This window comes from Monodelphis domestica, chromosome 2 (assembly GCF_027887165.1).
Source record: "Monodelphis domestica isolate mMonDom1 chromosome 2, mMonDom1.pri, whole genome shotgun sequence".
NCBI lineage: Eukaryota > Metazoa > Chordata > Mammalia > Didelphimorphia > Didelphidae > Monodelphis > Monodelphis domestica.
In genome coordinates, this window is record NC_077228.1 from 276,371,264 (window position 1) to 276,515,442 (window position 144,179).

Below are 144,179 nucleotides of genomic sequence, written 5' to 3' on the forward strand. Positions count from 1 at the left end.
AGGATCTCCCATCTCTAGGCTTTACTCTCAATCCACTGAGTCACCTAGCTCCCACCACCCACCTCCATTCCTTCTTTAGGTGGTCTTCATCAATTCTTGTGTCCAAAAGAAAGTCTCCTCCTGGAGATGCTGATGGTAGCTAGAAGCTATACAAGAGGCATAGATAATTCATCAGTTGGTCAATCAAGAAGCATTTATTGATCTAGGATAGAGAATGGACCTATAATTTTATTGGTATGGGAATTCAAACTCTCCACCATGCGATGAAGGCAACATCTTCTCTGAAACTTATAGTCTTAGAGAGTTGAGTAATTGAGTCAAACTCAAAGAAACAGGTCACTCAATGGTATATAAGGATCCTAATGACTTAGAAAAGCACAAATTAAAATGATCTACATTAAATTGTTCTATTGTTGAGACAACTAGGTGCTGCCAGACCTACAGTCAGGAAGACTGATCTTTCTGAGTTCAAATGTGGCCTCAGACAGTTCCTAGCTGTGTGATTCTGAGTAAGTCGCTTTCCCCTTTTGCCTTAGTTTCCTCATCTGTAAAATAAGCTAGAGAAAGAAAAGGGAAAGCACTCCAGTACCTCTGCCAAGGAAACCCCGAATGGGGCCATGAAGAGTCAGATACAACAGAACAACAACAATGCTCTATTTTAATTTATTGTGTTATAATTACATTTTAATCTGGTTCTTCATCACTGGGGAGTGTTGCTCTGACCTAGAGCTCTGAGAGCCATGACTTGCCCAGGGTTATTTTTGCCAATCAGGAAAATAAATTTAATTTTGTTTTTGTTTTGATTTTGTATTGGAGACTGGGTCTCCCTATCTCCCCCAGGCAGGAAATGTACCAGCCACTGATGGGCAGATCCCAGGACTGAGCAGAGCGGAAACTTTAACCTGCTTTATTTTTCTGCCTGGACCAGGTTACCCCTACCCCCACATCCCAGGGACTCCCTATACTTAACATGTGTTAGACTTAACTTGGACTCTTAATTGGCTTTTGGCCCTGTTAGAGCCCAGAACTCCTGAACTGGAGCAATCCACCAGCCTCAGGCACCCCCAGCAGCTGGGTTTAGAGGCAGGTGACACTATGCCTGCCAGAAAAATGATTTTCAATTGCAAATTCATCTCTACAAGCTTTAAAAGAATAAATTGTATGTAACCTGAAAATAAAGGCCACATTTATGATGGTAAACTACAATTTCACAAAGAATTGTAACCATTTTGCACACTTATCACTTCTCTCTTTTTTTTTGGCAAAATGCTCTTTTGATGACAAATAAATTAAGGAATAGTCAACTGGAACAAACAACTTTCCAGATAATACATAAAGGGTTGGAATTTTCTTCTCATAAACATGTTAAAAGGGGAAAAAGAAGCAGCAATAAAAATGTCTTGCAGGTCGGTCCTACATACAAACCTAGGCATCAAGATAATCTCGAAACTACTTTTCATGTCAAATAGAAAGATCTAGATGAATGGTTTTTTTTTCAGTAATATTTAACATATTATAAATAGGTTTCCTTAAGAGTTTATAACTGGGGCAGCTTAGGTAGTTCAATGGATAGAAAGCCAGAACTGGAGATAAGAGGTCCTGGAGTGAAATCTGGTTTAAGACACTTCCTAGCTGTGTGACCCTGGGCAAGTCACTTAATCCCCATTGCCTAATCCTTACCACTCTCCTGCCTTGGAACCAATTCACAGTATTGATTCTAAGATGAAAGGTAAGAATTTTTTTAAAGAGTTCATAACTAGGATAGCTAAGTGGCTCAGCAGCAGAGAGAGATGGGAAGTCCTGGGTTCAAAAAAATGGTCTTAGATATTTTCCAGTTGTGTGATCCTGGGCAACTCACTTAACCCCAGTTGCCTAACCCTTACTGCTCTTCTTCCAATACTTAGTATTGATTCTAAGACAAAGTAAGGGATTTTAAATTTAAAACAATTATAACTCTGAAAAATGACTTATGGGCAGCTGTTTCTTTCATGGGGTAACAAGGGCTAGAGTTGTTGATGGAGCAATTCATATAATTAGGGAGTGCAGTTGACATGGGCAGCTGGGTTGCACAGTGGATAGAGTAAGCCTGGTGTCAGGAAGACTCAACTTCCTGATTTCAAATCTGGCCTCAGACACTTCCTAGCTGTGTGACCCTGGTTGTTGCTCAATCATTTTTCAGTCATGTCTGTCTCTTTGTGACCCCATTTGAGGTTTTCTCAGAAGAAATTCTGTAGTCTTTCCTCCTCCAGATCTTTTTGACAGATGAAGAAATTGAGGCAAACAGGAGGGCGGGGGAGGTATTTACACAGAGTCACATAGCTATTAAGTGTCTGAGGCCAGATTTGAACTCAGGAAGATGAGTCTTCCTCATTTGTAAAATGAAAGAGTTGGGTCAGATAATCACAAAAGTCTTTCCAGTTCCAAAGCTAATCATTCTAAAACATCCTGACTTCAAGGTTGGGGACAAAATGTAGAGCATGGGAATATGACTCAAAGTTTTGAAAAAATATATTGTTTTCATTTTTCTATAACTTTCATTTTTGACTCTATACCTACCTGGTGAACCATTGCTTATACAAGAGAATATTAAAAAGAAAACAAAAAAAACAGTTCTATAAAACCAATCAACACATCAATATTCTGACAGTAAATGCAATGTTCCACTCCCATAGTCTCCACCTCTGCCAAGAAGGAGGGAGATAAATTTCTCACCTTTTCTTTGAAGTCAAACTTAATCATTATAATTATACACCATTTAGTTTCTATTTGTTATTTTTGTGGTGGTGGTGGTTCTTTATTGCAACCATATTGTAAGGAAGACTCAGGAATTTGACCAGCTAGGCCTCCAGTAGCTGCCAAGATCTCTTTCTTTCTTTTCCCCTTTCCAAGGATTGGAATGAAAAAGCATTTGTCACATAAAATTGAAAACCATGTGTACAAACAAAATCAATGCAACTAAAATTAGAAGGGAACAGGTAACTGAGAAAGCTCTATACAAGTTTCTCTGATAAAAGCCTTTTTCCAAGATACATAAGGAATGGATTCAGATTTTTAAGAATAAAAGTCTTTTCCCAACTAATAATCAAAGAATATGAACAGGAAATTTTCAAAGAAAGAAATCTAAGTTATCAACAGTCAGATTTTTTTAAATGCTCCAAATCACTAAATAATTAGAAAAATGCAAATTAAAGCAACTCTGTGGTTCTACTTCATACACATCAGATTGGCAAAGATGACAAAAAGAGGAAAAAAACAACTTAGAAAACGGGTATATTAATACACTCTTGGTAGACCTCTAAAATGGTTCAGCCATTCAGAAAACCAATTTGGAACGAGGCCCAAAATGTCACTAAACTATGCATATTCTCTGACCCAGCAATAACTCTACTGGGCTCATATCCCCAAAGAGATCAAAGAAAGAGGAAAAAGGCCCATATGCACAAAAATATCCAAAGCACTCCTTTTTATAGTGACAAAGAACTGAAAACCAAGACACCAAGATGGTGTTAATCAATAGGGAAATGATTGAACAAATTGTGCTGTTTAACTGTAATAGAATACAATTGTGCAATAAGAAATACTGAGAAGGAATAGAACGACCTTTGTGAACTGATGGAGAGGGAAGTGAGCAGAACCAGGGAAGCAATTTTTGCAATATCAATTTAGTAAAGGCAAACAACTTTGGAAGATTTTAAAACTCTGATCAATGAAATGATCTACCATGATTCCTGAGGACTGAAGATTATCTATGCCATTTACTTCCTGACAAGAGGTGACAGATTCAAGAAGAAGAATGAGACATTTTTGGACATGACCAATGTGAGAATTTGCTTTGACTCTATACTTGCTACAAAAGTTCTGTTTTTCTTTTTAAAATTGGAGAGTAGAAGCAGAAAGGGGAGAAAACAAATGCTTGTTAATTGGGGGGAAATAGACAAAAAAGCATTTATTAATTATTATAGAAAGAAGAAAAGCATTCATCAGGATGCCAAGTATATAAGAGGAAGAATGGCATAGTAAATAGAGAGCTGACCTCAAAATCAGGAAAACCTGGGTTCAATGCTTCAGATAAATAATGGCTATATGACCCTGGATACATCACTTTAATTCTCAGTAATCTAAGCAACTAGAGAAGGTGCCAACTTGAATTGGCAGAGGGAGTTTACTTACCTGAGAATTCCTTTTAACCAATGAAATCAAAGGTCCAGTCCTTATCCCTTACACAAAACCTTCAAGAACTGTGCCAAGTGTTGGTTGGGAATGCAAATAGAATTCTAAAACAGTTGCAACTTTCAAAGAGCTCAAGTTCTATTTTGGACAGACCATGCGCGCGCACACACACACACACACACACACACACACACACACTCATAGAGAGGAGAGTCCAGCTACAGGGAAGGTGGTGGAAAGTTTCAGTGATCTTTAGGGTGCTTTTTTGGAAGGGGAGAGATCCTGGAGTTCAGGTGTTAGGATGATTCAGATTCAATGGAGTACCATATATCTTTGTTTCCTACTGGATCCTGAGGCTGAGGAGAAATCAGGAGGTGACCAAAGAGAAATGTGTAAATAGGGTGAAGGTGAGGGAGCCCTGGGCCCTTGAACACTAATTGATCAAGCTTTCTTTTCTTCAACTCCTCAGCTCTCCCTAGAGGAAGACCAGCATCAATGATGAATCCACTCTGCCACAATTAACATTTTCCTTAATGAGTCAATCAAACAGCAAGTTGCTAAAAGGTTCATGAACATATGTTCTCACAGACACACACATCTAGGTTCTCATCCTAGTTCAGAAGGTCATCTACAAGCGCCTTCATACACATCCCTCTCCATCACCAAAGAAGAGAGAGAGCTCCCACCTAGTAGGCAAGGATATACTGACTAATACTGGCACACAGGTACTGTGTGTGTGTGCATGCACACATGTGTGCGCACACATGTATCTTCTTACATCATATTATATCAAATCTGGAAAAGATCTGATTGCTCATTGAGTTCCACCTCTTTATTTTTGCATAAAAAATTAAAATACAGAGAGAGGAAGATAACTTGATCCCATGTCAAATATAGAATATATTTGTCAAACATACGCCAAATGAAGAAAATTGTAATGTATTAAAGGTCCCTTCATCTGTGGTATTTTGTGGTTCCAAAATTAGATACCTCTATACTTTTCCAAACTCTCTGCTCTTCTGGTCTCCCCAGTATGGCTACCAGTTGGGATCCTGAAGTCACCAGCTGCCATATGTGAAGAATCTAACCCTCTGCCTTAAGTTTCACTGAAACTCTAGGAATTCCAGCTTTTCTTCTTGGAATCCATTAATCAATCAACTGGTCATCAAGCATTTTTTTAACATTTACTATGTGCCAAGCACAGTTCTAGATATTAGAAATACAATTAAAAAGCAAAAATATTCTCTGTCTTCAAGGAATTTACATTCTTGTAGGCAAGACAACAATACATAAGTAGACAGATACAAGATACATACAGAATAGATGGAAGGTCACCTTAGAAGGGAAAGCATCAACAGATAGGAAGACCAGGAAAAGTCTCTTGCAGAAGTTGGAGATCAAATTGATTCTTTTTTTAAAAATTTAAGTTCTAATCTTTATTTTTTCCAGTTACATGTAAAAAATTTTAACAAATTAAAACTTTTTTTATAATTTTGAGCTCCAAATTCTCTCCCACCCTTCCTACCCCTCCCCTTCTTTGGGAAGACAAGCAATTTGATAAGGGTTATACAAGATGCAAAACATACTTCCATATTGCCTAATTGGTTGTCTTTCATACTCAAAGAGGATCAAAATGACTTCACTACATTGGGCTCAATGTACAGTATGCATGACTATGGCTGATCAGACCAAAAGGATGAGCTCAGAACACCCTACCACAAGTCAGGCACAAATGGCCCATATGAACATTAGGGATAGAGAAGTCTCTAAACTTATATTAGCCACATTGTAAAAGAAAACAGACAAAAATGAAACCAAATTAGAAAATAAAAATTTTTATCTCAACATTTTGTTTTCAAAAACATTTTTCCATGTTTCCATGATTCATTTAGAAAACAAAAATTTTAAAATAGCATGCTTTAATCTTTAATAGCATTCATGTTCCATCAGTCTTCTATCTAGAGGTGGATAGTATTTTTCATCCTAAATCCTTCAGAATTGTCTGGGATCATTGTACTGCTGAGAATAGTTAAATCATTCATAGTTGATTATCATACATTACTGCTGTTACTGTGTACAATGGTCTCCTGGTTCTGTTAATTTTCCTCTGCATCAGTTTTGAGCTAATTCTTAAAAGAAAGGGAGATTCTAAGAGTAAAGGTGAGGCAACAAAGCATTGAGGCATGAAAGACAGCAATTCAAAGGTATAGAGACTAGAGACAGAGAATGGTGTATGAGAAATAGTGAGGAGCAGAAAGTAGGTGAGAATGGCTGGACCATAGAATATTTAGAGAAGAAGAATATGAAAACTGGAAAGCTAGAAAAGGGCCAGGTTGTAAAGATCTTTAATAATCCAAGAGAGTTTGTATTTCATCCTAGCAGTAATAGAGAGCCACTAGAATTTACTGAGGGAAAGTGGTGTGTGTGTCCTGTTCTGAGCCTTTGTTTTAGGAAAATTCAATATGGAGGATGGATTCTGTAAAAGTGAATTCTTTATTCTCTTTGTCTATGTTGAGTTAATCAACCAAAAACTTAAAAACACCCCTACTAAGTAAGGGAGTTCACATCACTTACTTGGAGAGTTCCACCTTTTTAACTCAGTCAGAAACTTGAGAATCCTTTGATAAGAGTTAACTCCTTCAGAGGATAAGAGGTGTGAATCCCTCAGACACTGCCCCCAGGGCAGTGCTAGACAATTTGGAAACTGTGATTGGCCCCTGTGAAAAGGGGAAGGGACAATAAGTCACCATAAACGTAAGCTCGAACTCCCTCAGAGCAGATTGTCTTTGAGAAAATAGTAAGAGATTGTCTTCTGGAGATAGTCTTCTGACTGGGAAGAGTCTTCAAGGGAGCTTTGCTGGAGACTGTGGCTTGGATCATGGGCTTGGAACTCAGCTTCAATTTAGACTCTGACTCCTGGACTACTTTATTAGGTGAGTGAAAGGCTGACTCCTTTCCTAGTTTCCTAAGAGACTAGCTTCTATCTTGGAGGAGGCCATTTGGTTGCTCACTACCAGCCTTCCTGGTTGAGAGCTAATTAATTTCTGCCTGGATTAAGCAGACCCAGAGTAAAACATTTCAGGTGATAGGATAGATAACCTCTCTAACCTCTTCACATTTCTCTACTTTATTGTCTCCTCTCCATTTTGTAAATATTTGTAAATAAATTTCTGACTCAAGATATAATAAATATTGGCGACCACATAATTTCATAAAATTATTGTCCAACCATCAAATTAAACCCTTGCAATTCAGTGTGGGAAAATATGAGTTAAGGAATCTAACTAGGAGGTTATTGCAAATAGTCCAGGTAAGAGGTTATTAGGGCCTGAACTAGAAACTGTGTGAGTAGAGAAAAAGAATATGTTTAGGGAAAATGTTAGGAGGTAGAAATGGCAAGTTTTTGCAACTGGTTGAATCTGTGGGATGAGTTCAAACAAAATGTCTAGGATGTGGACCTTTGTGACTGGAAGGATGAAAGTATCCTTAATTCTAACAGGGTAGTTCAGAAGAGGGGGCATTTGAGGAGGAAAGATCACCATAGGATCTAGGACATTGACCTAATGTCCTAGATCACTGACGTCCCAAACAGAGCCTTGAGCCTTCTGGGCCATCCTGGCCTCTGAACCGGATTGCCTCCTTAGCCTCAGAGATCAACTGCATCTTCCCTGCTGCCACTCCATCTGGTTGTCCTAATTTGGCATCTGCTTCTTCTTTCCTCTTTTATTCCTGACTCCACACACTTCAAATCACAGGAGTGTATTTTCTAGAATTTATTTACAAGGGGAAAGAGAATATACAAATTAAAAAACACACCAGGGTAAGGTAATTTTAAATGTATGTAAAAAGAAAACCAGTCTCCATTGAGATGACTTTTAAACTTCCATTTAGTTATGTTTTCTCTGGGCTGGGAGTTCTGTGACAGCATATCCAGCAGCCTAGAAGCTCTGAAATGATGTCTCCCACCCCAGAGCCTTGGGAGATCCATCTAGGTGGATGCCTGATCAAGCTCACTGACCATTCCTGGTCAATCCAGATACACCCTCAGCCAGGCAGGAAACTTCCTGTACCTATGGTGGGATCTTAGTTCATACATGTTTATTCATCCATTTCTTTAATAACATTGATTAAGCACCTACTGCGTGCCAGGTACCATGGCAAGTGTTTAGCAGTATAAAGATAAAAATGAAACATTCCTAGCTCTCACAGTTCTGTTGGGGGAGAGGGAAGAAACATGAGCACAAATGAGTCAATAACGTAAGCTTAGAGGGAGGGGTTGGATTTCTTACTCCTGAAGAGATCAGGTAGGGCTTCCTATAGGAAGTGCCATTTAAGCTGAGCCTTGAAGAAAGCTGGGAATTCCCAGAGTCAGAGTCTAGAAAGGATTGCATTCCAAACAGATAAGATCATCTAGCCCATCTGCTTTATTTGCAAAGGCCAAAATAGAGGTTCACCAAGATTGCAGAGTTTGCAGGTAGCAGAGCTGGATTCAAATCCTATCACTCTAAACATAGACCTTGTGTTCTGACCACTCAGAATTTAAGGACTTTACTCACAGCCCTGAGGCAGGCAGAATAGAACTCATTTTCCACTTTACAAAACTGGAAACTGACTTCCCCTGGGTCACATGACTGGAAAGTGTTGGAGTCCGGATTTGAACCCAGGTCTTATCCAAGGGCAGTGTTCTATCCTGATAGACCTACGCCTTGCATCAAATTGCTTTGCCTGTCTCCTCCTCTGTCATGATATGGTCATAAATCTTAGAACCTTGTTGTTCAACCATTTTTCAGTTGTATCTGATTCTCCATGACTCCATTTGGGGTTTTCTTGCCAAAGATACTGGAGTGGTTTGTCATTTTCTTCTCCAGCTCATTTTACAGATGAGGAAACTGAGGCAAACAGGATGACAGGTGTCCAGGGTCACACAGCTAGGAAGTATCTGAGGCAGATTCAAAATCAGAAATATGAGTCTTCCTGACTCCAAGCTTGGTGCTCCCTCTGCTGAACCACCTAACTGCCCAGGACCATAAAGGCTATCAAGTCTAAGCCCTTCATTTTATAGATAAAGTGATTTGCCCAAGGCCACAGAGCTAGGAAGTGTGGCTTTAGGGTTCCAACTCCAGGGCTTTATCCACTACATCATTCTGCCCCATTTGCCTTACCACCTAGATCTGTGCTTTAGCAAGGGACAAGAATGAGCCTCAGAGAGAGTGTTCCCACCATCTAGAACATCAGAATATTTTGACTCAGTACAGAAGTCACCCCCAAAGTTTGAAGTAAAAAAAAAATTCCACTCTTTCCATAAGGACACAAACACTGCTCCACATGTCGGTGTTTTTCATGATTCTCCATCCCCTTCATCATCCCAGGGAGAAATGTCTGTATCCTTGCTGCTGGGAGGGGAGGGAGGATATTAGCGCTATAGTAGAGACAGAGAGATGATTGGGGAAGGCAGGGCTAGGTCTAATCACCTATTAGGAGAAGAGGAGATCTCCCTGCCATTCTAATGGGGGTTGATATACCACAGTTCCTCCTTCCCTCCAGTCTTCCTCTTATCCATTTACTTTCCCTCCTACCCATTCACCTCCCTCCATGGTTGGGTCCTTCCTTCCCTCAGCTTCTTCAGTCATAAATCCTGGCTTACTGCTGACACAGCCTCCTCCATCCTTCTGGTAACTCAATTTGTGGGATTAACCCCAAGCCCCAAAGACTGGTACACACGTGGCTGGTGGGAAACAAAACCAGGGCTGCCAGGAACTGACCATACAATAATCTATGACACCACCACTACCTGACTGTCCCCTCCAATCCCCTAGGAAGAAGGGTGTCCCATCCCCACCCTGGCACTGCCCACTCTCTGGGGCATCCATGGTGGGGTGGGTTGCCTACAAGGAGGAGAAATTTAAGGGGTCTAGGACTGGGGGAAGTAGCTACCCTGAATGGGAAACCAGAGAGTTTTGGGGTTAATGCTGCTTTTGTTTAGTATTTTTTCAGTCATATCTGACACTTTGTGACCCCTTTTGGGGTTTTCTTGTCAGTGACACTGGGGTGGTTTGCCATTTCCTTCTCCACCTTATTTTACAGATGAGGAATCTGAGGCAAACAGGATGAAGTGACTTGCCCAAAGTCATACAGCTAGTAAGTGTCTGAGGGTGGATTTGAACTCAGGAAGATAAGTCTCCTGATACCAAACCCAGCACTCTATCCACTGTACTACCTAGCTTCCCTAACATATAGGATATATCAATATGGCTTAGTTTACATGTTATGGTATGATAGAATGGGAAGAGCTCTAGTGTTGAAGTCACAGGACCTGATTTTGAGTTCCAGATCTCCTCTCACTTTTATGTGAACTTGGTCAAGTTTTCTCTCTGGGCCTCAGTTTCTTTGTCAGCAAAATCAAGTGGTTGAACCAGATGACCAGTGAAACTGGAGGTTCCTGCCAGGCTTTATATATCAGTGATGATGATTAGTCATTAAATATCATCAGCCTCTTAAAGGTATTGGAATATTTGAACTAGGAGGGATATGGATTACCAAGATCAACCCCCTCATTAATATATATGGAAACTGAGGCCCCAAAGAGAGTAATTATGTAATCTTGGTCACAAAGCTAGTTCATAGCAGAGCCAAAAATAGAATTCAGGTATCCTAACTTTTAGGCCAAGGCTCATCTCTCAGAACAATTCCCCATTCTCTATTCTCTCTGTTCTCTATTTATGATTCTATCTCACCCTCCCCTACCTGCTTCTTCTCTGCCTGGTCTCATCCATCACTTTACAAGCCCCCACCCCAACCATTCCAATACAGTCTTTGCATCTCTTGCTGAAAATACAAGACCATTTCTCTGTTTTAAAACTTGAGTCCATTTTCCTCAATAGGCTGGTTACTCCCACCCAACTTTGTTCTTCCCCTCTCCCCTCTCCCTTCCCCTCCCCTCCCTTTCCTCTCCTCTTCCCTCTCCTTTCTCCTCCCATCTCTCCTCTCCTCCTGTCATCTCTTCTCTTCTTTCTTCTCCCTTTCTCTCCTCTCCCTTCTTCCCTCCTCTCCTTTTCCCTCCTCTCTCCTCTCCTCTTCCCTCCTCTCCTTTTCTCTTCCTCTCTTCTCCTCTTCTCTCTTCTTCCCTCTCCTCTCTTCTCCTCTCCTCTTTCCTCCTCTCCTCTCTTCTTGTCTCTCCTCTTCCATCTCCTTTCCTCTTCCCTCTCCTCTCCTCTCCTTTCCTTTCACTCAGCACCATTGGACTCAACTTCCCTTCAATTTCTAATAATTCCCAGTAATAGACTGGATCTGACTTACACTGGTCCTCTGTTTAGGTGTGAAATTAAAATGATATTAAACCTGAGTACTTCCAGTAGTTAAGAGTGATGCCAAGGTCATCTGCTGCATCCTGGACCATTACATGCCATCTTTTCTTTTAATCCCTACTTTCTGTCTTAGTATCAATTCTAAGACAGAAGACCAAGGGCTAGGTAAATGGGAATAAGTGACTTGCCCAGGGTCATAAAGATAGGAAGGGTCTTGGGTCAGATTTGAACCCAGGGCCTCCAGGCTGGTGCTCTATCCACTGTGTGATAGTCAATTATCTTGACTTTTGTCTTGCCACTAGACTTCAAAGTCTTTGGAAGAGACAGCGAGGCTGATGACTTGTCAATATTCTGACTCTCAGAATTCTAAGCCAATAAAATATCAAAGACAATTTCAATACCTTAAAAAAATCCTTACCTTTCATCTTGATATTGGTTCTAAGGCAGAAGAGTACTAAGGGCTAGGCAATAGGAGTTAAGTGACTTGCCCAGGAAGTGCCTGAGGCCAGATTTGAACCCAGGACCTCCCATCTCTAGGCCTGGCTCGCAATCCACTGAGCCACCCAGCTTCCCCTTTCAATATCTTTTTAATAAAAAATTAGCCTAACTTGCATGGGGGGAGATAGGTCTGTGGTTAGGATATTTCTCCCACCACACCTTCCTAAAGGATAAGGTTAATCCCAAAAGAGAATCCCAAAACAGTGAATAATCCCAAAATCATTTCTATGAAATAGTAGAATGGGTTGATTCACTTACATTTAGGTGTAGGTTTAAAATTGTGGTATATGATGGGGACAGAATATTTGTGCTGTAAGAACTGATGAACAGGATGATTTCAGAAAGAGCTGTAAAGATCTACATGAACTGATGCAGAGTGAAATAAGCAGAACCAGGAGAGCATTGTACACTGTAACAGCAATAGTAGGTGATGATCAACTGTGATAGACTCAGCTATCTATCAACAATATAATGATCCAGAACAATTCTGAGGGACTTATGACAAAGAAGAATGCTACCCGCCTCCAGAGAAAGGACTGTGGGAATAGAAATGCAGATGGAAACATATGATTTATCACTTGTTTATTTGGGTATATGATTTGGGGTTTGGGTTTTATAAAATTATTCACTTAGAAAAATTAATAATATGAAAATAGGTTTGTGTGATCATAGTCCATGTATAACCCAGATTGAATGGCTTGTCAGCTCTGGGAGAGGGGAAGGAAGGAAGAATGGAGGCAATTTGGATCATATCACTTTGGAAAACTTCTATGGAAATTTGTTATTAAACTTTTTAAAAAAGACAGATAGATGGAGATTTATTTGGCATGTGAGGATTTACTTTGCTACAAATTTTAAAGCTGACCAGTGAAACCTGAATCAGGAGAGACTGGGAAACAGTCCAATTTCTACCTTCTGGCCCCTACTTCAACCCTCCTGAATAATCATATCCTACTGGGAATAAAAAGCGTCACCTCTCAGAAGGCACAAGTTTTGCTGTCTCTCACACCTTTCCTTGGGGCTGAAGGTTCCAGCAGATTTCTCAGCTTGCTCAATTAACAGAGGGAGTTGATATGTCAACAAATTGTTGGCATTTTATATAAATACCTTTTTGTGTATTCAGACTTAGATTCTTATATGTCAGAAGGGCTTGAATGCAAGATTAGCCCTGGATAAATCAGTGCTGACCATATTACTTAGTACCGCCATTAGCTGTCTTTGCCTGGGTTTGGGGGTGAGTACTGGGTTCATGTTGAGATCCTCACTGGGAATCCCCTAAGGACAGGGTCTGGGAATCCTTTTTTGATGACTTTTCCTTCAATACTTATTTCACTGACCCTTGACCTCATCGATGTGGGCACTCCCTCCTCTGGCACAAACCACCATTCTTTCCGTGTGTGATTTTTGTCTAAGTTTTTCTGTATATCTCCCATAGAGGTTCTATCCAACATGCAAAGAAGCCTTCTTCTGCTGTTTTTTATCATTTTGTGAATAGCAATGCAGCACATGGCTTGTCCGTCTGTTGTCCCTCCAAATGGCCATATGACATATGACTGGCCCAGATCCTTTTTCCAGTCATACATGACTGTTTTATATTTTTGTGATTTGGGGATTATATTTTTGAGGGCAGTAGTTGCACGCCAATTGTTGGTGGCAGCCCATTCATCCCTACCATCTACCAGCCCATCCTCTGCCCTTAAAATGGGCATGCATTGAAGGGCAGGGGTGGGGGTAGACAGGAGGGGGGTTGCCAGGCATCTGGGATAGATACCTGTGCAGGGTTCTGACAATACTGGTCTGTTAGAGAGGAAACCATGCTAAGAACCATTTGTGAGGGTGAGTGAGAACTTCTGAAAGGTCAGCATGTCCTTCTCTGCCTCCCAGGAGAGAGGTGGGAATGAAAACAGAGGAAACTTAAGGGGTTTTAGTTCAGCACAAAGAAATACAAATTAAAAGCTGGAAAGGTCCTTCTAGGTCATCTAGTCTCACATTCTCATTTTACCGATGAGAAAATCTAGGTCCAGGGAAGTTAATTGTCCAAAGGCATGTAGATAAATACAGGGTAAAATCAGTCTTCAACCCCTCCACCGCTGAAGTGGATGGAATTCTAGACCTGGAATTAGGAAGACTCCTCTTCATGAATTCAAATTTAGTCTCAGCCACTTAATAGTTGTGTGACCTTAGGCAAGACACTTCACCCTGTTTGCCTTGGTTCCTTATCTGTAAAACGAGATGAAGAAGGAAATGGCAAACCACTCCAGTATCTTTGCCAAGAAAACCCCACTAAGAGTCAGACACAATGGAAAAATGACTGAAAACCCCAAACTCCCTCCCTTGCCCTCTCCCAAGCTCTTGGAGGGTCATGATTATTACTTTTTTGTGGGGAGGGGTCTTTGTAGCCCTGTCATCTAACACAGTGCCTGACTGGTGGTAAATAAATATTTAGGAAATGTTTCTGGAATGAATGAATGAAGTCCTCTGACTTCCACTCTAAGGCTCTGTCCATGGCACCATGCCACCTTAGGAAAATTTGGGAGACAAAGGAAAGTGATGGATCTGCAAGGGAAGGCTTTAAATCAGGGACTGTTCTAGAGAGCTAATTCCAAGCTCTGAGGCTCTGGAAAGGAGAAATTCTGTGCAAAGGGCACAGGCAGGGGCCTGGATTCAGATGAGTTTGAAGAGAGAAGATCTGAACTGAAAGTGAGAGGAGGACCTGGGACACTTGAGCTTTGGATTAGAGATGAGAGCGGAGGAGAGCTCTCAGGGAAGGGACAAGGGGACCTGATTGGAACTATCAACAGAACTGGCTGTACTGAAGGGGGGATAAAACCTGGAGTGCCTAGAAGGGACCCTGCTCAGTGCTCAAAGCCAAAGTCTGGCTTATTAAGTAATTTTAATTTGCCTACTCTGCATATGGAACACCAGGATCTCCCAAGATTTGGAATGTCAGATGACTCACAGGTCAATAGAAAGATAAAGGGTGGGTGGGCATAAGCAGGGCACTTGATCTGCCAACTAGTGGCAAAGCCATCACTGAGGTTGGTCATGTACCCAGGAGGATGGCAAGGGATAATCAATCAACTGGCATTTATTAAGCTCCTCTAATGGGCCAGGTATCATGGCAGAGTGGATAGAGAACAGACCTGGAGTCAGGAAGAATAGATTTTGGTTTTTTGTTTCTCTCACACACTGGCTGGATGACCTAAGCATATATTTAGCACCTCCTGTGGGCTAGGCTCTGTGCTGATACCCTGTTGTTATTTTTGCCTCAGTTTCCTCATCTGTAAAATGAATCAGAGAAGGACGTGGCAAACTACTCCAGTATCTTTGCCAAGAAAGCCCCAAATTTCAAATAGACCAAAAGGTCAAAAAGACCAAAAATGTCAAATAGAACCAAACTAGATTGAAAACGACTAAACAACAACCAAAATCCCTACGTGCCAGATGCTGGAGATTCAGAGACCAGAATAAAACAGCCTCTGCTCTGGAGGAATTTACACTATATTGGAGGAAGGCAAAATAATGCTCAACAAATATTTTATAAAGGAATTTCAAGGGGGAGGCATTAGGTCTGAGGAGATCAAAAGGTTTTATGAAAAACAAGAATGATAAACGGTACAGGATGAGACGGCATGGGCCAGTTGAGCTTGAATGAGATCACAGTGAATAGGAATTAAATAAAGGGTTTGCTAGCCCAAGGGTCCCTTCATTATTGCTTTTGCTAACTTTACTGATTTAAGATACTGTGAATGTTATCATGTGTCCAATGTGGAGAAGGCACATTAGACATTAGAAGCAGTTGTGTCTCAGTGGTTAAGAGCCCTGGCCCTGGAGTCAGGAAAACCTGAGTTAAAATCCAGCCTCAGATGCCTCTTAATTGTGTGACCTTGGGCAAGTCATTTAACCTCTGATTGCCTGATAAATGGATCCACTGGAGAAGGAAATAACAAACCACCCCAGTATCCTCGACAAGAAAAAACCCATGGATAGCGATGGTCCATAGGGGCGACAAGAGTTGGATGTGAATGAATGACTCAACAACAACTACAATAAAATGTGGAGGAGGGCTGAGAGGCAGAAGGTTGGGAGCTCTAAGGAGGTCATACTTTTAGGAGAAGCTCTTCCTCCATCCCTCCAACCCCATCCCTTAGGGAAAGGGCAGTAGAGAAGTTATCTTGGGGTCAGAAATAGCCCAGGAGCCTTCTGATCCAGGCTTAATCTGGTAGCACCTGCCATCATCAAACCCTTATCAACCCAAGACTAGGAGAGACTGGGAGATGGAAGAGAAAGAGGAGTTTATTATCATAAGATTTTGATCTAAAACTTTGATTTTTATCTAAATTTTAATATTTAAATTTTTAAATTTTCAATTTAAATTTTTAGCTAAAACTTTGAGCTGGAAAGCATTTTAGAAGTCATCAAGTTTAAGCCCCAAGTTTTACAGATAAGTAAACTGAGAGCCAGAGAGGTGAATTGGCCTGATTTAAGTTATATATCTATTAAGTTTTGAAGTAGGGTTTGAACTCAGGTCTTCTTTACTATTTATATCCTTACTGGGCAGCCAGGTGGTACAGTGGATAGAGTTTCAGGCTTGGAGTCAGGAGATCCTGAGTTCAAATCTGGCTTCAGACACTTAATAAACACTTCACAAGGGGAGGAAAGTAGTTTGTTGTTGAATGTTTCAGTCATGACTGACTGTTTATGACTCCGGTTGGGGTTTTCTTGGCAAAGACTGGAGTGGTTTGACATTTCTCTCTCCAGTTTACAGATGAGGAAACTGAGGCCATGAAGTGATTTACCCAGGGTCACACAGCTAGTAAATGTCTGCATCTGGATTTGAACCCAGGAAGATGAATCTTCCTTGATTCCAAGCCCATTGCTTTATCCACTGCACTAAGGCAGATGAAAAAACAGTGGAGAGGATTAATGGCTATTGAGGGGCATAGATTGAAGTGGGTATGCAGAAAGGCTATAATAGAAAGGTAAAGTTTGTGAAAATAGACTAAGGAGGAAATGGGGGTGGGTAGGTTGGGGCAGGGCTTAAAAGCTTGTTGAGTGACCTTAGATCAGTAGTTTGCTCGTTCTAGGTCTGTTTTCTTTTCAGTAAAATGAGAGGACTTGATCATCTCAAAGGTCTTTTTCCAATTTTGCCCTTAAGGCAGCTAGGTGACCCAATGATTAGAGCACCAAGCCTGAAGTTAAGAACACTTGCTTTGGTGAGTTCAAATCTGGTCTCAGATTCTACCCTGTTTGTCTCAGTTTCCTCAGCTGGAAAATGATCTGGAAAATGAAATGGCAAACTATTCCTGGATTTCTACCTAAAAAGCCCCAAATGGAGTCACGAAGAGTAGGACATGACTGAAACAAATGAGCAAGCATATGTGAGAGCCCAAGAAAGAAGCTTAGCTGTTGAGCTAAGTGATTTACTTGTATAGGTTCTTCTCTGGCCTTAAAAATACCAATACCACTCCTAAATATGCAGGATGTAGAGCTAGCAGACACGTTCAATAGGATCACTTCTACCTCAACCAGCTTTAAGGATGACAAAACCAGGGCACAAAAAGTTGAGACACAAAAGTCACTGGTCCAAATTTCAGCTCAACCAGCTTTAAGGATGACAAAACCAAGACACAAAAAGTTGAGTCACAAGGTCAGTCGTCCAAATTTCAGCCCAACCAGCTTTAAGGATGACAAAACCGAGACACAAAAAGTTGAGTCACAAGGTCACACATCCAAATTTCAGTCCAAATGCAAGCTGCCTGGGTACTTCCTGCCTTGATCTCTAAAGTCACTTTGATGGTGATGTACTCAGATCCCGGCAGGTTAGACAGGGGGAAGGGTGAATTCTCCCCATTGTCCACTTGATTGAAAAAAGAAAAAAAGTCCAGGAAGGGTCAATACTCTCTAAAGACACACAGGTATGGGAGGAACCCATCTCTTTGGACATCCAAGCCTTAGTCTCTATATGTCTGATGTAGACAGGAAGAGAGGAAAAGGAGAGAGAGAGAGAGAGAGAGACCACCATATCCATCAGCCATGTAGACGCACGCCCACACCCTCACACCATGGGCCTTCCCAACACAGACACGGACTCCTAACAGTTTAGAATACTGCAGCTTTATTGATTGAAACAAACTTTATTCTCAACTAGAGGTTACACTGGGAAGATAGGATTAGGGAAAGGAGTGAAGGGAGAAAAAGGGATGGGAGACAGAGAGAGGGGTAAAGAGGCAGAGGGAAATGGGTGGTTTTTAAAAAAACAACCCCATTATATTTCACCCTGTTAATAAGGGGGCTACAATTGTGTTGTGCTTTGTACTATTGAGAGGATGGGGCAGACAATGAGATATTGGAGCTTATGGTGGGAGTTGTTGGCTTTTCTCCTAAGTTTCCTGGTCTTAGCTGAAGTACTAGCTCTCTCTAAGTCACCCTTCCTTCATTCCTTCCCCACAACTCCATTTCCTTGGATCATTTTTGTGGGGGGGGGCCTAAGGATAAAGGTCTCTGGAGAGATGACTGCTTAGAGATGCTTAGGGGAAGGAAGAGGATAGTAAAAAAATCCAACCAAGAGTGTGCCTGGCTTGGTTGGCAAGAGGAATAATATTAAGAATTTTTACTTCTCCCAGGTCTCCCAAGGGCCTCAGTGCAGGGTGGGGAAAGGGAGAGGATCTCTTTGAAGAAGCTCCCATGCCTGAGCCCTTTCCCTAGAACCCAGACCAAGCCCTCCTCATCCTGAAAGCTGGGGAGGAGGCAGCCCTGCCAAGTCCTCCAGACTCAGAGCTTTTTCTCCTTTCCCCACCTTCTGAACCTTAAGCCAACCTCAGGACTCCTACTTAGCTCCCTCCTGAACTCCCATCAGGATTTACCCCTCAGCTGACCACCATGCCCTTCCCTTACAACCTGTACCCCACAAACACATCAGCTATAGCCCAGGAGGGGAGACTCGCCACTGAATGCTCCATCCCATGGCAACACAGACATGGCACCCCACTAGAGACCCTGGTTTGAAAAGAAAAGCTTAGGATAAAGAATGGGGAAGGGATGACCTGCAACCCCCAGCCCAACTCAAACTCCAGTGATGATAAGGGAGAAGAAAAGAAGGAGGAGGGGAGAAAGCAGTGTCTCTGCTACCTGGGGACCATTGGAAGGGAGGGTCAGGGGTCCTGGACCAGAGGGGTCAGACAGATATAGGTGGAGACTGGACAGCTACTAATCCAGGTCATAACCTGATAGCATTGAGTATCTCAGGGGAAGGCCCTCTCTTTATACCTGTTCCAATGAGCCCCAGGAGCTCGGAGATGGGCTGCGGAATTAGGAACTGGGAGGAAGAGGGGCTAAATTGGGTGGCAGTAGGGAGAGAGGAAAGGGGCAGCCCCCTGATATTTACTACTACCAGAGTCCACCAACACCAGGAGGAAATAGTTGAACAGAGATCACGGACCCCAGCAGCCTACACTGGGCCTCCAGGGCCTTCACCCTGGGCTACAGGAAAAGTATTTTAATCCTGGTGCTGTCATTAAGTCATCGTGTAACCTGAGCAAATCATTTCCCCCTTAGGGCCTCAGTTTCCTCACCTGTAAAATCAGGGGTTGGACTGTATGAGCTCAAAGGTCCCTTCCAGTTTTGACATTCTGGGGTTGTGTGTATCCTGAGGTCCCCACAGTGCAATAGGGCAGGTGAAGAGACATGGACCATCTCCTCCATGGAGGAGATATTGAAACAATAACAGGGAGCATAGGTTTTCAGATCCAAGCTTTAGCCTCCTGTAATGTACGGCCTCCCTGGTGGGACAGTAATAGCCTCTAAGCCCTGGAACACTCTCCCCCTGCCATGCTTCTCCCAACCACCCAGCCACTGGAGGGGGAGGGTTTTGGGGTGGCATACCCCTGGAGTCTAACCTGGAAAAAATCCCCATTTTAAGGCCACAAAATGCCCCAGGTCCTGCCAGCCTGGAGGTTGGGACTGCCCTGGGTCCAGCCATGGCAACACTGGCTTGGGTGCTTACACACATATGTAACACACAGGCACATTAATATACACAGGTACATACAGAGGTGTCACATGTATAGACACAAGCAGATTCTGAAGTGTGGTCCTGTTACATTTATCTTTTCCCCAATGTCTTCATGAGCCTCATCAATCCCTAGAAATCTCTCTCTGTTCTCTGAACTCCAAAGCACTCCTTCATCATACGCTACTGAACTCATCTTTCTGCATATGTGCTTCTTCTCTTCAATTACATTCAAAGTTCCTGGAGGGTAGCAAGGCCTGTCTATATTTTCTCTAAGGGTTTAGCACAATTTAGGGGCATATACTAAAGGGTATCAAGACATATTCATTCTATCCAGATTCTCAGTTTGCCATATGCCCAGGCCCAGTGCTAGGGTGGGGTGGAGAGGGGGGAGGAGAGAGAGAGAGAGAGAGACAGAGAGAGAGAGAGAGAGAGACAGAGAGAGAGAGACAGAGAGAGAGAGACAGAGAGAGAGAGAGAGAGAGAGACAGAGACAGAGACAGAGAGAGACAGAGAGAGACAGAGAGAGACAGAGAGAGAGAGACAGAGAGACAGAAACAGAGAGACAGAGAGAGAGAGAGACAGAGAGAGAGAGAGATGAAGAAGAGGGAGGAGGATGAGAAGAAAGAAAGAAAGAAAGAAAGAAAGAAAGAAAGAAAGAAAGAAAGAAAGAAAGAAAGAAAGAAAGAAAGAAAGAAAGAAAGAAAGAAAGAAAGAAAGAAAGAAAGAAAGAAAGAAAGAAAGAAAGAAAGAAAGAAAGAAAGAAAGGAAGGAAGGAAGGAAGGAAGGAAGGAAGGAAGGAAGGAAGGAAGGAAGGAAGGAAGGAAGGAAGGAAGGAAGGAAGGAAGGAAGGAAGGAAGGAAAGAAGGAAGGAAGGAAGGAAGGAAGGAAGGAAGGAAGGAAGGAAGGAAGGAAGGAAGGAAGGAAGGAAGGAAGGAAGGAAGGAAGGAAGGAAGGAAGGAAGGAAGGAAGGAAGGAAGGAAGGAAGGAAGGAAGGAAGGAAGGAAAGAAAAGAAAGAAAAGAAAGAAACAAGAAATAGACGACTAAGACTAACTATGCTCCTGAGTTGCATATGGTCTAACAGAATGCTTAGACAGCAGTACAAAGCAGAAAACAGTGCCACGATTTCTAGGAACATAGCAGGAGCAGTAGAAAGTGGAAAAAAAAAATAACTAAGTTCTGGATTCAATTCTGACCTCAGCCTAGCTATGTGACCCTGGGCAAGCCACTTAACATCAATTGCCTAGCTCTTACCACTCTCCTGCTTTCCAATCAAGACAGAAAGTAAGGGCTTTAAAAAAAAAGTTCTTTTAGAACAAAGGGATTGGGGAAAGTTCTGAAAGACCTAGTCACCAAAGAGCTACTAAAGAAACTGGCTGTGATTGGACCAATCCTGGATTAAGCTTGTTCTTCCCTCCCATTTCAGCCCCTCCGGCTAGGTTCTGGTCCTCAGCACTGCCTAAGGCTTACTCTCTATCTTGTACATCTTTTCTCCAGGCTTTTGTTGAAGGGAAGGTGTGAGAAGATAACCGAAGGGAGTTTAGCTGATAAGCAAGGTGTTAGCTGATAAAGGAAGGTATCAGCTGCTGGCTCTGGTAGCTGGCTGATAAATGAGGTGATTAGCTAATAACCAATTAGCTGATAACTGGGATTAGCTGATAATGTTAGCTGATAGATACATAGCTAAGAAGTTTCCAGGTTGGTAATCCATTAGCTGATAACTAAGGAATTTAGCTGATAACTAAGGTTTGCTGAGAGTAATATATTGGTTAATAACTAAGGTGTTAAGTGGAATTTGGAGTATGACCCCTTCTCCCAGGTATTTTACTTTTAATAGGATCATAGATCATAGAACCAAAGGAAATCTCAGAAGGCATCAAATCTTAAAAGCCTCATTTTTCAGATGAGGAAACTGAGGTCCAGGGAGGCTAAATAAATAGAATTTGAACCCAAGTCCTCTTACTTAAGAACCAGTGTTTTTTCTACTGTATAAGTACTCTATAAAACTGGGAGAATTCTTCAATACCTTAGGGCATGTCTCGTAGTAGAATTTCAAGACAGTGTGGGATTTTACAGGATATATTGGGATAGTTGGGGCCTGCCCAGCATCCCTCATGTCATACCAGGAGCTGTATTCTGTATTCTGTAAGGTCAGCTAGGAACACATGTGTGTAGTATAGCCACAAACATAGAGACAGATACATACATAGGTTCATCTGTGTGTACAAACACACATACCCAGTCCCATTATGAAGCCCACAAAGATGGCAGATGATTAAAACTCTCTCTTTGTATCTCTCTCTGTGTTTGTCTGTCTCTCCCCCCTCTTTGTATCTCTCTGTGTCTGTCTCTCCCCCCCCTTTGTATCTCTCTGTGTCTGTCTCCCCCCCCCCCTTATCTCTCTCTCTGCCCCCAGAGATGTTGGAGGAGAAGAAAAAGGAGGATTGGGTGGGAAAGCATTTGGTTCCCCACCTTCAGGCTCCATTTCTTCTTTTCCCCAACCCCAGGAAAAGGACTTTCTCCATGAACTTGGGCATAAGCCAAAAGATTGAAAGTCTGGTCCAGCCACTGAGCCAATCCCTGGGCCAGTACAAATGTGAGGATATTGTGAGGTCTGTTTTGGGTGGATCAGGCAGGGGCTGGGAATAGGCAGGCCATTAGAACCACAATGGGTTTACTTTCCTAGGAATGGAGCAGGGGATCATAGGAACTGGAGGGGAGGGGGGCACTGCAGGATCCCTCCTACATACAATAAGCACCCTCCCCATGTCATATTTCATGATATTAAGAAATTAGGATGAATAGAGAGCCAGGTCTGGAGATGGGAAGTCCTGGGTTCAAATCTGATCTCAGACACTTCTTAGCTGTGTGATCCTGGGCAAGTCACTTTACCCCAATTTGCCTAGCCCTTACCACTCTTCTGCCTTGAAACTGATATTTAGAATCAACTCTAAGACAGAAGATAACAGTTACAGTGAGGGGAGGTGGTCTTCAACACTACTCCTTTCTCCCATCTTTCAGTGTACATCCTGGAGAAGATGGGCTCCAAGTTAATTGTGATACAATGTATTCCCTCCCCTTCCCACTCCTTCCCACTCCCATCCTGCCTGGCCCCTCTCAGATTCAACCAGAGACCAAAGAGGCCGGTCCAGGGTTCCAGGTAATATATGTACTTAAGGGAGAGAGTGAGAGAACGCCGCTGCCTCTGGTTGGTGCCAAGAGAGGAGCTCTGTACAACTAACTCATTCAATTAGGCGATTCCAAGGCATTCTGCGGATTATTCAGGTCTGAGACAGGCAGGGAAGGGGGAAACTCTAGCCCTGTCGGTTAACCCCAGAGAAGAGGCCAGAGAACCCAGGCTGGGAGGAGGGATTTGGTGGATTATTTGTGAATTTCTACCCTCCCATCCCCCCCCCCCAGATCCTCTGGGTAATCCTTGAAAATTAAGATTCAGAACCAGGCTCCCTATTCAGGTGAACCCTCTCTTGTCCAAGGGCATGGGGAGGAAACATTGAGGCAAACCCAGGCAGGGCCTAGGCACTTGCTTCTATCCAGGTCGGGCAGTTGCCTCTGTGCCATACCTAGTGCTGCCAAGTAGCTGTTTAACCTTTAGGAAGAGTGGTGGGGAGCAGGAGGAGAGCAGGGAGACACACAGGGCAATGGGAGGAGAGAAGAAGGAAGAGAACACTGCAGAAGGCCGCTGGAGAACATGGCCCAGCTGTCCTGCCACCAAAGTCCCTGGGGGTGGCTGTGTGGGCAGGCAGGGGTCAGTGCTGTGCCAGCCAACGGCAATAGGGCAAGTCCCCCGTTTCCATGTTAAAGAAAGTTCTGGTAGCTTGGATAGAAACTTGTGCTTTAATATATATATATATATATATGTATATATAATGTGTGTAAGTGTGTGTATAAGTGTGTGTGTACGCACGTGGGCGTCAAACTAGTATCTCCAGGATCTCAGGTGATGGGCCTCACCCACACTCTCCTCCTTTGTTCGGCCACCACAAGCCCCCCTCGATGGCACTATGGCCCTGCCCCCCTAGGCACCCCGGCTGTGGGGGGTCAGTCTTTGGTACGATGTAGACACTTTGGTGTGCCGGGGGGCTGGGGAGGGGTGCAGGAGAGGGTTGGTCAGCGCTCATCATCTCAGCATTGCCAACAGGAAGATGGCGAGAGGCCCAAAGAGCCAGGGGCCAGGTGGGCAGGAGGCACCGCTGCCAGGCATCACCACCACTAGGAGAGAGAGAAAGGAGACACGAGGAGCATGAGGAGCGATGTGTCTTTCTAGATAACATGATGCCAAGGGATTGGGTAGCCCAAGCAGCTCCCTCGGGCACCTGGCCTCCAACCCCTCTCCCCCAATTCCCAATCCACCCCATTGACTCTGAAGAGAACCCAATGCTTGCCCTGACTCAGACAAACACATAGAAACACAGGGTCACCCTTAGGCACCTGGCTACACTTGTATAGATAAACTGCAAGCACAGGAGCAAGTACTGGATGATATATTCTTCTTTCTCTGCCACTGCCCAGATTAGGATTGGGAGAAACCATCCCGGAGAAACCTCTGTTCTGAGGTCCTACATTCATGTTTAGTGACTGTCTCTCCAGGACCACCATTTTAGGAAAGATTCTTGCCATCCTTCACTTCCCTCAGGCCCTGATTTCCTCTCTAGACATCTCCTCCTCTGCCAATTTATAAGCCAAAGACCCTTCCCCTTTCCCTCTTTCCAGCTACCCTTTGCATTGTCTTCTATTTTAAAGCAAGCTCCTTCAGGGCAGGGATTGACTTGTTTTCTTGAATGTGTAACCCCAGAATTTAGCACAATAGTGTAGAGAAAGCATTTAATAAATGTTCCATTTATCTATTTGTCTAGTCATCGTCGTTCTTTTCCCCTCTTTCTCCTTCCTTCCATCTTTCTTTCTTTCCCCCTCCCCTTCCTTCTTTCCTTCCCTTCTTCCTTTTTCTTCCTTCCTTTCTTTATTTCTTTCTTTTCCCTTTCCTTCTTTCCTTTCCTCTCTCCTTCCCTCCCTCCTCCCTCCTCCCTCCTCCCTCCTTCCTCTCTTTCTTTCTTTCTTCCTTCCTTTCCTTCCTTCCTTCCTTCTTTCCTTCCTTCCTTCCTTCCTTCCTTCCTTCCTTCCTTCCTTCCTTCCTTCCTTCCTTCCTTCCTTCCTTCCTTCCTTCCTTCCTTCCTTCTCTTTCTTTCTTTCTTTCTTTCTTTCTTTCTTTCTTTCTTTCTTTCTTTCTTTCTTTCTTTCTTTCTTTCTTTCTTACTTTTTCTTCCTGATTTCCTGCCCTTGTTTTCCTTTCTTTAAAATAAAGACTTTCCTGATGGATTTATACAAATCTAAATACAATCTCATCAAACTTTCATAACTTTCCCCTTAATCCTCCTCCCCTCAGAGCCCCAAACCTTTATTGGGGTCCACTTGTTTCCTAGGACACTCTCCTTTCTTCAGGCTGACGTCATCAATAGCAATGTCCCCCAGATAGCCTGAGCCTCGAACCCCCTCAAAGATAATCTGGTGGGAAATGAGATCAGAGAAAAAGGAAAAGAGGAAGTTGAAGGAGAAACTGCCAGGACAGAGGCTAATTTTCCATCAAAGTTCCCTCACTTCCCCTGTATCCTTTTTTGCAGCAGTTCCTTCCTTCTTTCCCCACTGTATTCAGAAGGTACCCAACAAAATAAAAACAAGCAGTCAGGGAGAAGAAAAATTCCTCATGCATGGAATATTTCAAGTCCTTTCAGCCAGTGGGACATGGCTCCTCCCTATACCTTTGTCCTGGTAACCAGTGTGCCTGGTGATCTGGGAAGAATGCCCATGCCTAGATGTGGGGAGAGACGATAAACCAGGGCAGTATCATCCTGTATAGGATCTATGGATAGGAACTGGGATTGAAGGCTATGGAGCCTCCAGAAGTCATGCAGAAAAACTATCCCTTACTCACCTGGAAAGGCCCACTGGGGTTGATGGGCACATGAGCCTGCTGCCAGGAATTACCCCTATTACCACTCAGGGACCATGCGTGGGTCTCCAGAGCCCCCTTGTTCCGAGATCGCACCAGCAGATTGAGGGAACCTAGTTGAGGGGAAGGAGGGAAAGGAGGGATGCCATTGAGGTGCTCTCTGGGAAAAAAAGATCCACATTCACAGCCCTTTTCTTCCTTCTCCCATTCTATGGGCACAGACTGGTAGATGGAGGGAGTGGAGATACTCTATGTTCTAATGCTGGCCCGAAAGAGAAGGTGCCAGGCAGAGAGGATATAAGGGAAAAGCTCTTTATCCCTGAGAGAAGAGAATAGACCTGTTGGTGTTTGACAATTTCATTGACAGCCAAACGCCTATCACTCCAGCAAGGGTTCATAGAATCATAGACTGAACACTGGAACAGACCTCAGAGATCATAAAATCAAACCCTATCATTTTATAGATAAGTAAATTATGGCTTAGAGAGGCTAGGGTCACATAGCAAGGTGGCCAAGTGGAAGATTTGCTGGACTTGAAATTCAGGAACACCTGAATGAAAATCCAGCCTCAGACTACCTATGTGACACTGGGCAAGTCATTTACCCTCTATCTGCCTCAGTTTCTTCATCTGTAGAATAGAGCTAATAATAGCACTTACCTCTCAGGGCTTTTGTGAGATTAAAGTGAGATACTGTTTGCAAAGGGTTTACATGTTATCTCTTAGCTAGGAAGGGACCAAAAGAAAGAGAAGCATAGGGGAATGATTTATGAATGAAAAGGGGGTATGAGGTGAACTTCCCCAAAGTTTAGTTAAGGAAAAGCAATGTGCCCCCTCTCTTCAATTCACATATAATCAATTGGTGGCTTGATGTTAAAAAGCCTCTACTCTAAAACTGATTGTTCTTATAAAATAAGGTCCCAATTCTTGAGATTAATGCATCCCTTGAAGTGGATGAATGTATTCAAATTAGCACTAGCTGGGATCTGATTTTTCTTCTTTAGGAAGGAAAAATAAATGTGTCTACTAGGTGCCATGAACTGTGCTAGTAAGCTCTTTTTACAAATATCTCATTTGACCATTACAACAACTCTTTGGGGTAGGTGCTCTTATTAACCCTATTTTACAGCTGAGGAAACAGAGGCAATTAAAAGACTTGCCCTGGATCATAGAGAAAGTAAGTGTCTGATGCTGTATTTGAACTCAGGTTTGCCTCACTTCAGGTTCTATCCGCTGTGAAACTTAGCCATCTAGGCACTGGGAATTCAGTCTACAGATAAAGAAACAGACCAGGTAGGAGGCACAATCACAATGGATCAGGAGATTTCATCATCATAGAAAACTCCCACTATGAATAAAAGTGGCTGCTTTACCTATACTTTTAATCACAATCTATAATTATAGAAAATGTCTACAGATTTCTATAATTATATGGAAATCTTACATTTCTATAATTTTGACAGTCTTAGAGAGAGTAGCCTGGGATACTTAGGAGTTAAGTGACTTGTCCAGGGCCACACAAGTAGCATGTGCCAAGGGCAATAGCTAAAGCCAGCTTGCTGGCTCTGCCAATCTCCTACACCAAACTCTGCTTTAATATCTTAGCAAAAGTTCTTCTGAGAAAATTCCAACCTTGTCTACAAAGAAAAGTTGTGGGGGTAAGCAAAAAAGTAGTGGGTTAGGTTTCATGGCTTTAGAGCTGGGAGGGACCTCAAATGGATCGAATTCCCTTCATTTAATAGAATTTAAGTGCCTTGTCTGGGCAGTGGAGTTTAGCAGAGCTAGAATTCAAGCCCAAACCATCTGATGACAGATGTACTATGCCCCACTCCCTCTAGGCTAGGGAACCAGAGGTAAGTCGAGCATTAGATTGCTGAGGTCATTTACCCTGATCTAGTCCACTGCTCTGCCCTTCTATCTCTTAGTCAGACCATATTGTTTTGATGACCACTGCTTTGTAGTACAGTTTAAGATCTGAACATAGATAGGTAAGTCACTTGGTTGAGTCTTGGCTTCCCAATCTGTAAAATTAGGGGGCAGAATAATAATGCTTGCACTATCTACATCTCAAGATTGTGGGGAGGAAATTGCTTTTGTAAGGTGCTCTAGAAATATGGGTTGCTATTATTAGTGGAAAGAAAACACTGTACTGGGAGCCAGGCTACCTGGGTTTGGGGAAGGAAGTTCCCAGCTCAGCTTTCAAGGACTCTAGCCTCTTGATGTCAATGGAAAAGAGGAGGGAGAATGTTCCCTGACAGCTAGAACAGGCTACTCCTTACCATCTCCTCCCTGACTACCAGAGCTCAATCCTCAGCTCCCTTTTCTGCATCCTTCTCCTTGGAATCACTGGATATTATAAAAAAGCTATGTGGGGGGGGGCAGCTGGCTCAGGGGTTAGAGATTTAGTTCTAAAGACAGGAGGTCCTGGGTTTAAATCTGACCTTGGATACTTCTTAGCTGTGTGATCCTGAGCAAGTGGCGTAACCCTCATTGCCTAGTCTTTATCACTTTTCTGCCTTATAACCAATACTTAATATTGATTGGAAGTAAGGGTTTTTTAAAAGCAGCTATAAGGGACCTCAGAAATTAGGTGGTCTGACCTTACATTTTACTTATAGGAAAGCTAAGCCCCAGAGAGGAGGAAGTGACTTGTCCAGAGTCACACGCTGGGTTCATTAATGGAGCTAATGGAGCTCCAAGTTTGGGATTCTGTCCATTCCCTAAATTCAGATGGCAGGGAAGATAAACCTGGGGTCAAAAGAGCCCAGGACTCACCTGAAGGGGAAGGAAGCCTCCCAGTTTCCCCTTTCTCAGGGTAGTTCAGGGACCTTGGACCTGAGCAGCTGTATTGCTAGGATAGGGATATGGAGCTGGAACCCCAATCTGGCTCTATGTAGCGGTGGCACAAGGAAGAGGTTTGAGGCAGGACCAGTGTCCAACTGGTCTCTCCCTAGACTTTTTATCATCAACCCTCCTTTGTATTGTTCCCCCATGAGCGCTTTCTACTCCTAGCTCCCCCTCCCACCATCTAAGACTGAAGAAGAAAGAGCTGGCGCTGAGGGATGGGAAATCAATCATCTATCAGAGAGGGGCTGGCTCCGGTGCCCGAGCACTGGGGCTGGCATTTACATGGCGCTGCCCACAGACAAAGCCGCACCAGCTGGGATGCCAGATAGGCCCCCTCTGGGGGAGGGGGCCGCCAAATGTTACCTGCCTGGGGATGAAAGCAGTTGGCTTTAATCTGGCTGGGGATGGGGGGGTGTTAACAGTAGAAAGACACACAAAGACCAAAGACAGCTGGTGCCCTGAAGCTGCCAGGCCGGATAGGGCATGAGTCGATAGAAAGCTTGGGGAATGGGAAAAATAGCTTGGGACTGGGAAAATGAGGAAATCTATAGAGATTGAGGAGAAGGTAAGAGCTCTGTAGACTAGAGGCTTTAGGGTAGAAGAAGATGCCTCTCCCCACCCCACCCCCAAAACTGGCAGTCTACAAAAGATCATATTCATTGCAAGGAGTGGGGGGTACCATGGTGTGATGAAAAAGAACACGGGTTTTGAAATCAGATCCTAGGTTCAAATCTCATCTCTACCATTTGTTAAAATCCTGACTGTGCTTTCTGGCTTGTGACTTGGGGGCAAAACTCTTAATTTCTCTGAGGCAGGACATCTGTTGAAAACAGAAGCTGGATGATAACCTTTGGGGTCCTTTTCTTCCAACTCAAGATATTATTATTCATATTTGGAGGACAGGGAAAGAAGAGCATCTTCTAGGCTTGTAACTTTAACTTTCAGGATTTGTCTGTTCCAGCCCCTAGAGAGGATCCTTCTTGCTCATAAGAGACAACCCCAAATTATAGTTCCCCTCTCATATATAATTCAGTACATAGATATAGTTATGTAGGAATGTGTGTACACACACACACACACACACACACACACACACACACACACACACACACACACACACCCTTCCTATGGCCAAACCTGAGTGCTCACTTCTCTGGTTTTAGATTGGGAAGTTAGCCTGTTCCCTCAGATAACAATGGGATTCCCACCCTGGATTGTTGCCCATATGGTTCTGTCTCTGACCAGTGTCCCCAGGGCTTAAATATGGGAGAGTGTGAGTGTCTTCACTGGCCTTATCAATACCCCTAGTTCCTCTGATTAATTTTAGACCTGTTGCCCAGAAATTTATTACAACTAGACACAAATTTCCTGCCCCAGAGCCTACCTTAAGCTTCCTGGCAACAACTCCTTCCTCCTTTCCTTTCCTGAACAGACCTTGAACCCTTATCTCCACTCCCACCAGAGGGAACCCAGAATTCCCTCTCCTCCCTAGTCCTCAGACTCCCTTCCCACTTCCCAATGGTGGTGGACTACTAAGGGCTCCAGGGCCTCTCTACACTCTGGGATCTCTGAGTCTTTTCATCCACTCTGTATTAACTACGTTGTCTTCTCCAGTTAGAGTATAAGCTTTGTGAAACCAGGGACTTCCTTTTTTTCTATTTATATTCCCCAGAATTTAGAGCAGGGCATGTGTGGCACATAATAGGCATTTCATAAATTTTTTTCATTCATTCTTTCATCTCCTGTCAATCTGTGGTCATTGATGCTATCTCTGCTTTCATCCTTCTAAGCTGAACAGGCTTCAACAATATTTAGATCAGTATTTTCTCACCCAACTCCTGGCTCTGCTATTTACTACTTGTGTGAGGATCAAACGAGGTAATATTTGTAAAGTGCTTCCACAGACCTTAATTTTGTTTGTTGTTCATTCAGTCGTGTCTGACTCTTCATGACCATGGACCGTGTCACACCAGGCTCTTCTATTTCCTGCTCTCTTTCCACTGAGCCACCAAATTTCTCCCTCCCTCAGAGAGTTCTAATCTTCCTCTCAACCAGGGTTGAACATAAGCTCCCACCTATCACTCAAGGGAACACTCCTGGCCCTCCATGGAAAGGCCATGTGGCTCCCTTCTCTTCATAGACCTGTAGCCATCACAAGGGGAGAGGAGACCATCCCTCCCTCCTCCACCTCCCGCCCCACACTCACCAATGTGCTTCCCGTACATATGGTAGAAGAAGGAGACACAGTAGAGCTTAGCACTGATATTGAACAATGGGCTCACTAGCCTTGCACGGTCCCCCAGTTCCCGGGGCCTGGATGTCTCAATAAACATGTAATAACCTTAAGAGGAAAGAGGGAAGAGCTTGTTCACTACCACCTCAAAGTCTCTTAGAAATTTCTCAAAGATCACTCCTTCCCCTCCCATCAGAGATACCCTTTCTACTTTCCTTCTATTTTTTCCTCTTACACAAAAACCTACTTAAAATTCTCCTTCTCAGACTTATTGTTCAATCACATCCAACTCCTTGTGGTAGCATTTGGGGTTTTCTTAGCAAAGATATTGGAGAAGTTTGTCATTTTCTTCTCCATCTCATTTTATAGATGAGGAAACTAAGGCAAACAGGATAAAGTGACTTGCCCAGAGTCACACAGCTAATATGTGTCTGAGGCCAAATTTGAAGTCAGGAAGATGATGTTTATAGAACATAATTTGTTTAGCCATTTCCCCTACTTAGTTTTAAGGGGTTTTTTTTAATGCTAGAAAAAGAGCTGCTATGCGTATTTTTTGGTACAGGAATCTTTTTCTTGACATTCTTATCTCTTTGTGCAATAGGACTAGTATAAGTATCACTAGGTCAAAGGGTTGGTTGGTTGTTGTCCTTATTCAATAAGGATCAAGTGGCATCACTGGTGATGTCTTTTGATTCATGTATAAATTGAATTTAAGTGAGGCAGAGTTGCACAAAGTTACTGGCCCAGCTGCCCCATTCTCAGACTATATCCACCTAAAGACCTTGTCTCTAAGCATCAGCTGGAGAGGTCCCTGAAGGCTGGATCAGTGCTTCTTCTGTCCAGGTCTTTTCACCTTTCCTCCTAGCAGCACTAGACAGCATAGAATGGTAGAAAGAGAATATTCTGTGGAGTCAGAGAACCTGGGTTCAAATATACCTCTGAAATGTGTTACCTGTGTGACCCTAGCACAGTCACTTAACCTTACTGGGTCTGCTTCTTTAACTGTAAAATATGGAGGTGGGACTAAATGGCCTTTGAAATTCCTTCTAGCTCTTGATCTTTGATATCATAATCTCTCAATTCCCTGTCCAGCTTCTTCCCTCACTCACCCTCTGGAGTCCCACTTATGTCAGTGGGGGGACCAGTGTTGGGGGAGCGTTTGGGGTTCTGGGTGAGGGCATTCTGTCGAGTCCAGTCAAAGTTGTCTGCCCGGTCCTGTGTGTAGCCACAGATCTTCTCATCCTCAAAGTGACACGTATTATCTAGGAGAAAGAGTCGATAAAAGAAAGAGAGGGAAGATGTACATGGAAGGGGAGGAGGGTTAGCTTCTGCCATTGGCCCCTTTCAGTCCCCAATGGAGTCACCCATTCTCAAGTCCTACTTGATCCATAGCTCAGAAGCAAGCATGGAAATTAGCATGTTTCCACATGTTTAGGGCTAAAGAAAACCAGGCAATGGCATCTGAAGGAAACAAAACCACATACCTAAAGGAAATTGAGTCTGCTATTCCCCCCTCCAGCTCAAGAGGACAAGGGATTCTCAGAGGCAGATAAAGAGAGAGTCCAAGTCCAAGCAGGGAAAGATAGGGCAAACATGAAACCATACCTTCAAAATATAGGGCCCAAGTGCAATGTGGGAAGTGATTGTTCCACTAATAAAGTAGTACTCAATTCTAATCTGTGTCTCCCGGGTCTCTTATTCCCAATGACCTTCTGGATATCCCCTCTTCTCTTCACCTAATCCTAATCTCTTCTCTGATCTTTTGGGAACAGAAGTTCTGTTTTTCCATTATTCCCAGCCTAATGTTCCTGCCTCTACTGAGCACCTGAAGTCAATGCCATCCTGACCTGATGCTTGAAAAAAGTCTATCTGGGAGCCCTCGAGACTCACCACCTCTCCCACCACCACCAGGGAGATAGCAGAATTGTGCTCTTGTGAGAAAGAATGAAGGGGTTCTTACCTGAGAGGTTTGGAGAGTTGGTTGCTGAGAAAACAAACCAGATATGCAAAGTTAGAGCCTCATGTGAGTGTTGGCATTGTATAGCTGGGGAAGAGAGGGGTCAAGGGGGCACTTAGAAGCTAAACACAAGGTTAGCCAGAACCCATAGCTGAGCCCAGAGAGGGCAGGACTGGGAGGGAGGACAAGTCCATTTTAACAAGAGGTAAGCATGAGATTCAAAATGTACAAATCTTCACACTTGCCCACGTGTGTGCATGCTTAAGTCCATGGCTCCAACCTTGTATAAATCTGGAGATTTACATACAGAGTTGATCAAAAAGACTAGCTAGCCAGTCTAATTCTATTCTTTCCCCAGAGACAAGAAGCCTGGAAACTGGTTTAGGAAGGGTCTGGGGAGGATGCTGGAAGGTGTTATTACTCTTCAGAGAAAGAGACTCTCTAAGGAGAGTGGTGAGTCTCCAAATGAAGCAGAAGAAATGGAATAGCCCTTAGACTTCCACGAGGTTGAGGGGCAATAGTGCTTTGGGACAAAAAAAAAGGAACCTCCTCCTACCCCCTTTTCCCCATGCTCAATCCCCCAGCCACCTACGCTCCATGTATCGGATAATGCGGGCAGCCATGTCTCCAGCCCCAAAGGTGGTGATGGGTGTGAGTCGGACCTCATAGCTATGGGGCACCTTCAGGTCAGTCAGTATGTACTCAAGCAACTGCCCCTTCTCCACTCGGCGAACTGGGATTGGCTTCGTTATAGACGTCCGAAGGCTCAGCTGAGGACACAGGCATTAGGGTTCCCATCAATTATGGGCTCTTTCGTCCTTTCTTCCCTTCCCTCCCCCTACCCTCACTGGCCTCCATTCTCCAAGAATGCCCTCAATGTCATGGTGTTATAGAGAGTGCCCAAGGTTTCATATATTACCCTTATTTTTGCTCATCTTTGTATATGGAAATGTTTACTGATGAATAAATTAATAACAAAATTTAAAAGAATAAAGCATGGAAATATTAGCTCTCATTGAAAATGAAATAAAAATAAAAGCTAAAATGGCAGAACCAACTGAGCAAGACTATCACTAACCACTAGGGAACAAATGGAGTTCTGAACTAAAAATCTTGAGAACCAAGTTTGAATTTAAGCTCTACCCTGAACAAGCTATGTGACATTAGGTAAAACACTTCAGATAGTCTTCCCCTATCTAATAGCTCTGACTCAGACCAGCTCATTGGACTGTCATAAGAACTAATGAGATAGTAAATGTACATAGTTCTATGCAAATATTCATCTTCTTACCTGATTTTGATTATCTTGTAACCCTAAAGTCCAAGAGGTAAGATAATAGATTTTGAGCTGGAAGGAACCTTAGAAACCATTGAGTCCTACCTTCTCATTTTATAGATGAGGAAACTGAGGCATGGTTAAGTGACTTTCCCAGGTTCACATAATTAGTAAATGTCTGAGGCAGAACTTGAACTCAGTTCTTCCTGACTCCAAGTACAGTGCCTTATCCACCATGCCATGATATAGGAGAGAACTTGGTGGGCATGATCTCCTGCCACTGAAATCTCAAAGACTAAAGACAGGCTCTCCATTCTTCAGATGACCATAAGCTCTCTGCCCTGTGGAAAAAGGCTGGTGTACTCTCCCACAGACACACATCACTGATATTTCCAAGTTCTCAGATTAATGACCAGCCCAAGCCAGGCTTATCATTTCTATTAGGCACAACTGAGGATGTATGGGATGGGATGAAATATACCAGGGTCCCCAGAGCTTGTGCTGTTTCACCTATTCTGAAAAAGCATCTGCCAACCTCAGGAGACACATGTTGGTTTACCCCACTATTCTTTGGTCAGTCTATCCCATCCATCTCCACACCCCCAGTCCCATGAACTCCTTCAATGCCCCACGAATCAGGGAGCACAGTCTTCTTTCTCATTCGGCCCCTTTTTTCCTTTTAAGACAGGATCTGTGATTTTGACATAGAGAACTTCCAAAGCAAAAACTCCCCAAACCAATGGAGATCAGCACTCAATCAATAAATGGAGAGGCATGTGGTATCATGTAGTGTATAGCACAGCACACTATATACTTTTTTTTTAATCCTTACCTTCTGTCTTAGAATCAATACTGTGTATTGGTTCCAAGGCAGAAGAGAGGTAAGGGCTAAGCAATGGGGGTCAAATGACTTGCCCAAGGTCACATAGCTAGAAGTGTCTGAGGCCAGATTTGAACCCAGGACCTCCCATCTCTGGGCCTGGCTCTCAATCTACTAAACCACCTAGTTGCCCCCACATGCTATATTCTTGGACTTGGATCCAAGAAGACCTAGGTTCAAATCCTATTTCTGATAATAAGTATTTGACATTGGGCAAGTCACTTCTCTCTAAGCCTCAATTCCTTCATCTGTGAATGAAAGTATTGGACTTGATGATCTTTAAGATCCTTTCCCACTCTAAATCTGTTATCTTATGATGATAATAAGCCTTAAGGACTTTCCTAGGGACATTTCGAGATGGTGACTTGCCCAGGGTCACACAAGCCAGTATGTGTCAGAGGTGGGATTCACCCAAGTTCTTAACGAGGATTCTGGAGAGAGCTACCTCCTCTTCCTAGTCTTACATCCTTCCTGGGATGAGGACATTCTTTCCCATCCTCGTTACACCCCTTTGCTAGCCTGTATGTCTCCAGCCCACCTGGCGGACGTCCAGCCGGTAGCTGAGGACAGGATCCACGGCGTCCGGCTCCTTCTGTGTCCACTGAAGCACGTAGGAGTAGTTCTTGGACAGCTTGTGGCTGCGGGTGGGGTTGGGGGTGTCGTAGTAAAACTCCGGGCTGTAGGCTTTGGCTGAGAGGGTGGGTGTGTGGAAGGGGGTTTGGGGCCATGGGGGACAGGGAAGGACAGGATAGAGATAGAGGAGGAAAGGGAGGAGTTTAGGGTGAGACAGAGAGGGGATAGATGGAAGATACAGAATGAAGAGAGAAGATAGTTGGGAAGGCAAAGAAGGAAGAGAGGGGATAGTCGCAGAGGGATCCAGAGGAGTGAGGAGAAAGAAAGGAAATAGTCAAGGGGAATCAAGAGGGAAGAAGGGGAAATGATTAAGAAGAACCCAGAGAGGGAAGGAAAAAGAGGGAGAAAGGAGGGAGGGGAATTGTGGGGAAACAGAGATGGGATATTAGGTAGAAACAAGGGGTGGAGAGAGGGAGGGAGAGACAGAAAGGGAATAAAGGAGATAGGGAAGAGTATGGGGAGAAGAGGGAAGGAGGAGGGAGGTGGGAGATGTCACAGGGGCCCTCTGACTGGTGAAGGGTAGGGAGGGGAAGGGATGAGGAAGGTGACCAGTGACCTGAGGCCCCAGTCCTTCGGCCACTCAGGGTGTTAGACACCCTGGAAGGTTGTGGGGGTTGGGCGGGGAATGGTGAAGGAAAATATTTCCAGGACTGCTGGAGGTGGTGACCAGATAAGGGGTGGAGTGGGGAGCTATGGGAATCTGGGAGTGTGGGGGTGGGCACACTAGGTGCCTTTCCAAAGAGTTTAATGACAGTTGGGCACATTCAATTTTCTTGCATGGAAGATATAACCCAGGAATCTGGCATACCCCACCCAAACCCCATAATTCTCCATTTTTGCAACCCCAAGGAAATCACCTCCCTCCCTCCCCTGGCCCTCTATGCTTCCCACAACCCACCAAGCCATGGGTCCCCAGTTCTGTTGAATCCCAGGCTAGCAGCCCAGAGATAGCACCCAACTATTCCAGCCTGGCTTGCCAAGGGTTGGGTCAGAAGATTGAGAAGAAAAGAAGAAAGAAAAGGGGATTGGGGCGACAGGAAGAGGGGGTGGGGAGAAAAGGGAAGACTAGGTAAGAAAAGAAGGAATCTTTGGGAACAAGAAGGGAGAGGGAAAAGGTCTGTGGAGAGAATGTAGGAGGGACTGGAGGAGGTAACACTGAGGGAAAGAGGGTTACCGAACTCTAAGAAGCAGGGTAGAGATGAAGGCACACTGGAGAGAGGGCAAAGGGCTGTGAGGGATCTCTGTGGTAGAGAATGGGGATGGAGGAATTCTGGGGAGGACAGGCACTGGAGGAAAGCAGGGGGTTGGACTGAGAGGGGTGGGATCCGGGAGGCACGAGGGAGATGGGGAGACTCTCTAGGATAGGATAGAGAACTGGAGGGCCCTCAGCAGAGGCTGAGGAAGGGAGAACTGGTAGACATTGAAGGGAAGGGAAAGGACAGGAGAAGGAAAGGGTTGGGTGTACTGGGGAGAGAGGATGATACCAGAGATACTAGGGATGGGGCTGGAGCATATTACGAGGTGTGGGGAAGGAGCTGGGGAACACTGGAGGGGACTAGAGAGATTTTGTGAATAGAGTATCCTTTATTACGAAGTAATACCAAGTACAAGCTTAGCCTTTGTTGACTGACAGACCAATGAAGCATCTGCATGAGACTGGAGAATAACCTGCTAGAAGCTACTTTTGCTGCTCAGCTCTGGAGCTCAAACCCTCGGTATTTGCCCTGCGGCAGCAGGAGGGCTTCCATGTAGAGAAATAAAAAAGGAGGAGGTGATAAGAAGGGCACCGAACCCGCCTTCTCCAGCCAAGGTCCGAGGCACTGAGGAAGGTGCGGATGGAGGGAGCGGCAGGGTGAACAAGGGGCTGAGATGAGCAAAGGACCACTTGGAGTGAGACTATGGGGAAACCCAGAAAGGGCAACGTGGAGGGAGTGACAGGGACGGATACCGTTCAGAAATAGGGGCCAGGGCGCAGAGAAACGAGCTGGGCATAGACATCAGGACTGGTTTGAGGGGCCAGACTTGAGGACCTGGGTCGAGGGATAGCGACAAGACCTTGTGGCAGTCCTTTGCCGGGAAGAGACAGCCCAAGCTGAGAGAAGGGAGGACCAGGGAGGAGGGCACCGTTTGGGGAAGGAGGACAGGTGAGGGCCACTCACCGGAAACCTGGAAGAGGCAGGAGGCGGCGCCCACGTCGTTGGAGATGGTGCACTCATAGCTGCCGCTGCTGTCCCGGGTGAGGGGGTCGAGGCGCAGCTCCGCGTGATCCGGGGCTTCATTGGGGGGAGCGGGCGGCGTGGGCAGGAGGTGCCCATTGAAGCGCCACACAGCAGAGGCGATACGCAGGGGGCTACCTCGAAGCAGGGTGCAGCGGAGCAATACAGGTCGGCCCAGGGCCTGGCGCACGTCCTGGTTGGTTGGTTCCACCACAGGAGGGACTGTGGGGGAAACCAGGTAGGAGGAGTACACCAAGGGGTCGGCACGAGTCCTCCTCCCCTCCTCCTGCTCCTCCCTTTCCCCAAGACGGAAGACCAGAGGACGTTGGCATAGGGTAAGGGTTTCCTTTAGGAAGAATTACACAGGCTACATAGAGTGGAATCAGGGACTCCTTGAGGGCAAGTGACAGCCTATATACCCATCGCATAGGATATTCGGGCACTCACATACTCAAATTCATGGATATAGATACAGATACAGAGAGAGACAGAGACAGACAGAGAGAAAGAGACAGAGACAGAGAGACCAAGACAGAGATACAGAAAGAGAGAGACAGAGACAGACAGAGAGACAGAGAGAAAGAGAGAAAGAGACAGAGACAGAAAGAGAGACCAAGACAGAGAGACAGAAAGAGAGAGACAGAGACAGAGACAGAAAGGAGAGAGACAGAGAGATAGAGAGACAGACACAGACACAGAGAGACAGAGACAGAAAGAGAGACAGAGACAGAGACAGAGACAGAAAGGGAGAGAGAGACAGAGAGACAGAGACAGAGAGACAGAGAGACCAAGACAGAGAGACAGAAAGAGAGAGACAGAGACAGAGACAGAAAGGAGAGAGACAGAGCGATAGAGAGACAGACACAGAGACAGACACAGAGAGACAGAGAGAGACAGAGACAGAAAGAGAGACAGAGACAGAGAAATAGAGAGAGACAGAGACAGAAAGACAGAAAGAGACAGAGACAGAGAGAGACAGAAAGAGACAGAGAGAGAGACAGAGACAGAAAGAGAAGCAGACAGAAAGGGAGAGAGAGACAGAGAGACAAAGACAGAGAGACAGAGAGAGAAACAAAAAGAGAGACAGAGACAGAGAGACAGAGAAAATTGAAATACAAGGGGGAAGCTGTGTGGCTCAATGAATTGAGAGCCAGGCCAGGAGATGAAAGGTCCTGGATTCAAATCTGTCCTCAGACGCTTCCTAGCAATGTGACCCTGGACAAGTCACTTAAACCCAGTTGTCTAGCCCTTACTGCTCTTCTGCCTTGGAACCAATACCCAGTACTGATTCTAAGACAGAAAGTAAGGGTTAAAAAAAAGTGATATACACAAATTCAGGGGTAAACAGAAAAACTCTCAAAAAACATATACACAGCAAGGCACCTTCAGAATTAAAGGACCTCAGTGCTGAGTAGAAAAAACTTTAAAGTCCATCTAGTCCAAGCTGTACCTCAATATCTATGATATCCTTAAAAAGTGGTCCTGTTACCTTCTCTTAAAGATCATGGGCAAAATGGTGACTTTATTATCTACAGTACTTTAAAAGAAAAAATTGCTCTACACAATATTTTCCAGTTTCATATACAATCCTCTCCTGTTCCAAGATGCATATGGAAATGTTCATTTTAGTTGGTGTTTGTTGAGTTCAGAATGAAAATAAAATACAACGGAAATGGACAAGACATGGAGGAATCCTCTATTTCTTCTATTGGATAGCTCCATTTTGTGGAAGTTTTTCCTATACACAAAGCCTAAAACTTCCTTTCTGCAAAATTCATCGATTTTGTCTAGTTTGGTTCCCAGACTAAGCAGAAATAAGTGTTATCCCCATACACATAACAGTCCTTCATATACTGAAAATGCAGCCATTATCCCATAAGTCTTTTCATATTCAAGCTAAACAATCCTATTTCCTTCAACATATCTTAATATGGACTTTTACCATTCTGGTTGCCCTCTTTTGAATATTCCCTAGTTTTAGGGTCTGTCCTAAGAGGTACCCAGAAATGAATGGAATACTTCAGTTGTGGGTTGACTTGGGCAGAGTGCATTGGGACTTGTTGCCTCTTGTGTTTCATATACTGTCTCAATATAGCATAAAATTGCAGCAGTTTTTTGGGAAGTCATGTGATGCTGTTGATTTTTATTGACTTTTTATATTTCACCAAAAAACCAGATCTTTTTTCAAATTAACTGTTCACTCATCAAACCTCCCCAATTTTGTAATTGTGAAGTTGATTTTTTGAGCCTGAGCTTAAGAATTTACATTTATCCCTTTTAGATTTTCTTAAAATATCTGACCCAATTGGAAACATACTCTGCTGTGCACTTGTACACACATACCTCATAAAAATACATAGATGCTCACATAGTCTTCCTCTTAAATATACATATCTCACACCTCTCCCCACTTATATTTACTAACACCCACCTAGTATGTTCAGGATAAGGCTTCCCTTACAGTAATTAATGCTTTTGACTGACTGACAAGCTTCCAGGGACATAAAAATACTCTTTCCCAACTATTCCCCCTGCCTAGGGGACTTCCTCCTATAGTTCTACCCAGGATCCATGCTGAGTTTCCTAAGGATGCCTAGTGTGCGTGAGGATTTTAGATTAAGCAGATGATGTTTTCAAGACATCTTGGATTGCAGGTGCTTGATAGCAGGAATTCTCTGACCTTTATCTTTGTATTCCCAGCACCTAGAACAGTGCTTGGCAAATAATAGATGTTTAGTAGTCAGTTAACAAACATTTATTAAGCCATTACTGTGTGCTAGGCATTGTACTAAGCATGATTGATTGATTAGGGATAGAGGTACATGGACTATCAGTATCAGGACTGGGGTGTCTCAGGGAGTCGGTGTTGGGCTTCTGGTAGTGAGAACTTCTATGGTTTATCAAACTGGGTTGGTGGCTGAAAAGTGGAGGGGAGGTCATGGAAGAGTGATTGATGGAGAAGTGTTGGCAGTGGAGTTCTAGGAGCCAGGAAGATTGACAGCGGCACTCGCCTAGCAAGGCAGGGGAATTATGTTGTTGAGTAAGAGTTTGGGGTGGGGGGATGTTGGGAGTGTGTTTAGTGGGTGTTTTGAAGATGCTTCCAGGAGACACTCACATTGCACATTGAGCTGCACCTGGGCCTCTCGAGACCTAACATTAAAGCCGTTGTACCGAGCTGTCTGACAGCGGTAGGTCCCACTCATCTCCCGGCTCACTCGTTCCACCCGTAGCTTTCCGTCTGGTGTCTCTTCCATGGCAGCTCCAGAGGGCAGCAGGCCAGCTTCCTTGTCCACTCGGGACCACAGCACAGGGGGCCTGGGCTTCCCCCGAACTTCACACTGGAGCTCCACAGAGGACCCCTCACGAACCATCACCACTGACCTGCCTTTGGGGACGCTGATTGTGGGGGGCACTGCAAAGGGGGATGAGGAGGATCAGAGAGAGCTTCCTTCATCAGCCTTCCATCCATTATTTCCCAAGACATCCTCTGCCCTATAAGCTAACCTTTACCTATTGCTTTAAGACTTTCTCTTCTTGTCTTTTTCAAACCCTTACCTTCTGTCTTTGTATCAGTTCTAAGACAGAAGAGTGGCAAGGACTAGGCAATGGAGGCTAAGTGACTTGCCCAGGGTCACACAGCTGGGAAGTGTCTAGGCTACATCTGAACCCAGGTTCTTCTGTCTCCTGGCCTGCTCCTCCATCCATTGTGCTACCTAGCTGCGCCTGCTTTTAGATCATGTGACCCTCCCTCCTCCTTTCACTAACTTGTATCCCAATTTTCTTTCTTCAAGGTACCTGTCCAGTCTCATTTTTCCAGTCATCCTCCCATCCTTCCATCCTTCCCTTGGGTAAATCCTTTCCTCGTCCTCCCTCTCTCTGGGTGCCCCCTATTTCACCTGCTGGATGCTAACCTGTCTCAGAAGAGATGTTGACCTCAACACTGAGGTCTGGCACAGGTGCACCCTGAAAGGAGGCGACACAGAGGTAGGTGCCATAGTCACTGAAGCGCAAGTCAATGAGCTCCAGGCTGCTGGTGACGGCAGGCAGTTCAGGGTCATTGCGAGTCACCAGCAATCGGTCAGAAACCCGGGCAAGCTTGCCATTCTTGAACCACTGGTACGACACCTTCTCTTGAGGCACAGCATCCACATGGCAGGAGAGCTTCAGGTCCTGACCCAGCTGAATACTCTCACTCTCCTTGATCACATCTGGCGTGATCTGGAAGGTGGCGTTTCTCATTGCTGAAAAGACAATAGAGGTAATGCATGGGACAAATTCCAGAGAGGTATTGTATTTCCCCAGAGCCAAAGATCCTATAAGTAGGAACCTGTACTCATCACCCTGAGAGCTTTCCCTGGAGAACAGGCACTAGGACTTTCTCTCTCTCTCTCTCTCTCTCTCTCTCTCTCTCTCTCTCTCTCTCTCTCTCTCTCTCTCTCTCTCTCTCTCCTCTCAATCTCTCTCTCTTTCTCTCTCTCTCCCCCTCTCAATATCTCTCTCTCTCTTTTCCCCCTCTCCATCTCTCTCACTGTCTTTTTCTCTTTCTCTCTTTGTCTTTCTCTCTTCCTGCCTCCTTTTCTCTTTTTGTCTCTGCCTCTTTCTCTGTCTCTGTCTCTCCTAAAAAACAACAACAACCTTACCTTCTATCTTAGAAATCTATATAAGTATTGGTTCCAAGATAGAAGAGGGATAAGGGCTAGGCAATTGAGACTAAGTTATTTGCCCAGGGTCACACAGCTAGGAAGTATCTGAGGCAAAATTTGAACTCGGGTCCCTCTTCTCCAGGCCTGGCTCTCTATACACTGAGCACCTAGCTGTCCTACTGGTTCTTTCTTATCAGACCAGAAGCTATCTTGAGTATAGCAGGGACCGTGCTTCTCCCATCAAACTGTTAACTCATGGAAGAAAGGGATTCTAAATGTTCTATCAATGCCTGGAGGCATTGTTGCTCTATGGAGATACCATTGGCTCCAGGGTTCGAGGACCTAGGTTCAAATCCTACCTCTACAATGAATTAACTATTATCAGCAATGCAAGGATCCAGGACAACTCCAGGAGACTCATGATAAAAAAGGCAATCCAGCACCATAGAAGGAACCAAAAGAGCCTGAATGCAGATTGAAGAATGCCATTGTTCACTTTATCTCTTCCCTGAATTTTTCTCTAATGTAAATAATATATATTCTTTCCCAACACAATGAACATGGAAATATATGTTGTATGATAACACATGTACAATCTATATCATATTATATTCCTTCTTGGGAAAGGGGAGGTGTGTGAGGGAGGGAGAGAACACAGATTGCAAAATTTCAGAAAACTGATTAAAAATTGACATGTTAAAAATCCTACCTCTAATGCTGTTTGTGTGATTTTAGGCAAATCTAGCTATCCTGGGCCTCAGTTTCCTCATCTGTAAAAATGAGGAGGTTGAAATCTATCCTCTGAGGTCTTTTCCAAATCTCTATGGATGGTGTCATGACTGTCTCCTTGTACAGAGGAGCTCTACATAGCTCTTTTTGAAAACTGTTCTGCTTAAAAAAATTTTTTTTATGTCTGAAACAAAAGGATCTGCCTCTTTAAAACATTAAAAGCATGTTTGAAGGATGCCGGGAGTCTGCTTAGAGTTGTTAATGGATGACCTTAAGTATTTGATGTAAATTAAGATTTTAAACTAACCCAGGCTTCAAAGAGAAAGAGAAATGAGCCAGGTACAAGAAAAAAGAACTCATCGGATTGGGAAATAGACAGTAACAGGGAAGTCATGGGGAAATGTAGCATGTTCCTAACTGTGATCATCCTTTCTGTTTCTGATCCCGAAAGGGCCAGTTTCTTTCGAGACGGGGAGGGACTGTGGCATTGATAGAGCTGGACCTCATCTAGTAAAAGGAGAGAAAGGCTTTGCCATCAGGATCCTCTTAGTTAAAACTAGCTGCAGAAGAGAGACTGTGGTATCGATTTACTACCAAGTGCCAGGAAGCCATCTACAAGCCCCAAACCCAAGGCACTGAAAGAAAGAAGAGAAGCAAAAGATTTGTCTTTAAAGGGGCAATTAAGGAGCTCAGTCGATAGAGGACCAGAGCTGGAGCTGGAAGGACCTGGGTTCAAATTTGACCTCAGTCACTTTCTAGCTATGTGACCATGAACAAATCACTTCCCATTGTTTGCTATCCCTTGTTTTTATGTTTTAGAATTGTTTCTAAGACACAAAGCAAGGGTTTAAAGAAGATTTATCATTAAAGCAGAGAAAATTGGGATTAGATTATACAATTGTTCATAAAAGTGAAATTTTTGTGAGGGACATCTATGAGTGCTCAACAGTATTTAAATATTTGGATTTCATTAAATCTTGCTTTCTTTATAGTGTAATAATTACCCATTTAAATAATGATTTAAGTTTAGAAAACACTTTCCTCACATTTGTTCATTCGAATGCTGTGTTTTGCTTTAATAGAATCATCTTCTCATGAGAGGTAGCCCTACAGTTGTGGTTAGAGAATAAAGTCAGGAAGATCTGGATTCAAATGCTACCTTTAACTTGTACCTGGCCATAGAACTCTGGGCAAGACACTTCAACTCTAGTTCAGAGATGGTTAAACTTAAACAGAAACAGACCATTGTGGCTACATATTGACTTAGAAAAGCCAGAAACTAACATGATCTATGTTGTACAGGAGGGCAGCTGGATGGCTCAGTGAATAGAGTGCTAAACCTGGAGTTAGGAAAACCTGAATTCCAATATGGCTTCAGACTCTAGTTGTGTGACCTTGGGCAAGTCATTTAATCTGTCTGCCTTAATCCATTGGAGAAGGAAATGGTAAACCACTTTAGTATCTTCAATGTCCTTATTGTTTTCAAACTCCTACCTTCTGTCTTATTATCAATTCTAAGACAGAAGAGCAGCAAGGGCTAAGCAATTGGAGTTAAGTGACTTGTCTAGGATCACACACACAGGAAGCATCCAAGGACAGATTTGAGCCCAGATCCACTGGATTCCAGGCCTGGTGCTCTATCCACTGTGCTACCTAGCTGTTACCTAGCTACCCAACTCTGTTATCTTTGCCAAGAAAACCAAAGAGATGTACCTGACTGAACAATATGTTGTACCATATTTTTATTTTATCAAACATTTCTCAATTACATTAAAAATTACTTTCCATGTTAGAACCATTATTATATATTGGTTCCAAGGCAGAAGAACAATAACTAGGCAATGAAGGTTAAATGACTTTTCCAGGGTCACACAGCCAGGAAGCATCATCCAAGGACACATTTGAACGCAGGACCTCCCATCTCCAGTCTTGGCTCTCTATCCGCTGAGCCACAAAACTGCCCCCTAAATTACAATTTAATCAAATTTAAGTAGCATTCAGAACTTTGCTGGTTGTATTGAGCTATGAGTTTGATACTTCTGGTTCTAGATAAATCTCTAAGACAATAAGCTGCAAAGAAGGAAGGTACTGACCTGCATTGGTAGAGGAAGAGTCTGGGTATGGTAATTGGGGAAGTAGGAGCACTAGTGACTTGCTGGTGGAAGGGAGGTTAGGAATCAATTCAACCAATAACTACCCAAATTGCAAGTAGATTACTACAGGGAAGGTGGAGGGAAATGGCATTTGTTGATATTTAATAGACATGTGCTATTGACAGGAGGTTAAGCAGCATGGGAGAGGAGCCAATTTTAAAGAAGGAACGAAGAGGGTAGAGACAAAGTCAGGGAGAGAACATGAGAGGCAGGGAGCATGGTGGCTGGCCATATGAAGACCACTTAGATGGGAGCAGAGCTAGTTAGACCAAGAAGCTGAGGGGGCTTCTTAGCTTAGGATGTGATTCCCAAGCTCTGACTTGTTGGTTCTCTGTTCAAAGGATCACTGCATTGAAAGCTCCAAATGACAGAGATTGAGTCTATAATCACCCCAGAGCTTCCTGGGGACAAGGACTGTGTAAGCCTATTAGACTGTGAGTCCCCATCAGACTGGGAGCTCCCTGAGGATGACTGTGTGTCCCCCTCAGACTGGGAGCCCCATCCCCTGAGAGTAGGGACTGTCCATCTTCCCACCAGATTCTTCCTCTGGTTTTCCTCCCCAGGACCCCAGCTGGGTTCTCCTGTGCCCACCCCGGTGGAAGCGGTCACTTACATCGAACTAGCAGGTTGACAGTCTTCTTAGCCGGGTTGCCCACGTTATTAATGGCTGTGCAATTGTAGTAGCCGGAGTCCTGAGCTTGAACAGATGGGATGGTGAGGGTGCCTCCTTGGGCCCTGCTGCCTAGGGGCAAAGGACCTGGACCATGGGACCACAGCACCTGGGGCTGGGGATCACCCCCAGTCAGGAAGCAGTGCACTGTCACATTTTCCCCAGGGTTCACCACCAATGTCTCATTCACTGACAGCTTCAGGGCAGGAGGTGCTGGAAAAGGCAGGAGGAAGAAGGCAATAGAATGGTTATGGGGATTTGGGAAGGGGGAGGAGGGAGGTGGAGAGGAGAGGAGGCCCGAGAGATGCTGGAAGAGAGAGAAGAAGGTTAGAGGATACCTGGGAGGAGGAAAGAGGTCAGGGAGGCACTGAGGAAGAGGGGAAGGAATTAGGGAACACCTTGAGAAGGAGACAGGGCTGGATCTGAGAAATCTAGGCAAGAGGGGAAGGGATTAGAGGATATCTAGGGGGAGGAGAAGAGCCTAAAGTACACCAAAGGATGGTAGAAGAAGGGGGAATTACAGAAAAGGCACTGGGGGGACACAGGGAAAGAACTGTGGTAAGGTAGGTGCAAGTTCAGTTGGGCAGTTCCTCTGGGAATACTGGACTTGTTTTTTGGACTGGAGAATCATGTCACACCTTAATGTCCTACCTGTGGTATTGGTGAGGCGGAAGGTGATGGCCTTGTCAGGAATGCCACACACATTCCGAACAGACACCTGGCAGGTGTAGCTGGCATAGTCCTGGGGCCTCAGATTCTTCAGCTTTAGAACCTTGGTCTCCCCCTGGGGAAAGATCATGGATACGAGGTAGTGACAGCATCCACTGGTGTCCACTGAGGGGACTGGGACAGACTGGACTGGGCAAACAAGCTAGGGGCTTTTACTGGTCTCTGATCTGGATCCCTACCTTCCATAACTTCTAGCCACCAGTCATCCTCAAGGGGCCTTAGCCCAGGGTAAAATGCCACACTCACCATCCCTTTTAGGATTTCCTCCTTTTCCCCAAACCAGAGCTCTCACCCCACCAACCCTCCACCCCTGGAGCCATTCCTTGGCTCTGAGGCTTCCCTGGAGCACACTCTCCCTCTGTAGAATAAATAGATGGACACACCAGTCCCCTGCCAATCCCTTAATTTTTTAACATCATCAGAAGCAAAAGTAGGTCTGGATTTTTCTGTCTGTCTGCCATCCCACCCTTCCACCTCTAGCCTCCATCCTTGCCCCCACATCCATCACTAAACAATCTAAAAACCAGACCATACTCAGAATTTCTGGGAGGTCTAAAAAACTTAAAGTCACTGCTGTTCCTCTGCCCCATCCATACTGGACCCCCATCCAAAGGCAAAACAAGGCAGCCTTCCCCCATCCCCATGTTATGACTGTTATCATCATCTTTCTTCCTCACCTTTGTCTCTATATAGTGCCTCATCCTAGAGAGAGCTGCATGTAAATGGTGGGCATGGGGAGCTGGCTATCCCTGCTAACCTGAGTGTAGAGAGGTTCGTAGATGTCAACCCCATCGTCCTGGCTGTGGGACAAGGTGCTGGAGCCCCTCTTCCAGATGAATCGGGCTGGGGGGTTGGAGTTGACGGTGCATCGAAGAAACACTGTCTTTTCCTGGTAGAAGCTACCCCGAACATCACTCACTGTTTGATGCACTGTCAAGACTGGTTCATCCAAGTCTGGAAGAGCAGGACCCCCGAGGGGCTGTCATGTCAGGAGACTCTGGGGGTGAGCTTAAGTACCAGTTACCGGCCCCCCAAGGGAGAAGGGCTGAGCTAACTTCACTGGTCACTCCTGTCAGGGAAGTGGCACTTATTGCAACCCAGGAGAACTAAGACCAACTCCCCATCTCCCTCTGAGCTGCCCTGCCCTTGAGCTGAAATCTCTTCCCTGTTAAATTTCCTCATCGTATTCTGGATCTCTTCTTTACCCCTTCCTCTATCGTGAATCATATTTATTTGTATATATGTTGTATCCATCCAATTAGTCTGTAACCTCCTTTAGGGCAGGGAGTGAATCATTTTTCATCTATGGTCTCCCCTCCCTACTATACTACTTCCTACTATAACTTTTGACACATAGTATCAAAAAGGTGATTAAACAATATTGAATTTTTTAAAAACCTTACCTTCCATCTTGGAATCAATACTGTGAATTGGTTCCAAGGTAGAAGAACAAAAAGGGCTAAGCAATGGGGGCGAAGTGACTTGCCCAGGGTCACACAGCTAGGAAGTGTTTGATCCAAATTTGAACCCAGAACCTCTCATCTCTAGGCCTGGCTCTCAATCCACTGAGCTACCCAGCTGCTCCCAACAATGCTGAATTTAAATGAATTGAAGGTAAGGGTCTGGATCTGATGAATTCTTAAGATGCTCCCAGGATTCTGGACAGGCCTGCCATTCAGTTCCTTTCCCAGCCTTTCTCTATTTATCATCTAACCATCCCTACCCAAGGTACTGAACAATAATTCAAAAATCTACATCCCAATATGGCACTTCTCAATGCCACAGCCCCCCCCACAACCCACCCCATCTTAAGGAGGGGCAGTTACCAAGTCCATGAGCAGAGTAGGTGTGGGTCTTTGTGAGTCCCCAGTTGCTTTGGCCAAGCCCTGCTCCAGTTCCACCAGCAACAAATGGGGCCCCCTCAACCTCAGGGCCTTAGCAGATGCCAGAAACTACAAGGTTCTCTCCTGGTCCATACCCCCCACCCCAGGGGCTGGCATAGAGAGAGGCAATGGGAATATGTGCAGGCTCCATCCTGTGACTTGTGCTCTAGATCCCATCTCTGAAAGGGCCCTAAACCTCAGAGAAGAAAACTCGTCAACTCATCCCTTTCAGCCTGAGCTGCCTTCTTCTCTGAAGCGCAGGGCTAGGAAGGTGTAAACAGACACAAAAGACAGGTACTGGCAAGCAGGACCCTGTGGGCATGGCTGTGAATGGATAGAACAACCTGTGGAGGGCTGACACCTGGCAGTAATAGCAAGCTCAAGACTTGGCAAGGGTGGGGAGTGCAGAGTGGAGGACAGAGAGGAGGAGACTTCTATAATTGCATGACCCTTTTGTAAACTCTTTCCATCCTCCCTCCCTCCTTTGCTTCTTTCTTTCTTTCTCTCTCTTTTTTCTTTCTCTCCCTCCCTCCCTCCCTTCCTTCTTTCCTTCCTTCCTCCCTCCCTCCCTTCCTTCCTTCCTTCCTTCCTTTCTTTCTTTGTTTCTTTGTTTGTTTCTTTCTTTCTTTGTTTCTTTGTTTCTTTGTTTCTTTCTTTCCTTCCTTCCTTCCTTCCTTCCTTCCTTCCTTCCTTCCTTCCTTCCTTCCTTCCTTCCTTCCTTCCTTCCTTCCTCTCCCTATACTTCACCTTCTTTTGTCTGTGTGGCAATTACCTCCAAAGCACCAATGAGCACTTAGGGACCCCAAGGGAGCTACCTATCTTGTCCCCTTAGCAGTGGGGGGGGGGGGTGGAGGCTGCTGCAGAGGACCTGGGATGAGGGTGGCCAGTGGAGCTGGGAGAGGGCGAGTGGGGGGGCAGGCATCTGCCTCCCAGACTTACACTGCACATCTACGCGGATGGACTTGATCGCAGGGACCCCAACCCCATTCTCAGCTTTACAGTAGTAGCGGCCACCCTGGGTTCGAGCAATTCGCTCAATTCTAAGTGTCTCATTAAACACCGATGTCTCCTGGAACTTGTCTGAGGCACTCCCAGCTGTCTTGGTCCACCGAACCTGAAGGAGAGGAGAGGGATGGGATCAGATTCAGGATGAAGGTCAGGCTGTAGAAAGCTCTGATGTGGTCATCCAAGAGCACTACCCATCCCAACTATACCTTTCATTCTGTTTACACACATAGACAGTGACACACACACACATATTCAGAGGATCACAAATTTTGAATTGGAAGAAACTTCAGAGATGACCTAACCCAAACTCCTAAATTTTACAGATTATTAAACTGAAATTCAGACTTGTCCAAGGACTCATCAGTGGTAAGTGCCTAGGTACACAGACCAATGAAAAAAATTACCTGTATGAGTCAACATGGGTTTATTAACCCATTGCCATGTGCTAGACTAAGAGCACTGAGCTTGGAGTCAAGAATACTAATCTTCATGAGTCCAAATCTGGTCTCAGATACTTACTAGTTGTGTCACCCTGGCCAAATCACTTAACTCTGCTTGCCTCAGTTTTCTTATCTATAAAATGAGCAGGAGAAAGAAATCATGAACCACTCCAGTATCTTTGCCAAGAAAACTCCAAATGGGGCCATGAAGAGTCGGATACAACTACAATGACTAACAAAACAACAACACTATGCTATGGTCACTCCTGTCTAGGAAGGGGCACTAATTGCACCCCAGAGAAATTGAGACCAACCTCATTCCCACCTCCAAGCTGCCATCCCTGAATTTTGATCCTCTGAGATGAAATTTTAGACATATAAAGAAATATAAATATAAAGACATATGAAATCTTTCCCAATCCCCTTTACTCTTAGTTCTCCATCACTAACTACCTTATATTTATCTGTGTTTTGTTTTTTTAAAAAAAATTCTTACCTTCTATCTTAATATCATTTCTTTTTTTAAAAAACATTATTTTATTTGGTCATTTCCAAACATTATTCATTGGAAACAAAGATCATTTTCTTTTCTTCCCTCCCCTCCACCTCTCCCATAGCCGACGCGCGATTCCACTGGGTATCACATGTGTTCTTGATTCAAACCCATTTCCATGTTGTTGGTATTTGCATTAGAGTGTTCATTTTAGAGTCTCTCCTCAGTCATATCCCCTCCACCCCTGTAGTCAAGCAGTTGCTTTTCATTGGTGTTTTTACTCCCATAGTTTATCCTCTGCTTGTAGATAGTGTTTTTTAGATCCCTGCAGATTGTTCAGGGACATTGCATTGTCCCTAATGGAGAAGTCCATTACCTTCGATTGTACCACAGTGTGTCAGTCTCTGTGTATAATGATTTCCTGGTTCTGCTCCTTTCGCTCTGCATCACTTCCTGGAGGTTATTCCAGTCTCCATGGAATTCCTCCACTTTGTTATTCTTTTTAGCACAATAGTATTCCATCACCAACATATACCACAATTTGCTCAGCCATTCCCCAATCGAAGGGCATCCCCTCATTTTCCAATTTTTGGCCACCACAAAGAGCGTAGCTATGAATATTTTTGTACATGTCTTTTTTCTTATTATCTCTTTGGGGTACAAACCCAGCAGTGCTATGGCTGGATCAAAGGGTAGACATTCTTTTGTCGCCCTTTGGGCATAGTTCCAAATTGCCCTCCAGAATGGTTGGATCAGTTCACAACTCCACCAGCAATGAATTAGTGTCCCCACTTTGCCACATCCCCTCCAGCATTCATTACTTTCCATTGCTGTCATGTTAGCCAATCTGCTAGGTGTGAGGTGATACCTCAGAGTTGCTTTGATTTGCATCTCTCTGATTATCAGAGATGTAGAGCCTTTCTCATGTGCCTATTAATAGTTTTGATTTCTCTGGCTGAAAACTGCCTGTTATGTCCCTTGCCCATTTATCAATTGGAGAATGGCTTGATGTTTTGTACAATTGATTTAGCTCTTTGTAAATTTGAGTAATTAAACCTTTGTCAGAGGTTTTTATGAAGATTGTTTCCCAATTTGTTGCTTCCCTTCTGATTTTAGTTTAATATAATTTCTAAGAGAGAAGAGCAGTAAGGGATAGACAAAGAGGGTTAATTGACTTGCCCAAGGTCACACAGCTAGGAAATGTGTCAGGCTAAATTTGAACCTAAGTCCTCCTGACTCCAGACCTGGTGCTCTATCCACTACCTGCCTGCCCCTATATGTTTTCTTAATATATTTATAATTATACTTGTTTCCCCCTTAGAATGCAAGGTCCTTGTCAGTACAAAGTTTCAACTTTTAAAAATTTCTGTATCCTAGCACCTAGCATAGAGCCTGACACATAGTAGACACTTAAATACTTCTGGACTGATTGATTGATACATATAGACTCGCATCCAATCAAATCATTTAAACGGATTCATGGGTTAGTAAGTATGTTCAAGGCACAGTACTAGTACTTTGGCTTTGAGAAACTAAGTCAATTTCTGCCCTCACAGAATATACATTCTAAATGTGGAGATCACACACACACACACACACACACACACACACACATACACCCTCAGACTGGGCTTTAGGAATATCACTGGCTTCTGTGAGGAAATTGGAGTATGGAGAGATTTGAGAGAGAGAAACCAATAAAGAAACTGTTGGAAAATCTAGTTCAGAGGTGAGAAGAACACGATGAGCTAGCTGGTGGCTGGATGAGTTAAGAAAAAAGGACAGATTGCAAGATGTGTTGGTAGAAATGATCAGATTTGATGATGGATTACTCCTGTGCTATGAGTGAGACACTGAGGATGACACAGAGTTTGCTAACCTGGATGACCAGTAACATGTTGTGCCACAGGAAAAAAGAGAGGTGTTCAAAAGAAGGGTGAGCTTAGGGGAGCAAGATAATGTAATGAGCTCCATGAATAATGTTATAACCATAAATACATACCTGCAATAGCCTGTGTGACTGACTTTTCCCACCAAAATAAAATGATTTCCACTCACATCCACTGCCTCAGGACATAGAACCTGACTTTAGGGATGCCTGTAGCACCCACAGGTGATCTGGGGAGCAGGGTGCAGGTACCCTAAAAGTGGGAAATTTTCTCACCAGTACCTTTGTAACTGGTGATGTCGGTCAAATCTGGTTCCTAGTTCAGAAAGGGAAAAGATGGGGTTTTGCACAGCCTCAGAGGTCAATTTTGAGAAGGAACTGAGTCATGATTTGATGAATGAAGGAAATGGAAGATAAGTCTTGCAAATGATTATCATAGGGAAGATGGGATGTAACCCATCTTTTCACCCAGTGATTGGTTGATCATATATTCCTTTAGAAGCATGCCATTGACCTTTGGAGAAGGAGCCCCCATTTTGGAGACCTCTAGAGTTAGCAATGAGGAACCACAGAAAATTTTTGAAAAGAGAATGATATGATCAAAGTGGTATTTTGGAAAGATTAATATGGGAGATTAAGGTATTTGGAAGAAAGATTAGAAGGAATTAGACTGAATTAGAAGGATTAGACTGGAGGCTAGGATATCATTTCGATAACCCAGGCCATAGGGGATGAGGGGCACTGGGATTGGAAATAAGCCAGGTGGAGAAAAAATGAAATCTTCTGTTTAAAATTATATGGTTACAGATTAGGCATGTGGAAAATGTAGCCTGTCCAATACTATGATCTCCTTTCCAAATCTGATCATGGAAGTGAACAGTGGAGAAATTGGACACATTAAGAAAAAAATTATTACATTAGAGTGGAAAGAATGAAACCAAGAGAAAAAAGGAAGGATTAGTCCTAAATTGATGGACAGGATGTTGGATGAAAGAAATACTGAGGTCAGGACACATATAACAACACATACTAACATGAATGAATAGATACACACATTTCCACAAACATACCTAGTCTTTCTAATGCCAAGGCAAGCATTCTCTCTGTTGTGGAGAATGTGAGCTCTTTGAGAGCAGGGACTATCTCAGCTTTTTATGTGTAGCCAATGTGTAGCATTCAAGTCCTTCCTATTCTAGGCCCCGCCTGCCTTGCCAGTCAGTCTTCTCACACCTTAGACACTACTACGTACTCTGTTTTTAAAAACTCTTACTTTCAGTAATGAATGCTGGAGGGGATGTGGCAAAATTGGGACACTAATACATTGCTGGTGGTGTTGTAAATTGATCCAACCATTCTGGATGGCGATTTGGAACTATGCATAAAGGGCACTAAAAGACTGTCTGTCCTTTGATCCAGCCATAAAGAATGTTCTTTGAGGTCCTGGGATCAAATGTGGCCTTAGACACTTCCTAGCTGTGTAACCCTGGGCAAGCCATTTAATCCCCACTGCCTATCCCTCACCACTCTTCTGCCTTAGAAGGTAAGGTTTTATTTTTTTTTTAAAACCCTTACCTTCTGTCTTGGGAGTCAATACTGTGTATTGGCTCCAAGGCAGAAGAGTGGTAAGGGCTAGGCAATGGGGGTCAAGTGACTTGCCCAGGGTCACACAGCTGGGAAGTGTCTGAGGCCAGATTTTAACCTAGGACCTCCAGGCTCTAGGCCTGGCTCTGGTTTTATTTTTTTTTTAAGAATGCTCTTTGTGTTCTGCCACATGTATGAAAATATTCTTTTTTGGTGCTTAAGTGCAGAATTAAAAAATAAAAAATTTTTAAAGAGAAGAAACAAAAAAATGATACCATAGCTATAATTATATAATGTTTTAAGGTTTGCAGAGTGCTTTACAAATATGAACTCATAGGCACCACCTCATGCCTATCAGATTCGCTAACATGACAGCAAAGGAAAGTAATAAATTTTGGAGAGGATGTGGCTAAATTGGGACATTAATGCACTGCTGGTGGAGTTGTGAATTGATCCAACCATTCTGGAAGGCATTTTGGAACTATGCTAAAGGGCACTTAAAGACTATCTGCCCTTTGATCCAGCCATAGCACTTCTGGGTTTATACACCAAAGAGATAATAAGGAAAAAGACTTATACAAGAATATTCATAGCTATGCTCTTTGTGGTGGCCAAAAATTGGAAAATGAGGGGATGCCCCTCAATTGGGGAATGGCTGAACAAACTGTGGTATATGTTGGTGATGGAATACTATTGTGCTAAAAGGAATAATAAAGTGGAGGAATTCCATGGAGACTGGAACAACCTCCAGGAAGTGATGCAGAGCGAAAGAAGCAGAACCAGGAGAACATTGTACACAGAGACTGATACATTGTGCTACAATAGAATGTAATGGACTTCTCTACCAGCAGCAATGCAATGATCCAGGACAATTCTGAGGGACTTCTGAGAAAGAATGCTATCCACATCCTGAGGAAGAACTGTGGGAGCAGAAACAAAGAAGAAAAACAATTGCTTGATCACGTGAGTCAATGGGGATATGATTGGGGATATAGACTCTAAACAATCACCCTGGTACCAACACTAATAATATGGAAATGGATCTTGATCAATGACACATGTAAAACCCAGTGGAATTGCATGTCAGCTATGGGAGGGGGCTTTGGGGGAGGGGATGGAGAGAACATGAGTCTTCAAACCATGGAAAAATATTCTAAATTAACTAATTAAATAAAATGCTTTAAAAATCAAAGATCAAAATCAAACAGGAATGTAAAAATAATTTTAAAATTAAAAATAAAAAACTCTTACTTTCTGTCTTAGAATTGATAGCATTCCGCTGGAGGGGATGTGGCAAAGTAGGGACATTAATTCATTGCTGGTGGAGTTGTGAACTGATCCAACCATTCTGGAGGGCAATTTGGAACTATGCCCAAAGGGCGATAAAAGACTGTCTGCCCTTTGATCCATCCATAGCACTGCTGGGTCTGTACCCCAAAGAGATAATGGAGAAAAAGACTTGTACAAGAATATTCATAGCTGCGCTCTTTGTGGTGGCCAAAAATTGGAAAACAAGGGGATGCCCATCAATTGGGGAATGGCTGAGCAAATTGTGGTATATGTTGGTGATGGAATACTATTGTGCAAAAAGGAATAATAAAGTGGAGGAATTCCATGTGAACTGGAACGACCTCCAGGAAGTGATGCAGAGTAAGAGGAGCAGAACCAAGAGAACATTGTACACAGAGACTGATACACTGTGGTATAATCGAATGTAATGGACTTCTCCATTAGTGGCGATGCAATGTCCCTGAACAATCTGCAGGGATCTAGGAGAAAAAACACTATTCATAAGCAGAGGACAAACTGTGGGAGTAGAAACATGTAGCATCCCAAGCATATTCACATCTATGAAATATAAATGACTGTATGGCTACTGTGTCTCCAAGCATAAGGTGATACCAATGAGGCTTGTGAATGTAACCTTGAACTGGCCATGCGACCCTTGGCTAAGACAAACTCATTAACATGCTCGGACTCAATTCCCTGGGAAAGTGCAGTTTGCAATCTACACGCCCAAAGGTGTTCCCTCTACCTTGCCACCCAATCTTAAGTGTCTATACGTTGTGATATGGGTACTACGTGCTTGGGAGTACCGCCCAAGCAGGACAGGATTAAATTCAGAGGCAAACCCATGAATTTCCTCTTGGCTCTTGGCTTTTCTCCCCTTCCATGGAGCTCCACTGGGCTCCTCAATGACTATGTCTCGCTCTCCTCTTGACCTTCTCCTTCCCGAGGCTGTAACTATCTCGGTCTACATTTCCTACCTTAATCTCCTCCTCCACCTCGTGTTCCTTTGTACTCATACTCTCCTATCAAAGGGAGTATCATAGGGGTTGCCTGCCCTATCCAACCACTGACTTGTCCGTGTCTTTCATTTCCACCCTGGTTCTCGGTTCCTACCTCTCCTCCGGTCCCATCACAAAGGTGAGCCCCTTCCCTTGTGGGACCCTGCTGGTCAGGGAAGTCCATTAAGGAAAACCCCACAAAACACCGAGGAAAAGCAACTGCCTGACTACAGCGGTTGAGGGGACATGACAGAGGAGAGACTCTAAACGAACACTCTAATGCAAATATCAACAACATGGCAATGGGTTCGAATCAAGAACACATGTGATATGCAGTGGAATCATGCGTTGGCTATGGGGGGGTGGAGGGGGAGGAAAAGAAAATTATCTTTGTCTTTATTGAATAATGCATGGAAATGATCAAATAAAATATTATAAAATTTAAAAAGAAAAAAAGAAGAATTGATAGCATTCCAAGGCAGAAGAGTGGTTAGTGGTTAGGCTTAGGCAGTGAGGGTTAAGTGACTTGCCCAGGGTCATAGCTGAGGTCATATCTGAAGGACCTCCCATCTCTTGGCTTGGTTTTTAATCTACTGAGCCACCTAGCTGTCCCCTTCTTTTCCAGTTATATAAATCAATCTTTTTCTAACTCTATGAAAAACAGAGATGGTGAAATTAAGTCTGAGAAAAGACTACAAGTAGTAAGGGTGTGGATGACATCATTCATAATACCTGACATCAACAGGATGCTTTACAGTTTATAAAACACTTTACATAAATTTTCTTCTTTAAACCTTAAAACAACCCTGATCAAAGAACTAATTGGAATGAGGGTGAGACATAGGAACACGAGTGAGCAGAGGCTTCTGATCCAGTGCACAGTAAAGAAGGAGGCATTACCTGGGGTCGGGGGTGCCCAGTGACAAGGCACTGCAAAACCAGGGTATCTCCCTCACGGATAGTGTAGACACGTTCACTGATGTTGTCTTCTTTCACTACACACGCTTGGCCTGCATGAACAATCTGAGCCTGAGCTGGAGCTGAGAAAAAAGAAGGAAGGGAATATTAGAGAAAAGGAGGACGACAGAGGGGGATTCATGAGCAGGTAAAGGAAGAAGGGGGTGTTCAGGAACAAATCCAAGACACGGGGTGGCACATAAGCAATAGTGGTATGGCTGGAATCATGGGACTCTCTCCTCAAACTCTCCCAGGGTCCAGAGTCACAAGAAAAAAAGGATATTTTTAAAAAACCTCTTCTACATTGTACACAGTAACAGCAATGTTGAATAATGATTATCTGTGAAAACTTTCCAATTATTTAGATCTAGAACTTCAGTAGCTTCCTAGAATCAAATATATAATCAGTAGTGGTGGTGTTCAATCTTTTCAGTTGCATTTGACTCTTCCTGATTCCATTTGGAGTTTTCTTGGCAAAAATACTGGAGTGGTTTGATCTTTCCTTCTCTAGTTCACTTTCCAGATGAGGAAACTGAGGTAAATAGTGTTAAATGACTGACCCAGAGTCACACAGTTAGTATGGATCTGAGAAAGGATTTGAACTCGAAAAGATGAGTCCTCCTGACTCTGGTCTTTGCACTCTATCCACTGCCCCACCTAGCTGCCAGTCAAATATACATTCTCTTCAGCATTTAAAACTCTTTATAACCTTTACCTTTCCTACCTTCCTAGCATTTTATACTTTAGTTCCATCTACATGCCTTACTCTCCAGATTTACTGATCCACTTGCCATTTATCATACACAATATCTCATACATTATCTCCCATCTTTGTGCCTTTGTACTGGCTGTCACCCATGTTTGGAATGCTCTGCCCTCTTAGTTTCTCTGGCTTTTTTTAAAATTCTGAGATTGAGGATTGAATTCTAAGTGGTTATGAACCATGATGAACTATTAAAATAAATAATATTTTGAAAAATGTCAATGCTTGAAAAAAGAATTAAATGCATTGCTAATTCTTAATCATGATTATTATGAATCTCTATGTAATATATTGCCAATAAAGGATCACAGAGGCCAAAAAAAATTCTGAATACAGCGGTTGAGGGGACATGACAGAGGAGAGACTCTAAATGAACACTCTAATGCAAATATTATCAACAAAGCAATGGGTTCAAATCAAGAAAACATGTAATGCCCAGTGGATTTACGCGTCGGCTATGGGGGGATGGGGGGGAGGAAAAGAAAATGATCTATGTCTTTAACGAATAATGCTTGGAAATGATCAAATAAAATATATTTTAAAAAATTCTGAAATCAAAGTTAAGAGGCCTTTCTCAATACCTCTAGCTGCTAATGGCTCACCCTCTCAGATTGCCTTCCTTTTACCCTGGATAGATCTTTCAGGCCAAGTACTTTTAAAAAATTTGTATGCTCAGTGTTTGCCACAGTGCTTAATAGATAACAAACGCTTAACAGAATGTTTTGTTGAGAGGCAGCTAGGTTGCTCAGTGGATGGAGAGTCAGAACTGGAGGTGGGAGGTCTTGGGTTCAAATATGGCTTCGGAGACTTCCTATTTGTGTGATACTGATCCTCCCTCTTGTCTCTTAGCCAGAACCATATTGTTTTGATGACTGCTGCTTTATAGTAAAGTTTAAGATCTGGTACTAAGAATATTCATAGCCTCACAGTTTGTGGTGGCAAAAAACTGGAAAACGAGGGGATGCCCATCAAATGGGGAATGGCTGAGCAAATTGTGGTATATGTTGGTGATGGAATACTATTGTGCTAAAAGGAATAACAAAGTGGAGGAATCATGGAGACTGGAAAGACCTCCAGAAATTGATGCAGAGTGAGAGGAGCAGAACCAGGAGAACATGGTACACAGACTCTGATACACTGTGGTACAATCGAATGTAATGGACTTCTCCATTAGTGGCAATGCAGTGATCCTGAACAACTTGGAGGGATCTATGAGAAAGAACACTATCCATATCCAGAGGAAAAACTGTGGGAGCAGAAACATAGAAGAAAAACAGCTGCTTGATCACATGAGTCAGTGGGGCTATGACTGGGAAAGTAGACTCTAAAAGATCACCCTAGTGCAAATATTAATAATAAGGAAATGGTTCTTGATCAATGGCACATGTTAAACCCAGTGGAATTGCGCATCAACTATGGGAGGGAGTAGGGAGAGGGAAGGGAAGGAACAAGAGTCTTGTAACCATGGAAAATTATTCTAAATCATCTAATTAAATAAAAAAATTTTAAATATGATACTGCTAGGCCCTACTCCACATCTGTTTACATTATTTCCCTTGATATTCTTGATCTTTTTGTTCTTTCAGATGAATTTGGTTATAATTTTTTCTAATTCAGTAAAAAAAATTTTTTGGTAGTTTGATAGATATGGCACTAAATAAGTAAATTTGTTTGGGTAGGATTGTCATTTTTATTATGTTAGCTCATCCTACCCATGAGCAACTGTTTTTCCAGTTATTTAGATCTAGTTTTAATTGTATGTAGTGTTTTGTAGTTATGTTCATATAATTCCTGTGTTTTTCTTGGTACATACATTCCTAACTATTTTATATTGTCTCTGTATGATCTTGGCCAAATCACTTAACCTCCATTGCCAAGCCCTTATTGCTCTTTTGCCTTGGAATTGATACTTTGTATGGATTCTAAGACGAGAAAGTTTTTTATGTAATTGAAAAAATGTTCAACAAAATAAAAATATGATACAACATATTGTTGCTTAGTCTTGTACAACTCAGGTTTTCTTGGCAAAGATACCAGAGTAGGGGCAGCTAGGTAGCACAGTGGATAGATGTCTAAACCTGGAGTCAGGATGACCTGGGTTCAAATAATCTGACCTCAGATGCAAGTCACTTACTCCCAATTGCCCATCTTTACTACTCTTCTGTCTTGGAACTGGTGCTTAGTATTGAATCTAAGACAGAAAGTAAGGGTTTGGGTTTTTTCTGTTTTTGATGTATTTTTTTAAAAGATATTTTGTTTTCTCAATTATATGCAATAACAATTTTCCACCTATGTTTTCTGGTTATAAGATCCAAATTGTCTCCCTCCCTCCCTTTCCTCCCCACCTCCCAGAGATGGTAAGCAATATGTTCTGGGTTATACATTTTTATGATGCAAAATATATTTCCATATTGCTCATCTTTGTAAGAGGATACTCATATGAAACCAAGATCCCCAAATAAAAACTTAAAGTGTATGCTTTGATCTGCATTCTGACTCCAATAGTTCTTTCTCTGGAGGTGGATACCTTTCTTTGTCTTAGGACCCTCAGAATTGTCCTGGATTACTGTATTTCTGAGAGCATCTGAGTTTATTACAGTAGATCATCGTACAATATTGCTGTTACTGTGTACAATGTTCTCTTGGTTCTGCTTATTTCACTCTGCATCAGTTCCTGCAGATCTTTCCAACTTTTTCTGAAATCATCCTGCTCATCAATTCTCATAGCACAATAGTATTTTATCACCATCATATAACACAATTTGTTCAGCCATTCCCCAATGGCTGGACATCTCCTCAATTTCCAGTTCTTTGCCACCAAAAAAAATGCTGCTATAGATATTTTTACAAATAGGTCTTCCCCACCCCACCCCCTTTTTAAAATCTCTTTGGGATACAGACAATTCTACCAATAAAATTTTAGTGTCCCAATTTTGCCACATCCCCTTCAACATTTATCACTTTCCTTTTCTGTTATATTGGCTAATCTGGGTGTGGGGTGGTACTTCAGAGTTGTTTTAATTTGCATTTCTCTATTCAAGCGTGATTTTTAACATTTTTTCATATGATTATTGATAATTTTGATTTCTTTATCTGAAAACTACTTGTTTATATCCTTTGATCATTTGTCAATTGGGGAATGGCTTGTATTCGTATAAATTTGACTCAGTTCTCTATATATTAGAGAAATGAGACCTTTATTAGATAAATCTATTATAAAAATTTCCCTCAGTTTGTTGTCTCCTTTCTAATCTTGATTACATTGGTTTTGTTTCTACAAAAAATTTTAAAATTGAATAAAGTCAAAATTAGTCATTTTACATCTTGTAATGTCCCCTGTCTCTTTCCATCATAACCTACCTTCTCTTCTTCTAAGGGAAGATTTTTTTTAAGTTTGTTGATTCTTAACTGACTTAAGGGATCAGAAATGGATGGCTTCTTGAGTGTGAGAGAGAGAGGGCCTCCAATGAGGCTGGACACATAGGTGGGCTCCAGGTTATGGAGTGTTTTAAAGGATAACAAGAAGGGTTTTTTATTTTATCCAAGAGGCAACAGGAAGCCACTTGAGTTGAGGACTTATATAGTGGCAGCCATGTGGGGATGAACTGTAATGGGGAAAGATTTGAGGCAGGGAGGCCAATTAAGAGACTGTTGAAATGATCTAAGAGTGAAGAGATAAGGGCCTGAACTACAGTGGTAGCTGTCTGAGTGGAGAAAAGCAGTTGGATGCTAGAGATGTTGTAAAGGTAGAAATGGCAAGATTTGGCAACTAATTGGATATGTGGAGTGAACAAGAAGGAGGAGTTGAGGATAATGCTGAGGATTTATTTTTAATATATACTGAATTATTTCCACATCTCAGTTTTGAATTAGAGGCTCCAATCAGTTCTTTGACTTTTGTACACATTTCTTTGTTCTAAGGAACACTAAGGAATGTTCTTACTCACCCAAGCCTGGTAATTAAGAAGGAGAGATCATGAAGATCATCTTACTCAGGAAATAAGAATTGGTTTAAACTAGGAGTTATTGCTATGTGACTGTCCACTCAAGGGATAAAGGGGTTGAGAGTTTTGATGACTGTTTACTAATTAGAGATGCCTTGGGATGTTGGAGGAAGGGGCTGAATAATGAGCCCCCAAATTGTATTCATGGACCTGCTTGAGGAGACTGCGGGGTCTTTGATCACCCAGAGAGATCAATGACCAATTAATTAATTGGTTAATTCTAGCCTAATCTATAAATTGATACTTACCCAGAAGCTAGTCTTTCAGAATTTTTAATTGTCACAATGTCAACATTATGAACCTGGAAAATGATGAAAATGATGAGATCTTCCATTGAAACAGTGAAATTTGGAAAAGTGAAGAGTTAGAGGATGGAGGGAAATGGGTCCAGTTTTATGTGTCTTGACTCTGAAGTGTCTCTGGGCCATGTCCAATAGACAAATGGTGATGTGGGACTGAAGAGATATCTGAACAGAGATGGAATGCTCACAGGAGTGATAGAGGTTATTGAGACAGAGTACAGAAGAAGAAAGGAATAGAGCCTCACACAAAACTTTAGGAATATTCACTTAGGGAGTGTGATATGATGATGCCTGGAATGGTAGGAACTATGTTTCTCTCCATCAGAGTGAGAGATCTCTAAGAGTGGGAACTATTCCCCCTCTGACTGAGGGTTGCTGATGGCAGACTTTGTTCTCTTCCTTAATCTTTAACCCTATCTGAACTAAGCAACACACAGTGCCTAGTATAAACAGGGTTGTATGCAATGTGAGGATGTTTAATACAAAATTGATTTTATCTAAGCAATGTACCTTTTTTAAAAAAATCCTTGCCTTTGGTCTTAGAATTGATACTAAGTATTGGTTCCAATGCAGAAGATTGGTGAGAGCTAGGCAATTGAGTTAAGTGACTTGCCCAGGGTCACATATGGGAAGTATCTGAGGACAGATTTGAACCCAGCACTTCTCATTTCTAGGCCTGATTCTATCTACTGAGTCACCTTGCTGCCTCTGAGCAGTTGGTCCAAAATGGGAAAAGAACTGGATGGGTACCATTTCATGGTGTCATAGGATGAAGGGATCACAGATTTAAATATAGGAGATCTTAGAAACTATCAAGTCCAATCCTTCTATTTTATAAATAAGAAAAATGAGATATAGAGAGACCAATGGACTTGACCAGTCATATAACTGGTAAGTTCAAATCCAGCCTCAGATTGTGTGACTTTGGCCACGTCCCTTAATTGTTCGCTGCCTCAGTTTCCTCATTTGTCAAAGAAGGATAAAAGTAGCATCTTCACAAGGATTTTTGTTTTAAAGACAAAATGAGATAATATATAAAGCATTTCATAAACCTTAAAGTGCTATATAAACACTAGTGATTATTAGCATGTTCCCCCCTTGGAGGTGGTGATAGAAGAAGTATAGAGGGTCTTCATTTGGAGGCCGGATGGCCACTTGCAGATAATATATAGGGGGTTTCCATTCAGCTTTGTATTGGAGCAGATGACCTCTGAGGCTGATTCTGTGATGCTGAAACTCTCATTCTGATGGGGGAGATAGTAAGTGTGTATCCTCAAAGAACTTGTCTCCAGGTCTAGCATTCTGTCTCTTCTGAAACACATATTGCAATATCCTGAAGAAGCTGGTTCCTTATAGTAAGGAAGATTCATCTATTGAATCAACTTCTGCTTCACTGAAACTTCCACCCATTGCTACTAGTTCAACCTCCAGGGCCAAAGCAAAACAAGTCTAATCCCCCCTTCTATATGAGAGCTAGTCAATGCTAGTTAAAATCAGCTGTCTTTTCTCTCTCTCCTGTGATGTTTCTTTTGCAGGATAAACATGCCCAGTCCTCTCATCTGAACCTTATAACATCATAGTTCTAAAACTGGAAGCAACCTCAGAAGCCATCTAGTATGAATTCCTCCTTTTACAGTTGAGAAAACTGAGACTTGACTTGAGACTTGTCCAAGGTCACATAGGTAGTAAGTGACAGAAGTTAGTTTTGAATTGAAGTCCTCTGACTTTAAAGTCAGGGTTCTTTCTACCGTCCCATATTGACACCTTTATTACCTCTGGTTAGATTTAAATGTTATCTCTGATTTCTGTGCAGTCATCTCAAAGAAAACATTGTTTTCCCCTTATGAGTAATTTTGATATGAAGGAAGCATCTAACTTCCTGTTCAAATCAGTCTTGTTCTAGTCTCCAGTATGACCTCAGGACACCTGCTTGCAGTTAGGGTGACTGCAGTGAGGAGGGAAGTAGAGAGGGAGGGGGCATACAGAGTGAAGAGGGCACTTATTCCAACCTGCCATCTGGCATCTTCCTGTTTTAACTAATTATTTTTGCTAACTAAGGTGTTGAAAGACTGAAAGTGCTGTCAGCACACTCTAAATTAAGTACCCTAGGGCAAAGTCCCATTTACCCTGCCCTAGTCAAGCCTCTTCAAATAAGTAAACAAGAAAGCAAATACAATTTTTGTTTCCTTCTGGTTTTTCCCCTCCCTCCTCCCTTTTTTCCCCTTTCCCTCCCTGTCTCCCTTCCTCCCTTCCTCCCTCCCTCTCTCTTCCCCCCTCTCTTTTTTATTCCTTCTTTCTTCTTTTAAAAAATATAGCTGTACCTTTGGAGGCAGAATGCAGATTGAAACATACCATTCTTCACTTTATTTCCTCCATGAATTTTTCTCTAGTGTAAGCAATATGTGTCTTGTTTTGCAACATGACAAACAGAGAAATATGTATTACATGATAATATATATAACTTATGTCATAGTACATGTCTTTTGGGGGGAAAGGGAAGGGTAGGAGGGAAGGGGGAGAAAGAATGAAACCTAGATTTTGGGATATAGCTAATATGAGAATTTGTTTTTCTTGAATACACATATTTATTATTTGTTACATATTTATAACAAATCATATGTATTATATTATGTCACAACTCATATTGTTATATTAAAAATAAAAATAAATGGTATCTCAGATATGTATATGGAGAAAGAGAGAGAGAGAGAGAGAGAGAGAGAGAGAGAGAGAGAGAAACACAAGAAAGAACAGCTGTGACCAATATGTATAGAGTTCTGATTCTACCAATTTCACTCTGCATCACTTCACTGAGATTCTTATATACTTCATATTTATTATTTTTTGTACCACCATAATATTCCATAGATTGTAAACTCTTTGTAGGCAGGAATTATAGCAAATCTTTTACTTCTTTTGTGTCCCCTTGAGGTCAGAGGATTTGTCTCTCTCTTTACACTAAAGACTTTCGGAAAGCAGGAATTATGTCTCCCAAGCAGACAAAGAACCACCTTAGGGGCAGAGGATATATCTATCCAATTAGATCAAGGACTTCTTAATGGCAGAGACTGTGTCTCTCTGTGTCAGAATGGGAGCATCATGAAGGAAAGAAATGTTTCCTTCATCACACCAGGGAAACCTTAAAACTCCCTGGATAGGAACTTTCCTTTCTTTATTCGCACCCCACTCCAGAAAGGAGGGGGATATATGACATAGTCCCTGAGTTCATAGACCCTGCAGTCAGGGTAGTCAATCCAAGCCCAACTCCCACAAGAATGATAATTCTATGAAAATAATGAGGATCTCCCCATTGCACTGAAAATATGATTGTCAAAGTCCCAGCAACATCTTCATCATCCTGCCTCAAAACCCTTGCTTTTAAAACAATTTGCTCTACATCTAAAACCTACAATATTTCTCACCTCCCCCTTGGTTGCCCTCCTCTTTTTTTAAACCTTACCTCCCATCTTAGAATCAGTTCTGTGTATTGGTTCCAAGGCAGAAGAGTATCAAGGGTGAGGCAATGGGGGTTAGGTGACTTGTCAAGGGTCACACAGCTAGGAAATGTCTGAGGTCATATTTGAACCCAAGATCCAAGTCTCTGGTCCCAGATTTCAGTCCACTCAGCCACCTAACTGCCTCCACCCTCCTGACTCTTAATATGCTCTAGGAAGATATCTCTCCGCCCAGCTCAGGCACAAACACTCTTTACCACCTAGTGAACCTCTGAGATAGAATGATACTAGCTATAATAATCAATGACAATAACAAGTAATACCTCCTTATGTGCATAGAGATGCTAGCATATGCATTCTTTCATTTGATTTGGCTTGGTGCCACAGTGCATAGAAATCTGCGATTGACTCAGAAAGATCAGTGTCAGAATCCTGCCTCAGACACTTACTAATTGTGTGAGGCTGGGCAAGTTACTTAATTGCTCTAATACTCAGTTTCCTTATCTGAAAACGGGGACAATTATAGTGCCTACCTCACAGGATTGTAAGGATCAAATGAGAAGCTATGTATAGCCTGCTTTGCAAAATCTTCAACCACCATATAAATACTAACTTGCAGTATGGTAAAAAGAACAAGGGATTTGGGATCAGAGACCTGAGTTCAATTACCACCTCTGTCACCTGTGTGACCCTAGAAAAGTCATACAACATCCCTAGGTCTCAGTCTCCTCATCTGTAAAATGGAAGAGTTAGACTAGATGCCTTCTAAAACCCTCTTCTATGTCTAAAATCTCAGTGACAAATTATCCATTGGAAATGTACATTTTTGCCCTTGTCTGGGAGTCATAGATTTAGCTTCTAGACATCTCCAGAACTAACCAGTGACTCATTGTAGGCCTTGACTTCCCTATCTGTAAAAGAGAATCATCCCTGCCTAATCTGAAGGCCCAAGGGGATCACAGTGACAGTGAAATCATAGACTAGATGGAGAGTGTTTTGTCAAGAACAAGTGCTCTACAATGCTGTGGGTCATGATCTCAGCCTCCAGCAAAAAGCTTTTAAGTGCTTGTCATGCCTGGCAGGAAGGGTCAAAGAAATTCTGTCAGGTTGCCCTGAAGTCCAGTATCAAACAATGGGTCATTGCTAAAGGAGTCTGGAGGGCAGACAAATCAGCAGCAGCAGTAGCAACAACAGCCTGGAGGGAGGACAGCAAGGAGGAATAGATCTGAGTAAGGGTAGAGGATGGAGGCATCTGGGCAGCCAAGATTTGGGGCTCATTTGGAGGCAGAGAGACAGTCACCAGTAGTGGATCCAGGACATGCAAGATGTACTCTAAACAACAGCTCTACCCACAATTCACAACTGTATATAGAGTACCTTCTCACCCAGGGTAAGGTAGTACATTATAAAAAACACCAGAAGGGAAGCTAGGTGACTCCGTGGATAGAGAGCTAGGCTTGAAGTCTTGGGTTCAAAGTTAGCCACACTTCTTAGCTGTGAGACCTTGAACAAGGCACTGAGCTCAATTGCCTAGCCCTTGCCGGTATTTTATCTTAGAATTCATACTAAGGCAAGGGTTTAAAAAAAAAGGAATACATTATAGAAATGTAGGTGAAGGGGAGTCTAATGTGATAAATAGAGCATTGACCTTGGAATCTAAAGACGTGAATCCATATTCTGCCCCATAGTACTTGTGTGACCAGATGTAAGATACTTAACATCACTGCCTCAAGCATATGCTAAGACTATGCAGTACCAGAAGAATTGCTGATCTATATCCATCGAGGAAGTTTCCATATCTGGAAGTTCCTTATGTGGATCCAAGGATTAAGGGAAGGGAACACATCTATATAGGACCTCTAGGTATATAAAGAACTTTTTTTCATTATTACCTTCTGTTTTAGTATCAGTTCTATGACAGAAGAATGGCAAGGACCAGGGAGTTGGGTTTAAGTGACTTGCTTAGAGTCACAAAGCTAGGAAGTGTCTGAGACTCAATTTGAATCCAAGTCCTCCTGATTATGGGCCTCCCGTTCTATTCATTGTGCTACCTACTTGACAACCCCTAACTTTTTATTTTAATTTTACTATAAATATATTTAATTTTACTAATCACATGTAATAAATATTCCATGAAAGTTTTCTAAAGTGATATTCTAAATTGTGTCTATTCCTCCTTCCCTCCCCTCTTCCAAAACTGGCAAACAATTCATTCTGAGTTATACATGTATTATCATGCAAAATATGTTTCCATAAAACCAAAACCCTAAAACATGTACCCAAATAAACAAGTGATAAGTCATATGCTTCCATCTGCAATCTGACTCCAACAGTTCTTTCTCTGGAGCTGGAGAGCCTCCTTTGTTCTGGATTGTTGTATTGCTGAGAGTAGCTGAGTCTATCACAGTTGATCATTTCACAATGTTGCTGTTACTGTTCTCCTGGTTCTGATTATTTCACTCTGCATCAGTTGATGTTGGTTTTTCCAGCTCTTTCTGAAACCATCCTATTCATCATTTCTTACAGCACCCCCACACCTTTTTAAACAAATATTATCTCATTTGATTATCTTATTTGATCCTCACGATGACCTTCCAAGGTAGGTTCTGTTATTATTCCCATTTTATAGTTAAGGTACATGGAGGTTAAGTGATTTGCCCATAGTCACACAGCTAATAAGCTTTTGAGGACTGTTTTGAACTGAGATCTTCCTTTGCTTTACCCACTGTACCTCCAGCTACCTCAACTCTATCCAGGGACACATTTATTTTCTCTGCCTCTCCCCTCCTCATCTCCTTAGTCTGGGGGGGGAGGGGCCAAAGGTCCAGTTCATTCAATTCTAGATAACCACAGATAACAATAGTCTTTACATCAATAAAGGATTTCATGTTTTTCAAAACTTTCATTTGCACAAACTCTTTCTTGATTCATAAAAATTCCTTGAGGTAAGCAATCATGTATCCTTCTTCCCTATTTTACAGATGAGGAGACTGATTCCTAGAGAGGCAGTGATAAGCCCCAGATCACACAAAGAGTTAATAGTGATGTGAGCCAAAGAATCCAAGCCTCCTGACTCCCAGCCCAGAACTCTTTCCACTGTACTAAGCTGATTAGAAAAGCAAAAAGCTTATCATACATAGACAAGTTTGGGAGATGAGTACCAAAGCCATGCTTTCCAAGCTTCAGACAGTGAACCTATCCCTATCTCTCTCTTGCCAGTCCACTCTGGCCAGCCCCTAAAGGATCAAAAGCTTAGTGCAAAACCTAAAGCCAGAGGGCCGAGGCAGGAAACTACAACTCCCAGCAAGAACATGCCTAGTTTATCAGGGCCTTCCCAGAAATCCTACCCAGTAGCGACAGTTTCAGTTTTATGACAAATGGCATTCTACATTGCTGCTGGGATCCCCCAAACTGAACCTGAACTCATAGAATCATACAATCATGGAATGTGAGAATCATAGGATCCATCAAATTTTAGAGTTGGAAGAGGGCTTATTAGGGAGATGCCAAAGGGATGCTGCTGCTGTATACTGAGGGGAAGTATGACTGGATAGTTGGGAAGATTTTGTCACTTAGTTGGCATTAGTTTGGATCTCCTCCTGCCAGCCCATTTACAAAGGCTAGGAATGGGGAACAATAGGGCCAGGTTTGAGCTGTCCGTGGTACCTACCAGCCTGTCAAGGAGCAACTCTATTTCCCATTATCATTTGACTTTTTCCCTACAGACAGTAGACAGTAGACAGTGACTACTAATGTAACTTGTAATGTAACTTGACAGCAGTGTAGCAGGAAGACACAGTGAGGAAAGGAGGAGAGGAACTTCAGACTTGATTTTCAATTCTTTTCTACTTTTCTTGGAAGCCATCAGAGCAGAATGTAAGGTCTTTGGATGGAAATTTCCTTAGCTACTCTGCTAAATCAATCAACAAATACTTACTAGGCACCTAGTGTATTAGAACACTGCACCAGAAGCTCAAGAAATATGTTAAGCTAGGGGAAGCTAGGTGACTTGGTGGATAGAAAGCCAGACCTAGAGACCAGAGGTCCTGGGTTCAAATTTGACCTTAGACACTTCCTAACTGTGTGAGCCTGAGTAAGTCACTTAACCTCCATTGCTTGGCCCTTACCACTCTTCTGCCTTGGAATGAATATACAGTATGGATTCTAAGATGGAAGGTAAGTGTTTAAAAAAGAGAGAGATTAAGCTATGACTATCTAATTCCTTATCAGTTAAGATGTTAAGCTAAGGCTTAGGATGACTGTTTAGTAGGATTGTTGTGAATAGAATGTACAAGATGTTTATAAGACTCTAGTTCTTGACTCCAGTCAGGACAGGCTATACCCATTCCTGGAATGCTCTCTTTCCTCATCTCTGCTCCTGACTTCTTTTTTTAAACCCTTACTTTATGTCTTAGAATCAATACAGGTTATCAGTTCTAAGGTAGAAGAACAAAAAGGGCTAAACATTGGGGGTTAAGTGACTTGCCCAGGGTCACACAGCTAGGAATTGTCTGAGGTCACATTTGAAACCAATCCTCCCACCTCCAGGCCACAATGTTACCTAGCTGCCCCTGCTTCTGCCTCCTTTCAAGCCTCAGCTAAAATCTCACCTCCTGCAAGAAACTTTTCCCAGAATGATCAAATGTGATAGACTTTGCTACTAACAGCAATACAATGATCCAGGACAATTCTAAGGAACTTGTGAAAAAGAATGCTGTCCATCTTCAGAGAAAGAACTGTTGGAGTAGGAATGTGGATGAAAACGTGTGAATTATCCCTTGTTTATTTGGATATATGATTTGGGGTTTTGGTTTTATAAGATTATTCACTTACAAAAATGAATAATATGGAATTTTAAAAAAAGAATCTTATCCCAGTCTTCTTTAATCTTAGACTTCCCTCTAAGACTACCCCTAGTTTATCCAGTTTATATTGTATTTGTATGCAGGTGTCTGCATGTTATTTTCTTATCCCTTAGACTGTGAGCTCCTTAAGAGCAGGGACTGTTTTTATTTTTTGTTTTTCTTTATATCCCCAGGGATAAGCACAGTGCCTGACACATATTAGGACTTCAACAAATGATAGTTGGCTAATGAATTTATATATATATAATATATGCAAAATAAAAAGAATTAACAGATAAAAACGAGCAAGACATAGTCTTATATATACATAAATGTTTATCTAATGTTTTCTTCTCTAATGGGGGAAAGGAAGGAGGGAGGGAGTTACCTGGGTATTTTAATCATTTTAAATTTTAAAAGAAGGTAATTTAGAGGGGAGGTACCAGTAGCTGGGGCAGGGCAGGTGGACAGGGAAAGGTCTTATGTAGGAGGAAGCATTTGAGCTGAGCTTGGAAGGAAACTGGGAGTTCTAGGAAATACTTTGGTTCTAGGATTGTGGGGGATGGGGATAATCTAGAGCAGATTGATCACCAGCTGGATAAAGGAGAGTTGGCTGTATTTACATAGTTGATTGAAATCTCAGGTCAAGCAAATTGAAAGAGCCTGGGGGAAGCCTGTGTGACTACTAGACTATAAGATCCTTGAAGACAGGAGCCATTGACTTCCTCCTCATCAACACTCATTAAAACATCTGCACAGCAGCAGGGTGCTGACCTAGGTGCTGAAGAGATGAGAGAAGAGAAAACCACTGCTCCTGTCCGGGAGGAGTCTAGCTGGGGAGACAGGACATGAACAGGTACATAAAAGATGAAATAACAATATGAGGCAGCATATGGTGAGCCTTGAGAGGAGAAGTGAGGGCTCTAGGAGTTTCGAGAAGGGAGAAATCACTGTGGGCTAGAGACCATATGTTCAGATCCTCTTGTCATATTTCTTTGTTTCCTCCCTCCTTCCCTGACCCCAAGTATTTAATACAGGACTGGGCACACCGTAAATGTTCCCTCTCTTTAGACTTGCTGGACGGCTCCATTGAGCCATGTTCATTGGCCTTTCTCAGAAACCACCTCTCCTATTTCTGGCCCCCCTGCCCTACCCAGCTCCTCTGTTCGAGGATGTTTATTGATCCTTTTATGCATGTAATGCAAATGGACACTTAATAATTTAACTGAGTTAACGGTGCTGAAATATTAACGGGCTTTTCTCTTTTAATTAGCAGTGCAGTGAGCACCAGTCATGGACCTGGGAGGCTATTTGGCCGAAGGGCACCCAGCCAATACCTCTCTGGTCCTGTAGTTGGAGGGAGCCCAGGAACTCAGACTGAGAGAGGGGCCCTAGACCTAGACCTCATCAGAGGAGCCAGCCTTCCTGCCCCCATCAAAACACCCTTCCCAGAGCAAGACTGATTATAAGCCCTTTTCTGGCCCAAATGTCTAAATCCAGCTGTGCTTCTCACTGCTGCCAGGACATCCTGGCATGGAGCCCCCACATAAAGTAAGCTCCAGAAAACTACAGGCTTGCCTGGAGGCAAGGGGACGAACCAGAAACCCTCCAAAGGACCCTAGCGGGTAATGAGTGCGATAGCAGCTCCGATGTGATGCTATGCTTAAAACGGGATCCCACCTTCCCTGAAGCTGAAGTTTTTAAGTCAGTCACTCAGTTAGGACACATTAAGTGCTTGCTGTGTTCCAGGCACTGTGCTAAGTACTAGGGATACAGTGGCAACAGCAAAGTCCCTGCTGTCAAGAGGGGACATTCTTTTATTTTTTAAACCCTCACCTTCTCTTCTGTCTTAGAACTGATACTAAGTTCAGGGCAGAGGAATGGTAAGGGCTAGGCCATTGGGATTACATGACTTGCACAGTGTCACACAGCTATAAAGTATCTGGGACCACATTTGAACGCAAGATCTCGAATCTCTAAGCCTGGCTCTTTATCCACCAGCCCTCCTAGCTGTCCCAAGAGCTCACATTCTAATAGAGGAGACAGCATGCAAATAATTATATACAAAGATATATTCAGTATGAGTGGAAAATATGGTGGCAATGATAATACATGTATAACCCAGATCAAATTGTTTGCCAGCTCTGGGATGGGGGAGAGGAGGAAGAGAGAGACAATTTGAATCATATAACTTTGGGGGGAAAACTTGTGGAAATTTTTTATTACATGTAATTGGAAAAATAAAATATCTTTGTGATAAATAAATAAATAAATAAAATAGGGGACAAAACTTGGAGTGCTGGGTCTGGAGTCAGGTTATTAGGAGTTCAAATCTGAGCTCAGATATTTACTAGCTGTTTTGACCCTGGGCAAGTCCCCTCACCCAGCTTGCTTCACTTTCCTCATCTGGAAAATGAGCTGGAAAAGGAAATGGCAAACCACTACAGTATCTTTGCCAAGAAAACTCCTAATAGGGTCACAGAGAGTCAGAAACAACAGAAATTACTGAACAACACTGAGTGAAAAATAATCTTAGAGAGAAGGCTCTAATAAATGAAAGAATAAACAAATGATAAAAGCACCTACTATGGTCAAAGCACTGTTCTAAACGCAAGAGATACAAGCAGAAAAGCAAGACAATCCCTGGGCTCAAGGATCTGAAGTCTAATGGTGGTGGTAGTGGTGGTTGTTGAGTCATTTCAGTCATGTCACTCTTCGTGACCCGATTTGAGGTTTTCTTGGCAGAGATACTGGAGTGGTTTGTCTTTTCCTTCTCCAGTTCATTTTATATATGAGAAAAATGAGGCCCACAGGGTTAAGGGACTTGCCTAGGGCCACAAAGCTAAGTGTCTGAGGTCAGATTTGAACTCAGGAAGACATCTTCCCGATTCCAAACCCATTGTTCTAACCATTGTCCCAGCTAGCTGCTCTCTAATGGGAGAGACAACATAAATGGAAATTTTCAATTTCAAGTCAGCTGGAAAGCTCTCTTGGTCCTTAGAGAGTAGTGACAAAAAACAGATGGTAATGCGTTCTCTTTAATGTCATTTATACAGATAAAATTCTATTCGTTTCTAATATTGAAATAGTTGACATCACCAAGGTCTTTCTTGGCTGGCTCTTCAGTAGTCATGGTTGTAGACTTGCAAGAACAGTTGCCAGGGTGCAGTCTTAAAGATTCTTCACCAGAGAATGGCTAAGGACACAGGGCAGGAAGCATTGCTACTCCCAAGGCTCCTGGGCTGTCTCTTTCAGAGTCTGAGGGGACATAGTATCCAAGGTGGTGGCAGGAGTTCTGGGAGTCTGACTCATCTGGCACATTCTGCCTCCTGTCTCTCAGGCTTTCTTGCCGCTTCACCTAGGCTGATTTACCTGCCCTTTGAACGATGGCTGAGGACAGGACTGGCGGTCTAACATTAGTACTAGGAGTGGGAGAGGAGGGTAAAAGCAATGGGAAAGACCTCCGAAAAGGTAAAATTGTAGTTGAGTCTTAAAGGAAGTCAAGGAAGTATAGAGACACAGAGGGGGAAGAGGGAGAGCATTCCAGGCTGGGGGAGACAGACAATGTAACGTGTTCTGTGTGAAGAACAGCAAATTGTTGCTGGAATATGGAATACATAGAGAGATAAGGAAAAGGTCTGATGACTGGAAAGGTAGGAAAGAGGCAGGCTGTGTAGGGTTTTAATAAACAGAGAATTTTATAATCAGCCCTGGAGGTAATAGAGAAACAGGGAAGTGCAGTGGATAGTGTGTTGGGCCTGGAGTTAGGAAGCACTGAGTTCAAATTCTACCTCACACACTTACTAGCTGTATACCCCAAAGCAAGTCAATTAACCCTGTTGGTCTCGGTTTCCTCATCTGTCAAATGAAATGGAGAAGGAATTTGTAAACCACTCTAGGATCTTTGCCAAGAAAATCCTAAATGAAGTCATGATGAGTCAGATACAACAAAAACAACTCTGCAACAACAGGGAGACTGGGTAGCTCATTGTGTGTGGAGGTGGGGTGACTTGGTCTAATATGACCTTTAAGAAAATCATTTTGATAGGTGAAGGGAGAATGGATTGGAGTAGGGAAAGACTTGAGGCAGGGAGACCAACCAATAGGCCATTTATTTAACAGTCCAGTCATGAGGAAATGAGGGCCTGGGAAGGGGCATTGAGCTGTGGGAATGGAAAAGGAAGCAGAGGAAAGAAGGAGCTGACAACTTGAAGAGAAAGTTAAATTTTCTATCTGTTGCAAATTATATCTTAGCTCTCCAACCTTTGTGCTCAGAGAGCTAGTGACTTGACCCAGTGCTGGAAATAGGGGGAGAGGAGAAACTGCCAGAAGAGGCCAGTCAGTTCAATTAATTCAAAATTTAATTTAAGAAACCTTTATTGACCACTTATTATGAGGAGGGCACTAGAGGTACACAAACAAAAACTAAACTCTCCTTGCCCTCAAAAAGCTTACATTCTTTTTAAAAAATATTAATATCTTTTATTTTTACATTTTCATTTACTATTAAGAGACCATCCCTTATGATGAAGAAAAGGGGCAGTTAGGTGGTACAATGATACAATGACCTGCCCTTGAGTAAGGAAAACAGTCTTAGACTATGTGACCCTAGGCAAGTCTCTGCCACAATTTCCTTGACTATAAAATAAGGATAATAATAATAATAACACCTCCCTCCCAGGGTTGTTGTAAGGACTGAATGAGTAATAACTGAAGAGCACCAAGCAAGTACCTGTCTTATAGTAGTGGTATATAAATGTTGTTGTTTTTTAAAATTATTATTGCTATAAAGAATAAAAAGAGGACAAAAAGAGTCCAGCAAAGGAGGAGGGATGGAGGAAAGAAGCAAGAAAGAAGGGAGAAGAAAGTGAAAAAGAAAAGAGAAAATAAGGAAGGGAGGGAGGAAGGAGGAGAAGGAAGGAAGATAAGAGGGAGGGATGAAGAGAGGAAAAGAGGAAGGAAAGGAGAGAGGGAGGAAAGAAAGAAATATTTTAGTATTTACTATATGCCAGGCATTTGAAGATACAAACACAAACAAAAAGATGGTCCTTGCCTTCAAGGAGTTTTTAGGGAAGGCAATGCACAAAAGGAAAGGAATGAAGGAACCCAGTCATGTAGAAGCATGGTTTCGAAATCCAGGAGAAGTTGGGAACAGGGCTAGGAGGAGAGTGAAGGCAGTCTAACTTGGCTCCACCACAAAATGAAGACTCCAGGAGGGACTCACCATTGTGAGAAGAGTGATGGACATCACCCTTTGAATATCCCCTTTGGAGGGATGTTCCATGGTGAGGGGGCTGTGGGAGTAGTAGACTATTACAGAAACTGAGGAATGTTCCAAGGTGATCCAGCAGTAAAGAAGGAATGGTTTTAAAATTCAAAGAAAATAAGGACCAGGATTAGGAGGAGAATGATAGCTGTGTTGGTCAGTCAGCTAGCATTTATCAAGTCCCTACTATGTGCAAGGCTCTGTGCTAAGTAAGCTCTGAGTGGAAGATGACTTGGGGAAGAGAGATGGGGAAACAAAACATTAGGCAATTTTCTGTATTAAAGAAGTCCAGGGCAAATTTGATGAGAAATGAAGTAAGTGAAGAAAAGGGAACAAATTTAAGTTTATGGAGTCAGAATCAACAAGACTTGGCAACCAAATGGATATGGGAGGACAGAATCAAGTTGACCTCTAAAGATACCAATTTACATGGCTGGTAAAATAGTAGTACTCGGTAAAAAAACAACACAAACAAACAAACAAAACTTGGGAAACCCACAGAAGGGGCAGAATTAGGGAAGAAAGTCATGATGTGTTTTAGACACAATGAGTTTGAGATGTCCACACCCAGGAAACATCCAGTGGATTCTGACTCTATCTTTAATACTCTGGGAATATCTCCCCCTCACAGCTGCATTTCCAATAAGCATACCCAGACTAACCAAGGCTTTGGTTGATGACTATTTATAAAGACAAAGTAAATGTCTAAAACTAAGAAAGGTAAACAGACTTTCCAAGACCCAAAGGGAAAGGTTTCAGGCTTCTGTGAGAGAGCCTAAAGGGAAAAAAGAAAGAGAGGAGTATTACTTTGGGGTTTGTAATCCAGGGGCTTCAGAAGGGAAAAAACCCCAACAAACATCTGTTCCAACACTCCTCTGCCCAAGTAGCCTTGTTCCCATAGCCCCAGTCCTTTTCTTTGAGGTCTTTACCTCTGACTGCACTTCTCCTCTCTCTCTCCACATGCCTTCTTACAATTTCCCTTTCTTCAGCACCATGCATCCCATCAGGAGCTGACTTTTAAAGGTCACCCTGAGGTGTGGCTTATCATTACTCACTCTGTCCTGTTGATTTCTTTTTGATTCATTCAAGGGACCAATTCACAACTCATAAAGGAATCAATTTAACACTTTCTTGTCTGTTTCTTTTCTTTGGCTAGATCCTAGGATTTCAACACTCCTTTATTCTTCTATTTAGGGGGTCATTAAATAGAGATAACACCTGAATGCCTGGGATCTGTGAATATCATGATGATGATTGAACTATCCTTCTGAGTGCTGGGCCATTGCTATAAATTGATCCCCCCTCCCTCTTTCTCCTTGCTCCAAGATCAGAGGCATAGATAAAGTTTTAGTTTCATATCTAACTGAGGCACCTCACCAGGAGGAAGGCTCCTTGGAGATACTGGTATTGAAGGATAACAGAGAAAAGGCTAGGGTGCATCAGCTACTGAACTTCATATGACCATTGAGTTAGTAGGACTGGATTGTGAATAATCCCCAACCCTTATCATAGATTCAGCCTTTTTTTTACTCTTACTTTCCATCTTGGAATCAATACTAAGTATTGGTTCCAAGGCTGAAAAATGATAAGAACTTGCCCAGGGTCACACAGCTAGGAAGTGTCTGAGGCCAGATAAGAACCTCAGAACTCCTGTCTCTCAATCCAGCTGCCCCCAAATTCAGAACCAATGTGTAGCCTGAGGGAATCTTGGAGGTTTCCCCGAGTCTTTTCTTATCCCAGCTTCCCAGAACATCATGGCACCTAGGACTTCTAGAGCTTATAATGCTGCTGAGGTCAGTGAACTCCTACTTTCTCCATTGCTTGTATTATGGCTTCCCAGTAATTTGACAGCTACTTAGACCCTCCCTTGGAGATGAAATATATGAGCCTTGTGCTTCTCCAGTGCTTCCTTAGTTTCCAGGGCAAAAGCTGGCCTGGCACTTGCCATAGTAGCTTCAGGTTGTGGGGAGAGGACCAGGAAGCAGCCATATCTCAGTCACTCCTGGTAAACCCAACATTATCAATGATGTAAAAATAGGAGTTGGAGCTGGAGGAGACCTTAAAGGGCATCTAGTGCAACCCTCTCATTTTAAAGATAAGGAAACTGAGGCCAAGAGAGCCTGCCTAAGGTCACACAAGTATTAGTTGGAAAAGTAAGATCAGAGTCTAAATCTAGCATTCTTCTCACTATATTACTCTAGAAGGTTTGAGTGAACAAATGAATGAGCGCCAAATACTTACTATGTGCCAAACACTCAGCATAGAAAAAAGATAGACATGGCAGCTAGGTGTCTCAATAGAAATAGTCAGGCCAGAGATGGGAAGCCCTGGGTTCAAATCTGACTTCAGACTCTTTCTGCCCATGGAACCTTAGGCAACTCACTTAATCCCTGTTGTCTAGCCCTTGTTGCTCTTCTACCTTGGAATCAATACTTAATATTGATTCTAAGACAGAAGGTAAGGGTTGAAAAAGAAAAAGAAAAGAAAAATGGCAAACATTCTTGAATCTCAAGGAACTCAGATTCTAATTGGGGAAACAATATATAAAACAGGAGATCTTAACCCAGGGTCAAGTGAATAGATATGAGGGGAGGTCTGTGGATTTGGGAAGGAAAATATTGGTATAATTGTATTTCAAGATAATTGATTTTCTTCATAATCCTGTGTTTCTTATCATATGCAATTTTTAAACATCATTCTGAGGAGCCCTATTCTGGCTTTACCAGACTTCTAAAGGGGTCTACAGCATGCCCTTGTGTGCAAACACACACACACACACACACACACACACACACACACATTTAAGAGGGAACAAACAATTTTGTGTTCAGTTGTTTCAGACTCCTCATGACTCTATTAGAGGTTTTCTTGGCAAAGGTACGGGAGTGGTTGGCCATTTCTTTCTCCAGCTCATTTGTCAGATGAGGAAACTGAGGCAAAATGGAATAAAATGATTTTCCCAGTGTCATACTGCTACAAAAGTGTCTGAGGCTGGATTCAAACTCAGGAAGATGAGTCTTCCTGATCCCAAGTGCAGTGCCACCTAGCTGCTCAATATACCTTTATTAAGCACCAGTCACTATGTGCCAGTCACTATGCTAAACACTTTACAAATATTATCTCACTTGATTCTCACAACAAGCCTGGGAGATAAATAGGTATTATTATCCCACTGTCTTCCACGCCTTCCCACTAATTGCCCCAAAGTTGTAGAAGAAACACAGGGAGAACCTGGGAGTCTTCAGACTCCCTGCCTGCCCGATTACGGCATTACTCTGTTCCTACTGAATTAAATGTCCCTTGGCACCGAGAAAGGCCAAGCCACAGGGTGTCTCCAGTCCGCAGAAGTGCCAGAAAGTACGTGAGGACATGACCTTGGTCAGTCTCCAGTGGCAGCCGTGAAATTCTTCAAAGTCCCGCTGGCTCTTTCCCAGAGAGCGCCCCATCACCGCTTTCCCAATTTGATGGACACATCAGCTGTCTGCACTCAGGCAGCTCCAAATCAGATAGAAGAGACACAGAGTCCCCGTCCTGAAGTGACCTGAGCTATCTGTGGGTGTCGGGGACTCTCGCCTACTACACAGGCTGATAGAAAATGGGATTTAGAGCTAAAATGGACCATAGGGGTCATTTATTACAACTCTCCCATTTTATGGATGAGGAAACTGAGATAACCAAGAGACCCAAGGACTTGATCAGGGCCATCTAAACTCGGGTCTTCCCGACTCTTAAGTCCAGTGCTTCCTCTCAATTCTATTACAATGTCCAGTCTGGTCAGGGAGATACAGTCCCTGACCCTAGGGAGCCTCTAGGTCTGCTGGAGAGGCACAGTATCTGCCCTCAGGGAGCCCCTACACTGAGGGGAATCCATAGCCTCTGCTCTTTTGGAGACCCCACTTTGAGAGGGAGAAACAATCTTGCCTTCAGAGAATCTCTAGTTAAATGGAGAGATGTTGTCTCCAGCCTTGAGAAGCAGCCAGTAAGAGGGAGAGGCAGGTCCTCCGGTGTTCCAGCATCCCAGGGAGGCAGAGGGGAGCCGCTTTTTCATAGCCTAGATCTCCACCAGGGCAGGTGCCAGGGGAAAGTGGTGCTGGGCACTGGGAGGTAAGTATCAGCGGCTAGACAGCCCACTGCTCCAAATGGGAGATGGGCTTGGAATATGGGGCTTTGGGGAAGAACAGGGCTAAAAAGGGCCCTCGATGTACTCAGAGTCCTAAATCTGGGTGCAAAAGGTAGGAATTAGAAGCTCCAATTATTTAGCAAAGGAGCCCAGGGATTCAGGGGAGGGGAGTGATGAGGTACAACTCTCTGGTCATATTCTTTCCATCCCCCCAGCCACGCCAATGAGCCCTGGGTGGCCTATAAACACCCCCAATACCTTCTTTCAGTTCCTGATGCCGTGAAACCCTCCCCATCTTCCGTACCTCCTCGGATACACAGCCCAGCTCTGGGGGCCCTTAGCCTGGCTGGTTTAAAACCTCATAAAGTCGTGGGTGGGGAGTTACAGCTCTCCCAGGGCCCCAGGCCTTGGCCCAGGCTGCAGAGGCAAAGAGAAGGATAAACTCTGAGGTTTAAATCTGAGCAGCACTGAGATTTAAAGGCCTCCTTAGCTTTATTCCCTCACGTACTCGTCCCCCTCATCTCTAGCCCTAAATCACCGGCACCTGCAGCTGCTCCCTGCCCCCATCGCAAGCCTCAGTCTCCCCAGTTCTCCATCTATCCTCCTGCTTCTCTCACCTCTCCATGGGCTACACTGCTAATAATAATAGGTAGAATTAAATCATCATCTTCATCATAAATATTATATTACATGGAATTAATATTAAATTATAAATAAAATAATATAATTATACATTATGAATGACTAAATAACAGCTAGAATTAAATGATGATAATAAATAATAGATTATTAATAAACACAATCAATAATAAAATAATAATATGATTATAAATAAAAACATTAATAATAGCTAGAATTAAATAGCACTTTAAAGGTTTGCAAAGCATTTTACATGTCATCTCGTGCAATCCTCCCAGCTGTCCTAGAAAGAAGGTGCTATTATTATCTCCATTTTACAGATAAGGAAACGAAGGCAGAGAACAATTAAATGACTTGCCAAGATCACACAGCCATTAAGTGTCAGAGGAGGATACCAACTTGGTCTTCCTGACAACAACTACTTTATCCACTGCAACAACTAGCTGTTTCTCAAAACTCCTGAGATGCTGTCACTACATTGAAAGTTATCTTGACTCAGTGACCCATTATTTTTTTAATATTTATTTTTAAACCCTTACCTTTTGTCTTAGAATCAATACTGTGTATTGGTTCTAAGGCAGAAGGGAAGTAAGAGCTAGGCAATTGGGGTTAAGACCCATTATCTTGATGGTGACAATGGAAATAATTTTCTTTCAATAATTTCTTGATAGGTAGCAGAGTCAGCCTTGCCTATAAGTAGCTGAGAGTCTTAAAAAGTCCATTCCTGCTTCCAAAACAAGCACTTAAAAAATTATATTGAGCCCCCTCCAAACAAACTCTACCAAACAAAAAAATCTCAACTTCACAATCAGTCTGTATGCTGAAATTCTACCCCTAAAGATGCATTCATTTGGGTTAAATATTGTCCTTTCTCATTTAAGATGCAAATACCCCTGGGAGGAATACCATCATGTGAAGGAGGCTTTCTTGTAGCCAAGAAATTTCCCAGAATGTTTCCCTTCCAGGTATCTTGGGACCAACTTTTATCCCTCCAGGAGTCACTGAGGTGCTGAAGAGATGCGAGAGGGGGATGCAAGAAGAGAGAGTAAAAGCTGCCTGCGCTAAAAAGAAAGTGGGGAGTGGGGAGCAGCTAAGGGGTTCAGTGGATTGAGAACCAGGCCTACAGACAGGAAGTCTTGGGTTCAAATCCTAGCTGTGTGATCTTGAGCAAGTCACTTAACCCCCATTGCCTAGCCCTCATTGCTCTTCTACCTTAGAACCAATATTTAGTATTGATTCTAAGATGGAAGGTAAAGATTAAAAAAAGAAAAAGAAAGCTGGAAAAGAAGAAATTAGTGATCCATCTGAAAATGTTAGGGGAGTAGATTCCAGCTGAATCTTGAGCCTAACTCGTGCATATGGGAACCCCTAGAATGCTAACGTAGCAATCAAAGGGGAGAGCCCAGCTAGGGAGAGAAAGCAGGAGAACTGAATCCATCCAGAGGGAGGGAAGAAAGGCTTGCCTGAGCCTCCTCTCACCAGCCTCTCTGGTTTATGGGGGAAGCTTCAGTCCCCATCCTGCAATAGGGAAGGCTGAAGCCTAGGAAGGAAGGAAGACGTGCAGGCAATAAAAATGGCAGTTACAAAACTTCTCAGCTCCCATCCACTTTGCATCAATTCTCTTCTTTGATCCTCCCAACAGTGCTGTGAGCTAGGCTAGACATGTATTACATTTCCATCTTACAGATCCAAAATCTGGAGTTCATAGTCCAGTCATCCTGGGGGCAGCTGGATAGTGCAGTGGATGATAGAGCGACGGGCTCAGAGTCAGGAAGACCCACGATCAAAACCGACCTCAGACACTTACCATCTGTGTGACCTGGGTAAGCCACTTTGCCCTGTTTGCCTCAGTTTCCTCATCTGTAAAATGAGCTGGAGAAGGAAGTAGCAAATTACTAGGTGTGTGCCCTCAGGCAACTCACTTCACCCTGTTTGCCTCAGTTTCCTCAATTGTAAAATGAGCTGGAGAAGGAAATGGCAAACTACTAGATGTGTGCCCTCAGGCAACTCATTTCACCCTGTTTGCCTCAGTTTCCTCATCTGTAAAATGAGCTGGAGAAGGAAATGGCAAACTACTAGGTGTGTGCCCTCAGGCAACTCACTTCACCTTGTTTGCCTCAGTTTCCTCAACTGTAAAATGAGCTGGAGAAGGAAATGGCAAACTACTAGGTGTGTGCCCTCAGGCAACTCACTTCACCCTGTTTGCCTCAGTTTCCTCAACTGTAAAATGAGCTGGAGAAGGAAATGGCAAACTACTAGGTGTGTGCCCTCAGGCAACTCATTTCACCCTGTTTGCCTCAGTTTCCTCATCTGTAAAGCGAGCCAGAGAGGGAAATAAGGAACCATTCCAGTATCTTTGCCAAAAAAATGGAATCACAAAGAGTGGTAAATGAATGAAAATGACTAAACAACATTCTAGAAAGCAATTTGAAAGTAAAGCTACTTAAACTATGAATACTCTTTGATCCAGTGATACACTACTGGCTCCAAACCCCTATTTGTTTATTTCTTATTGTCCTTCATACTCAAAGAGGACCAACATGGCATCACAATGTTGGGGTCAATGGACGGTATGTCCAACTGTGTCTAGCCAAAACCCCCAAAGAGATCAAAGAGAGGAGACAATGATATGTGTGCAAAAATATTTACCTTCTTGTGGTAGCAAAGAATTGGAAACTGAGGAGGTACCCATCAACTGGGGAATGGCTGAACAAGTTATAGTATAGGAATGTGAGAATAGTATAGATACCATAAGAAATTGAGGAAGGGGAAAATTGTGAAAACAGGCCATCCTAGAGGTGGCAAAGTGACACAAAGAGCCAGGCCTGGAGTTGGGAGGTCCTGGGTTCAAATTTGACCTTAGTCATTTCCTAGCTGTCTGACCCTGGGCACATCATTTAACCCCTTTTACCTAGCCTTTGTTCTTCTGTTTTAGAGATGTTATTAGACAGGAAATAAGAATTTTTTAAAAAGACAAAAAGTGGGAAATCTTGTATGAACTGATAAAGAGTGAAGAACCAAAAGCACAATTTATACAAAAGCCAACAAATTGTAAAGAAAAACAACTTTAGGAGAAGCTAAGTAGCTCAGTGAATTGAGAGCTAGGCCTAGATAAAAGGTCCTGGATTCAAATCTGGCTTCAGACACTTCTTAGCTGTGGAAGTCACTTACTCCTAATTGCCTAATCCTCACTATTTTTCTACCTTGGAACCAATACTTAGTATTGATTCTAAGACAGACAGAAGGTTAAGGTTTTTAATAAAGAAAAACAGCTTTAAACGATTTAGGAACTCCACCAAAAACAATTCCAGAAGACTCAAGATGAAATACAATTTCCTATCTCTTAACAGAGATGGTAAATTTGGGGCAGACAGTGATTTCTTTTTTTTAAACATAATGTAGGAATTTATTTTGCTTGATTACATTTTTTTTGTTTTTTTTTAAACCCTTACCTTCCATATTAAAACTGATACTAAGCAAGGGTTCCAAGGCAGAAAGAGCAATAAGGGATAGATAACTGGAGCTAAATGACTTGCCTAGGATCACACAGACAGGAAGAATCTGAGGCTAAATTTGAACCCAGGTCCTCCCAACTCCAGGCCTGGCACTCTATCCCCTGTGCTCCCTAACTGTCCCATGGCACATGTTTGTAACGGGGGTTTTGTTTTCTTGTTTTCTCAATTGTGGAATGAGGTATGAAGGATGAGAAGGCAGAGCTGAACATAAAATAAAATTTGATATAAAATAGAATCTGTGCTTCAGAGATGTGGCAACTTGCCCAAGGTTATATAGCTGGCAAGAGGCATAGACTAAGACTGGGACCAATTCTGATTTCAGTCCAGTGTGCTAGAGGAGTGGAAAATGGAAGGAAACTCCCCAGAAAAGATCACAGAGAAGGGGGAAAGAGTGTCGTGAGATAGGCAGCCATTGGCTGGGCGAAGAGGAAGAAAGAGATTGATGAGAGCGGCTGGAAGAGGTTGATTGATGCTCTCATGGTCACATCAAGTCCAGCCCCACCTGCCCCTGTAGATCAGAACAAAAATGCTAGGCTCCGGGAGCATCAGATCTTTGGAGGCAGACGCTCTGCCTCTGCCTTCTCTTATATATTCTATATCCCTCCTAGCCCAGGGCTGAGCACACAGCAGGTACTCAATATTGATTGGGACATTGTTGACTTGTTGATTGACTGATAGAGCAATGGAAAAGTAATGCTGCTTTTGACAAGACACCAATGAGGGCTATGGGGAGAGCATGTTGGAAAGGAGACTGGATTTAGAGTAAAGGGAAGTCGATTCCTATCCCACTTCTAAACCATACAGGTCTCTTCCCTTCTCGGGGGCTGGGCTCCCCCTCACCTGCCAAAGAGGGCCAAGAAGGATAGCAACCTATTCCTCATTGGTTAGCTGTGAAAAAAAAATAATGCTTCCTAAACACTAAAGCGCTATAAAAATGTGATTGTCAGTAGCGAATGGTTCATGTAGGCTAGGAACATCTGACCCCCATTGAAGCGCCATTACAGAGCCACAATAATCTCTGATGTTGCCTGGCCAGAGGTCTTGGGAGGAGGTCCCCCTGATCCTGGCCCAGCCCCCTCTCCCATGTTGGCACCAGGATAATGGATGAGCACAGGGCTGGCATGGGAGCTGATGCCGGGGAGGAAAGCTCCTGGGGCTGCTGTGTAGTTTGTGAAAACCAAATCCAATAATGTGCTCTCCAACCAAGCAGAGCCTGCTAGGAAGTCTTGGCAAGACTGCTTTCCCTTCTTCCCCTGCTGGGCTGTTCCACTCCCTAGCCTCCGAGCAGCCCCTTCCCCCCATTTCCTGGGGGGCCCACGGAGAGCACCGGCTGCTCCTCTGGGCAAGAATAGGGCCAAGGGTAGGAGCCCTGGGCCAGGTCCTAGGTCACTCTCCCCCCCCAGAGCACTGGACCAGCAATGCCCATCCAATCGCTTTGCCCCCTTCCTGCTTGGCATAAATTGGAATACAAATCAGAAGCAAAAGCTTTCCCCTGTTTGAACAAATTGCTATGGATTCCCCCCTGTCTCAGGTCAGGGCTCCCGATGGGGAATATTTTCACTCACTGACTGCTAATAGACTCGAGAGAAGCTGCCCGATCGATGGGCCAATATGAAGATTAGCCAGGAACTCCAATTCTGGCTTGGGGCCAGCTCCCCAGCTCCTCCCATCTTCCCCTCCCTTTATCCCTCGCTCCCACCTGGGGGTGGGTGTCTGTCTGGCGCAGGGAGGGACCTGGGCCAGAGTGCTGGGGGGAACTGGAGAGAATCTACCAACTATCGCAATTCTGGGGCAGCTTGGGGAAGGGCCAAGGGAAAAGGGAGGTCCAGGAGGGCAGGATCCTGACCCGAGAGAGGAAGGGGGAAGTCTTGGTCTTCAGGAAGACAAGCACTAAATCTGAGGGGAGAGGGAGAGTCTTGGGGCTCTAAGGGGGAAAAGAGGAGGAAAGGGGCAGCAGAATCACTCAGCATCGCTCGACCCACTCTGTTTGAAAGACTGGAGAAAGAAGAGGGGGTTAGAGGGAGAGTCTGCAATGAGGGAGAAACTGAAAATGTCCCCAAAGGGGGACATTGATGCCTAAGTCTACAATACACACATCCATGGCCCCATATATGTTGTCTCTCTCTCGCTGGAAAGAGAGCTCCTTGAGAACAAGAATTGTCTTTTCCATTTGCATTTTGTACATGGTGAACATTTATTTATTTGTTTATTTATTTTTAACAGCTCTTACCTTCCATCTAGGAATCAATATGGTGTATTGGTTCTAAGACAGAAGAAGGTAAGGGCTAGGCAATGGGGGTTAAGTGACTTGCCCAGGGTCACACAGCTAGGAAGTGTCTGAGGCTAGATTTGAAACCAGGATCTCCCATCTCTGGAACTGGCTCTCAATCTACTGAGCCACCCAGCTGTCCCATCAGTATTTAATAAAAGCTTTATTCATTCATTCATCCACTCACATAGGATACATAAATAGTGACATTCATTTACCCAGGTGCACCTACATTCACATCATCAAAGCTTATTCACATGTGTCAATATTGCTCACATCCTATGGAGAGAAGGATGGTGAGAAATGTATTTAATGGCCTCTCTGGGATCCCTTGGGTGGATACCATTTCATCTCCAGAAATGTTTCCCCAATCCTCTTACCCACCACAAAAAACTAGTCATCACATAGGACAGATACAGTGGAGAGAGCCCTGGACCCAGAGTCAGGAAGACCTGGATTTGAATCTGGCTTCAGATACTAGCTGTGTAACCCTAGGTGAATCATCTAACCTCTATTTGCCTCAGTTTTCCCATCTGTAAAAAGGGGGTGACAGTAATAGCGCCTGCCTCCCTGGGTTGTTGTAAGGAGAGAAAACACAATTTCAGTGTTGGTTATTATTATTATTATTATTATGCTTTGCACAGTGCCTAGCACACAGTAGGTCTTTAATAAATGTCTATTCTTTTCCCCTTCCATCCTTCAAAGACATCAGAAACAACTTTCTCCACAGCCAGCCTCCTGCCCACAACTCCCACCATCATCAACACTGTTTGAGAAGGTGAAAAAACTGCATCAGTGGAATTCAGTCCCAGCCCTCTCTGCCCAGCCTCTGATTCTCCCAGATGCTGTCTATGCCTCACCTTCCTCTACCTCCAAAGAAAAAGAGATTGGGAGGGAGGTGTGAAAACTGAAAACAAAGCAGTAACCTCCTTGGGCTTCTTGGTGTGGCCCGAGGACCAAGGAGTAGTGCCAGTGGCTGGAGGACAGGAAGAACACTATTGGGATAACCTACGTCCAAAAAGTTCTCCTGCCATATTTCAGGAACAAGGGAAATGGGCACAGCTCCAGATAAACCACAGACCATGCCCTGTCCCCAGTCCTTCTCTTGTTGATGCCTCTACCTTTGGCTGCTGCCCTGCCCCAAGGTTAGAGCCACCTCTGCTTCCCCAGGTTTGTGCTGAAGTGGCCAAGATAAATCTGCTCTGGGATGCTGTGCTCATTGGCTCAGTTGGAGAAATGAGGAAGCTGGGTGGTTTGCCCAAGAACATACCAGGGCAAGTCTATGGAAAGAAGGAGGGAGATCATAAAGTAGCTCATGTTTATAAAAAAGCTTTAAGATTTATCAGTCAATTAACAAGCATTTAGTAAACTCTTACTCTCTGCCTGACACTGTGCTAAAGACTAGGGATACGAAGAATAAAACAAATACGCCTGACCTTGAGGAACTTAAATTCTAATAGGGTAGACAGAATGTTAGGGTGTGGGGGGTTTAGGGGGTGTGTGTGCACAAGATAAATATAGAGTAAGTAGAAGATGACCTTAGAAAATAGGGCATTAATAATTTCTTAACATCTAAAGAAAGGTGTTCTGTAGTATATGGCATTTGAACTGAGTCTTGAAGGGTGCCATAGATTCTAAGAAGTAGAAATGAAGAGATAACATTCCCATAAAGGGTAAAAAAAGGACTGGAAATAGAAACAGTCCAAGTTGTGAAGTTTCAAAAAGGACTTTTTTCTTTCCTTCCTTCCCCTTTCCCCCCTTCCTTTCTTTCCTCCCTAATTCCTTCCTTCCTTTCCTCCCTCCCTCATTTTTCTCTCCTTTTCCTCCTGCCTTCCCTTCTTCCTTCCTCCCTCTCTTCCTCCCTCCTTCCTTTCTTTCCTTGCTTCCCTTCCTTCCCTTCTTCCCTCCTTCCTTCCTCTCTAATAGCCCTGTAAAGAATCTAGAGCAAATATTTCCTTGTACTTTTATGGTTAAGGAACCTGAGTCATGATCTACCTGGAGTCCAAAATTAGCAAGTGATGAACCCTGCCCCAAGGCTCTTCCCCAAGGGGTAGAGAAAATTTTCACATCCTGTACCTTCTCAGGACACCCTGGACCATTAGACAACAAGCTCTTTGTGGGAGAATTCTACCAAGAAAGGAGGAGGTGATTATAAAAATATCCTTTGGGATTACTGGCTGATTTATTTTCAGTTGAGAACTAGTTACTAATGACATCAAAAGAGACAGAGAACCTTCCAAGATCCTGAATTCTAGAAAGATGGTGCCTCATTGTTTATCCAGGTAGTTAGACTTGTAGTCCCTTCACCCACTTGGAAAGTTCCCTTTATGTGCCCTATGTCCTATGATTTGGTCATCCAATTTTCAGACACCTGAGCGGACTGGGAAGGTACAGTCCCAGAACAGTGAAAGTGGGGCTCCCCAGTTCCCCAGAACCAGGGGCACTACCCTTAAGTCTTCATGCATCAATTAGAAAGAGGTTTATTGGGCTTATGCTAAAAGGAGATGGGCTAAGGATCAACCCTTCATAATAAAGAATAATAGAACTTAGAATGTCATAGCAGAAATTCCCTTCTGGCAATAAAACATCTCCTATCCTCTCACTTTTCTTGTAAACTCACTCCTGTATTTATGGGCTTTACTCCCACAATCTCTCCCTGTTCTTCAAGTCCCTCACTCTCATTCTGGCTTCACTTGTCTCCTTTTGGAGCCTAAAACTTCCAGTTAGTTAAATCAATAGTGTATTCTCCTAGGCCTATAAATCCTTCAATCCTTGTTCTTCTAATGTTCTGGCTCAACTAATCTCCAGCCCCGGTTAAATTCCACCAATTGTCTCTGCCCCTACTCCAGGCACTGCCACCTAAAGAAATCACATAGGGATGTTGACTGCAGTTGCTACAAATCCATGTTATCCAACTTTAACTGCACTCTTACTGTTGTGTAGTCATTTTTCAGTCTTCATGACCCCATTTGGAGTTTTCTCAGCAAAGATACTAGAGTAGTTTGCCATTTCCTTTTCCAGATCACTTTATAAATGAGGAAACTGAGGCCAACAGGGTAAAGTGACTTGTCCAGGGTCATATAGCTAATAAGTGACTGAGGCCAGATTCGAACACATGAAGATGAGTCTTCCCAATTCAAGGCCTGACATTCTATCCATTGTACTATCTAGTTGCTGGAACTTTACTGACTGTCCATAACCTTTCCTTTCATCCTTAAGCACCCAAACCCACTATATAATGTTTTAAGATTTGCAAAGTACTTTACAAATATTATATCATTTGAACCTCACAACCCTTGGAGGTAGGCACTATGATTATGCCCATTTTATAGATTAGCAACTGAAGCAGACAGAGGTTGAACTGCCCATAATTGTGAAGCTAGCTAGCAAATGTCTGGGGCTGTATTTGAACTGAGGTCTTGCTGATTCCAAGTTCAGCATTCCATCCCCTGTGCCACCTTGATAGCTGCCTTCTGATAGACAACCAAACTTTCTCCTTAACCAACAAGATCAAGGCCTTTCCCACATAAGCTACACCCATACTCCATAACAAGTCAGTGTTTTTATCTACTCAAACTCCCCTCTTTCCCACTTCCTTATTTCAGAGGATGAGCTGGCTGTCTTCCTTGTCAAGGCTAACCCCTAGACCTTCTTCACCTTGCCATCATCCCTCCCTTTCTCCCCTCGTGACTTTGCTCCATCAGTCACAGAATCACAGCACTTAAGAGCTGCAAGGGTTGGCCATTCAGTCTATCTAGTCTGCTCTTGAAACTCTCCAGGGATGGCACCTGGGTGGCTAAGTGGATAGAGATCCAGGACTGGAGAGGAAAAATCCTGGGCTCAAATCTGGCCTCAGACATTTAGCTGGTAGATGCTGGGTGAGTCACTTAGCCCCAATTGTCTAGCCCTTATCACTCTTCTGCCTTGGAACCCATACTTAGTATCAATTCTAAGGCAGAAGATAAAAGGGTTTACAAAGAAAAAAAAGAAAGAAAACTTCCAACAAAGGAAAACTCATGGTCTCCCAACTTGGCTCCTTCCATCTTAGCACATCCCTAATTATTGGAAAGGAATCTTTCTTCCATAAAACTTAAATTTACCTCTTTGCTGGTTCCACTCCTCACTCCTTTCTGGTTTTGTGAACAAGCATCATCTGCCTTCAACAGAGCAATCTTATAGGCAAATACCTGAGCCCAGCTACCATGTTTCCTCCCCTCCAAGTCTGCTCTTCCTAGTAGATATGCCCAGTTCCTTCAACCAGTCCTCATGGAGGAACCCCAGACTTTTCATCTCCAGGCTGGTTCTCTATCCACTGAGCCACCTAGCTGCCACCACTGGCAGTTTTCAAGAGCAAACTGGATAGACTGAATGTCCATCCCTTGTTGACTCTTAAATCCTCATGTGGTGTGGATTCAAAGCCTTTCACTAACTGGTTACCTTCCTCTGGACACTCTCCAGCTTTTCAATCACCCACATCTCCTCTATCTCTTTCTTTCTTTTAAATCCCTACCTTCTGTCCTAGTGTCAATTCTAAATCTGAAGAGGGTCAAGGGCTAGGCAAAAAGGGCTGATTTGACTTGCAGGCTCTCACATCTCACAGCTAGGAAGTGTCTGAGGGCAGATCTGAACCCAGATCCTCCCAACTCCAGGTTGTTGTTGTTGTTGTTTTTTTATTGCATTGATGCCACCCACATTTTATTTTTAGTCTTTAACACAAGTACAATAGCATTAAAAAACCATTGCTTTTCAAGTGAAAAGGGTATTTATAGCATATGTAACAACTTCACATGAGACCACAGGCAATCTCTTCCCCTTTATCCTCCCCCAACCCACCTGATAAATTATAACGTAAAGGATATACTATCCTCTGTGCCACCCATCTGCCCTTCTCTCTGTCCCTCTCAGCTTCAATTTTCCCTGGACTACTGGCTCCTCTTCCTTTGCCTACAAATATAGTTTGTTGCTGTTGCCGAGTCGTGTACGACTCTTCCTGATCTCATTTGGGGTTTTCTTGCCAGAGATATTGGAGTGGTTCACCATTTCCTTCTCGAGCTCATTTTACAAATGATGAAATTGAGGCAAATAGATTTAAATGACTTGCCCAGGGTCACATAGCTAGGAAGTATCTGAGGCTGCATTCAGACTTGTGAAGATGAGTCTTACTGAATCCAGGCCCAGCACTCTATTCACTGAGCCCCACAAATATAGTCCTTTTTCCTAAAAACAAAATCTTCATATGTGTATAATCCAGGTCGAGCCAACACAGGGAGAGGGAAAGAAAGGGAGGGAGGGAGACAAGATCAGTCAATAACTTAGGAAAACTTATGTGGAAATTTGCTATAACTTGTAATTGATTAAAATTATTAAAAAAGAAAATAAAATGTTGGAAAAGCAGAACAAAACAAAAATCTTCCCTTGGCCATCTTACCCCTTTAAATTCCATCGTTCACCTCCCCTATACCACCAAGCTCTTAGAAAGAGAAGCCTATACTCACTGTTTCTTCCTCCTCACCACTCATACACATACCTGAATCATCAGAATGTAAACTCCTTGAGGACAGGATTTGTCTTTGTCTTTCTTGTGTCCCTGGCACTTAGCCTAATGACTGGCACATAGTAAATGGCTCACATTCACTAAAAAACTGGACTCTTTTATAGACTTATTGACTTTGAATGAGAAGAAACCTCAGAAGCCATAAACAGAGGAGGAAACTGAGGCCCATGGAGGCTAAATGACTTACCCAATGTCACACAAGAAGTAATTAGAATATGAGCTCAATTTATCTGACTCCAAATTTAATGCTCTTTCCACTACAGCACATGCCATTGAAATTCTTCTTTCTAAGATCACTGGAGATCTTCTAAGTGGGCCTTCATCTCTCTTCTCTCTATTTTTTAAAATATTTTTAAAAATGTTTGGCCATTCTGCAATTTATGGACATCCCCTCAATTTCCAGGTCTTTGCCATCACAAAAAAAGCTACTAAAATATTTTTATCCAGGCAAGTTCTTTTCTCCTATCTACGATCTCTTGGGATACTGATCCAGTTCATTTTACAAATGAGGAAATTGAGGTAAATAGGGTGAGGTGACTTTCCTGAAGTTGTATAATCTCTAAGTGTCTGAGGCTGGATTTGAACTCATAAGATGAGGCTTCCTGATTCCAAGTGCTCTATCCAATGTTCCATCTAGCTGCTCCACTCATATTATCCATCCTCTGTTCCTTCATACAAAAGGCCACACGTATTCCTTATGCATAGAAATGATCATGTCATTCCTTTACTCAAGATTCTTCAATAACAACCTATTTCCTACCAAAGTTCAAAATCCTTAGTTTGTCATTTGATTTCCTCCAGAGCCCGGCACCACCCTCCCTTTCCAGCCTACCTCACATGAAAACCTAGATCTAGAATTAGAAAGGTCTTCAAAGGTCATCTAGTCCAACCTCCTCATTTCACAGATGAGGAAACTGAGGTCCAAAGAGGGTAAAGTGACTTGTCCAAGGTCACACAAGTAGTAATCATCAAAGGGATTTGAACCTAGGTGCTCCAACTTCAGAACCAGATTTCTTTTCACTCTATTGCATTGAATTTCTTCCACATATTCTAGGTTTATACCACTCCCTAGGCCTGAAATGCCCACCCCACCCTTTAACTGCACTCTCCCACTTCTATCTGTTGAATTCTTATCCATTCTTTAGAATGCCACTCAAATATGGCTCCCCCATCATTAATGTCCTTTCACCATTCAGTTCTAACATTGTGCCTTGTTCCCAGTTCTGATGCATTTATCATGCATTACTTGAAGGTTTAGAAACATTCCACTGATGCTTTTCTATTTTTTAAATCACTGTCACCTTCCAATGATTCTCCCCACCCTTTTCAGCAACAGAACCTCCCCCCAAAAGAAAGAAGCATAATTAAAAGCAAAGACAACATATTAGGTCATTTCTAATAATGCATCATTTTGTATCTTGGCTATTTTCTCAGATGTCAGAGCCCCCTAACAGACTCCATGAGGGCAAGGACCCTTTCTTAATTAAACTGCATTTCATCCTTCTCCTCATTGGCTAGCACTGGTGCTGAATCAATATATATGGAAGAGAGAAAAGTGGAAAGAGCAGCAATGATGAAATGCCAACAGTGAAACTGAGTGCTACTAATTATAATCAATCAGAACTTATTAAGCACCCATATGTGCCAGACACTGTGCTAGGCACTGGGGACCCAAGGACAAAGAATGGAACAATCCTAACTCACAATAAGCTACAATGACAAAGGTTAGCACCAAGGAAGAGCTATGATAAAAGATTTCATTCCCCTTCATTTCTTTTTTTGAAACGCTTATCTTTCTCTTAGAATCTATACTTGTTATTGTTCTAAGGCAGAAGAGAGATAATGGCCAGGCGATGGGGGTTAAGTGACTTACCCAGGGTCACACAGCTGGGAAGTATCTGAGGCCACATTTGAACCCAGGACCTCCTGTCTCCAGGCCTGGTTCTCAATCCACTGAGCCACCCAACTGCCCCCACCTTCTACATGTTTTTTTGATAAAAGGTAGACTTAGTTGACAATGAATATAATTGGTAGATTTCAAGAAAAAAGAAAGTATGGGAGAGGGAGATACCTCAGGGTGGTGGTTGTTGTCTTTCATACTCAGAGGACCAAAATGGCATTACTAGCTCTGTCTTTTGACTTGTACATAAATTAGATTTAAGTGAAGTAGAGTTGCACAAAGTTATCAACCTCAATCTTTTAGCATAACCAAAGTCCAGTGGCAGGACAAAATACATGACCACCAGTGATGGCCCAGGATAGAGTGAATGACCTTGACTTCTTCAATGTCTGACTGAGCTCTGGGCACCCCACAGTGCCTGCCTGGCTCAGCTACCTCATGGCAATTGGAGCAAATTGCTCTCATCTGCCCATTCTGCTAGGAGATGTCTTCATGTACTTGGTGTAGACACTCCCACCAAATCACTGAGAGATTTTAGACATGTCAGTGACTCTCAGCCTGGTTTAGCCCATCTGCTGAGATGGTTCCCCAGGTGACCACTGCACGTGCTACAGCTTCTTGAAGTCACAGGCACGAGCTGGGTGACAGGTGGACACCAAAAGAGGAAGGCAGCCCTGAAAAGAGCTTAGCAAGCTCTCACACCAGACACTTGTCTTCCCTGAACATCTCAGGTATACTAAAGAGTTAGACAGACAGACAGACAGACAGACAGACAGACAGACAGACAGACAGACAGATAGATAGATAGATAGATAGATAGATAGATAGATAGATAGATGGATGGATGGATGGATGGATGGATGGATGGATGGATGGATGGATGGATAGACAGGCAGGCAGACAGGCAGGCAGATAGATAGATAGACAGATGGATAGATAGATAGATAGATAGATAGATAGATAGATAGATAGATAGATAGATAGACGGATAGACAGAGATAGATGGATGGATAGACAGACAGACAGACAGATGGATAGAGAGCTAGAGAGAGAGGAATGGATGGATGGATGGATAGATAGATGGATGGATGGATAGATAGATAGATAGATAGATAGATAGATAGATAGATAGATAGATAGATAGATAGATGGATGGATGGATGGATGGATGGATAGACAGACTGTCTAAAGTCCCAGGTTTTAGTCCTGTTCAGCCACTAAGCTCTCTGCATGGCCTTAGTTCACTTAGCCTTTCTTGAGCTTCAGTCTCATAGAATCGGAGCTATAAGGAGCCTTAACAAGCTGCCCAGTCATAGGATTTAGAGCTAGAAGGGACATCAGAGTGCAACTCATCAAAATGCCTCTTTGGCAATTGAGAAAAGTAAGACCCAAGGAAATTAAATTCCTTGTCTAAAGTCACTTAGGTAGTAAGCATCTGGTGGAGCATTTGAATCCAGATCCTCTGACTCCAAACCCAGCAGTCATTACCCTGGACACATTGTCTCATTCTTCCTCCATGGGGAAAGTAAAGAGTGGAGGGCTTGAATTAAAGATCTTTGCAGGTGCTTTCCTCTCTAAATTGCATGATCTTTGCTTATCATGACTAGAAGCCCTAGGGGTGTTCAGGAAAGACTAGCACCTCTGCTGTGAGGGCTCAAGCTGAGCCCTTTTCAGAGCTGCTCATCCTTTTTTGGTATCCATCTGCCACCAAGCTTTCACCTGCAAATCCAAGAAGCTGTAGCATGTGCAGCAGTCACACCCAGCCCAGTAAAACTGTCTTAGCAGATGGACTAAACTAGGTTGAGGCTAACTGACAGGTCAACAGGCCTCAAACCTATCAGTGAATTAGAACAGTGTCTACCCCAGGCATAGGAAGACTTGCCCCATGGAATGGGAGGACGAGAACAATTTGTTCCAATGAATACGAAAATGACTGAAGTAGACGCTGTGGAGCACTTAGAGCTTGGTTAGATATTGAAGAAGCCAAGGTCATCCACTGCAACCCAGGCTTGAATTTTGAATTTTGAATTTTGAAATTTGAATTGAACCAATCGTCTTGAATTTTGTCTTGCCTCTGGACTTCACTGATTCTGAAAGAGAGAGTGAGGCTGCCTCACTCAAATTCAATTTATTCATGAATCAAAAGACATCAGTCATGTTCATACAGGCTGTTTGCGCGTGACATGTGGTAGAGCCTCCTGAGTTCATATTGGTCTCATAAACTAAAGTCAGACACACTGTACATTGACACCAACAAAGTGATGTCACTGCTGTTGTATTGAATACAAAGGACGACAACCGACCAGCCTAAGACCTTTCCAGTTCTAACCCTCCATGTTCAATACTCCATGAGTTGGCAGTTCCAAAGATCCACTTGAGATAGGCTGTGGAAAGATCCTCCTTCTCCTCTCAACTGGTCCCAGTTCTGAGTAAGGAGATGGAGACCAAAAGAGGGATCGAGCGAGATTACTCCAGTGTGCAAATTCCTATTTCTTAGTGTTATCTCTCATCGTTTGACTAATCCCAGGGATCATGTGAAAGATGGGCAAATACTTTATTCAAAGCCAAGAGCAGAGTTCTTCCTCAAAAGAGAAGGACTTCTTAACCAAAGGTCAAAGAACTTGTTTTCCAATGTATTTTGATATCTGGATTGCAACATAATTCATTTCTTTTGCAATCCATATTTTATTTGGGAAATTAAAAAAACATTATTCTGAGAAGGGGTCTATCACCTTGACAAACTGCCAAAGGAGTCTGTGACACACACACACAAAAAGGTTAAGAACCCCCAGTATAGAATATAGTGAATAATTATCTTTTTATCACATTGGTAATTTAAGTGTATTTTCTTTCTTGGCTGAAAGCAAAATTGGTTTATTAATGCGATATGGCACAGGATATATAATTCTGGGTTTCAGGGTCAGATAAGCAGCAAGCAGGATGAGCATGAGGGATGGGAGAAGTGGTGACAAGAAAGATTGGCACCAAGCGAGCTGAAGTTCAAGAATATGAAGAGAGTGTGGAAAGAGCCTTAGCCTAGTAATGAGACCGTTTGGAAGTATAACTTTAGGAAAAATGCTTCTCCTCTCTAGTTCTGCTTCTTCTTCTGTAAAATGAGGGGGAGAGGTGACTAAGAAACATTCTTTAGTAAAGAAATGGTGAAAGGTATGAACAGGTAATTTTTAAAAATCCCTTACCTTATCTTAGACTCAATACTGGGTATTGGTTCCAAGGCAGAAGAGTGGTAAGAGTTGGGCAATGGGGGTTAAGTGACTTGCCCAGGGTCAAACAATTAGGAAGTATCTGAGGCCATATTTGAACCCAGGTCCTATTATCTCTAGTCCTGGCTCTCAATCTACTGAGCTACCCAGCTACCCTAGAAGAGGTAATTAAAAAAAAACAAAACCCTTACCTTCCATCTTAGAATCAATTCTGAGTATTTGTTCCAAGACAGAAGAGTGGTATGGGCTAGGCAATGGGGGTTAAGTGACTTGCCCAGGGTCACACAGCTAGGAAGTGTCTAAGGTCAGTTTTGAGCCTAGAAACTCCCATCTCTAAGCCTGGCTCTCAATCCACTGAGCCACCCAGCTGACCCCCAAACAGATAATTTTTTGAATGAATAAATCCAAACTACCAACAATCATATGGGGGGAAATACTCTAAATTACTAATTAAAGAAATCACATTCTTTAAGATTCATGAAAATGAGAAAAGAGGAAAATGACAAATATTAGAGGGACTGGGAGAAAGCAGTCACTCTGGTCCATCACTGGTGGAGCTGTGGAATGGTCCAGCCTTCTGGAGAGCAATTTGGAACTCTGCCCCAAAAGTTACTAAACTTTAAATATCCTTTGACCCAACTAAGCCACTTCTAAGCCCAAGGAGACAAAAGGAAAAAGAAAAAGATCTATGGACAAAGATATTTATAGAAGTTCTTTTCATAGTTTCCAAAACCTAGGGGAAAAAAGAGGGCGCCCACCTACTGGGGAATGGTTAAGCAAATTATGCTATTTAAATGTAATAGAATAATAATATTGTGCCATAAGAAATGATGAAATAGATGGCTTCAGAGGAAATTGGACAGACCTCTATGAACTGATACGAGTGAAGTAAACAGAACTAGAAGGACAATTTTTACAATGATTACAACATCACAGGGAAAAAAATAACTTTTAAAGACTTTAAAACTCTGATCAACGCAATGATAAGCCAGGGATCCAAAGAATGGAAGATGAAACATGACATGTTGTCCTGCTAGACATGTCCTGCTAGAAAGATAATAGATAAGTTGCAGAATGAGTCATACATTTTGGGTCTTGGCTAATGTGAGAATTTGTTTTGCTGATATATAGTTATTATGAAGAGGTTTTTTTAAATTATTGTTTAATTTAGAGGAGGGATAGCAGGAGAAAGAGACAGTAACTGCTTGTATTAATGGACTAGATGATCTCAAAGGTCTCTTTCCAACCCCGACATTCCATTATTTCTGTTATTCCATTCTCTGATTTAGACACAACTGTTTGTGGAGGGCCTGGTAAGAAAGAGAACCTAGTGCACAGTAATAACAATAGGGTATGATGATCTACTATGAATGGCTTAACTGTTATCGACTTTGCAAGGATCCAGAACAACTTCACGGGACTCATGAAGAAAAAGGCTATCCACCGCCATAAAAGGAATGAATGAAGTCTAAATGCAGAGTAAAAATGCCATTCTTTGCTTTATTTCCTCCGTGAATTTTTCTCTAGTGTAAGCAATATATGTCTTGTTTCATAACATGATGAACATAGAAATATGTATTGTATAGCCTACATCATGTTACCAGCCTTTTGGGGGAGGAGAAGGAGATGGAAGGGAAGGAAAGAATATGAATCACAAAATGTCTGAAAATGATTATTAAAAATTATATCAGGGTAAAATCTGATCTCAGACACTTCCTACCTGAGTGACCCTGGACAAGTCACTTAACCCCCATTGTCTAGCCTTTCCCTCTCATCTGTCTTTGAACCAATATACAGAATTGGTTCTAAGATGAAAGGTAAGGTTTTTTTGTTTTATCAATATGTAATCAGAAAAAATTAAAAATCATTTTTTTAAAAGGAAAAGAATCTAGTTAGGAAATGGTAACCAGAAATGTCATGAAAGACTATAAAGATGAGTCAAGGCTAGAGAGAAAAAAAATATTTACTTTTGGCTAGGAGGGGTGGTAGGAGGTAGGATTGGACGCAGAAAGCTTAGGAAAAGGAACAAGAGGCATTGGTCCATTCAATAAGCCTTTATTAAATGGAAATAGGTCTTGATCAATGGCACATGTAAAAACCAGTGGAATTGCTCATTGGATATGGGGGAGGGGAGGAGGAGAAAGGGAGGGAAAGAACATAAATCATGTAACCATGGAAAAAATTCTAAATTAATTAATTAAATCAATTTTTTCAATTAGAAAAAATAAGCATTTATTAAGCACCTACTGTGTTCCAGGAACAATGAAAGGTGCAAGGACACAAAGACAAAAATGAAATGCTCAGGGAGCTAATGTTTTATTAGAGGAGGAAAGAAGGAATTTGTAGTATGGTGTGGCAAGGGTCCAAGCTTTTTTGTCAGAAGACCTAGTTTTAAGTCAGCTTCATCTATTTTTCTTTTTCTTTTTTTGTCATGCAAAACTCACTTCCATATTGGTCACTGCTGTAAGAGCAAATTCATACATAACCAAAACCTGAAAATAAAACCATAAAAACTCTGATGTGAAAGATTGTATTCTTTGATCTGCCTCCATCCAATTCCAATTATAGAAATTATTGAAATATGAGTTAATATTCATTGAAAAACAATGGAAAGGAATCTGGGTGAGTGGAAGTGAGGAAATGAATTACTAGTTCTGAGGCAGGATAAGGAGGTCTGGTTTAAGTCTGATTTCTAAAATAATATTAAAGAATTAGAGTAATGCATCTGCAGTCATTACATAATCCCCCTCACAATTCCTAGGAAGAATAATTTTTCATAGTGGACAACTAGAGCTCAATAGGGGCAGTCTGGTGGCTCAGTGTTTAGTGCACCAGGCTTGGAGTCAGGAGATCCAGGGTTCAAATCTGGCCTCATTGGGACCTTGGGCAAGTCACAAATCCAATTGCCTAGCCCTTCCTGCTCTTTTGCCTTGGAACCAGTTCTTAGGTACCATTTCTAAGAAAGAAGGTAAGGGTTTAAAAAAAAAGGGGGGGGGGTAGTAGCTTCAACCAGGAGCTCAGGAAGACTGAAAGAATTTGGTTTCAAGTAAGAATTTCAGGAGCCTGAAAGAATTTGGTTTCAAGTAAGTGCCTTGAGGGCAAGGATAATACTTTTCTTTTGTAAGTACTAAGCTTCAAGCACAGGGTTTGTATCCTAAAAGACACATTGTTGTTGTTTAGTCATTTTTCATTTGTGTCTCACTTTTCCTGATCCCATTTGGGGTTTTCTTGGCAGAGATATTGAAGTGGTTGGCTATTTCCTTCTCTCCCTCATTTTACAGATGAGGAAACTGAGGCAAACAGGGTGAAGTGACTTGCCCAGAGTCACACAGCATCTGAGGCCAGATTTGAACTCAAATGTTTCTGATTCCATGTTTGCTGTTCAATCCACATTACCACCTAGCTGCCCCAGAGGATGTAGGCACTTAGACAAGTGCCTCTCTGGCCCTCAGTTTCCTTGTCTGTAAAATGAGTGTGTGGTGCCCTATAGTCTCTTCCAGACCTAAATCTATGACCCTTGGAGGGTATTCTAAGCACGGAACACATACAGTCTTTGCAAATGCAACAAGGCAGAAGATGGCTTAGGTTAAGGGAAGCACAAGAAAACCAATTTGGTTGGAAACCAGAGTGTATTAAGGGAGCAACAGTTAAGTCTGGAGTGAAGTTAAGAGTGTCCGAATGTAAATGCCAGCCTGAGAAGTCTGTAAAAGGTCTTTGAGGGTGGTAGTCACATTTGCATAGTACTTCATACTTTGAAAAGTGCTTTTATATCTATTAGCTCATTTCATCACTCCAGGGCAACACACCAGGTAGGAAACTTCTCAGAGGATAAAGTAACTTTAGAGATTCAACTCAAAAACTAGAACTTCTAAGATAAGGTTAAATGGAAAGAATTTTGACTGAAGGAAAAATTAAGAGATCTCCACTTCCCCTAAAGGATCGTTAGAAAATGGTAACAAGTCATTTTTTCAACTCCACGGAGAGTAGAAATGAAGGAAATTGGCATTGACTACAGGAAAGAAGTTATCCACCAGGTAGGACTTCCCCACAATGAGGGTAAGAGATATTTATTGTTATTCAGTTGTGTCTTTCCCATTTAGGGTTTCCTTGGCAAAGATACTGGAGTAGTTTTTCATTCTCTTCTCTAGTTCATTTTACAGATGAGGAAACTGAGACAAACAGAGTTAAGTGACTTGTCCAGGGTCATACAGCAAGTATCTGAGGTCAGATTTGAACTCAGAAAATGAGTCTTCCTGACTCCAGGCCCAGCACTCTATCCACTGTACCATCTGGTTGCCCAACTAAAGAGCTAAACAGAAGAAGTTCTGGGATCAATCTCCTTCTCCTGAGGAATTGAGAAACAGGAAAGGACTTTTCATTTGAGTCAATTTGTGTGCCATCTTTCCTGAAGAAATTTCCTGATGTAAGGATGGGTGCGTGGGAGGATTTTTGGAATCCGGATATGAGGGCTGAGGGAGAGGAAGTGTCAGTTGGAGAGCAAAGGATTCTGGGAAGGAAAGGGACCTGAGGAAGAGCTGGATGGAATTCCAATCTTGCCCTTCCAGTCTCTTTGCACCCATCTCCTTATAGTTTCTTTAGGCTAGACAGATATATAAATTAATAGTGGGATTGTTTAGTTGGGGATATGGGTCAGAGAACTGAGGACATCCTTAGGTTTAGTTGGTAGGGGATACCTGTCTTCAATTCCCCACCAGACATTTCCACAGGGAACCCAGTGCTGCAACTGACAACTGCGTCCCTCGGGGAGGAGAGAGGAAGAGAAGCTAGCTCCAGCCCAGCTTTGGCTGGCTCTCTCTCTCTCTCTCTCTCTCTCTCTCTCTCTCTCTCTCTCTCTCTCTCTCTCTCTCTCTCTCATATACTGATCCTGCTCCAAAAACTCTCTCTAAACTCCACTGATACACTATCATAATCAGTGGAGAGAACCTTTATTTTTACCTAAGGAACCATCATTTTTACACTGACATTATCTCTCAAGAGGGCTGCTAGAACCAATTTGTTTGGAATTCTAGAATGTCTAAGATGAAAAGGACATTTAAAAAATCATCTCGATTAAGATGACTTCTTGAAAGCCTGGGAAAACTTATATGAACTGATGCAAAGTGAAGTGAGCAGAACCAGGAGAACAATTTAGACAGTAACAGCAATAGTGTAAAGATAATCTAGAGAGAAAGATTTAGCTGCTTTGGCCAATAAAATAATTCACAACAATTCCAAAGGACTCATGATGAAAAATGCTAGCTATCCACCCCACCTCCAGATTGAGAACTGACGTACTCTGAGTACAGATTGAAGCATGTTTTTTCTCTTTCATTTTCTTATTTTTTGCTTTGTTTTGTTTCACAACATGGCTAATGAGGAAATGTGTTTTGCATGACTTCATATGTATAATGAGTCTCATATTTCTTGCCTTCTTAATGAGTACGGGTGGTGGAGGAAAGGAGAAAATTTGGAACTGAAAATGAAAGTAAAATGTTTAAATGAAGGTTAAAAGAAAGAAGGGGGAAAAAAGGTTTCTTAAAGTTCTGGTGGGAAAATCATCTCACCAGACTGCTTCAATTTTTAGATAAGGAAAGGTCTAATCAATATGGAAAAATGTTTCATATGATGTCAGATGTATAACCTATATAAAATTGCTTTCTATCTCAGGAAGAGGAGAAGAGAGGAAGGGAAGGAGGGAGAGAATAAGAAAATAATTTTAAACCCTTACTTTCCATCTTAGAATCAGTACTGTGTATTGGTTCTAAGGCAGAAGAGCAGAAAGGGCTAGGCAATGGGGGTCAAGTGACTTGCCCAGGGTCATATAGCTAAATAGAGTCTGAGGCCAAATTTGAACCTAGATTTGAACCTGGCTCTCAATCCACTGAACCACCTAGCTGCTCCCATAAATATAATTAAAAAAAAAGAAAGGTCTAGAAATGTTAAGTGACTTTTACAGTTTAAACTGGATCCTGGATCCAATTAATAAATTTACCCAAGTTTACTAAAAATGGCAAAACCAGGATTTGAACCCAAATTTCACAAGATCACAGATTAAGAGCTGGAAGAGATTTTAGTCCTAGTCTAGTTCTCCCATTTTACAGATAAGGAAAATGAAGCCTGGAGAAAAGAAGTGACTTTTTTTAAGATCACACAGATAATAGAGATTTGAACTCATATCTTTAGATTCCAAATCCAGAAATCATCTTTCCTTAGATGATGGAGGGTGATTTAGGGGATGGGTCCAAATGGATAGGTTTGAGACAGTATCAGAAGATTTAACTGATTTGGGAAGGTCAACAGAACCAGTGAGTTGACAAGATAACAGACCTAGTCCAGGCAGAGCCTGTCCTGAGGTAACAAACACAGACCACTATATAACAGGGATGGATGTAGGATTTATTATGACAGGGAAAGTGAAAAGGGGATTTGGATAATCCTAAACTAATAACAACTACCTAAATCTCCCCAGATCTAAATGTCTCATCATTGAGAGTCTTCACAGATTTCGAGCTAACCTAATCCTTACCTATCTGTCTAAAGACCCCAGTCCCCAATATAGATAAACCTACACTAACCCAACTCCCCCTTTTGTTGGTAATGAGTTTTGGCAGTTTGACAGGACAGGGCACAGGGAGACGTCCTGGATCCATAAGAACCCCAGACATAATCTTACAGACAGATGGTTCAGGATCACACCAGGAAGCTCAGTAGATGACAACAAGTCAGCAAGTAAATAGGTAGGATGGGAAAGACAAGCTAGAAACAGTCACCAAGGGAAAACAGCCAGTCCCTCCAGGTCAAACCAGAGAAAGACCCAGCTCCAACCTCAGTTAACTGGCTCACCCTTTTGCTCCCACATTCTAGAATCTTTTCCCTGCATCTGCATCTTCCTGCAGACTCATCTCACCTGATCTCATACTTATAACAGGAGCATCCCTATTCTTGGTCCCACAGAGTTCACAAAACAATCCTATGCATTAAGCAGGACATGAATTATTCTCTCATTTTTATGTCAGGAAACTGTGGCTCACAGAGGTATACTAATTTACTCAAGGATACACAACACCCCAAAGGGACAAAACAGATCTCCTGACTCCAAGTCCAAAGTTGTTTATATCCCATCCCCACCACAAGGCCTCTTTATAACCCTAACACAGAATGGGTGTCTCAACCAATTTTCAGGCAGGAGGAGACTGATTTCCATGAATATTTACTGTATGGGAAAGTGGGGAAGGACGGGTGAAGGGGGAAAATATTGCCTGGCTTCATTTCTGACTAAAAAACTTATCAGTTCTCATAGTGTCTCATTAGATAAGAATAAAGCATAATAACAATTTACTCCTATATAATGTTTTACATACATTATCTCATTTGAGCTTCATAACATATCTGTGGACATTTTACAGATGAAGAAATTGGGTCTCAGAGAAGTTGAAAAATTTGCCTTTAATCATAATAATAAATAATAGCTGGCATTCATATAGGGCTTTAAGGTTTGCAAAACATTATATATACTCCCTCATCTGATGCTCATAATTTACCTGTTGATATAAGTGCTATGATATTATCCTCATTTTACAGATGAGGAAACAGTTTGAGAGAAGTTAAAGCACTTGCCTAAGGTCACACAGCTAGTGCCTGAGCTGGGAGCTTGGTCCACCACATCACACCCCCATAGGGCGCCATCTTTGAGTATTTGATGGGCTGTCATATGGAAGAGAATTTTATGCTGTTTGGTCCCAGAGGGAAGGAGCAGAACAATGGATGTAAGTTGAAAAGTGGTAAATTTAGGGTTACTGCCAAGAAGAACTTCAACAACTAGAATTATCTAAATGTGCAGGGTTAGGATTTGGGTTAGGATTGATGAATTCCCTCTCATTTGGTGTCTGAGTTGTCATTAGCAATCTTCCAACAAAAGATAATGCATCTCTTTATAAAAACTAAACAATTTCTTGATAGATTGGTGGGCCAAATTCAATGAGATGAAATTCAATAGTGATAAATGTAAAGTCTAACATGGATTCAAAAAATCAACTTCCCAAGAAAAGGATGGGAATGGAGTGGGGAATAAATAAATGGTCGCATGGTTAGACAGGTTTTTTTTTTCTTTTGGAGATCTGGGGACTGGTCACTCAATGAATTAAAAAATGCTAATAAAATTTTGGACTTAATTAAAAGGCATAATATCTACAAATTAAGAGGGGATGTTCTTTCTCTTGCCAATAAATCAATGTAGAATTTGGGGCAAGGCTTGACCTTTACTTCTCTTAGGCTTTGGTCTCCTATCCTATAAAATGAAGAAGTTGGACCTTCTGCTAAAGTCTTATCAAGCTCTAACTGACCTATTCTAAATTTAAATGAACTAGAGTGGGTACTCTTTCTGTCTGGACCACAGCCCAAGCTATCTGTTCCATTCAAGTGCTATAATTTAAGAAGGGCATTGAAAAACTGAAGATTAGCAACAGCTGGGTGATATACTGCATAGAGAGTCAGGCCTGAAGTTGAGAAAATCTGGATTCAAATCTGGCCTCAGATACTTCTAGCTTTGTGATCCTTTGTGATCATTTGCCTAGTCCTTGCCCCTCTGTCTAAAAGTAAGTTTAAAAAATGTTTTAAGTATATTGTAATAACAAATATTATTTGTTATTATATTATATGTTATATCAAATTTTCACACAAGCTTCCCAAGTTATATGATCAAATTTATCTCCCTCCTTCCCCTCAATTCGATCTGGGTTATACATATATTATCACACAAGACATATTTCCATATTATTCATTTTTGTAAGTGAACAATCTTATAAAACCAAAACCCACAAACACAAACACAAACAATTGAAAATCATGTTTTCATCTGCATTCTGACTCCAACAGTTCTTTCTAAGAGTTGCTTTTTTTTTAGGGGCAGCTGGATGGCTCAGTGGATTGAGAGCCAGGGCTACAGATGGGAGGTCCTGGGTTCAAATCTGCCCTCAGACACTTCCTAGGTGTGTAACCTTGGACAAGTCACTTGACCCCCATTGCCTAGCCCTTACCACTCTTCTGCCTTGGTACCCTTATACAGTATTGATTCTAAGATGGAAGGTAAGGGTTTAAAAAAAAATAAGATTTTTAGCTGAAGATTGTCTGGTGAAGGGCAATCAAGATAGAGAATAACCTTGAAACTATGTCTTATGAGGACTACTTGAAGAAGCAGGACATCTTTAATCTGGAGAAGGCTTAGAGGGGCATGATCACTGTCTTCAAGAACTTAAAAGATAGGAAGATAAGATTTAATCTAGAGCTGTAAGGTAACTCAGAGATCATTAACAACAACTCCTTCAGTATAGAAATGAGGAAATTGAGGCTGAGGAAGTTTAAATGATTCATCCAAGGACATCTAAGGTACACCTCAGAGGTAGGATTTGAACTAGTACCCTTTGACTCCAGAAGCGTGATTTTCCCCCTATACTATGCTGACTTCAAGAAAGCAGAGCCAAGATTAATAGATGGACATTGCAAAGAAGTAAATTTAGGGTTATATGAAGGAAAAAATTCCCTAATAATTTCAGCTCTCTCAAAGTTGGATGGTCTGCCTTGAGAGGTGGTGGGCTCTCCCTCCTTAGAGGTCTTCAAGTAGGTATGCTGCAGCTGGGGGTGGGGGGGAGGTCTTTTGGGGGGCATGAATGAGACTTAGATGATTGCTAAGATGCCTTCCAACTCTAAAATTCTAAAATGACTCTGATTCCTATAAAAGAACAGATATGTAACTTACTTGGTTCTTCCTATGCAACTATCCTGTAATGCAACCTTTTATGTATGGAGATTCCCCAAAAAGAGGAGGAAAGAAATACCTTAAAAAGGTTGGGGGGAGGAGCTCTTCCTTTCTGAGCCTTCAAATAATCCCATGAGGTAGATTTTACAAGTTTTATCTTCCCCATTTTATAATTAAGGGTCAGTGAGACTAAATGACTTGCCCAGGGTCATATGGCTAATAAGTAATTGAGATCACATTAACTTTATTGGAAGTCTACTTCCAAAGGAAAAAGAGAATGATAGCTAAAAAAAAAGTTCCAGGGTCTGATTCTGTCTAACAGAAGCAAAGACTTGAAATCTCACCACAAAAGCCCAAATCATCCCAACAGGAATGGTCAATTTCAAGAGTTCAGGATGGGAGAAGCAACACTGAACAATAAGTCTGAGTCTATTCAGTTCAGCAAGAATTTCAGATTATGTGCCAAGAACTGTACTAGCTACTGGAGAATACAATGACAAAAATCTTAAACAGCTCTTGCCCTCAAGGACCATAAATTTTCCTGAGGGAGCTAGCATGACATATATACAGATAAATAAATACAAAATAATTAGGAGGGACAACTAGTGAAAAATAAGCAAAGGCCTCCTGTAGGAAGTAGCTCTTAAATTGAGCTCTAAAGGGAGCAAAGGCATCTAAGAGGAGAGCTGATGGGGAAGGACATTTCAGACATTGAGGATGGCTTGTACAAAGAAATGAAAGAATGATAAGGATGGGTAACAAAGAGTAGGACATTTGTCTGGAAATGTAAAGATCAGTTCATTATCATGTGCACCGTATTATAAAGATTGGAGGTTTAATGGAATGCAAGTTGACAGAGGAATATGGCAGCCAAAATGACTAATGTGCACTCAGGCCACATTAAGACAAACATGGCATCTAGAACCAAGAGATGGTAGTCTTATATTTTCTGTACTGGTGACCCCTCACTGGAAGCATTCAAGAAAGGGAACTAGATTGGGGAAGAGTCTCAAAAATATGCCACAAAAGAATTAGTTCATAGAAATAGAAATGTTTAATTTGAAGAAGAGATGATCTAAGAATGACATGATATCCATATTCAAAAAGATGGTGGGTAGTGCAGTGCATAATGTGCTGGGCTTGAAGTCACAAAGAACTGAGTTCAAATCTAGTCTCAGCCCCTTACTGGCTGTCTCTCCTAGGCAAGTCACTTAATCTCTACCTACCTCAGTTTCCTCAAATGTAATATAGGGATAATGACCACATCTATCACCTAGAGTTATTATGAGAATTAAATGAGAGATTTGTAAAGTATCTGGAACATAACAGCTATTTAATGCTAGTTTCATTCTTTTAAGAATTTAAAGAGGTTACATGGAATAGGGGTCAAACATGTTCTGCTTTTCCTCTCAAGGGCAGAACCAGGTTGCAATGGGCAGAGATTTAATACAGATTTTTGTTCCATATAAGGAAAACTTCATTCCAACTAGAGCTATGCAACAGTGAAATGGGCTACCTGGGGAGGTTGTGGTATTCTTTCCCCTTGAAGCCTTTAAGTGAAGGTTGGATTCATCTGCTTTGGGGGAATATTGTTGAGTAGATTCCCAGTCAACTCTGAGTTGGACAACATGCTCTGTAAGATGATTTTCACTTCTGAGATTCTGTGAATCTATATCTCTGGGTTCCATGAAGAGAGGGAAAATTTTTGGCCTAAGACAGCTTCATGTAGTGAAAAAAAGTTCTGAGCTTGAAGTCAAGAGAGATTGAAGCCAGATTAGTCCTGGATTAAAATCCCTTTGACTATAATTGAATGACTGTAGACAAGTTTCAGAGAATTCCCATCTGTGTAGAAAGACAGCAGGCTTTTTGCTGTTCAAAATATCACAACAAAGTAAAAGGGTTTTGCTGTCAACAAGTATTTTTAAAGGCAAGAATGAATACTAGGTATGTAAAGAATGATGAATCTACTTCTTTTGTTCTTGTTCAATTTCATTTGTGCACTAAACCAGGGGAATATTTGAGGAAGGTCTAATCCTAAGTAAGACGATTGTCTGGTACAAAGGGCTGTGCTCTTTGCCCAGAAATAAGGGTAACAAAGATGTAACCTTAGCTTGAATGAACTCTACCTGATTTTTGTTAGTTGCTTAGGATGGCCATGACTAAAAAAATTGTCACCCTCTCCTTACTAGGAAGAGATTCTAACTACTGTTCTCTAGCAAACTGGAATTGAAAGTAGCAATATGTGGCCCTGAAGAAATGAAGCTGAAAAGCTGGGATCAATATCTAGAGAAAAATCCAGATTATGGGGCTACAACTATGAAATAGAAATAGTGATATTTGTATTGGTTACCTTACAAGTCAGATGTGAGAACTGAATAAGGTAATGTCTATAGAGCATTTTGCCAGCCTCAAAGCAATCACTGTTCTGACAGGTTGTTCATATTGTCTCCTAACCATCAGAAAAGCTGTCTACCATTTTGATCCTGAAAGGAGAAAAGATGACTATACAGACAGGAAGATTTCCCTAGCATAACAGCCCCTGCATCAGGCTTGCCTCTTCTTTGCCCCACTCCATGTATTCAACCATCTGAAATGATGGCCTGCATCATCTTATTCAAGGTACACCAAGAATGCTTCCTTTATTGCCCCCAAATATCTTCCTTCCTCTTGCTTGAAATTTCAGCTTTAGAGATTCACTCTTTTGGGTTAAGCATTTCTTTCTGTCTGTTCTCTATTAAAATGCAAATGTTCTTACAAGTAATAACTCCTTAACACCTCAGTGTGTCATTTAAAATACCTAAACACTTCTGTTTATTGGGCCAACAGGCCTAGAGCAGTAAGAAAGCTGATGTATCAATGGCTTCCTGGAAAGGATGGGAGAAAAGGAAGAAGATGATGCAGATTATTAAGGTTTCTTGGCCTTCATCAGATTCTCAAGTTTTCCAAAGACCATTCCTACATACAAGAAAACAATCATGAAATCTCCAAGTATTTGGATGGAGGACATGAGAGAGAAGGGTAGGAGAATGCATGAGTCCACACATCACAAAACTGATTTCTCAATCAGTTTTGATTTGCAATGGGAAGTGATATAGTTGTCATCAAGGGTATATAACCCTTTACCAACACTTGTATTTTGATTTTTCTTCATTAAAAACAATGTCTAAAATCCTCTAAGGAAGGGTGAGAACATAGTACAGGATATGAGTCAGCCTAAATGGAACCACGTTGGAAGATGACACACACTTCTCTCATTTAGGGCTAGGGCCATGTTGAGGGTGCCACCAATGAGGATGTGGCCACAATCTGGGTGGGTGGAGGTAATTGAGGTAAATAGGGCTATGACAAGGGCTTCAGAGGAACCTAGGACTTATGGTCTTGACCTAGACTCAGGAAAGAAGCATGGTTCTGTTCTGGTCCAAGGAAGATTAAAGCAAAAGAATGGGGGGGGACAGGAAAAGACAATGGGGGAAATATGGTGGCCAAGTGCTCCCCCTGCTGGCCGCATCTGGAGCAGTAGCAGTAGCTGCGATCACCCAGCCAGCTGGACAATCCCATTGCACTTGTGGCCCTGGGAGACACCTGACCAGATTTTAAGATTAAAAAAATAAAAATAAATAAAAATAAAATGTAATAATCTAGTAAAATTGGAAGGAAGAGCCAGGACACAGGAAAACCTGAGTCCCCAGAAGCCAGCTCCTTCCCTCACGGGGTGATTCTGCCCCTACCACCACCACCTGCATCCTTTCCAGATCAAGACATAGAAGGAGTCTGGGGGGATAAGTACCAGACTCCAGGCAGCCAGCACAGGACCATACGCCTCATACACCTCCATCACTCCATTCCAAATGACCCAACCAAGCCCTGTGTCCTCCTATTTCCCTGTCAATGGTTTTTGGAACAAGAAAAAGTCTCTGACTCGGCCTCAGACGTTGCCCTGGTTTTCTACTCCCAGCTCCAGATATCGATTTCCCGAATCATTCATTTTCGAGGAGTGGCGAGTCTGATTAGCTCCCTCCCATCTCTCCATCCAGCCTGAGGACAGTCCCCTTGTTTCAGAAAAGCAGAGCTAATACAGGACTCTCAATCAGGAAACCCAACCCCAGGGAGACTGGGATTACAGCCAGGGCAGAACAATTAAACCAGGTCCCTAGACATGGCCTGCCCTCACCACCCACTCTCCCCTTCCCCAGGGTGCCGGCCTCTAATTAAATTCCACCTCCTTCCCTTCCTCCTCCCCCTTTTCTCCCTCTTCTCCTCCCCCCTTTTCTTCTTCATCCTCCTCCTCCTCCTTCTCCTCCTCCTCCTAGCAGCAATACCCCCAGAAGACCAGCTTTATCACTTTTTTCTGGGAGAAAAGACTGCCATATTCACAATGGAGTACAGGTATAAGAATGGGGCTGCACCAGCATAGCCCGAGACGCCTTCCCCTGTTCCCTGAAGTCTTACTCCTTATCACAAACGGGCTAGGCTGGAGGGCATTGCCCATGGCTTTCCCTCAGGGGTGCTGGACATCTGCAACGCAGAGTTACATAGAATATTGCTCCTCCTTCCCAGATCTCCAAACCCTGTATATTGTATATTTGTTAAGATAGATCTCTTCCCCGGGAAACATACACCAATACAAATACCACACTGGAGGGCAGGGGGATGTGTGTGGAGAACAGAGCAGGGTTTTTTTTTTTTCCTTCCAAGCTGCATTTCTTTGGGCTTTTGAGGAAGGCTCTTCCTTGTCAATGGAATAGTACTGTAGCACTCCCCGGATTTCCACTGCCCTCATTCCTCCGTGGCAAAACACCTCCTTGGGTCCATTTCAAAGGGCAGCATGTACAGATGGGCCAAGGTGCCAAGACTACTTTGACAACTGCGAGCTACAGAAATACTAGGGGAAATCTGAAGTGTGTTTTCCTAAAAATATACCCCGAGATTGGGAGATGGGAATGGAAGGAGGGTGGGAGTGGGAATGGGAATCACTTTCTATCTTCCCAAGTCCCTGGGAGACACACTTCTTGCAATTCCTTCTCCCCCAATCCCCCTTTTAAAAAACCTGACATGGTGATAATTTTATAAGCTATGTTGCTCTTGTCAAATTATTCAACATCTGTCTTCATGTTCCCACAAAAATTAGCATAGGAGAGTAGTTTCTGATGACACCTTTGGTGAAATATTTTGACTTCTACCAGTAAGTTGCAAACAACCTGTCGTAAGGATAATGTCAATTTCCACTCCTGCATATTAAATAATCCAGAGGTTTGTTGTGCTTTTGTGGGGGAGAGTAATCCTTGCCCTCTAAATGGCTGGGAGGCCTGCGGGGGTGGTTATGAGAGAAGGAGGAGGGGACTAAGAAAGCTTCTGAGCAGAAGCTAATCCTCACCTTCCGACATCCCCACCCCACCCCATCAAGCCTATTCTCTCCAAAACCCAAGCCCTACCCACAACGCTCACTTTCCCCATCAGCCTACCAAGAAGCCAAATAGATAGGCTGACCCTAGAGGATGCCAAGTGGGAACAGGGAGATTGGGAGGAAAGAGGAAGGAGATGGGTAGGGGTCCAGCCACCGAAGGACCGTCTGGCCCTAGCACTCAGCTGCTGTAGTATCTGCATCAGGCAGGAGGAAGAGAATGGGATAAGGGGAGAGAAAGCAGAACATGGGGGAAAGAGATTCTTTCCCCCTTTCTCCCCATCCTCCTCCATCTTCCCACTCAGTATTACCCTGGGGGAAAGGGGGGGGGGGAGCAGATGGATCTCAAGTGGTAATTCCTTAGGTCCAAGGGAGTTACTATTAAATGAAATGGCAACAGTCACGAAGTGTATTAAGGAGCTGGGAAAACAGGCTGGAGCATCTGATTTCAGCTAAGGAAAACACAAATCTTTGGTTCCCAGACACTGCACATACCAACTATACCCCTGACTTGGATGCAGCTCTGATCACAAGGGTTCTTAGGGTCAACAATTTAGAAATGGAAGGGATTGTAGAAGCATCTATTTCAAGCTTCCCCATTTTATAGATTAGGAAATTAAGGTATGGAGAAGTGTCTTGCCTATGGGTAAGTGTCACACATAAGATTTGAACCCAGTCCTCTGAATTCTAATTCAGTTCTCTTTCTATTGCACCATGCAATCAATGGCTGAGTCAGATCCATTTACCTTAACTCCACACTAAACAGAAACCCCCTAAGTCTGAGTCAGGGAACCTATGACTGCTCCCCTCACCCTCTCCATACTCCTCTCTCATCTCTCATCACCTGCCTCTCTGCCTAGCAGCCCAATAGAAGTGCTTCTTCCCTCCCCTGTCTGGGGTATGGGGGGAGCAAGGGCTCACATGAGGCATGAGGGTTGCAGTTTGGGCATTCAGTCTCTAAAACTTTCACCATCACTGCCCTAAGTGTTCCAAACTAGTCCTCTGCCCCAAGATTAATATAATGAACTGTTTGCCTCATTAACACCACATAGAATCAGTACACACACACACACACACACACACACACACACACACACACACACACAGAGATATGCACACACTTACACAAACATGCACACTCCTTGGCAAACAAGGGTAATGGAAAGCTCAGTGGGACTAAAGGTAGGAGTTGGTTTGAGTCCTAACCAAGACACACTTTTTAGCTCTTTGACCATGACCAATCATTTACTTTTTCCTAGCCCCTTACAGCAAATAATAATCATAATATTTGCACTTCCTAAGTGGCAAGATTTTTATAAGGGAACTGCTCTGTAAACCCCAATTTAGTAATCCAGTCTTTATATTATTGTTACCCTCTCTCCCAACATTTAGGAGGAGCACAGTCTTGTTTCTCCCTCACTCTGGGTGATCGAATATGCTGAGGAGAGGATTTCTTTATTGGCCTTTTATGGAGAGATGTTATCCCTCATTTGCTCTTCTAAGGTCCTCATCCCCAGCCACAAAGTCAATCTTGTGGGTAGCTCAGGGCGTCTCCCTATTTCTTCTCTTGCCTAGCTTTTCTGGAACTTAGTGCTGTTTTCCTTTGGCCTTATAGGCTCTGCAGCATAAGAACAAGCTTCCTATAACTTCCTTATCTGAACTGCTCCAGGAGTAATCTGTCACCCTCTTTCTCCCCACTGACTTGCCAGGGTCCCTCCTACCAACCTCACCCATTTCATCTGTTAGAGAAAGCTGTCACAATCTGAGATCTTTCCCTAGGCAATCCTTCCAACCCAATAGCACACCTACCTCCAGCTTCATGACCCAAATCTTAGTCTCTTCTGGCTCTTTTATTTTGCCCCAGACCCCTGACCCAAGCCTAGAGTTTCTTGCCTACACACACACCCCTTTTCTCCAGAGTAGCTCTTTCTGCTTTGAGAAATTCTGGGCTCTGGCCCTCAATTCTTACAAACCAAACCAAATATCAGTAAAAGAATATTCCTTTCTCCTCTCATCAGTTTGGAGTTTCCTGTATCTCAATTAAGTGTGCTGTCTGTCACCTGCCATCCCCACCTCCTGTATACAAGCTTCCCCCTCACCATCCATCTTAATAAAACCTTACAACCCTGCCTGTCCTCTTAAGGCTCTCTTCTCTAAACTACAGGGATGGAAATTCTCAAAGCAAGTATTGTTGGGGGTTCCCATCATCCAAGAAGTTGGGGCTGACTCCATTCAACTGTTTCTTACTGATTTGCTCAAGCTGAGACTCTAGGGGACACCAGGTGAGGAAGAAACATAGACAATATTGATAGTTATTCCTCAACCCCACCTCCAAAGCCCTCCAGAGAGATAGTCTCCTGAAACTATGCATCTTGAAAAATTCTCCATATTCCCAGGAGAACTGTCTAGCTAACAATCATGGCCAAGGTTCTCCAAATTAAGAAGCTTTGAAGTCCCTGAAAAAAGGCTAGTTAACATAGCTGAGCGATGAGGAAGTTATTAGATGGAGATGATGAATGTCACAGAATTATACCAGTGAGTCCTGAGAGGAAGACTTTGGGAGCATCTACCATAACATGGCAAAAAGGCTTTCACCATGTCTCCTTCCCATCCAGATCCTCTTTGCAAGCAGATTGGCTGAAGAAAATCTGGAATTTCCTCCTCAGGAGAAACATATGAGGATGAATAAAGAAAAGGCCTAAACACTGCAAGAAGAAAGAAATGGTAGTAACAGGAAAAGAAAGGGGAGGCAGAAAGAAGGCAAAAGAAGGAAAGGGTGGGAAAGAAGAAAGGAAGGGGTAAAAGGCAGAAAGAAAAGTAGGAAAAATGGGATGGAAAAGGAAAAAGGTAAAAAGGGGAAAGGAAGAAGAAGACGGAAAGGGAAGAAGGACAGAAAGGAAGGATGGAAGGATGGCAAAATGAAGGGGGAAATAAACAAGGTAAGGGAGACTGGAAAAAGAAAGGAGTAAAGAAAACAGAAAAAGGAAAGGCAGGGAAGGAGGAAGAAAGGCAGGGGAAAGGGAGGAAAGAAGGAAGGGAGGAAAGAAGGAAGGAAGGGAGGAAGGAAGGAAGGAAGGAAGGAAGGAAGGAAGGAAGGAAGGAAGGAAGGAAGGAAGGAAGGAAGGAAGGAAGGAAGGAAGGAAGGAAGGAAGGAAGGAAGGAAGGAAGGAAGGAAGGAAGGAAGGAAGGAAGGAAGGAAGGAAGGAAGGTGTTTCTGAGTTTCTATCTTCCCTCTACCTCAGCACTCTAGACTACTGGGTGGGTGGAGGTCTCCTGCTGGCTTTTCCGCCTCCAGCTTCTTTCTTCTCCTTTGCCTACACTGGTCACTCCGGAGTACCAGGCAGCAGAAGCGCAAACTAATTAAGAAGCTGAGAGTTTGGCTGGAAGCCTCAGTCAGCCCCGCCCCAGAGGGAATTAAACCTGCACTGGTCGTCCGTGTCTCTGGGAACATATTACGTCCCTGCCTCCCCTCCAACCACCCTGGCCTTCTCCTTGCACCGTGTCCCCACCAAGAAAGCTGCATACACACGGGAAATTAAGGCTTCTTTTCCTTCTCAAGGCTGGCATTTCTGGGAAGAGAGCAACTTGGCAACATCCCCCTACACAAACACACATTCAGTCACAAAGTGTACCCAACCACCATCACAGCCAAGGCTCACATTATCAGTCCCACTAACCATAGAAATAGACAGAGTGAGAGAGAAAAGAAAGTACAAGAAAGAGCTCCGTTCCACCGATCAAAGCAACATATCATTAAAAAGTGTTCTATAAAGACAGCCACGGCGTCAGGGGAAGCAAAGCGAGAGCCACGGGGTGGCTAAAGGCTTATGCTCCGGGGACTCGGGGAAGAACATTCCCCATCCCATCCGGCTAAGGGTCCAAACAGCCCCTACCTCAACCTCAATCACCACCTAACCCAATCACCTCTCCCCCAACGGGGAAGCTCTGCTTGTCTCATAAAAGGCCTGCCTGGGAGAATGACTTTATCTTTGGATCCAAGGGGCAGCGGAATGGAAGGACAGGACCAGAGAGGTAGAGAGAACGGTTGCACCAACCCCCTTGTCTTCTCGGGAAATCTAAAGGGACCCAACTAGGGAAGAGAAGAGAGGGACAAGGGCAGGCATTGCTGGTCGTCCCCTTGACAAGATCTCTGAAAACATTTTCAAGAAGGGTTCGACGCGTGTGTGTGGTGTGGTGTGTACTACAATCTGCTCAAACAGGTAAAAGTCTGTTTGTACACACCTCGAGGGTACGTGTTGTGTTCCTGTTTTCCGAGGGGAAATGTATATTTGTGTGTTAGTGTGTTTTCCTGGGCTATTGGGGAGTGCAGGGAGAGAGAATTTAGAGGTAGGTGTTCTGTAAATAGCAGGGGCGTCTGGGAAAGGACTGTAAAGGCAAATTGTTCCGATGATGCTAAGGGAAGCAGAAACTCGGGCACAGGCGCCCTTTGCCCTCCGCAGCCTAGGAGAAGCTGGAAAAGACAAAGCTCGCCTGCCCTAGCTGGTCGTAGGGAGGAAACCAGGGTGCAGTCAACTAGCTAGAGGAACAGAGGCAGTCTGGTTCGGGGGACTGGACTCTGGCTCGCCTAGGAGCCTCCTTATTTGTTCCTCGCTCCCCACAACCTTGTCGCTACGAACCCCAGATTCCCCTCCGTTTTTATGAAGAAGCCCAAACCGGGTGGGAGCAAGGCCTGAGGAGGGAGAGGTTAGCGGATAACGAGCCTGGAAGCGCTGGCCAACTTTGAGCTAACACGGGCTCTCGGAGCCCCACTCTCTGCGCCTCGCCTAGGAGGAGACGGACATCAAGAACCTCTCACCTGCAACCACCTCCCGCCTCATACTGGCGGCTACAACCCCCATTTGGTAGCAGTTTCAGGGCTGCCAGTTCCCAAGCTCTCCTTCCCTTAGGCGCCTCGAAGGGAAGCAGGACCAGAACGGCAATTCCCTGCCCGCCCTCACGACCACGCGCACTTTGCGCCCCCGGCAAACTTTACGCTCTCTACAGCCTAGCTAGTAAGGGGCTCTGGTCAGGAAGGAAATCTTACCGTAGACACCTTGTCCCTTGCAGTAAATAGGGACCAGGGTCAGTAAAAGAAGGCAGGTCACCTCCATCTTCACCGCCGGTGCCTCATCCCCGCGGGGCAGCGCAGCCTGAGAGGCAGCGAGGAGCGCATCCACCAGGGCGCCTCCTAGCCTTCCGTTTGTCCCCTTAAGCTGTGCTGGAGACCACGGTTGCGGCGACCCGGAGCAGGAGACTGAGGCCGCGACTGCTGCGGCGGCGGCGGAGGCGGCAGCGACAACAGCTAGGGCTCCTCCAGAAACGCCTCTGTCAAAGCGGAGATCCAGGGGGCGCTGGCCGGGAGCAGGGTGGCTGGGTCCACCCCGACAATCCAGCCAGCGCCCCGGTCCCTTCGTAGGGAAGAGTCTGGCCCGAGAGCAGCAGTGCTCTAAGGACAGCGAGCCTTGGTCGCAGATCTCTGGGTTCTAAGTGGGAGGGACGAGATCAGGAGGGAGAATAGAGAGCTTGGCCCCCTCCACTCTGGGTACGAAAGAAGTGGGAGCTAGGAGGAAGGAGTGGACCCCTCCCCTTCTGTGGGAGGAGGCGGGTCAGTGAAGCCCCTTCTGCGGAGCGTCTGATAAATTGGTGACCAAAGAGAGTCAAACTTGGCGGTCCTCCCCCACTCCCAGAGGGGATACCCTTCCCCGTAGGGGGAGGGGACGGAAGAAGAGGTGTCTCGGGCGCCAGGCAAATTAATCCGACTGCTTTAGTCCCTGCCCAGTTGAGCCAAGGTATCCACACCCCGGCAGAGTAGGAGACGACCCAACAGGCAGGCCCCCAGCTTCAAAACAGAGAAACCTCCAAGCCCCGCAGTTCTTCCGCTCCCGGAGTGGCGGGAATGGAGTAGGCGGTTCAATCTCCTTTGCCCGAGAAGCGGGGATGGCCCCTGGGAGGGGCAGCTCTTCACCTCCCACTATCCTCCGAGCTTCCCCACTCTTCTCCCCGAGTCCTGGAGGTTCAGAGAGCAAAGTTAGTGGAAGCTTCGGCTCCGAAGAAATCCGAGGTCTCGTCCCCCCAGGGACCAGCGCAGAAGAGAGGGTTAAATTTAAGCGAATACGGCCCCCAAAAAGAAAAAAGGAAAGGAAAGTTTGGGTGGCTTTAAAATATGTGAAAACGACCAGTTTCTTCCTCCTGCAGCCTCGGGCCAGACCCCGACCGGGCGATGGTGAGCTCCGCGAGCTCTCTTTCTCCCGGGCTCAGCTCTCCTCTACCGCTGTCTGTCCGTGACTGGCGCTAGCTGGCTCCGTAGCTCTCAGGAGAACAGGGCTTAGCCTTCCCCGAAGTTGGCCAGCTCCCCCCGCCCCCGCCCCCGCCCCCGCCTGCCTCCCTCCCAGGCCAGCTGCTGGGGGCCCTATTGGGCAGGGTGGGGCGCTGGCTAGGGGCTCCCCCCAGGGCGGAGCAGAGCAGCCCAGTCGTTTGGCCAGCCCCAATTGTACTAGACCTTCCTTCTCAGTAACTTCACCTTCCGAGTGGTTCTTTTCAGTCGCCCCCCCTCCCCTCCAGCTTTTTATTCCAACAACCTCCCCCTTCTCTCCCTCTCTCTCTTTCTCCTTCCTTCGGTCTCTCTCTCTCCCTCCCTTTGTCGCTCGTTCTCCTGTTTGATTCCCCTCCAGTTAAAAAAAGGAGCCAATTAAAATGAGCCGAGCTCTCGCAGAGCCCTGCCTCTGTCCAATTTCCTCGCCTCCCCCAGGACCAATTAGAGAAAACAAAACAGGGATGGGGTAGCAGCCGGCTTCTTTTTACCCTTCTCTCTCTCTCTCTCTCTCTCTCTCTCTCTCTCTCTCTCTCTCTCTCTCTCTCTCTCTCTCTCTCTCTCTCTCTCTCTCTCTCTCTCTCTCTCTCTCTCTCTCTCTCTCTCTCTCTCTCTCCCCCCCCCGTTTTCCCTCCCATCCCACCCCTACCCTTTCTTCCTTCTCTCTCCCTCCCTCCCTCCTTTGCTCTTGCATTTCCTCCCTGCCCCTCGCTCTCCCCCCACCCCACCCCAGGCAGGGAAATGTCAGAAAGCTGAAATGGATCCATCTATCCTGAGGACACTGGGAGAGAGAGGGACGTGGGCTTTAGCAAGCTGAGGAACGGGTTTAGGAAGCCGCACTCGCACGCGCGCGGACACACACACACACACACACACACACACACACACACACGACCTAGCTACTGCTGCACACGCAGGCTGCATTGCATGGTCGCACGGAACGTGTGCAACCGTAGCATACTCGATGTAAATGCATAGACAAGGAACCGGAGCCCTTGGGGTATTGAACACAATTTCCCCCCCTTCTTTCTTTTTTATACACTTTCTTCGCTATGGAAGACAGAGGTGGAGAATGGAGAAGGTTGAACGTCTCTCTGACGGAAGGCTGGGGGCTGAGGACTGCTATGGAGTGGGGGTGGAGAGATGGTGACCAAGGGAGAGAACTGCTCCTGAGGACTTGTATGCGCGCTCTCGGGGGCCAGGGATTTGGCACTCAGCTCTCTCCCATCCGCGCTCTGGCCTCGGTTGGGCCCTGACCTAGGTCCCAGTCCCTGTCCCTTCTCCAGTCAACCCTGGCAAGCTCTTTCTGCTTGCTCTGGCAGCGGGCGTCCAGCCTCTGAAGCCACCCGAGTAAAGGACGAAGCCGGAAGGCGGAGACCCAGCGCGGCACTCGCCCTTGCTGCTGCCCCAAAGATGCCAACAGGTTTGCCCGCGGCCCGGCTCCCGCCTCCACCCGGCCATCTCATACTCCTGCCATCCGCTTCCTCTCATATCCTTGGGTCTTCTAGGCTCTCCATGGACTTCTAGCAGCTGGTTTAGGCAGGGCACCTTCTCTGAGACGAGCCTTCCCTCCACCTCCCTGCAGACACCTAAGGGACGCTCGTTCATCCCAGTCCCTGGGAGTCTAGCGCCCCCCTCCCCACCCCTTAGCCCACATCTGTGCCCTGAGGGCTGGGCTAGCACACCCAGGGCTCCGGGGCCTGGAGGAGGGAGGCGGCGATAGAGAGCTACACTTAGGGCTGGTGTCCCCGCTTCCCCTAGGGCAAGGGAGCTGGCGGGGTGGCACAGACGATTACTGAGAGGACAGCTGGGCTACCCTCCTCCAGTTGCCTGGCACTACTCTCCATCCTGGTTTCTATTTTTCCCAACCCCTAATCTGCGTCTGCCCCTGCCCTTGTACACAGGCACACAAGCAGCCTGCCAAATCTCACCTGCTTCTCCTGTCGCTGTTATTTATCTCTGCGTACCTACAGGGCTTTTATTAGGGAGGCCCGTGGGAGCTCCGACTCGGGGAGTCGCTAACAAGCAGGAGGATTAAGAACAGTCTTTGCACACATCCCCACCAGGCGGGCTGCCTGACTCCCACTCTCTGCCTAAACCTTGGGGCACCTGTCTGACTTTCCCTTCTAAATCAAACAGCAGTGGCCCGAACCCATTGGCCCCGCCCCCCCTCCCCGCCGCTCCAGGTCTGGAATCCTGGGTGCATGCCCTAGGGAGACGGGTGGTCATCCAGGCAGGCCTTTCTCTACAAATAGCTCTCCTTCACTAACGCACCTTCTCTCCCCAGCTTTGCCTCTTGGACTAGACAGTGTCAGGGTTCGTCGATGCCCTTCTCAGGTCCAACACCGGGTACCCTGCCCCCCTCCCTAACCCCGCCCACACTTTGCAGCCTTTGCAGCCAGGACTGAGATTACTCAAAGGACCATAATTTATCCTAACCTAGAGAAACCAAGAGACCAGAATCATTTCTCAAGTTATTGTTCTAACAATTAAAAAAAATGTGATCCTTCCACCAATATATTTTAAGAAATAGTTTTCCAAAACCAGCCTGGAGACCAAGAAGACCTAAGATGGAGCCCCCACTTCTGACACGCACCAGTTGTGTGACCCCAGCAAACGACTTAACTTTTCTGGGCTCTAGGTAACTTCCTAAGACCACAAATTGCACTGGTAGAGGGACTTTCCTCACCAGGGAGTTCTCTCCTACATCAATGAAATCACAAGTTGAATTCATGTCCCTGTGCAGAGATGGCATCTTTTTTTTTTTTGAGGGGGAAGACCACACCAGTGAAAGATGTCATGACACTCTACCACTCCCTGCCTCCATCATTCAAACAGTTATGGAAATCCAACCTCCTACAAGATACCGTCTAGAGTAAGCAAAGGTTCTGATTTTTCTTGTGTCTGATCTAAGTATAGAACTTCTATCCACTCTTCCCTCCACCCCTCCTGTAATTTTCCCTTTTCTTCAACTCAGAAAAGCACTGCTTCTTGTCATGTGAAGCTACCTTTCAGCCATTAGGGAATTAAACAGACCAAAAAAAAAAATAGGGAAGAATTTTAAAAATCATTTGTGTTTGGTTCTATCACACTATGGTTTATTTTCCAGTGGGTGGGGAAAAAAAAACAGATTTCCTTTCCTAATTCCCTTTGGCTCAGGTGGCTGTTAAATTGAGTTTGTCTCCTCGGAACACATACCCACCTATGGCTTGGAGGAAGGTTTGTTATTGTCCTTAAAGGTGGGGGGCAGTAAGGCGGATAGAGAGTAGCTGACCTGGGCCTATTCATTTACTGCAAATAATCCATGCCTGAATCCTGGAGAGCTGGTAGTATGCAGAGTAAACACCTTTATAACCTATTTTTGTGCTTAGCTAAAAGAAAAAAAAAGGCAACCTCTTTGTTCTAAATCCTGCCATCTCCTCCCCATGTCTATGTTCATGCATTTGCCTTAGAATGAGAGCAGAGTCCATGCCTGCCATGTGTCAGGGATAGAAAATGAAAAAGAGTTTCTGTAATCTCTTTAATAAAAAGAGAACTATTCTCCTCCTTCCCACCCCTATCTGCCAAATTGAGTAGCATAGAGATTAACCTGGAAGTAATTCAAAGCTTGGCAAGACTCTTGCCTGAGGATGACCCACAAGTTCATGAAGCAGCCCAGGTTTGTCTGCCTGTGTTTGGCTCAGTGATTAGAGCATCTCTCCTAAATAAAAAACCCTAAATGTGAAGGCTGCTAACAGGACCAAAGAAGAGTCCTCTCAGAGGATGCAGCTACCTACAGCCAAACATTCCATGAGGAAGACAGTGTATACAAAGGGCATTTTTAGTATTTACATCTTTTACCTACATACACATTTTCTATGCCAGAAAATTGTTTTCCATGTCCTCTAAATATTCATTTTGTGATAGTAGTAATAGTTAGCATTTATTAATAATAGTAATAAAGTAAAAAATTAATTTTGTAATAGTAATAGAGCTAGCACTTTAAGGTTTGCAAAATAGAAATATTAGCTTATTTGATCTTCACAGCAACCCTGGGAGGTGCATGCTATTGTCATCTCCATTTTACACCTGAGGAAACTGAGGTCAAAAAAAGGCAAGTGACTTGCTCAGGATCACATAGCTGGTAAGTGTCTGAGGCAGAATTTGAACTCTGGTCTTCCTGATTCCAGATCCACCATTCTGTCTCCTGTGCCTTTAAGCTGCTATGATATCTGTAAGCTTGGACAAATGACTTCATCTCTGTGGGGCTTCCATTTTCTCATCTGTAAGACAAGAGAGTTGAGTAAGCTGGCCTCTAAGGTCCCTTCCAGCTCTAAATCCTGGATTCAGGAACCACATGTTATAATAAAGGCACAAAGCCAGTAACATAATAGATGAAATTCTCAAACCTCATTTGGTGTAAGACAATATCATGTCCCAGCTCTGAACCTAGATGAGGGAGTCAAGCCCTGTATGAGCCAGTTCAATTACTGCAGACCAGCAGGTCTGACACTGTAATTGACTAGGGCACACAGTCCCTATTTTGGGGTCTGGTGAGAATGTGGGAAGAACTTGTGTGTTTGTTTGCCCAACACACCCCACAGATGATGGGGAGGAGGGTACTGTTGTCAGGGTCCTAATTAACATATAACTAATTGACAGCCTCAAACGTAGCATGTACATGTTGTGGTTCAGTCTTCAGTCCTGTTCCATTCCTTGTGACCTCATTTGGGGTTTTCTTGGCAAAGTACTGGAGTGATTTGCCATTTCCTTCTGCTACTCATTTTACAGATGAGGAAACTGAGGCCAACAGGGCTAAATGACTTGCCTAGGATCACACAGCTAGAAAGTATCTGAGGCTAGATTTGAACATACAAAGATGAGTCTTCCTGATTCCAAGCTTGGTACTCTATCCACTGTGCTACCTAGATTCCCTTACCCAATATCTATTAGTTAACCATACTTAGAGCTGGAAGGAACCTTAGAAGTCATCTAGCCCAACCCGTTTTTGGCAATCCACAGAAATTGAAACCCAGGGAAGTGAAATTATTTGCCCCAAATCATTTAAGTTCTAAATAGCAGAACTCTGAGTTTTTAACCCAGGTCCAAAGCTCCAGAGCAATGCCCTTTCCATTTTACTATTTCACTTCTATGATGCAGTCCAGAAGGATTCTTTGGAGATGACTGAGAATACAAAGCCTTGAGAGAAAAAAATAGGCATGAGATATGTTGGTTAAAATGCTGGCTTTGAATTCAGAAAGAGCTAGATCCAGATAGTAACACTTATCCATCTCTATCTAAAGAGGGTAGAGGAAATAAGACTCAGCACGTATTTTTTGCCCTTGGATCCTACCCTAATTCTATATTTTATTGGGCAAAAGAAACAATAACACCAAATTTCATCTATTTACCAGCTGTATGACCATGGGCAAGTCACTAAGTCTAAATTCCCTCATCTATAAAATGAGGGGGTTAGTTAAGATGGCCTCTGAGATTCCTTTCCAGCTCTAGAGCTCAGATCTTTCATCTGTGGTGGATAACAATATGTGTTTGCCATTAAAACTTTAATTGAAAGGCAGACTCCAGCCTTCAGGGTTGCCATCCCTTCCTGCTGCCCCACCTCCCAGAATCAGATCCTCCAAGCCAGATTCAGAGAAAGGGAGAGAGGGGAGGCTTTTCTAGGGAGGAACAGCCTTGGGTGAGGGAAATTGTCTTTGAAAATGATACAGGGGCAAGGTATCGATTCATGCCTAGAATAAGACATCTTTCCAGTCAGGTGGGAGTGGAGTTGATAGGGGGAGTTAGAGAGAGAGTTATGACCCCGCAGAAAGACCAGGTTTATTAATTCAGGCTCTAACAAATAGCCAATTAATGGCTCCAGCTGCTAATTAGTAAGCAGTTAACTCCCGTTATAAATCGGGCAGCCAGAGAGCAGCAATGAGGTGAGCCCATGATAACTCCTCTGGAGAAAGGATGTATCCAGGGATTCTTGGGCCTTGCTTCACTGCTGTGAACCCATCCACCCTGATTCCTTGCCCTGTACGTCCACTCCTGCCCTGACGCCCATAATTACAGAGCTAAACCATGAGAAAATGACCCACGGCTCCTCCCTCTCTCCTGATGACTCCTTCCCTCCCGACAGTCAGCCAGCAGCTAATGTCTACTGCTACCAATAGCTGTGGTGCTGTTAATACCCATTACCTGACTCCTGGATAGCTCTTTCTTAGCCATCATCTCATTTGAGTCTCACAGTGACCTGGAGAGGAAGGTCTCACTCATGTATTACAGAGGAGGAAACTGAGGCCCAGAGATGATCAGTGTACCGATTCACTTCATGACAAGGTTAGAACTAGAACCCAGAGCAGACCAGAACATGACAGAGACACAAGATGAGATGTGGTAGGAAGAAGAAAGGCAGTACCAGGCGAATACTACATGGCCTTGGGCAAATCCCATCACCTGCCTTGGTCTCTGGAAAACAAACCCGGTTGACTAGATGACATCGAAGACTACTTGGGGGCAGCTAGATGGCTCAGTAGATAAAGTCCTGGGCTTGGAGTCAGGAAGATCTGAGTTCAAATACAGCCTCAAACACTCACTAGATGTGTGACTTTTGGGCAAGTCACTTAACCACTGGTTGCCTAGGAAATATCTAGATCCTTCAATTGACAGAGCTCTGGTCCAGGAGTCAGGAAGTTGTTCAGTTGTTTCAGTCTTGTCCAACACCTGTTTGCGGTTTTCTTGGCAAAGACACTAGAGTGATTTGCCATTTCCTTCTCCAACTTATTTTACAGATGAGGAAACAGAGGCAAACAGGGTTAAGTGAATCACTCAACTAATGTCTCAAACCAGATTTGGATTCATGAAAGATGACTCCAGTCTAGGCAGTCTATCAACTGCATTTCTTAGCTGCCTTGGAGTCAGGATGACCTGAATTCAAATCCAGTCTCAGAAACTCACCTGTTGTATGACTTTGGGCAAGTCACTTAACTTCTGTTTATCTTAATCCACTGGAGAAGGAAATGGCAAACCATGCCATTATCTTTGCAGAGAAAAACTCAAGGACCATATATAGCCTGGAGGGTCACCAAAGATGGGACAAGACTGAATAACAACAACATAGCTCTATTCTACCAGGAGTATACTGGTAAATGTTTAACAGGTTCTCTAAAAACATAAAACACTTTTTTTTAAACCCTTACACTTTCCATCTTAGAATCAATACTATGTGTTGGTTCTAAAGCAGAAGACTGGTAAGGGCTAGGCAATAGGGGTTAAGTGACTTGCCCAGGGCCACACAGCTAAGAAGTTTCTGAGGCCCATTTGAATCCATTGAGCCACCCAGCTGCCCCCCATAATACCCTATAAAGTTTACTCTGCATTATTAACATTAAAACTATACCATCAGCAAAATAATAAATGTAGCTAATTTGTAGCTGTGTGCTATGTTCCAAGGTATAATTGTTCTCATTGAAAATTTGCCCATCTCCAGTAGGTCCAAGACAACTGCTTCATAGTCCTGGTCGCAATTCTACAAATCTATACTTTGTAGTCCCTGACCTTAAGGACTGAACTGAGGCATCCCAAGTGTCTTTCTTTTTTTTTAACCCTTACCTTCTGTCTTAGAATCAGTACTAACTATTGATTCTATGTAGAAAGAACAGTAAGGGCTAAGCAAGGGGGGAGTGTTAAGTGACTTGCCCAAGATTACAGAGCTAGAAAGTATCTGAGGTGAGATTTGAACCCCAAAACTTCTCATTTCCAAGTTCTCAATCCACTGAGTCTCGCTGCCCCCATCTTCCCTGTTTCTCATAGTTGTTATAATTCCAGCTAAACCACATTGCTCATCAAGTCTGCTGCTTGACTTTGGACAAGTCACAACTTTTCTGGGTCTCCATTTGCCCATATAGAAAATGAGTACCTTGCCCTTGATCTCTAAGATCTTTCTCACCTCTAATCAATCCATGATTATCTTCAGTTTAGCCTGTCTAGATATTGTTTGTTCATAATTGTTTGCATGTTGTCTCCCCCATTCAGCTGAAAGTACCTTGAGAGCAGGAACTGTCTTTTGCCTTTCTTTGCACTCCCAGGCTCACTTAGCACAGTGGTAGTAAGTCATCACTTAATAAATGTTATGAAGGTTGATTATTCTATTACTTTTTCTCAGCCCTCAATTTCCTGAGCTTGCCCCATATCCACTATTTCTTTGCATCCACTGGTGTTGGGGAAATTCACTTGGTGTTTTGAAATTAACTGCATGCACTTTTTATAGGAAAAAAACTGTACACAAAATAAATGTCATTTGATTGGGGAAGAACCAAACAAATTGTGTGATATTATTAGCATGGCAAGAAAAAAATTAATATGAAGAAATGAGAGCAACATAGGAAAGTTTAGATGAACTGATGAAGAGAAGAGTAAGAAGAACCAGGAAAACAACATGCACTTCTGCTATAACAATGTAAATGGAAAGAACAAAAGACCAAAGTGACCAAACTTGGCTCTGGAGAGGAATCAAGAAAATAAGCCTCTCTCCCTTCTTTGCAGAAGTGGAAGACTCTAAGTATGGAATATTGTATCTGCTGTTAGATACAGTTAATGCATCAGTTAGTTTTGTTAAACTGCTTCTTTTATCTTTTTATATTTCTATATTTATTATTTTATGTAATATGTATTTATATTTTTTCTTTTTTACATCTTCATTGCAAAGCATGGTTCACTAGGTAATGGAGGAGTGAGGGATGTATTCAGAAATGAAGATATCTAAAACAAAAAAAATCAATAAAGTAAAAAATGTTAATAAAGTGAATTGTTCAGAGGTTCAGAAGTCACTTGTTTTGTTTTAAAACACTTACCATCCATCTTAGAATCAAACCAGAATACTGGCTCAAGGCAGAAGAATAGTAAGGGCTAGGCAATGGGGGTCAAGGGACTTGCCCAGGGTCACACAGCTGGGAAGTGTCTGAGGCCAGATTTGAACCTCCCATCTCTAGGCTTGACTCTCAATCCCCTGAACTACCTAGCCACTTGGTTTTAACCCCAACTTGGCAGAAATATGTGAATTGACTAGGCAGTTGTAAAGAGAGATTTTGTCAACTCTTGCTTCTACCTCGTGCCTGGTGTAGTAAAACCATGGTAGTAGAAAAACCACATGAATGGAAATTAGTACTTCGAAGTTTGCATCCTGATGGCAATTGATTACTTTTCTAGATTTGTGATTTTAGTATTCTCTGAACCTCAATTTTCTCATCTATAACATGGGATTAGTAATGCCTATCTTGCCTACCTCTCAGGGTAAGGATCAAATGCTCCAAAAATCTTTAAAGCTCTCTACACTTGTGGGGGCAGTACAATTATTCCCATTATTATAACTGCTTAAGTGTATCTAGGGGGTGTGCATAGGCTAAGAAAGTCAGGGAGCTTTTTGTCTATGCCATAGTGAACATTCCTCCTTTACAGAGCAAAGGATGAAGGAAAGAGGCAGAAATGGCCCATAGCTCCAGGGAACTCCCTTTCTGATGGGGAGACTCAGCCCTTCACCTTAGTAGCACTCTACCTGAAAATCTGATGAGAGAGAAACAGTTCCTGCCTTCAGTAAACTCCAGGTCTCATGAGGAAGCCAGCCTTTGCCTTTAGGGAGCTCCTGCCATAGCAGGAGAAAAAAGACAAAAATGTAAGATTCCATTTGGAGCTGGAATGATGGTGTAGTCTTCCCTAAATAATTCCCTACCCTGCTCTCTACAGTGTTTGCTCCAAGCCTCTTCTCTGAGTAAACCTCTCCCTCCCATCACCCCTCTCATCTAAGAATGCCACCCCATACTTTGCTGAGAAAATAAAGATCATTCCCCATGAGCTTCCTCTTCTTTACTTCATCTTAAAATTCCTTAATCATCCCTACTCTGATGATAAGCTGATCCTTTTCAACAAAGCCAACTTTCTTTTTTTTTTTTTAACCTCTCCCTTCTATCGTAGCATCAATACTCTATATTGGTTCCAAGGCAGAAAAGTGGAAAGGGCTAGGCAATGGGGGTTAAGGAACCTGCCCAGGGTCACACAGCTGGGAAGTGTCTGAGGTCAAATTTGAACCCACAACCTCCTGTCTCTAGGCCTGGCTCTCAATCCACTGAACTATCCAGCTGCCCTCAACAAAGCCAACTTTCTAGTGGCCCTTGGTTCATTTCCCTCCCACCTTCTCCAGCAGATTGCTTTCTCAATCATCTTCATCCAACTCTTATCTCCAATCTCTTTCTGTCAACAAAAAATTCCCCAATTCTTAAAAAAAAACCTTTGCTTCTCTTTATTATTACTTTATTATTACTTACTTCCCTTAAACTATTGTCCTACAAAAAGGGATTTTTGTGACATTCAAATTAGAAAATGTATCCAAAATACTTTAGGAATCTGAAGTATATATAAATGCTAATTGTTATTTATGTTATGTATTTTATATAATGTTATTAATATATTATATATAATTATATAATAATAACATTATCCTACAATCACAAGGCCTCCAGTCCCATGAAAACTTTATTCCCTGAATTTTCTACTACACTCTTGCTGAGCTCAAGCAATGTTTATAGAGCAGTACAGGGATGAGCTGGTAAATATTTAACAATGGACACTACAGGTTAAAAAGATAGATAGATAGATAGATAGATAGATAGATAGATAGATAGATAGATAGATAGATAGATGGATGGATGGATGATAAATATTATCTGCAAACTTTTAAGCTTAATCTACCTTATTAATACTTTATTAAATCTACACAATCAACAAAACAATGAATCAAGTTTTGATTTGTGGAATTGCAGATTTCTGAAATATAAATGCTCACACTGAAAAAATTCTAGTTTGAGCAGTCTCTAACACAAATCTGCCAATCTCTCTTCTCCCTTTCTGCAGACTTCTATAAAAAGCCAGCTACATTCATTGCCTCCACATCTTTTCCTCTTACTTTTCAATTCTTCGAAAACTGGCTTTCGACCTCCTCAGCCACATGAAACTACTCTCTTCAAAGGTACCAGTGATCTCTTAATTGGCAAGTCTGATATCTTTTCTCATATTCATTCTTCTTGATCTCTCTGCAGTAGCTGACACTATTGACCATCTCCTCTCCCTTCTCCTTTTTTTAAAACCCTGATCTTCTTAGAATCACTACAGAGTTTTGGTTCCAAGGCATGAGTGGTAGGAGCTAGTCAAGGGGGTTAAATGTCTCCCCCAGGGTCTCACTGCTAGGAAGTGTTTAACCCAGAAGACAGATTTTAACCCAGGACCTCCTGTCTCCAGATCTGGTTCTCTATCCGATGAGCCTCCTAGGTGCCTCCACCCCCAACTTCTGACTATATACTCTGTGGGGTTTTTGTGACACTCTTCTCTCTTGGTTTTCCTCCTACATGTCAGTAGTCCCATATACTCCTCCTCAGTCTCCTTTACTAGCTCATCATCATGTCTCCTAATTGGGTGTACCCCAAAGTTCTGTATCTTAACTCCCTCCCTCGTCTCACTTGATAAGTCCATCTCCCCCATAGGTTTAATACTGATGTCTATTCTTTTTTCCTCCAAAATACATTTTTATTTCATTAAGTTTTTCTCAATTACATGCTAAATTTTTTTAACATTCATTTTTTAATATTTTGAGTTCCAGATTCTCTCCCTCTTTTCTCCCCTCCTTGAGAAGTCAAGAAATTTGATATAGATTATACATGTGAGGTCAGGCAAAACACATTTCTGTGTTAGCCATGTTGCAAAAGAAAACACACATACACATAAAAGAAAAATAAAGAAAGTTTTTAAAAGGATGCTCTGATTTGCATTCAGACTCCATCAGTTCTTTCTTTAAAGGTAGATAGCATTTTTCTTAAGTCTTTGAGAATTTTCTTGGACCAGTGATCAGAATAGCTGCATCATTCACAGCTGATGATCTCGGTTCTGATAACTTCTGGGTCTTATACATCCAGCTTGTCTTTCTACTAAGTTCCAATTCTGAATTGCCAGCTGCTTTTAGTCATCTCAGAAATGGTTGAACCAAAGATATCTCAGCTTCAACCTGCCAAAAAAAACCCAACTCATTATCTTCCCTCCCTGAAGTCCACCACTTGAACAAACTCCTCTATTTCTGTCAAAAGTATCTTGTCACTCAGAGGTTTACAACCTTAATATCATCCTCAGCTCTTCTATATATCCAATTGGTTGACAAACCTTGCCATTTTGTGTCCATGATATCTCTTACATCCACTCCCTTCTCGATATTTACATAGCCATCGCCAATGGCTCCCCAGTTGTTCTCCCAGCCTTGTATCTCTCACCATGCCAATCCATTCTCCACACAGCTGCCAAAATGATTTTCCTGAAGCAAAGGTCTGATCCTGTCACTCCCTTACTCAATAAATTACTGTGACTCTGCCTCTAAGATAAAATATAAACTCCTCTGCTGAGCTTTTAAAGCCCTTCACAACCTGGACCCAGCTTACCTTTCCAGCCTCATTCATTATACATCACTCCCTTCTCTGCACTCAATGGTCTAGCCAAACTGGCCTTCTCTTGTTCCTCTCCCTCTCCTCCTGCAATTATCTGCACTGTCTGCCCTTCACACCTGGAATACACTCCTTCCTCATCTCTGCCTTGTGGAATCCCTTGCTTCTTTCAAGCCTTAACTAAAAATACCACCTTCAATCCAAAATCTTTTCTCATCCCCATCCTGCCCAAATTATGTTGCATTCATTTTGTATTTCTTCTGTATGAATTTGTATGTATTTATTTCTCTCTCCCATTAGACTATAAACCTCTTGAGAACAGGAACTGTTTCACATTTGTCTCTGTATATCTATTGCCTTGCACGGTGCCTGGCATTTGGTCCTTGCTGAGTCATTTTCAGTTGTAGTGTGACTCTTGGTGACCCCATTCGGGGTTTTCTTGGCAAAGATACTGGAGTGGTTTGCCATTTCCTCTTCCAGCTCATTTGACAGATGAGGAAACTGAGGCAAACAAGGTTAAGTAACTTGTCAATGGTCACACAGCTAGTAAGTGTTTAAAGGTGAATTTGATTTCAAGACTTACTGACTCCAGTCCCAGTGTTTGATCCATTGTGTCACCTAGCTGCCCTTTAGGAAATTGTTGTTGTTGTTGTTCTTCTTCTTCTTCTTTTTCTTCTTCTTCTTCTCCTTCATCTTCTTCCCTTACCTCCTGTCTTAGAATCAGTATTAAGTATTAGTTCCAAAGCAGAAAAGTTGTAAGGGTTAGGCAATTGGGGTTAAGTGACTTGCCCAGGGTCACACAGGTAGGAAGTGTCTGAGATCAAATTTGAACCCAAGACCTCCTGCCTTCTATCTGCTGAGTAAACTAGCTGACCCTAGTAAGTTCTGGATTTTTTAAACCCTCACCTTCTGTCATAGAATCAATTTTGTGTATTGGTTCTAAGGCAGAAGAGTGGTAAAAGCTAGGCAATGGAGGTTGTGACTTGCCCAGGGTCACACAACTAGGAAGTTTTTGAAGTTAGATTTGAACCCAAGACCTTCTAATTCCAGGCCTAGCTCTCTATCCACTGAATGACCTTGCTGCCCCCTCCTGGTAAATTCTTAATAAATGCAAATCTTTGATTGGCTGCCCACTGGATTCATAAGTCCTAAAGGGCTTGGGAGCCAAAGTCTGAGCTTGTTACTATTCATGTTTTTTGGTGCTTATTCATACAATTGTTTCATTCCTTTCAAATCTGGTTGACTCTAGACTGCCAAGTTGCAGCTAGACCCAGGGGGAACAAACTGTTGTTTTCATTTGGATATTTTCTTCTAATGCAAATGTCTCCATGTGCTTCTGGGAACCAAGAGTATTTGCAGGGAGAGAAATACAAAACCTACAAGAAGCCTGGCCATAATCCTCCTAAAGAGACAATTCAATCCTTTGGGCCTCATTTTGATACGATCACCCTCTCCATAAAAGTTCCCGTTTCCACCTCATTTCCATTAGCCTCCCCCTGAAATCTGTCAGAATACCTCTGAGGATCCTGAGTTTTGGCCCTTATTCCCTTATTCAAGGTTCTCAGCCTGATACTATATTGTTGGATATGAAGTCCAAAGACCAAAGTTCAAGTTGTGGCTTTGCCTGTTCAACTTCAGGCAATCACTTAACTTCTATGGGCTTCAGCTTCCTCATCTGTGAAATAAAGGAGATGGATTCTATGACTTCTTCGAACTTTTCTAGCTCTAAACCTATGATCAATTAACTCTACAATCCTGTATTCTTCATAAAGTTTTCCCCCAGTTAACACTTAAAAAAAAAAAACACCTTGTCTTCCGTCTTAGAATCAGTACAGTGTATTGTGTCCAGGAAGTGTCTGAGGCCATACTTGAACCTAGGACCTCCCATCTCTAGACCAGGCTCTCGATCCACTGAACCATCTAGTTGCCCTTCCCAGTTCACTCTTACCAGTTACCCAGCCTCCTTCCAAACAACTATAATAACAACAATCAAAAAAGAAACCAAGGTTACACATGAAGTTGGATACATCCATGCCATAGCCATAACCTGACACAGGGGAATCCATTAAATCCAATTCAACAAGCATTAAATTATCTATTATGTATAGCTATAAAAGGACAGTTTCTGTCCTCGAGGTTCTTCCAGGGTGCTGGACTGACCTCATGGAGTCCTGATCCTAAGAATTCAAACACAAGCATTAATAGCCTCACCCTGATCCTATCCAGTTCAGCATCTGACCTTCCTCTAATTGTTTCACATGTGCAGCTCTCATCTTTCCAACCCATAAACTCAAGGATAGGAAACCAAGTCTTCTTTCTCTGTGTGTGCCATTTATCACAGGATAAAAGGATCATAGGTTTTTAAAAATCTATTTTTTCAATGTACAAATCTATTCCCTCTCCTTTCCATGTATATGCCATCTCACTTAAAAGGAAAAGAGAAAAGAAGAAAAAGAAAAGAAAAAGAGAAAAGGAAAAACTTTGTAAACAAATATATATATATATGTGTATATTTAATTATATATAATTAAAACAAATATATATGTGTGTATATATATATATATTCAACCAAGACAAATTCTTTTATTGGCTATGTCCAAAAAACATATGTTTCAGTCTGTTAAACTCACATTCTTATTAGGTGGTGAATAGCATATTTCATCACGAGTCTTTTTTCTTTTAATTTTAAAATGCTTTTATTTTTTAAATTAAAAAAATTAAACCCTTTCCTTCCATCTTAGAATCAATACTAAGTATTGGTTACAAATCAGAAGAGCAATAAGGTAAGGACTAGGCAATTTGCCCAACTAGGAAGTATCTGAGTCCAAATTTGAACCCAGGACTGGCTCTATCCACTGGGCCACCTAGTACTCTATCATCAGGACTCTTGAAATGATGGTTATCTTATTCCTCAAACAGATGAGCATTTCAAGTTATCTGTCTTTACAATGCTATTGGTTATTGTATAAATAGTTCTGCTCACTTCACTTCGATTCATACAAGTTTTCCCATGTTTTGTTTTGTTTTTAAACCTTTACCTTCCATCTTGAAATCAATACTGTGCATTGGTTCCAAGACAGAAGAAAGGAAAGGGCTGGACAATGGGGGTTAAACAACTTGCCCAGAATCTCACAGCTAGGAAGTGCCTGAGGTCAAATTTGAACCCAGGACCTCCCCTCTTGGGGCCTGGCTCGAAAACCCACTGAGCCACCCAGCTGCACCTCCCCCCCCCCACCATTTTTCTCTGAAATGCTCCCTTTCATCATTTTTTATAACTCCAATATAGTGATGTCATTTTGGTCCTCTTCAAGCATGAAGGACAACAACCAACCAACCATAATATAAAAGTATTCCATTGCATTCATATATCATAATTTATTCAGCTCTTCTCCAATTGGTGGATATTCCCTTAGTTTGCAGTCTTGCCACTACAAAAAGAGTTACTATAAATGAGGGAGAAGGGAAAGGAGGGAAAGAATTTGGAATTGAAATTTTTTAAAACGAAACAAATATTAAAAATTGTTTTTAGGGGCAAGTAGGTGACTCAATGGATAGAGAACCAGACCTGGAATTGAGAGGACTTGAGTTCAAATCTGGATTCAGACACGTTCTAGCTGTGTGACCCTAGGCAAGTGACTTAACCTCAGTTGCATACCCCTTAGTGCTCTTCTTCTTAAAATTGATATTAAGTAGAAGGCAAGGATTTTTTAAAAATTGTTTTTACAGGTAACTAGAAAAAATAAAATACTTAAGAGCTACTATAGATATTATCATGCATAAAAGTTCTTTTCCTCTTTTTTATTACTTTGGGGAATCAGTACAGTGCTATTGCTGGAACAAGGGTGTGCACAATTTAGAAAATTTGAGGGACATATTTCCAAATTACTTTCCAGAATTGCTAGACTAGTTCATAGTTTTACCCAGAGTGTATTAATTTGACTGTTTTCCCAAAGCCTCTCTAACATTTATTATTTTCTTTTCTTGTCAGCTTTGTCAATCTGATGGGTGTAAGATGGAACCTGAGTTGCTTTAATTTTCATTTCTCTAAATATTAGGGATTTGGAGAATTTTCTCTTTCATATGGCTATTGAGAGCTTGGATTTCTTCCTTTGAAAACTACCTGTTCCTGTCCTTTGATTATCTATTCAGAAATGGTTCTTATTCTTCCAAATTTGAATCACTTTCTTATATCACTTGGAAATAAAATCTTTATCAGAGAAACTTGCTATGAAGATTTCCCCCAATTACCTGCTTCTTTTCTCGCTTTAGCAGCAATCACTTTTGTTTGTACTAAAACTTTTTTAAAAAATGTATGTCTATTTCATGTTCCTTAATTCTGTCCACCCCTTCGTTGGTCATGAATTATTTTCCTCTCCATAGATCTCAAAAATGATTTCTTTCCTGCTCCTCTAATTTGTTTATGATGTCACCCTTCATTTCTAAGTCATGCACAAATTTTGTGCTCATCTTGGGGCATAGTGTGAGATGTTGGTCTATACTTAGTTTCTGCTAGACAGCTTCCACTTTTCCCAACAGCTTCTATTGAATAGTGAATTCTACTTCAATCATTTGGGTTTTAGGGTTTAATCTTTAATCGGACACTAGACTAGTTTATCTTAGTTTTTATATTGCATACCTAACCTATACCACTATTAGACCTATTATTTTAATTTTTCATTGTTAGGTTGCTGTAATAATTACTGAGTATATTACAAGGCAGTAATCATTTTAACATTTTTTATTTTTATTATCATGCAAAATACATTTCTAAATTGGTCATCTCTGTAAGAGCTCACTCACACAAAACCAAACCCCCCATATAAAACCATAAATACACTGATGTGAAGGATAATGTGCTTTGATCCACATCCATCCAACTCCAATAGTTCTTTCTCTGGAGGTAGATAGCATTCCCCATCGCAAGTCTTTTAGGATTGTCCCAGATCATTGCATTGCAAAGCAGTAGTCATTAAAACAATTGAACAACTGACAATTTGAAATTAACAGTTTAATTAACAGTTTGAAATCTGCTACTGTTAGACATGGGAGACAGCTACATGGCACAGTAAACAGAGTGCCAAGCCTGAGTCAGAAAGGCCTGAGTTCAAATTTGACCTCAGATACTTTTTTAGGAGTGTGACACTGGGCAAGTTACCTAACCCTGGCTTGCCTCAGTTTCTTAACCTATAAAATGAGCTGGAAAAGGAACTGGCAAACCACTTCAGTATTTTTGCCAAGAAAATTCCAAATAGGGTCACAACAAATTGGACATGACTGAAATGAAAGAACAAAACTGCTAGATCTCAATCTTTAATCATTTTTTTCAATATTGCCCTTGAAATTTTGGCCCTTTCATTCCCCCATATGAATTTTCTTATTATTTTTTTCTGGATCTACAAAATAATCCTTTGTTGTTTATTTGGTATGACACTGAATAAATTAATTAATTTAGGTAGTGTTGTCATTTTTAGTATATTGGCTCAGCCTACCTATGAGCAATTAATATTTCACCAATTATCACAGGATCTAGAATCAAGAAGACTCATTTTCCCGAGTTCAAACCCAGTCTCAGATATTTACAAGCTGTGTGACCCAGGACAAGTCACTTCACCCTATTTGCCTCAGTTTCTCATCTATAAAATGAGCTGGAGAAGGAAATGGCAAACCACTCCAACATCTTTGCCAAGAAAATCCCAAAAAGAGACACAGAGTCAGACATGACTGAAAAAAAAAACCTGACTGACCAACACATTCCAGGAGTGAAGTGCTAAGAGCTGGGTATACAAAGGAGGGAAGAGACAGCAAGGAGTTCACAATCTAATGGGGAAGACAGCAAGTAAACAAATATATGCAAACTGGGGGAAATAGGGAAGACACTAGAATTAAGAGGGGCTGGGAAAGACTTCCTGTGGAAGATGGGATTTTATTGGCACTTAAAGGAAGCCTGAAAGGAGAGATGACAAGGGAGAGAATTCCAGGCAACACAGACAGCTAGAGAAAATACCCAGAGCTGAGGGACAGGGTGTCTTATTCATGAATTGAAAAGGAGATTTAGAACTAGTCTAAAATAATCTAATCCAGTCCCTCACTTTACAGAAGAGAAAACTAAGAAAACTTAATCTCAATTAAGTACTTTGCCCAAGATCATGCAAATCCAGTGGAAATCTGCGAGGTTCTCTGACTTAAAATCCAGGACTCTTTCCATTGGCTTCCTTTCTTGTTTATAAAATTGGTTGTCAAAATAACTGAGTAATTGAATTATTCAAAAACATAAATTGAGAGAGGAGATACCCTGCATCATCCAAAAACTGGGGACAAAATTGTCTAGATAATTTGCACATTGATGACCTAGGAAAAATACGTAGTGGTAGAGTGACATCTAGAAAGTTCAGTGAATAGAGTGCCATGAGACTCTGCCTGGCATGGTGAATAGAGGGCTCACCTTGAAGTCAGGAAGATCTGGGTTTCAGTTCTCACCTCTGACTTCTACTAGGGTGTATCCTGGACAAATCACTTAACCCCTCGATGCCCAGGGCATCTCTAATATTCTAAGTTACAAAACAATTGTCGATTTAGGTTGGTATAAAAAGTTTCCACATCAGAAATTCCCTCCAGCAATGAAATATTTGGATGAGACCAGATTATTGCAATGAACAGACAAGATGCAGGAAATGTTTACATTTTTCGTAGACAGGTTGAAGGCTAGTTCATTTCTTATTGGGGAAGAGAAATAGGGGTAGGTAAGGGTTGAGTCCTAGGAAATTATTCTTTAAACAAGAAAGGGCTGGAATGTCATGCCTGGAACCCAGAAGACCTGGGTTCAAATCTGGGCTCAGATACTTGCTAGCCATATGACCTTGGGCAAGTCACTTAACTCCATTTGCCTAATCCTTGCCCTTGTCTTAGAGTTGTTACTTGCAGTTGTGAGACAGAAAGTGAAGGTTTTAAAAACACACAAGTAAGGGGAGTTATCTGGAAAGACTTCCTGGGAGAGGGCTAGAAGTTCAAGGCAAAGACAGTGTAAGTGCAATAGGCACTCAGCTGAGCTTGGACCCAAAGATGGTGCTGGGTATTAAATCAATAAATCAATTGATAATTTAACCCTCAGCCATTTTGAAATTAACCTAGTCTGAACCAAGGATCTTTTTGAAGAAGGTTCAGTGTGTTTAGTTCCACACTGTTTTTCCCCCATTTATTGCCCCCACTTGACATCTCCCACCCCTCTCGTCCCCTGTCTGTCCCTGCCCACCCTGGATTGATGGGGTGAGATCCAGTTTCGCTGAGGTCTTCTCTTTTTTACCCTCTCCCCTTCTTCTGGCTCAGGGAGAAATCGGATCAAATGTTTAAAAGCTCAGCAAATCTGGGCTAAGGGCCAGGGCCTGAGGATGAGAAGGGAGGGGAGGAAAGAGAATCTCAAGGACCCAAACTATGAGAAGACTAGGGGGTCTGGGCCTAGAGAGCAGAGCTAAGGGGCAGGAAGTCAAATGTCTGGAGGTCCTGAATTTCCCAACACATCCTTCCTGCACCCAATAAAATGCCACCTTTTAAAAACTCTCTCTATCCTATCACCTTTTGGTCTATGGGAAGGGAAGTGAGGAAAAAGGCACAAGCATTTCATAAACACTTTACAAATATCACATTTGATCCTTACAACAGCCCTGGGAGATAAGTGTCATTGTTATCCCCATTTTACAGTTGAGGAAACTGAGGTAGACAAAGGTTAAGCAACTTGCTCGGGGTTGCTCCTTTAGTAAATGTCTGAGGCTGGATCTGAATTCAGGTTTTGCTGACTCCAGGTCTAACACTCTATTCATTGTGCCACCTAGTTGTTTCTAATTTATTTTCTAAATTATTTTCTAAATGTTCATAGATTGATTGATTTCCCAAGCACAACATTCAACTGCCCCCTCTGCTGGTTCCATTCCCAGAACTAGCTGATTTCATATTGTCTGGCACCTTTACAGAATCATAGAATCACAGACTCTCAGAGCTGGCAGAGACCTCGCAGGCCATCTAATGCGATCTGTACCTAAATTGGAATTCCCTCCAATTTATGCCTGGCAAGTTACCATCCAGCAGAGTCTGGAAGAAGATCTTTAAGCCCTCGGACCCCTGCTTCCACTCCCCCAGCAGCCCATTCCACTTCTAGACAGACAGCTTTAAAGGCTGAGAAGTTAGTCCTCTGGCCCCTTCCTAATTCTGCCCTCCTGGGCCAAGGAGAAAAGCTTTAATCCCTGTGACATTCAAAACTGCAATCATGTCCTGCCAATGTCTTCCTTTCTCCAGGCTAAACAAGTTCAGTTCCTTCAAGTCATCTGCATTTGGCATGGTCTCCAGACCCCTGACCAGGCCAGGTTGATCTCTTTTGGAAATATCCTAACTGACCTATATCCTTTCTTAAATATGGTCACCAGACTCAGACATTTCCTAGCTGTGTCACCCTGGATAAGTCACTTACCCCCCCAGTTTCCTAGCCCTTACCACTCTTCTACCTTGGAACTAGGACTTAGTATTGTTTCTGAGACAGAAGGTAAGGGTTGTTTTTTTTTTTTTAATATAGTCACAAGAACTGAACATTGCTGAGTGCGGTAGCCCATTCCTGTAATCCCTACGACTACAGTGGCTCCAGGAAAATAGATTTCCTGGAGCTCTGGAGTTCTGAGTGTCAGTGGGCTAAGCCAATGCAACATCCACATTAAATCTAGCATCAATCTGGCAATTTTCTAAGGGTAGAAGGACCACCAGATGGCATAAGGAAGAGTGAACCAGCGTCAGAGCTTTCTTGCTGGTCATTAGTGGGATAGACTTTGTGAACAGCTGCTATAATCCCAGATTAGGAGACCCAGTCTCAAAAAAAAAGATTAAATATAGTATTTGGTCCTAGCAGGGCATCCCTCCTACTAGAATTGTGGTGCAGCGGCTGGAGCACCTGGCCTGGAGTCAGGAAGACTCATCTTCCTGGGTTTAAATTCAGCCTCAGACTTACCATAGCAATGTGACTCTGGACAAGTCACTTCACCCTGTTTGCCTCCATTCTGCATCTGTACAATGAGCTGGAGAAGGAGCTGGCAAACTTCTACCAGCTTTGCCCAGAAAACCCCAAATAGGGTCATAAAGAGTCAGACACAACTGAAATGTCCGAACAACAATAAAACACTTCTCTTGGCTGCCATGTCACACTACTGAATCATACTGAGATGAAAATCCACAAAAACTTCAAATTCTTTTCTTAGAAATCAAGTCCCCTAGCCATAACTTCCCAATCCTGATAATTGTCAAGTTAGCTTTTAAAAAAATTAAAGTGGAGAATTTTAACATTTTACATTTTGTTTTATTAAGTTCTGTCCAGCTTTCTGATGTGTCAAGATCTTTGTAGTATCTAGATACTAAGAATTGGTTCCTGGGTAGAAGAGCAGTAAAAGTTAGGCAATGGGGGTTAAGTGACTTGACCAAGATTACATAGCTAGGAAGTGTCTGAGGCAAGATTTGAACCCAGGACCTTCTGTCTCCAGACCTAGCTTTCAATCCACTGAGCCACCTAACTGCCCCAACCCCTTTGTCTCTTCTCCAATGCCCCCCAAGTTCCTTCACATCTCTCCCCCAGTATATGCTGTAATGAATCAGACTGCCCTGGGAGTGTGCCCAAAATGACCAGCAACCCTGCGGATTTTCAGTGTTGAAATGGACAGGAGAGATGGCACATTGACTAACAAGAGTTAATATAGTCAGGAAGTGGCCCAGGAAAAGGTGGGGAGAATTACTCCCTGAGTTGTGTCCCCAAGCTCCTCCTGCTCTCGTTTATTTACATGGGAAATGCCTTCTGCCCTTTTGATTAACTCCATTAACAGCAGCCTGCATTGCTTCTGGTTGGGCCAGAGCCCAGAAATTCTGGGCACCTTCTTTCAGGCCCCGAGCTCTCTTCTCCTTCTAGGGAAATGTACTCCTACCTCTCTGTCCTGGAGCAGGAGAAAGGCGGTAAAGAGATCTCGGGGAGGGAAGAGGGGCCAGCCCAGCTCAGGATGCTCTCTTCTCTCCAATATCTAGACCCTGACATTCTTCATTGCGGCACCCTAGACACTCTCGTAGACTGTCACTGAATGTATCAAGGGATGTGTCTGTGTGAATGAATATGTGAGTGTGAGAGTGTAGATGTGAATCGTTAGTCTTTGCGGATTAGTAGAAAGACAAGCTGAACTGGCCTTAGAAAAGGGATTCTTAATCTCAAATCCAGATACCCAGAGGTCATAAATTTGGGAGGGAGAAAAGGCGTCTTTATTTCACTCAGAAAACATTTATTAAGCACCTTCCATGTGCTAGACACTGTGCTAAGCACTGGGCATAAAAAAAGTCAGAGCCTGCCCTCCTGCCCTCAAGAAGCTTACAATCCAATGGGAGGAGAGAACATGCAAGCAAATACACACAAAGCAAGCTATATTGCAGGATAAAAAGAAGGCAATTATCAGAGAGAACGTACTAGGATTTTGAGAGGTTGGAAAAGTCTTCCTGTAGAAGGTAGGATTTTTTTTTTAGTTGGGACTTACAGCAAGAGGGGCAGGTGGGGAGTCAATAGTCAGGGCAGTGGAGGGAAAGCATCCCAGGCATGGAGACAGCCAGGGGGAATGCCCAGAACTGAGCTGTGTTGTTTATCAGGAGGCCAATGTCACTAGGTGTGAAAAGTCAGGAAAGGTAGGGGGGAGCTAGTTTAGGAAGGGCTTTGAATGCCAAACCATATATGATCCTGGAGGCAATAGGGAATCACTTGAGTTTATTGAATAGATGGGTGACAGACTTTAGGAAAATCACTTTAGTGGTCAATTGGATGAAGGATTGGAGTGGGGAGAGATTTGAGCATGAGGTGATGCCTCGAGGAGTAGCAGTGCCAGAGGAAAGAAGGGGGAGTATTTGAGAAATGTTGAAAAGGTGAAATCAACAGGTCTTGGCAATGGATTGGAATGGGGGGGGGGGGCAAGAGATAGTGAGGAATCCATGATGACTGGGAAGTGGGTGTTGCCTTCTAAGATAATAGAAAAGGTAGGAATGGAGAGGATATAGGAGGAAAGGTGGTAAGTTCGATTTTGGTCATGTTGAATTTAAGACATCTTCTGGATATCCAGTTTGAGATGTCTGGAGGGCAGTTGGCAGTGGAGATCAGTGGAGAGACTGGGGCAGGCAAGGTGGATTTGAGGATCACATTTCCTTTGTAATCCTACATATTTTACCTCAGGCATTTCAAAATATCATCCACTAGCTTCGCCACACACATTAGGTAGCTGAACTAGATGTTATTTTCCATCTCTAATTTCTCTATGTGCCAAGTCCAAAATTATGCTTCATTCTGAAGTCAGGACTCAGCCTCACCATTCACTGCCCTACCCTCAGAACTCTTAATTCTCTCCCTATGAGGGCAGTGTACTATTTCCCCTGTGGTAAGAAGTAAGTCCACAAGGGGAACCTTCCCTAGTAACATTACAAACATTAGTAACATTAGAAAACCTGCCTTCCACACTGAACTTCCACACCCAGAAATTCCTCCTAAGGATCAAGTTTTTTAGCTGGGCAGAAGTTGGTGCCCAGACCTTGTTGTTGTTGAATCATTTCAGATGTGTCTGATTCTTCATGACCCCATTTGGGGTTTTCTTGGCAAAGATACTAGAATGATTTGCCAATTCCTTCTCCAGCTCATTTGAAAGGAAACTGAGGCAAACAGAGTACAGTGCCTTGCCCAGGATCATGCAACTAGTAAATTCTGAGGGCAAATTTGAACTTGCTTAACTCCAGGCACAGTGTTCTGTCCTCTTCACCAGCTAACTGCCCCAATTCACTTTACAGGGCTCCAATAATCATCCTATTCCTATCCCAGAAGGAGCATCTTCTTCAGTCTACTTCTGCTTATCCATAGCTACTTATTTCCTTTTGCCTCCACAAACTTTACCTTGGCTCCAGAGCTAGTTCCTTTTTCCAATAACTAATTAATGCTTGTTTTGTTATGATTGGGGGGTTGGGGGGATCAACAGAGAAAACAAATTAGTCATTACTATGAGTTATTTATAAGGGAACACAGTGCTAGACTCAGCATTTAAGTGAAACCCCCAGGAAAAGCTACCCAGAGGAAAATGTAGAGCTCTCAGCAACAGCCTCTATCATTTGCCACTCCCATCATCACAGAACAAGCCAGGCCTGTCCAGAAAGCTGCAAAACTATAATAATGAGATAATAGTTGTAAAGTGCCTTTCAAACCTTAAAGGGCTAAGTGGGGGGCAACTAGGTGGTTCAGTGGTCTTTGTAGAGATTATGGTGATGACAGTGTTGACACTAATAATGGGGATGAGACTAATGGCGATTATGACATTGATGATGGTGGAGATAGTGATCTCAATGATTGATGGTTTTTTTGGAAGATCGACAATCCCTCTGTTGATGCCAGGGGAAACAGAATAGGATCCTCCCAACTCCTCCTTCCTCAGGTTTTTATTTCCTTGAAGGGGGGAATCCTTAACAATAATAAAGATCATTTATATAGTGTTTTAAGGTTAGCAAAGTGTTTCTCATTTATTATTTCATATCATCCGTATGAGGTAGGTGTTATTATCATCCCTATTTTGCACAAAAGGAAACTGAGTCTGAGAGGTCACACAGCTAGTAAACATGTAGGGATTTAAACTCAAGTCTTTCTGACTCCAACATTCTATCCATCACATCACCAAGCTCCTCCTAAAAATAGGGATTTGGAGTGGGGTTCCTGGTTGAGGTTCCCAAATAAGTATTAAGGAAAGGGACAGCTAAGTGGTCCAGTAGATAGAGTGCCATGCCTGGAATCAGCATGACCTAGGTTCAGATCTGGCCTCAGAAGCTTCCTAGCTGTAAGACCCTGGGAAATTCACTTAATCCCAATTATCTAGCTCTTACCACTCTTCTACTTTGGAACAGTTAGGGTTTAAAAAAAAAAAGGATT

The 144,179-nt window shown here is 43.0% G+C and overlaps 1 protein-coding gene and 1 long non-coding RNA gene across 2 annotated transcripts in view; both read right to left on the reverse strand.

The window, feature by feature from the left end:
- LOC130457004 (uncharacterized) overlaps nucleotides 1-4,257 on the reverse strand; it is a 12,970-nt gene extending 8,713 nt beyond the window's left edge. Inside the window, exon 1 of the long non-coding RNA XR_008915941.1 lies at nucleotides 4,171-4,257. This is a non-coding gene — a long non-coding RNA (uncharacterized LOC130457004). The remainder of the gene's footprint in view (nucleotides 1-4,170) is intronic.
- An 18,109-nt stretch (nucleotides 4,258-22,366) lies between these two features.
- MDGA1 (MAM domain containing glycosylphosphatidylinositol anchor 1) lies at nucleotides 22,367-117,934 on the reverse strand. Its single transcript, XM_056818157.1, has 17 exons — nucleotides 117,504-117,934; nucleotides 57,396-57,535; nucleotides 49,737-49,911; nucleotides 47,672-47,868; nucleotides 46,837-46,969; nucleotides 46,129-46,398; nucleotides 41,902-42,231; nucleotides 41,106-41,402; nucleotides 37,934-38,212; nucleotides 35,680-35,831; nucleotides 33,578-33,755; nucleotides 32,989-33,012; nucleotides 32,138-32,290; nucleotides 31,002-31,136; nucleotides 25,932-26,062; nucleotides 25,396-25,504; nucleotides 22,367-24,214 (listed from the first exon to the last, which is right to left on the reverse strand). The coding sequence occupies exons 1-17, from the start codon at nucleotides 117,568-117,570 to the stop codon at nucleotides 24,123-24,125; spliced, it is 2,862 nt and encodes a 953-aa protein (XP_056674135.1). The 5' UTR covers nucleotides 117,571-117,934; the 3' UTR covers nucleotides 22,367-24,122.
- Nucleotides 117,935-144,179: the final 26,245 nt, after the last annotated feature.

Excerpts from the sequence above, each read along its gene's own strand:
- MDGA1 (XM_056818157.1), bottom strand. The coding sequence starts at position 117,570 with ATGGAGGTGACCTGCCTTCTTTTACTGACCCTGGTCCCTATTTACTGC. Across the intron at positions 41,403-41,901 it reads CAACATCTCTTCTGAGACAG|TGCCCCCCACAATCAGCGTC; the intron begins GTTAGCATCCAG and ends CCCCCTTTGCAG. Across the intron at positions 26,063-31,001 it reads TATGTACGGGAAGCACATTG|GTTCCCTCAATCTGCTGGTG; the intron begins GTGAGTGTGGGG and ends CCCCTCAACTAG.